Source organism: Archocentrus centrarchus, chromosome 7, assembly GCF_007364275.1.
Source record: "Archocentrus centrarchus isolate MPI-CPG fArcCen1 chromosome 7, fArcCen1, whole genome shotgun sequence".
Taxonomy (NCBI): Eukaryota; Metazoa; Chordata; class Actinopteri; order Cichliformes; family Cichlidae; genus Archocentrus; species Archocentrus centrarchus.
In genome coordinates, this window is record NC_044352.1 from 25,343,969 (window position 1) to 25,488,147 (window position 144,179).

General features: G+C 39.8%; 6 protein-coding genes across 8 annotated transcripts; 3 read left to right on the forward strand and 3 right to left on the reverse strand.

Annotated features, from left to right (window-relative positions):
* Positions 1 to 424: 424 nt before the first annotated feature.
* Positions 425 to 17,029, reverse strand: dcp1a (decapping mRNA 1A). Of its 2 annotated transcripts, none has more exons than XM_030734685.1 (9): positions 16,861 to 17,029; positions 16,470 to 16,510; positions 14,564 to 14,691; positions 11,914 to 11,980; positions 10,378 to 10,516; positions 10,012 to 10,110; positions 8,421 to 9,035; positions 8,078 to 8,302; positions 425 to 2,664 (listed from the first exon to the last, which is right to left on the reverse strand). In XM_030734685.1, the coding sequence occupies exons 1-9, from the start codon at positions 16,990 to 16,992 to the stop codon at positions 2,584 to 2,586; spliced, it is 1,527 nt and encodes a 508-aa protein (XP_030590545.1). In that variant the 5' UTR covers positions 16,993 to 17,029; the 3' UTR covers positions 425 to 2,583. The 2 variants fall into 2 exon arrangements, with proteins under 2 accessions (XP_030590545.1, XP_030590544.1); XM_030734684.1 differs by having other exon boundaries at positions 8,421 to 9,038.
* A 686-nt stretch (positions 17,030 to 17,715) lies between these two features.
* On the forward strand, positions 17,716 to 100,195 carry cacna1db (calcium channel, voltage-dependent, L type, alpha 1D subunit, b). Its single transcript, XM_030733042.1, has 49 exons — positions 17,716 to 17,838; positions 22,438 to 22,909; positions 23,255 to 23,360; positions 55,732 to 55,871; positions 56,511 to 56,653; positions 59,602 to 59,754; positions 63,148 to 63,344; positions 65,332 to 65,435; positions 65,740 to 65,909; positions 69,115 to 69,189; positions 71,078 to 71,165; positions 71,332 to 71,358; positions 71,693 to 71,853; positions 71,947 to 72,172; positions 72,683 to 72,890; positions 73,018 to 73,138; positions 73,341 to 73,455; positions 73,583 to 73,643; positions 73,748 to 73,808; positions 74,463 to 74,607; positions 74,722 to 74,851; positions 76,114 to 76,173; positions 78,087 to 78,193; positions 78,876 to 78,963; positions 79,078 to 79,185; positions 79,347 to 79,399; positions 79,490 to 79,636; positions 79,776 to 79,977; positions 80,155 to 80,313; positions 80,457 to 80,567; positions 81,495 to 81,578; positions 83,788 to 83,916; positions 84,749 to 84,814; positions 84,928 to 85,019; positions 85,118 to 85,277; positions 85,386 to 85,513; positions 85,749 to 85,845; positions 86,021 to 86,123; positions 87,135 to 87,236; positions 89,929 to 90,065; positions 91,132 to 91,248; positions 91,620 to 92,071; positions 93,998 to 94,024; positions 95,326 to 95,466; positions 95,710 to 95,867; positions 97,344 to 97,456; positions 97,585 to 97,719; positions 97,868 to 98,053; positions 98,595 to 100,195. Exons 1-49 carry the CDS (start codon positions 17,805 to 17,807, stop codon positions 98,898 to 98,900), a joined length of 6,705 nt encoding a protein of 2,234 aa, XP_030588902.1. The 5' UTR covers positions 17,716 to 17,804; the 3' UTR covers positions 98,901 to 100,195.
* Positions 100,196 to 102,171: 1,976 nt separating this feature from the next.
* chdh (choline dehydrogenase) lies at positions 102,172 to 112,456 on the reverse strand. Its single transcript, XM_030733043.1, has 11 exons — positions 112,410 to 112,456; positions 112,136 to 112,250; positions 110,828 to 111,230; positions 110,247 to 110,477; positions 109,147 to 109,313; positions 108,428 to 108,579; positions 108,076 to 108,205; positions 107,755 to 107,889; positions 106,937 to 107,079; positions 105,149 to 105,251; positions 102,172 to 104,910 (listed from the first exon to the last, which is right to left on the reverse strand). Exons 3-11 carry the CDS (start codon positions 111,217 to 111,219, stop codon positions 104,492 to 104,494), a joined length of 1,872 nt encoding a protein of 623 aa, XP_030588903.1. The 5' UTR covers positions 111,220 to 111,230; positions 112,136 to 112,250; positions 112,410 to 112,456; the 3' UTR covers positions 102,172 to 104,491.
* Positions 112,457 to 112,502: 46 nt separating this feature from the next.
* Positions 112,503 to 118,181, forward strand: il17rb (interleukin 17 receptor B). Its single transcript, XM_030734309.1, has 10 exons — positions 112,503 to 112,685; positions 112,783 to 112,807; positions 114,218 to 114,334; positions 114,767 to 114,873; positions 115,002 to 115,137; positions 115,287 to 115,322; positions 115,551 to 115,580; positions 115,684 to 115,767; positions 116,159 to 116,433; positions 116,638 to 118,181. Exons 1-10 carry the CDS (start codon positions 112,623 to 112,625, stop codon positions 117,055 to 117,057), a joined length of 1,293 nt encoding a protein of 430 aa, XP_030590169.1. The 5' UTR covers positions 112,503 to 112,622; the 3' UTR covers positions 117,058 to 118,181.
* A 16,433-nt stretch (positions 118,182 to 134,614) lies between these two features.
* actr8 (actin related protein 8) lies at positions 134,615 to 140,930 on the forward strand. Its single transcript, XM_030733574.1, has 13 exons — positions 134,615 to 134,873; positions 135,557 to 135,727; positions 135,844 to 135,954; positions 136,214 to 136,318; positions 136,441 to 136,614; positions 136,740 to 136,833; positions 138,575 to 138,707; positions 138,916 to 139,069; positions 139,256 to 139,351; positions 139,441 to 139,581; positions 139,677 to 139,989; positions 140,149 to 140,312; positions 140,440 to 140,930. Exons 1-13 carry the CDS (start codon positions 134,739 to 134,741, stop codon positions 140,581 to 140,583), a joined length of 1,935 nt encoding a protein of 644 aa, XP_030589434.1. The 5' UTR covers positions 134,615 to 134,738; the 3' UTR covers positions 140,584 to 140,930.
* Positions 140,931 to 141,851: 921 nt separating this feature from the next.
* Positions 141,852 to 144,155, reverse strand: selenok (selenoprotein K). 2 transcript variants are annotated; one of them, XM_030733575.1, is made up of 4 exons: positions 144,055 to 144,155; positions 143,530 to 143,620; positions 143,090 to 143,164; positions 141,852 to 141,951 (listed from the first exon to the last, which is right to left on the reverse strand). In XM_030733575.1, the coding sequence occupies exons 1-4, from the start codon at positions 144,071 to 144,073 to the stop codon at positions 141,852 to 141,854; spliced, it is 285 nt and encodes a 94-aa protein (XP_030589435.1). In that variant the 5' UTR covers positions 144,074 to 144,155. The 2 variants fall into 2 exon arrangements, with proteins under 2 accessions (XP_030589435.1, XP_030589436.1); XM_030733576.1 differs by having other exon boundaries at positions 141,861 to 141,951.
* Positions 144,156 to 144,179: the final 24 nt, after the last annotated feature.

A 144,179-nucleotide genomic window follows, 5' to 3' on the forward strand; every position in this document is an offset into this window, starting at 1 on the left:
GATCTGGAGTGTGTGAGCCAAAGAGAAAAGCACAGCATTGTTTTTCTTTTCTTTTTTTTAAATAACCATTTACTTATCACGAGTCAGGGAGAGAGAGAGAGACAATTTATCATTTAAACCTAGAGGTAAGGTTAAATTGTAAGCAACTACTGACATCTGGTGGTCAAACAGAAAACTGCGCCATCCATCCACATAAATAACCCAGCCCCCAAAAATCCTACATCTGAGTTATGATTGCATTTAGAACTTAGGTTAAATTGTTAATCTGCTGGAAAAAGGATTAATGTTGGGTCAAATTTTAAAATTCTGTTTCCTGTTTAAGTTCTGAGACTTCTCACCGATTCCTCCGAGCAGCAATCAAGAGCAGACAACTCCTTTCAAATCTTTAATATCAAAATATTCAAATTACGCACAATAACAATCTTAGAAAATTTATGTTATTTGCAAAAACGTTCTCAAAACCATATCGAGGGCCAATAAGATAAATTAGACCAATGTGTGAAATAACCTTAAAATCTTAAATATGGGACAGGGATTAAAAACAATAACATTTCAATCATTCTTTATTTAACCAACACATACAAAAAGTGTTGGCAAAACCATCTCTGAAATGAAAAATGAAGTTTTACATGGCAATGAAATGAATTTGCTCCCTGCATCCAGACATTCTTTCACATTCTAAACTTAAGCTTTGCCAAATAAAAATATTTAAAAAAGGTCAACAGTACTGAAAACACGAGAAACAAGATGACATAAACTCCATACACATTCAAATACCAAGCTGTGATGTCACAATCCAGCCAAGAATTAATGCCGCAAAATAATAATTAAAAAAAAAAAAAAATACACAAAGTAGTCATAGCTTCTCATTTTGTTCACAAATAATAAAAAATACACTGTTCGGATATTAATGATTTTTTATAGTGGTTGTTTAGGTAACGGGATTAATGGCTCGACTACTGAACGTTACCGTACCATTGGTCAGAAAACCCTCTAATATTTTCATGCACTTACATCATTTTTAAATAGACAGCTTTAATACTTTTGTATGTGCTGAAGTTTATGGAACAGGGACAAAAGAAAAGTGTCCAAAAAAAAAAAAGTATTTTTTTTTTAAATCTTTGAAAGCTGATTTCATGTTGCACATTTATTATTTTTCTTTGTACACAAAGAGCAGCCACTTGGCATTTTTACACAAGGAAATGAATGTGCTTATTCCTGCTTCCACTGCAGTCTGCAGGGTTTATGGGTACGTGCTGCAGTAGCCTTTTACTGCAAAAAAGACCCAAGTTAATTTCATCTTCAACTTATTGACTACAGTTTGGAAAAACATACTGTGGGATGGGGTCGGGGTGGGAAGGACTGGAGGTAGTTTAAACTTTATCATTAGTTTGGGTAAATGTAGCAACTCAGTTTGTTTGAAGGAGAATAAAGCTATCAAATGCACATCGGTTCCACCTGTTTAAGCATTTTATCCCTAAAATGGCTCAAAAGAAACAGGAATCCAAATTTAATATCAATTTTTGGGGGTTTTTCTCCTTTTGATGTTTAAATTGTAAATCTACTGCAGAGGCTCTCTAATACCATGCTAAAATATCTCAAAATGCTGGTATCCCTAAAGGCTTTGCGACTGTCGTCTATTGCACATTCCCCTCCGAGAACATTTATGACTGAGCTGAACTGGCGGAGGAGAGATGACAACACACATAAGGAGAAAGCGAAAGAGAGACTTGTGGGAAAAAGCAAAGGTAGCAAAGAAGCTGGTTTATGAGTCATTATAAACACACGACCGTCTGTAACGTTATAAAAGCAGCTGAGAGGGACTGGTGATTAGGTTGAGTTCTTGCCTGCAAGTGCTTCTTCTCCAAATAGCGACAGAAGTTATTCATCTTCACTGGACAAAGGCTTAAAACTTCCTCAACAAACTCCTGCCAAATACAAAATGCCTGGAACGGCTGTTCAGCAGGTCTGATTTTACCAGAAACATACAGGCTTCCTTAGGCTCAAAAAGTGGGGGGTGGGGGTTGGGGCTGAATTCCATATAGTAGGACAGCCAGGCTACAAAGTCCCCTAAAACTGCTCTGAGGTCCATGGTACTGAGGTTTTCCTCATTATAAGCAGTTGGAGTCTAAGCGTGCTCACGACGAGAACTTCAAACGTGTGATGAGTAAGAGAAACAGAATCTGCGATTCCCACAGCAGTCTGAAGTCACCAAAGCTCCACTGTGGTCCTGTCCTCCAGAAAAATCAAACCACCAGCAGCTAAACTTGATCCAGCCAGCAGTTTGACCATATTTAGAAAGTTCAAAAGAAAAAAAATAAATCAAGGTTTAACTGGGAAGATTTATCTCATTTGTCTTTCCCACAGTAGTTCTGCTTTTGATATATTTTGACAAAAGGTAGATCAAGGATAAAATGAGTAGCCAGCATCAGGAACAGACTAGTTTTGAAGGATTCTGGTGTGCAGTGTGTCAAAAACCTGTTTGCTCCACTTCTTTTAAATTTCCTGTTATTTTTGTGTGTCTTCAGTAATCATGAAGGGGTTGGAGCACTGAAAGTAAGAGTGGTGCTGGTTGAAGGAGAACTATAGCTTCATGTTGCTGAAGTCCTTGGATAGACTCTGCAGATAAGCATCATGAATGGCACTGAGGAAGTCTGGGTCATTCTAGAAAAACAGGACATAAAGAAGAAGAAGAAAAAAAAAGAGGGTGCAGATTTCACAACAATTAAATGACATCATTGGATTACAAACACTACATTGCCAAAAGTATTTGCTGGTGGTGATTTGGATCAGGTGGCGGGGGAGGATGCTGGACAGACCTAAATGTACACTGCTTAAAAAAATAAAGGGAACACTTAAAAAACACAATATAACTCCAAGTAAATCAAACTTCTGTGAAATCAAACTGTCCACTTAGGAAGCAACACTGATTGACAATCAATTTCACATGCTGTTGTGCAAATGGAACAGACAACAAGTGGAAAATATTGACAATTAGCAAGACATACTCAATAAAAGAGTGGTTCTGCAGGTGGGGACCACAGACCACTTCTCAGTACCTATGCTTTCTGGCTGATGTTCTGGTCACTTTTGAATGTTGGTGGTGCTTTCACACTCGTGGTAGCATGAGACGGACTCTACAACCCACACAAGTGGCTCAGGTAGTGCAGCTCATCCAGGATGGCACATCAATGCGAGCTGTGGCAAGAAGGTTTGCTGTGTCTGTCAGCGTAGTGTCCAGAGGCTGGAGGTGCTACCAGGAGACAGGCCAGTACACCAGGAGACGTGGAGGAGGCCGTAGGAGGGCAACAACCCAGCAGCAGGACCGCTACCTCCGCCTTTGTGCAAGGAGGAACAGGAGGAGCACTGCCAGAGCCCTGCAAAATGACCTCCAGCAGGCCACAAATGTGCATGTGTCTGCACAAATGGTTAGAAACTAACTCCATGAGGATGGTATGAGGGCCCGACGTCTACAGATGGGGGTTGTGCTCACAGCCCAACACCGTGCAGGATGCTTGGCATTTGCCAGAGAACACCAGGATTGGCAAATTCGCCACTGGTGCCCTGTGCTCTTCACAGACGAAAGCAGGTTCACACTGAGCACATGTGACAGATGTGACAGAGTCTAGAGACGCTGTGGAGGGCGATCTGCTGCCTGCAACATCCTTCAGCATGACCGATTTGGCAGTGGGTCAGTAATGGTGTGGGGTGGCATTTCTTTGGAGGGCCGCACAGCCCTCCATGTGCTCGCCAGAGGTAGCATGACTGCCATTAGGTACCGAGAGGAGATCCTCAGACCCCTTGTGAGACCATATGCTGGTGCGGTTGGCCCTGGGTTCCTCCTAATGCAGGACAATGCTAGACCTCATGTGGCTGGAGTGTGTCAGCAGTTCCTGCAAGATGAAGGCATTGAAGCTATGGACTGGCCCGCCCGTTCCCCAGACCTGAATCCAATTGAGCACATCTGGGACATCATGTCCCGCTCCATCCACCAACGTCACGTTGCACCACAGACTGTCCAGGAGTTGGTGGATGCTTTGGTCCAGGTCTGGGAGGAGATCCCTCAGGAGACCATCCGCCATCTCATCAGGAGCATGTCCAGGCGTTGTAGGGAGGTCATACAGGCACGTGGAGGCCACACACAATACTGAGCCTCATTTTGACTTGTTTTAAGGACATTACATCAAAGTTGGATCAGCCTTCCACTTTAATTTTATGTGTGACTCCAAATCCAGGCATCCATTGGTTAATAAATTTGATTTCCATTGATGATTTTGGTGTGATTTTGTTGTCAGCACGTTCAGTATTCAATGAGAATATTTCATTCATTCAGCTCTAGGATGTGTTATTTGAGTGTTCCCTTTATTTTTTTGAGCAGTGTATTTGTTAAAAGTAGAGATCCATGTGGATGGTTTCTAATTTGTTCCAGGGTTTGTGTTTCATCTGAACAAGCCGCCCAGAGAACAACATTTACAACTGCCCCCTCTCTGGGCAGTGGCTGAAGCAAAAACTTTGGTGTAGGAGGAGTTCGATAAGGTCATGGAGAAGACCTTTAGGATTGCCTCATAGCAATTCTGGCAAACCCTCAGGCAACTCAGGAGGGGAAAGCGGTATTCTACTCATATGGTGTATAGTGCAAGGTGGGGTGCTGCTGACTGCAACTGATGATATTAGTCGGGCAGTGGAAGGAAAACTTAATACCTCCTTAATTCCACTGACAGGCCTTCTGTAGAGGAAACTGTTTAGTGACTTTTTCAGGTGACTTCTGCAAATTTTGTAGATAGCCAGGAAAGCCAAAATCCTCCGCCGACGCTGTGTTTTGTGTACACACAGTACTTGTACCGCATCCCTTCGTATGCTTCAGCATTGCCCAAACTTTGCTTTGTGTTAGCAAGCTAATTAGCATTAACACACACATGACTGAAATTTCTGTAACACCTCTAAATCTGAGGCCATGGTCATCAACCAGAAAAGGATAGCGTGCCCACTAAAGATTAGGGATGAGTTGCTGCCCCAAGTGGAGGGGTTTAAGTATCTTGGGGTCTTGTTCATGACTGCGGGGAGAAGGGAGCGGGACACTGACAGACAGATTGGGGCTGTGGCTGCAGTGATGCAGATGTTGCACCGGTCTACTACGGTGAAGAAAGAGCTGAGCGTAGAAGCAAAGCTGTCGATTTACCAGTTGATATATATATATATCCCCACCCTCGCCTATGGTCAAGAGCTTTGGGTAGTGACTGAAAGAACAAGATCACAGATACAAACAGGGGAAATGAGCTTTCTCTGAAGGGTGCCTGGCCTCTCCCTTAGAGATCGGGTGAGGAGTGCAAACACAAGTTATTTCAGAAGAGCCAGTTGAGGTGATTTGGGCACCTTTTTGTGTGAGGCGTTCTGGGCACGTTCTACTAGGAGAGAGGCCCTGGGCAGACCCAGGACACGCTGGGGAGATATCTCTCTGTTGACCTGGGAACACCTTGGTGTTCCCCGGATAAGCTGGAGGGGGTGGCTAGTCAGAGGGAAATGTGGGCTTCTCTGCTTAGGCTGCTAACCCCACCACCCTGACCCGGATAAGCGGAAGAAAATAAATGGACGGATGGATATTCGCTCATCCACCTTCATGCATATGAACTTGAGTTACATACCATTCTTAATCCACTGGGTTTGATATGATCTTGCTGTGTTCATACTGGAACAGGAGGCCATCCCCAAACTGTTCCCACAAAGTTGGGAGCATGAAATTGTCCAAAATGTCTTGGTATGCTCAGCTCCTTTCACTGGAACTGAGGGGCCAAGCCCAACTCCTAAAAAACAACCCCACACCATAACCCCCCCTCCCAAACTTTACACTTTGCATAATGTGGTCAGACAAGTATCGTTCTCCTGACAACCACTAAACCCAAACTCATCCATCAGATTGCCAGATGGAGAAGTGTGATTCATCACTCCAGAGAACACATCTCCACTCCTCTAGAGTCCAGTGCTGCTGTGCTTTACGTCACTACGTCCGACCCTTTGCACTGTGCTTGGTGATGTAAGGCTTGGATGCAGCGGCTCAGCCATGGAAACCCATTCCATGAAGCTCTCTACGCACTGTTCTTGAGCTAATCTGAAGGCCACATGAAATTTGGAGGTCTGTAGCAACTAGAGGTGGGAAGTAACGAACTACAAATACTTCGTTACTGTACTTAAGTAGATTTTTTAGGTATCTGTACTTTACTTGAGTATTTATTTTTCTGAGTACTTTTTACTTTTACTCCCTAAATTTTTACACAAGTATCGGTACTTTCTACTTCTTACATTTTCAAAACAGACTTGTTACTTTTTAACACGTCAGAGAGAAGTTTTTATTTCCGGTCAGTGCGCCGTCAAACATCAAACGATCTGAGCCTAAACGGAGGAATAATAACATATAAGAGACAATCGTACTGCGTATCCTCCATCACCGGGGCTTATCGGGTACAAAGGGATTAAATACGCAAACCCATATAATTAATGTATCATTTATAGCGCTATAATCAGGGGTTACAGCGGGCCGGACCGAGTCCGTAAGTTGTGCTCGCGGGACATAAACAGCTTAGCTAGCGCTACTGAAGAGGAGCGAGCATGAAGGGAGTAACGTGTGGCAGGTAAATGCAACATTTCTAAATGCTCAACAAATATCAGCAAACACACAAAGTGTGTGCAGTTTGTCACACAGTGTGTCTGCTAGCTAAAAGAAGAGCTGCTGTATTTACAGGGAGAGCAAAGAGAGAGAAGTTCACTCAGAGATGGAGAAAGAGGACAGAAGAGAAAGAAGAGAGGTTAGATTTAAAGGTAAGGACTGCAAAACAAACTGAAGTATGCTGACTTTGTGTAATTCAAAGACTGTATGAAAATACTGCAGTTTAGTGTGTGATAAACAGGTTAGCTTGTTGTACTGTATTTACAGTAAAGCTCTGTGTTGGTGCACAGAGGCTGTGCTCATGGTCAGAGTTACAGGTTACATCAGTGCAGCAGAGATGAGTTTGAATCAAAGCTGCTGATGCTGAGATTCATTCATTGAATCCAACATTTCTACAGCCTGTATGCTGTCAGTGTAGGGGATGAGATCAGCTCAGATAGCTGTGAAATACTGGGTTACATCTTTGTGAATTCAGTTCATCCTCTTACTTTGAGTAAATTTAAAAAATTTTTTAACACAAGTACTTGTACTTCTACTTAAGTACAGAATGTCAGTACTTTTGCCACCTCTGGTAGCAACTGACTCTGTAGAAATTTGGAAACATCTGCGCAATATGCACCTCAGCATCCACTGACCCTGCTCTGTGATTTTACATAGCCTACCACTTTGTGGCTGAGTTGCTGTCATTCCGCATCGCTTCCAATTTGTTATAATACCACGAACAGTTGACTGCGGAAAATTTAGTAGCGAGGAAATTTCATGACTGGACTTGTTGCACAGGTGGCGTCCTATCATGGTACCACCCTGGAATTCACTGAGCTCCTGAGAGCGACCTATTCTTTCACAAATGTTTGTAGAAGCAGTCTGCATGCCTAGGTGCTTGATTTATACACCTGTGGCCATGGAAGTCACTGGAACACCTGAATTCACTGATGTGTATGGGTGAGTAAATACTTTTGGCAATACAGTGAAGGTTTTTTGCAACCAGAGGGGTTGATCCCTGCTGTCCCGTTGCACAATGGCTTCACTTTAAAGAAAAAAGCTACATCCATCTTCTACGAACAGTCTCTAGTCCATATTAATATATATAAGCACACAAGACCATTCACACGCACTGGGCATACACATGCAGCTGTAAACAGGAAGCACACAGTTGGTTATTTAGTTCTAGGAGAGACATCTAGGACTAAGATCCTAACTAGGAACTGAATGTGAGTGTCTGTGTCATAATTTTTAAACATCTATACACTAGAAAGAATTTTACAGGTCCAGCTTCAGTTCCTGTGCATGTGTGGATAAGGCCTTTAAATTTATACATTATATTGTAATACAATGGTAATTATCTCTAGCTTTAACTTTCCTCATCCTATAAAATGCCAGCAGTTTGTTTTTATGTGCTTCGTGCTCTTGGTTTACCTTAATGAGGTGTATCAGAGTCTCCTGAAGCTGTGTTTTACTGCAGGGGGCTGCTATAGGTTCTTTAGGTCCTCCAGAAGCTGAGGTGGTGGGCTCAGAGGGTGCAGGAGGGACCACTGATGCTGCTGTCGGTGTCTTACTGATGGTCTGCTGGAAGGCACTGGGAGACAGCAGCACAGAAAGTTCTGATCCTGGAACAGCAAGACTTGGACTCATGGGGACAGCCTGAGAATTGAAAGTGGAAAACAAGACAAAAAAATGAAACAAGATCAAAAAATGTCCTGGATTACAATTTACCAGAACTATTTAAAAAAAAAAAAAAAAAAAAAAAAGCTGAACTCACAGAAATTGGTTTAATCAGATTGGAAGGCTGAGAGAAAACGTCCATGTCTTTTCCATGCTGGAGAAGGGGTTTCCCCATAGTCTCTTGGAAGCTGTGGGGTGGGACCAATGTGCTTGGCAGAAAGTTAGGTGCGAGGATGGGTTTGTGGATGTCTGAATTTACAGAAGGGGCAGCCGGTTTAAGCGTGCTAAGAATGTCATGACCCAAATAGGACGTTGGAGCAGCTGAAGATGCTACGGTACCAGGGGGAGCAGCACGATGCTCTGAGGCAGCAGGAGGCACCATGAGTGGGGACACTGAGGAGTGCGGCTGGGGGTCTGACCTTTGGATCACCGACTGGAATACAGGACTGGGATGTAGTGCGTACGGAGCAGGGAGGAGGCCGGGGGCTTGGTTCCTCTGGTTGGTCCCAGGCTCTTGGGCTACATGTTGGTGAATGAGGAGAGTGCTTTGTGGAGATGGGGCAGGATATGGTTGTTTGTGGATATAGGCAGCGGAGGGGTCACTGGAAACAGTGGTGCTCTGTGTGGGCATTGTGGGTAGAGATGGATCCTTAGGGAGAGATGAGCCAAAGAGCTCCTCAACCGTGATCTGCTTTACCACGGGATGAGAACTCTGCTGGGTAAAGAAACAATTTCATGATCTCAAACACAGCACTGCTGAAAAGATCAAATGAAAGAAAATTAATGAAAAGCTGCTTTGATAATCTATTAATCAATCAAGTTGTTTAATATGTAAGATTTTGATAGTTGGCTAGAAGGCAGCAGGTTATAAATTACTTAAACTCATCACTTTTTGTGGGGTGAGGTTTACCCCACATCTCACCTATACAATCATCATATACTGACAACACGGTTAAACTAAAGTTTTGTTTCTGTCATCAGTAATTTGACTGTAACCAGCTACAGCTTACTCTCAATATGCTGCTTCTGGTGCCATTTTAACTGTTAGGGACAGTCAAACCTGGCTAAAAATAAAAATTCCTGTCATCATCACTAAGCTTTGTGAACAACAAAGTAAGAAGAAGAGGGTTTGGTTTTCTAACTATTGGGATTTCGATCCAAAGATAAGAGGCTAATGGGATGAAAAGAAGACAATTTCAGTGAAAATGAGTACTCATATGTCCTTAACTACAATCCTTAGACTGTAAACATGAAGATGACAGAGCTCCACTCCTGATGATACATTTCCTAGAAATGCATTAAGAAATTGCATTTGGTATATCCCTGATTCAAAACATGGCAAATTTCCCTTGCCACTGAGTTAACATCGATTGCCAGAAATTGTTCAAATCATCTTAGTCCCTCATGCAAAGCCTGCAGAAAACACAACCAGCACTTGTGGCAGTGACATCGACTGAAGGCATGTATTTGAGTGTCTGTTTGCAACATTATTTGCAGCTTTCTCTGCTGCCAAATGCTAACTATATATGGAGCGACAAGGATAAAAACCTGCCCCTTCTTACTGTCCTCCTCCACATTCTCTGTGTGTAGGAGTGACAAGAATGACAAAGCTTTGAACATATAGTGATACAGATAAACGCAAATTAGAGCTCAAACGATTGCTTTGTATATGTGTGTGTTGTATGTACCTTTTCAGGCTGTGGTGTGCTGTGGGGATGCTCTTTAGTGCTGACAGCTGCTTTTACAATCGGTTCTGTGGACGCATCTGTTTCACCTGCCTGGGCCTGCTTTTCTCACACAAACACACAAAAAAAATATTAATTATATTAAACCGTTCTCTTTACCTGCTTAAACTGACACTGCCACACCTGAAATAAACCCAGGTTGTGTACCACTGTAATAACTGATTTGCATGTTCATGCAACTTTGTTTCAGTTGGAAAAACATAATTTATTGCTCAAATTCTGGCAAACAAATACATCTCGTACAGTATGTGATCATATTTATGTAAGGAAGTTGTAAGGAAGTTATGCATGCTGTGTTTGCCTCCTCACTCTTTGGTATTCTTCCTTGGCTTTGCTGAGCAGTTCCAGGATATCGATGCTCCGGGGTTCTGCCACTCCATTGGCTCTCCCTGGCTCTGCCCTCTCTGGTGACTTTCTCTGGGCATGGTCTGCTTCTTGTTTCACAATCCTGGGAGAGATTTAAGCATCACATATAATCTGCACACTTAAGTGTTGTTTGTTTAGTCAGTTAATATTTACTGAAACTGAACTGATCATGAGATCAGGAGATGGAGCTTTTTCTTTTTTTTTTTTTTTAACTGAAATTACACAAATAAGACATCATAAACAGTTCAGTCTTTGGATTTTTAGCTCAACAGTAAGTAAGGCCAAATATCAACTTGATAATTCTAGTCTTTATACATTATATTTTTGCTTCACAAGAGCACCATGTTTGCAGACATCAACTTCCTAAGTGGACCAATCAAAGATGTCATGTTCTGCCTTGCCTCGATGCAACAGCACATTTGCCCCATGATTATGGTTTCTTTTGATAATCATTATAAACCTGTTTGCACTCTGGGTCATCCCTAGGGCTGATGGGCTGAAGGGGGAGAGTAGCTGGCTCTTGTCCATCAGCACCAGCCTTTGTTGTTTTTTATTTATTATTTGAACTGGGAGTTACCAGCAAGCCTGTTTTTATGCTGTACAGTGATCCCTCACCTATCATGGGGTTCTCTGGAACATAACCCCCGCAATAGGTGAAAATCCGTGAAGTAGCTGCATTATATTTATTTTATTATTTATATATATTTTAAGTCTTTATAAACCCTTCCCACACTCCTATAAACCTTTCCCTCTCTCGTACTACAAGTTGAATGTTGAAGATGATGAATTGTGTAGCATTACAGCTCTTCTGAAGGAAAGCTGGACAAGCCCCACTAACCCTGACTTCACAATCCAAGATGATGCAGTGTGCGTAAACAGTAGTAAAACTTTAGAATGTGGTCAACTTGGGGATTGACGTAGTTCCCGTCTCTGACAGCTGGCTTCTGAGGTAAAAGTAATGCAGCATTAGTCTTACTTTTAAGGAGAAGCCTGAATCTGACAGCCCACTGCATGGTTGTTTCATGGCCTGGTTTGCTGTTAATGGGGCTCCTATATTTCTGTTTGATTTCATTTATTTTTATTACTATTACAAACTCTTTGAACTGTTGCAACTTTGTGGCATCTTATTTGCTGGATTCTTGGTAGTTTAACGTAGGAGTGTAAACCAAACCTGACAAGTGGGCAATGTTTTTTTTTTTTTGTATTTTTGGCCACAGCAGCTTTTATCGGTAGTGGAGAGAGACAGGAAATGGGGGGGGGAAGTTATAGGGGAAGACACGCGGGCAAACTGGTGATGGGCCAGGACTTGAACCCGCGCCGCCCACACCGCAACGCGGCATATGTATGTGGTCGCCGGCTTCACCACTAAGCCACCCAGGCGCCAGGGAACGTTTTTAAAAAAAACAAAAAAAACAGATTACAGTAAAGCCATGTGCAATTTCATCAATAAAAAAAAAAAAAAAAAGTCTGGTTACTTACTTGACCATGAGCTGAGCGATACGTTGACAATCCTTCTTGTCATAAAACCAAATACTGTAGATACCCACTGTTAAAAACACAGACACAAATAATGTATTTTATAACACTGGTAATAGAAGCATCATTACTGTAGACCAGTGATTCCCAAGTGTGGGCCTTGTATTGAAGTTTGCGTCCCAGTGGCAAGTGGGTTGGCATTAAAGCTGCCAGTTTGGCATTAAAGCTGCCAGTTTGGCATTAGCACTTTACATATGACTGGGTAACATTAGCAATTTATAGCCAACATCCTGTGCTGTTTATGTTTTTTGAATAAAATCTTCAAAGAACTACATTACTTTCTCTTGTATTTTGGTTAGAGCAAAGATTTAAGATTGGGTGGGCCAACCTCCAAGCACCTTCATAACATAGCCAAGACAACTGTATGGTTTTACAGTTTTTATTAATCATTTAGTCTTCGGTTTTGTGATACAGTAATCAAGCCATCAAAGATAACACTGAAGACAGCAGTGAATGTGCAGGCCTGCTGCACACGACTGCACATGACTGGACCTTTGGATCTATGATAATGTGACAGTTTTACAAAAACAGTCAAACACAAAAAAGGAAAAGTTCACCAGTGGAAAGCACGCTGTCACGGTGAACACTGCACTCACCAACACCAAAAGGAAAACAAGCAAACGACACATTAGTAGTTTTCTGCTTAAAAAAAAAAAAAAGAATATATATGAAACTGCTTGTGTGTTATTTGTCTGTCTGTGTGATGAAAGACTGCCATAGTCAAGGTCCCTCAAAAGGCTGCGGTAACCTAGCAACCCAAGTGCTTGTGTCCCTGGAGCATCTCCTGCTACCGACGGGAACATGAAGTGTTGTAAACAGGTGTATGCACAAGTCCAAGTACACAACTCAGCAACAGACTTCTCAAACTTTGAGTACATGTATCAGCCTCGAGATGTGATTTTAAACACACTGGAGCAAAATTATCATCTCTCTGAAGAATCCATACTCCCTGTGTTGGAGTCTTTGCTCTTCAAAACATCCATCTTTCACCAAATCAGCCTTCATTCTTTTTCAGCGAAGGGAGGAGTCTCATCTTCTACATCCTGGTCTCACTTTTTTTTCTGTCACAAACCTGGACTCTCCACGGAGCACAATCACAAACACCAAAACAGACTTTCAGACGGAGGCAAATGAATGTCTGAGAACAGCCAAAAACTCCTCAGCCAGTAACTTATTTTACTGAAAAGAACAAATGGACCAAAGAAGAATCAACTGAGAAACTGCACCAGCAGTGCAAACCTTTATATGGACCAAAACCCAGGAGAGAGTATTATCTGAGACGGATTACTCTGACCTGTCTTCCAGTGACCGTCAGCTGACAGTCGAGTTGTCTTCAACACATACCGAGGAATACCGTCGACAACTGTTTTACTCAACTATAAATTTTATCTGCCTGCAACTCAACACACTTTGAGGAATTACGATGAAAACAGCAGCACTTGGACTCTTGTGAAGCACCTGGAAAAGTTGTTCTGGCCCAGATACCAACAAGAAATTACATGATGTCTTCCATACCAGGCAGGCTGATAGGCAAACCCAGTCCTAAAGGGGAGCAGTCCACTCTGACACTGAGCCTAGCCATGTTATTTTTTCTCATAAGCAAACAAATGGGAAAACAATCCAACTCCTTGTTCATTGCCTTAATGAAACTTCTGTTCAGACTTCTGATAGATTATCTTGGTGGCAGCACTGTCAGCTACTTTCTGAGGATTTGAGGATTTTTGGTCTCTTCATTTGATCTTACTCCCTGCTGAACTCTCTTCAAAAGACTAAACAACGTCACTGGATTAAACCATCAGGAAAAACTAGTAGAAATCTAGCTCACCAATTAGTCCCCCAAAGTCTTTGTTTGTTAGGCCCAATGCAGAATGAAAACTGTGGCCAGACCAAGCTGAATATTGTGTGGTCTGACAGGCCAGTCTGAGGCCATGAGTGACAAAAGGTTCTTCATTAATTCTCCAAGATGCAAGAAGGACTTCAAACAAAAGGGAGAAGAGTTGTTCCAGAGAACACTGAGGAGGTGTTTTTCCAACATTTTCAGAGGTAATAATATGTTCTGGCATGATTGTGTTTGAGTAGGGAAAGTAAATAAAACCAATACAATACTTTAAAAATGTGCAGAAATTCTGCAAATACAACATTTTTCCTCTTTTCAAAGTTCTGAAATAAAAATTGTGAGTGCAGTAACATTTGCAGAAAGGTAAAAATGTTATCTGTTTGCTGTATGGGTAAATATATATTTTTTGCCCAAACCACTGCCGCTTCTAGGTTACAGCTGGTCCTTTCAAAGATATATTAAATTCGTCTCTTTGACATAATTGTCTGCGATACAGCAGCATTTTATGGGAGAAACATTGTACTAAAATATGCAGCTGAGAAGTGATGCCTGATATTCTGGGCTGGTAGAGGTTTTTTTTAAAAAAAAAAAAAAAAAAAACAAAAAACAAAAAAAAACTTTTTTGCTGCCTTGAACTTCGAGAAGCTGTGAAGTACTGCAGCACATCTGATTTCAGTCCAAGCCTACACAAAAATATAAGTCTCTCCGGTGCATGACATCTACTGTTTCAGTGGATCGGTACTTCAAAATACTCACAGTTGCCATTTCTGTAGAGCAAGAAGGGATCCTGCAGCTGAAACTCAAGGTCTTTATTGATTGGTTCCACAAGGTTCTCTGTACTCAGCCGATTCATGATGGTGAAACCATGGTGAGGGGAAGCAGACCTTTCAGGGACAAAAGCATCAAACACCACCTCACTGATGTAACATTATATTACCATGTGGACTAGATTTAATAAACCATTAATTATTTTTGATGACAAACTACTAACACATTATTTTAATTGAATTACTTTGAGATATAACAAAATGTACCGAAAGGTACACTGTGCAAGTCTTGAGCCACCACTCAATTCTTTACATTTTGCTAAGAAAATAGGAGCACTGATTTATTTTATTTATATATATATATTAGGGGTGGGACTTTAACGCGTTAATTTCGATTAATTAATTACGGGGAAATTAACGCGTTAAAATTTTTAACGCATTTTAATCGCACTTTGCACCGTGGAACGTTTCTCAGTGCGCGAGTTCCCGGCATACAGATTATATCGACGCACAATGTCCAAATTAGGGGCTGCATCCTGCGAAGGACCCGGCCCACGTCTTTCGCAGCCCACAAAGGCCGGAAGTGAGCGTCTAGCCTTCATATCAGCGTCACCTCTGCGTAGCTCATGTCGCCTAGCAACCGTGAGTGCGAAGCACAGCTGTGTAAAAACAGCTGGTTAAACGGAGAACGAACTTTTTCTCCTTTTTGTGGTTTAATATATATATATATATATATATATATATATATATATATATATATATATATATATATATATATATTCTAATGAGCTTGAAAGTCAATATTTGGTATGACCACCTTTATTTTGCAACACAGTCTGAACTCTGTCAGGCAGCGTTCTTGTCATTTCTTTAAGCAGTCTTCAGGAATAGTTCTCCAGGCTTCTTGAGGGACATTCAAAGCTCTTCTTTGGATGTTTCTGCCTTTTGTTCTGTTCTCTGTGCAGATGATCCCACACTGCTTCAATAGTGTTGAGGTCCAGGCTCTGGGGAGGGCAATGCATGACTGATAGTGTTCCACTGTGTGCTTTTCTATCCAGGCATGCTTTAAGTGCACTGGCAGTATGTTTGGGATCATTGTAATGCTAGAAAAGTAAGGTGTTGCCAATCAGATGCTTTCCAGGTGGTACTGCATGATTTTTTTCCCTGTTTCTTAAGACTATGACTTTCAGATTCTGTATATCTGCTGTAGACAATTTTTAAAGCCTGTCACTTCTTTTTTCCTCCACTTGTTCAGTTTCCTCAAGTATTTTAAGGACACCACACCGCTCAAGACCTTTGCACAGCACTGTAACTATAACCCATTAAATGTCCCCTTAAGCTCTAGGCTATTTTTAAAACATATTTATTTTTTACATTTCCACTTTGGAAAACAGACAAAGGCAAAATGAACAACCTTGGGCTCTATGAATAAGAAACAAGGGAGAATTCAGGCTCCTTTATCTTTACCACTAGTTCAGAATGACACTTGATAAATACCAGCAAATACTGACAGACTTACTTCTATCAAATAAAAACAGTAATAGACTAAATAATGATATAACAAAATGATATAACACTAATCTTACTGAACCTGTTTTAATAATTTTCCATTGCCACACTAACAAATCTGATGCAAAGGAATGAAGCACAAACAAACAATTGAGGCATCCACTCTAGACATAGTACTCGGTGGCCTCTTCAGTGATTGTGCCATGGTATCCTTTTAACAGCATGACTGTTTCATAAACTTAGCACAAAAGTTTATGAAACAATCACACGCATGTTTGTTTACAAAGACTGCGGCCCGCACATGTGCGCAGAACACGTCAAATGACAGCTCGGTTTAACGTGACGCCCTCACCGCGTTACATTACTATAAAGTCTCACGTGCTTACCTTGCATAAACAAACAGGGTGCCCTCGATTTCCGTCTTCTCCTGAAAACACAAGTGACGCTCTGAGTCAGAAACAAACACGCTGAACGTAACATGCGAAGGATGCTGTTGGCCTAACTAGCCAACTACAGTTAGCTCTTGAAACACAGCGCTAATTATTATTATATTATAGAAAAAGTCAGAATATAACATTCACAATATTAGTGCCAAAACACAACGTCTGTGAATGTGAGCATTATTTGGATCAAGTTCACTTCAAGAAATATCTCTACATTTCTCTACACTTTGATGTTTATACAGAGCTAGCATGCTAAGTCAAATACTTAGCTAGCTTTGGCGGCTTTCCGCAAAAAAAAAGAAAAAGAAAAAGAGCCGGTTACGTACAAACTTACCCACTCATTCGTCTTGGAGTTAAAGTTATAGAGAGCCACCTGGCCGGTCACATCGAGCAGTTTGTTGATGTACGGGTCTTGCCTCTGTAGAGCAGCTAAGCTCATCATATGACCAGCATTTACCGTTTCCATCTTGGATATGATTGTTGCTCCCGCACGGACGGATTTGTGCAGACGCGTTTAACTTCCGCTGTCCTCGGAAACCAAGGCTCTTAAAAAAAATGTCCGAGCTCCGAGTTTTGTTCCTCAGATTAATCCGAACTGTAATTTTGGTCAATCGCATTTAGCTAGGGTATTGCTTAAATACAAAATGTTAATCGAAGAAATCTCTTCTGAGCTCAATAGTAGCCAGTGTCCTTTTCAAAATCGATCATATAATAAAATACTATTAATATAAAACTAATGCACTGCCACACGCACAATAGTCAATCAAAGGTGGATCTAAAACCATGTACCAGATTTAATTAATTAATTAATTTTCAAGTGTAATATGGGAGCCTTTATGTCCTCTTCAGTTTATGTTGTTTAGTTGAAATCACAAATTTCATCTGGTCATGTTAAGTCCTGATTTTAGCCAAAAACTATAAGCCATAAAACTAAAGCCGAAAACTATAAACGTCTGCGTGTCCTGGGGTGAACTCTTCTGCTTATTGTGATTATTTGGACAGGATACTCTAAAACCATTACATGCATACTGGGACTGTGCAGGATTGTCGTCCGGACTGAGCTGCAGCTCCCTCCCTCACCTGCAGTTTATGGAACAGTGGAGCAGGATTATAATCTGAGGATTACGCGCCACCGTGAAACTTTATCCCGCAGGCACAGGTAATCCAATCACGGGTAACCTTCCAGCACGGCTCCAACAACCCATTTCCTCTTGAATCTTCGAGGAGAGGGGACAGAAAACGGCGCTATGAGGCCCCCGAGAAGAGCCAGGTGATCTAATGCCGTTCATCATAAGGGCAAGACCCCTGAGGGGTAAGTCCGAGTACTTGTAATCTAGTAACCCTTCAGAGGGAAAGGATGTGGTCATGGCGTTTATCCTCTAATCCAGAAATTTTCCTCCTTAAGGGAAATGGGTTTCTTTTGCGTTATAACGTGTCTCATGACCTTCGTTACGGCACTGAACCGAAACGTAAAGTTTTGAGACCCGTAGATGGTTTTAAACCAGTATCAGTGAAAAGGACACGACTGTACTTTTAAAGACCTTTGTATTTGCAGCGTCTCAGTGTGAGTTTTAATGGATGTATCACTAACAGCCCTGGCTTCATCGCTCTCAGATGTCATTACACGACTTTATTCTCCGGTCATCTGATTCTTCTTTAGAGTGTTTTTGAAAGCAGCATGTCTGTCTGAAAACATCTGGCCATAGAGTTAAAAAAAAAAAAAAAAAAACATGTTCATGTTAAGATGATCTCATTCGCACTTTGTAAGTTTCCCAATAGGCGGCAACAGGTGCATTTCCAGTTGGTGGGTGCGTGTGATTTCAGTGCAGTGGAGCCTACGCGATAGCTCCAACTTGTGTCAGTCCATCCCCAGCCACAGAAAGGATAATTGACAGCAGTGGATTGACTGCCCCTGCCAGCGCGTCCTCTCGGATTCGCCGTGAATCTGCAGGCAGGCACCCGGATGTGGCGAAAATGTTTGGCGCTCCTCTCGGGGTCTGCGCTCGGAAAACATTTTATAATTCAGGTTAAAGGCTCTGTTCAGGTTCACGCCTTCGACACCTTTGGATGTTTTTTTCCAACGATGAGTTGGATTTAAAACGGATCTTTTCAATGTGGATTCGAGGATGCAAGAAGCAGATGAACAGTCTGAAGGTAAAAAACCGTGCGTGGAGCGCAGGAGGAGAGTTGGAGCGCAGCAGAGAGAGAGGGAGAGAGAGGGGGCGAGAGCGCTCATTTGGTTTATTCTCTGGATGTCTGATTAATCCATGTGATTATGTGCTCTGAGTCGTAGCTGCTGCTGACATGTCTCTCTCCCCCCCACCCCCAACTTATTCCAGTGCAGAGATTGTGTATTAACACTGTAAGCGCTTGTAGACTACATTATTGTGATAACAGCAGTTATAAAATCCACTGGGAAGCCAGTTCTCCGAAAAATGGTTGACTAGCCTCTGTTTGTTCTAATACTATTGGCAAGCTGTCATTCTGGAACATGTGACAAGATGCTTTGAATGTGTGCGCTCTTCAGATCAAGCTGAGAAACGCGAAATGAACTTTTTCAAAAAGAAAAAAAAAAAAAAAAAGTAAATTCCTGCTCTTATAAGTTTTTACAGTTTAGAAGCGGCCCAAACAAACGCCGCCAAACTCGACGACAACAACAGAGTCAACAGCTGTGTTCCAGCAACGTGTGACAGATGTGCGACATCCAGCAGAACCGCTGGGTTAATTCCTGTCACATGTCAGACAGACTGACTGATATTAACTAGCAGTGTGCACTTGTTCTCCTGCACCTGTGTTGATACTGTATTAGTGGATGAGGAGGGTGGTGCTGAAATATTTTGAATGCATCTGTCACCTGTGATCGGACTGACATCAATGGCAATTAAAGTGAAGTATTTCTAATAGATTTCTCCACCTACATTATGTTTATTTTTCAACTGCACTATCGGCATCGTGTCAACATGGCCATGTTTTTGCAGATAAACCCTGACTTTGATAAAACGCCATAAAAATAAGGCGGTTGCTTGAACTCTCACAAGGGTGCGAACTTCAGTACCTTTAAAAAAACTGTTTACAGAGCTTTCCTGCCAGCTGTTCCAGAGCTTTATTCCTCTCAGAATTTATGAGTCTCTCTCATAAAGCACATTACTCACATAAAAACGGATTACTGCTTTTTGTTTTATTTGGTTAGTTGAGTATGGGAGCTATATTTGCAGGATGACATGGTCTATCGCTGACAACACTCCCCGATGTGACTGTGCTGTAGAGTCGCAGTGTACCAAAGTGACTGTGTCAAGGGCACTGTCTTTTTAGCTCATGGTTTGCATTGATTTTAATGACTCCCTCTGTCTCTCCCATTCATACAGAGTGTTCTGCTATCTCTTTCTATATCTGTCCTTTCCAGATTCCTTTCAAGCCAATCATCACTGTAATCATAATCACCATAATCATCATTTTCTTCTTACTTTTCTTCCCATTTTCTCTGGATGGGTTCTTACAACTACACTGTAAACCCAGATTTTGATTCCACTTAAAAATACTGAGTTCATATTACTTAAAATTACCTAGAATGTGAACATTACTTGTTAATGCTGAGTAGACTGTACTTTTTGATGGTCTATCTTATTGTAATTATGTTTTTGAGTTCAAACAACTTAATATCGTAAAGTTTTGCACCTGCTAAATGGTTAGCAGTGCTACCTCACAGGTATAATGCCATCTAGAAAGTCTAGGTTCAATTCCGGCTTGGCCCAGGCCTCTCGCTGTTTGGAATAGTAGACATTTGGTGTTTTTGTTCGCAACGCTCTCTCGTATAGTTTTTTTTAATTGTTCCATGGACAAATGTTATTTGTAAATGTTAATGTACCAGTGTTCAACAGGGCTGAGTTTTATCATGTTTATTTACCAAATTTAAACAGACACAGTTCAACACTGTAAAAATTATTTGTGTTACTGGGCAGCATAGTGGCATGGTAGTTAGCACGGCTGTCTCCCAGCTGGAATAGCTATCTGATAGTCTGGGTTCGATTCCACCTTAGCCCGGGACTCTTGCTGTGTGGAGTTTGTATGTTCTCCCTGTGTCTGTGTGGGTTTCCTCCCACAATCTGAAGACATGCAGTTACTGGGGTTAAGTTAATTGGTCTCTCTAAATTGCCCACAGGTGTGAATGGTTGTCTGTGTCAGCCCTGCAACAGGCTGGTGACCTGTATGGGGTGTACCCTGCATCTTACTGCCTTGTCAGCTGGGATAGGCTCCAGCCCCCACCACCCCCACACAGCCATGAAAAGGATAGGGGAATTGACTGATCAAAAGACATTTTATTTTTTCATGAACTATAAAAGATAAGTTTGGTCAATTAGAACATACAATTTAGTTCAACTGGAAATGGAGTAGTGCTTACTTAACAGGCTGAGTTAAATGAACTGTTTCATTACTTAAAAAATTTAAGGCAACAAGTTACCTTAGTTTTTTTAAGTAGATTCAACTTATCCGGGTTTACAGTGTACATGTTCAGCAAGTACTTGTACAAGGCAAGTTTAAATGTTAAATAGTGATAATATTATTGACATAATTTATAATGTATATGCATATACATATGTATATGTACAGTGTCATTAGATTCCCATTAGAGTTTTTCAAAAAGCTGAAATTAAATTCTAGCAGTTTTCTTCTGGCACTTTATTTGACCTCATCAGGGAAGCATGTTGACTTCCTTGTTTGAAAAGCCCTTTATAAAAACAACCTTAATTTTAAAGGCCCACTGATATAGGATTTTAAAGACCAATATATATATATCAATTCAATATATTGGCCAATATATTTTTTTTCAGACACATGAAAAATAAACATATTTCCCTGGCATTTGTTATGTGTAGTAGTTATGAGTCCTTACTAAGATAGCGTGACAGTGTAGTTTGAAAATAATCTTGTTTTATTGTCATAAGTTGTGGATTACTCATTTATGCTCTGATGCTAGGCTCTGACCAGCTGGATGGAGTTTTTTAGAGTTCCAAACATATGTTGCTAACAGGGAAGTTGTAGCGTGCCTCTAGTGGACAAGCTATGCAATATCAACACTTATAACATGGCTGATGGGCGTGTCCCTGTTGCTTCTTTATTTTAATTTTCATTTATTTGCTGTTATAAATGCTGATATGCTGATAAATATATTGGCCAGTAGCTAATATAGTGAATATGAAAAGATGGAGATATATGGAGACCATATTGTTGTTTCCTGCACAAGAACGACAGGGCCTCGAAAATGTTCTTCCAAAAACTGTTCAACAGTTGGCAGTGCCAAAACATATGATCTAGTTGGGTCTTGATGGCACATGTTGGGCTATATTTTTGCAAGTTTGTCATTTGAGTAGTGTAAACAATGTACTACTTTAAATTGTATCACTGTTTGATGCAAAAAGTGCGAGTATGGATACATTTTAGGCAGTGGTGCCAGAGTTCAGTGTTTAGATCCCCAAAAATGTTTCCTTTATTGGGATCAGATTTTTAAGGAATGGTTTACAACAGAATCAAGGCTACGAGGTTGTGGGCCTATTCTACTTCTTTTAAGCCAATTTGTCTTAAATGGCATCATTTTGAGTTGCTAATGTTAAAGCTGCTATGTGTAGAAATGGAAAATTCTCAATTCTGCTGGCTCTTAGTGGTTGCATCAAAAGCCCACAGGGGAAATAGGGATGAGAGAAACATGTTGATGACTGTTTGATTAAAACTGTTTAATCATTCTACCAATACAATCTCATGCAGGCAGAAAAATATTATAGAATGCTTGCTAGTTTGCTGAAATGCACTGACACAATACCAGCATTCACATAGGGCACACTGTAAATGCAGCTGTTTTTGTTTATAGCCTCAATCTCAAGATGTTTTATCCTTGTTTCCCACCCACTCTCTCCAGGGGCACAGTATGCCAGCAACAGAAGGACCACTCCCCACACTGCCACCTCAGCGCCCTGGTCAGAAAGAAACACCCATCTGCACCAGCTCCATCCACCACAGTCCCTTCATCCTCCAGCTAGCACTGGCAAGCCTGTTGGCTCTGCTCATGGCCTCCTTGGGGCCAGCAACTCCATTCAGGGCCCTGGTGGTGCTGCTCCTGGAGTCAGCCCAGTCCTCGCTTGGCATGCTGCCATTAGCGCTGCCCGCCAAGCACAGGGCGAACCTGAAAAGCCCAACACGACTTCACAGCCCTCAGTTTGTACTACTACTGGGCCAGCTCCTGTGGGCTCACTGGCACAGAAGAAGAGGCAGCAGTATGCCAAAAGCAAAAAACAAGGAGGATCCACCAGCAGCAGACCTCCCAGAGCTCTTTTCTGCCTCACGCTCAACAACCCGATCCGCAGAGCCTGCATCAGCCTGGTGGAGTGGAAGTATCTTTCAGCCCAGGGACCAGCAGATGTCTGAGTGTCTGAATGCATTTGGTTTCTTTGTCAGGATAGATTGTGTCACAGATTAGTGAGTGAATGGATGGATAATTAGAAAAATGAACCATTACATGCAATTTCCTGTGAAATAAAGAAGCTGTAATGTTTTACTGTTAGCTACATTTTTATAACTTTTAAAAATGCACACATATGCAAAAACATCACTATCCTAATTCATTAGGATATTATCGTTATTAGCCTAAAGTTAAAATAATACTAAATATAATAATACTTTTAGCTTTCTTTTCTCTCTCTTTGGAATTACTGTGTTCCTTAACATCCTCTTTTCAGACCCTTTGATATCTTTATACTGCTGTCTATTTTTGCCAACTGCGTGGCCTTAGCCATCTACATCCCCTTTCCTGGAGACGACTCCAACTCTACCAACCAAGAACTGGTGAGTAGTAACAAGGATATTATTCATGTACTACAGCTCATATATCCCTGGTTCTGTTCAGGTGGATGTACTGCATGATGGTACTGGACTTCTAAGGCTTGGCTAGGTGTCACGTTACACATTTAGCTGGTATTTTTTTTTTTTTTTATGTGCAGCCCTATACAAAGTCTGTGGTGAGGTCACATTTTAATAATGTATGTGATGAGTCATACGTGTACTCTGTAGCGGTTTGTAACCTTTAATGTGGAAAAGAGTACAGCGGACTGGTATTTTGAATTTAAATTAAAGACAGCAAACTCTGGAATCAGGTATCTTGAAAAGATTTCAATTAGAAATCCCTAATTTGCTGAACTTTTTGGTTAATTTGCGGAGCATGCAGTGAGAACACTCAGAACAGGTTTGATCTTGTACATCCTTGATGCTGAAGGACCTACCTGAGTTGTGCTGGAATAAAGCAGCTAAACTTGTATAAATTTGTACTTATTCTCCATAAAAAACACAGGGACATATAATTTAGGCCCTCACACTCTTAAAATACTAACCTGAGTAGTAATTAGAGGGATATAGTTCACTTCAACATCAAATGAATATTTTGTATGTGGCCTGATTGCTTTTGTGTAAGCTGCCCAGATTGGGAGATACTGACCATAGAGATGCCTGCAACCTATTGAATATATTGGGACTAAATGGCACTTGCTTTGTGTTGCTCAAAGTGCCACAAATGAATCTGATGAGTTATTTTTTGAGCGTTAATTTTATTTTATTTTTTTATGTTAAATGTCTGCAACAGGCGATACTGATGTGGTTTCATTTTTCACATCTTTCATATTTCATGTTGCTGCATGTAGTTTTGCAGATGCTGAACACACAGCAAAGGTTATAAGGGCTGGCAGCATGCACACACATGATTATTCCACTATTGTCATCAGCCATATAAAAACACACAATGGATCTACACTTTTGCACAAGATTGATAGGCTGGATGTGTGAGTTTCGTCAGAGGGCTTTCCCAGCAATATTTGGATAGATGTGTGGGGTTTCATTGTTTTGCTGACACACAAACAAACACTGGTGCGTGCATTTATGAAAGCATTAATGAACTGCAGACACACACACACACACACACACAATGACGACACATGCACACACCCACCCAGTGGGTCATCCCTCTGTGTGTCACACAGTAACTCCCGAGAGGAGCACTGAGGTGAAAAGGCAGAGTGGGAGTTAGACATAGAAACCAGTTTGTTTTGCAGTTTGTTTTGTTGTCTTCATAATTACAGTGTTGTCTGACAGCATCAAAGCACAAACAAAATAATAATTATTACTTTGCAATACAATAAAACTATTTTAGATCAGATGTTAGAAATATTAGAATTTTTAAACCTACAGCAGCAGTTTAATATCTTTATACTGAGATCATTTTTGAGTAAATAGAAATTTTGATGTCTTTTTTCTTTTAGTTTTTGTATATGTGTGTATTTTCATACTGAAGAAATCTATCTGGTAAATATATTTGTACATTTTGGTACATTTACACAAACTGTATCTGAATATTGTGTTTTGCTGTTGTCAGGTCACAACCTCCTGTGCCCCAGCAAAAAGTAAAAATGGACTTACTTTAACTGCTAACAATATTTAGCTTTAATATTAAAGATTGCATTTTAATGGCACATATCATTTCTGCTTCTTTATGTTACAACAATGTAATCCAAAGTAAATAAATGTAATGTGATGCACGTTTGCGAGTCAAACATACATGAAATACGTACATATGTTGTAGTACTTATGAACCCATTTTTCTAACCACATTAAAGCAATATGTAATATTTTTATTTATTTAAAGAACACTGTATTTGTTAGTAGAATTACAGATTTGTCATTTAATGACAAATATGCATTGCATTACATGTTTAAGGCTTAATGTAATGATAATGAGATTTTATATGAAATGCACAATCTTAAATACTAGATTGTGTGTTAAATGCAAATTTTATTTTGAGTAATCAGAAAGCTGCCATTATTGGTTTTTACCTGTTATCTGCTTGTACTGTACTCATGATCAGAACACTTCTGAATGCAGAAAACATCCACAACTCAGGTTTTTGACAAAAATTCATTATTGTGCATAGTTGTCCTTAGTTAGGTGAACCGATCCAGTTATTTCTTAATGTAAATGACAACCAGAATGAAGTGATAGAAATCAGAAGCTTGTCCTGTCTTGTTAAAACCAGAGAAGGTCAGTAAGAAGGTGGGAGAGCAAAAACAATGCCAACTGATCCCCAGTGATCACTTGAAGCTGGATATTTAACCTCCTATCCTCCAACTTCTCCCAAAATCTTAATGTCATGTTAAATCTATTTGAAGCAGCAGATGTCCGGGCTCGGCACTGTGGCTATTCTCACTCTGTCTGACTTGTTCTGATGTGATAAACCTCGGGCATTTAGTTGTTCAAGGAAGTCTAAATATATTCAAGTTCAACCTCCCATGAAGATGGCTTACAGAATTTTATATATTTACATTTGACTATTTTTGGTGTTTAGACAGAACAGGACTGCACTGAAAAAACTAACAGACAAAATCAGATACATACTCATTTAATTTGCCTGTTTGTGCAGTTTACTTCACATTCAAATGATTTTATATCACACTTTATTACCAAAAGAGCAAGAATACATTTTCTGTCATAACTTGATCCTGCAGTGTCCTCAGAGGACTTCGCCATGTGGGCCAAACATTTTTTTTTCCTAAGGCTGGCGAGGGACCTTCTTAGTATCATAGGGAATTGTGCGCATGCATGCGTAAGTTTGTGTGAGTGAGTGACCGAGAGACAGACACAGAAAAATGTAGCATTTTCCATCACCAGATGGGGATTATTCACACTGTCCGCATCTATGCCCATTCTCACCGCACAGTGTACAGTATGTGTGAGGAGGGAAGAAAAAGGATTATTTGTTTTTGTGTTCCGTCAAAGAAAATCTAAGAGTCACACGTCACACAACAATTTCTGCTCTGAAAAGCAAAGTGTCTGATCACCTGGTAGCTGTGGCTCAGGAGGTAGGGCAGATCATCTACTAATTGGAAGGTTGGTGGTTTGATTCCTGGCTGCTCCAGTCTGTATGCCAACGTATCCTTGGGCAAGATACTGAACCCCAACTTGCTCTCTAATGTGACCGTCTCAGTACGAATGTGTGTGACTGTTAGAAAGTACTCTGAAATTGAAAGCAGTGCTTGTATGAATATTTGTGTGAATGGGTGAATGCAAATGTGTTGTATTAGCACTTTAAGTGCAGAGCTAGAGTAGAAAAGCTCTCTGTAAGAACTACTCCATTTACCTTAACACTCTTTAAAAACTGAAAAAAAATTAAAAGAATTGTAATTTATTTATTGATTTGTCTCCACGAGGCTGGATGGGTTTTGACAAATTAATTTAAAATATGGTTGAAATATTTTTATTTGTCTCCAATTCATTGTGGTTGTGGTTGACTGAAATGTGTTTTGATGGTTGTTGTCATACTGATTGTGTCATCTAACCAACAGCTTGTTACTTACCAGAATTTGACCAAGAAAATCAAAAAAGGCAGATTTAAGAATCTGGAGGTGGTTATGTTTAAAAACTGATTGAATCAACTTTTTTTTTCCTGAAATTGTGAATAAGTTGAGTTTGATTTTCAGGTCTTGATCTTTTATTCCCTTTAAAATGAATTATGGCAGTAACACTAACCTACTAAGGAAGTTTACATTTAAAATATTTGGTTTTTGGTCTTTATGTTGTTGTTGTAATTATAAGGTTGATATATTTATACATTTGGAAAATATACACCAGAATTACAGTCAGCTGTTGATTTCTGGCCAACAGATAAAATCAGTTTAATATTCACTTTTTATTTCTTATGATTCCCGGCAGTCTTCACGGGACGTATTTGTCTCTGTGGTTTCTGGCTGAGCAGGAAGTTTACACTCTATTTGAGCTTTCTGCCTTCTGTGGCTTAAAACTGGGGTATGAAAGCACTGAGAGTGAACCAAAGCAGTGAACTGAACGATAGTGACATTGTAATCCTGAGTGAAAACGCAGTTGTTTTTGGTTCAACAGGGGATTATAGCTGCTTTAATATGTTATTGTGTTATTTTTTTTTTTTTATTGATCTTGTAGCTGATTGAAGTAGACTACACTGTACACTGCTGGGATGTTTGCAGCTGTAATGATGCATCATTTTTAATAAACTTGTGAAGCATCAGAATGTAGATCATTATCTGCAAGAGAAGCAGATTATATATTCATGCAGCCCCACACATATATTTTCCATGAGTCTGGTTGAATAGACTTTGCTGACACTTTTTTTTAGAGCTAAGAATTAATTGAGGTCACATATTTGCATGTAGAAATAAGAATGATGAAAGGTGTCAAGACCTCAGCACACTTCAAAGCAATCTGGGAACCTATTAGCTATTATTTTACAGCCTGTGGTGACAATGCCAAGTGAATATCTGCGGCCGGACCCCCTCCTGTGTGATCCGCTCATTGTTAATGAATGCATACACATTTTAAAAAAGAAAAAAAAGAGCAAAAGCTTCATTAAATAATATCCTGTGACTCTGAAATTGCATTTCAGCAAATATATTCGCTCTATTCCTCTCCACACATTCTGTTTACCTGTATGGATCAAAGCCTGTAAAAACATAACTAGTCAATACTGCAAACAGAATACAAATGTAAAGCAGAAAGCTTCCACTATCAGTAAACCGGCTGCTCAGATTCTGCAGATTTGTATGCAGGTTTCAGTTTATAGCAATTAATTTCAATCTCAGTCACACAATGTGCCCAAAGTCTTTGTAGTTTTGTACATGAACTGCTTGTAAACGGCAGATCTTAAAGGCGGCTTCTTATTCTATTATATGATGCAAAAACCACTTCATATCATGCATAATGTCTGTTCCAGAGTTAGTGGAGCTCTCATAAAGTGTGAAAGACGGATCAATAAGCAAAGTATCTAAGTGCACAAAAACGATCACTGAAAAGATGTCACCAGGCTCTATAAGTGACAACACTCGAGCAGGTGTTTTGCAGAGACTGTGTAGGTGTTTGATCGGCTCCTTCATAGCAAAGGATGGGGAAGAGGAAAAGAAATGCATAGCTGAAACTCTCATGTAAATTTATCATGAAATAAAAGTAGTTTTAAATTAGCTTTCTATTGTCATCAATATGCTCTTTAAAGACTATATCTATGTTTGAGTAAATATCTAGATTTAGGATTCAGTTGCAGATTCTGGTCTTATCTAATTCTTATCTCATTTAGATTCACGAGCTATAGCTTACTTTACAAATGGTGTTTTGGCAGATTATATGATGCATATTTTTAAAATGCACATTCTTAAAATTACTGAGGTTTAAAGGTTTCAAAGCTTAATTCACCGACTGCATGACTGTTACAAAAACACTCTTAAAATATGTGGAATGCATTTCAAATTGCACCTTCAAGGTCTTCTGAGGAATTTTCATTAAAAAAAAAATAATCAAGTTTAGGGCAGTGATCTCAGCGGTGCTCTCGGTTTAGAAATGTCAGTGTTTGCTGTGTATATGTGGGTCCATGCATTTGAGATTGAGCATGAGTATCTGGGACTGAGTGTGCAAGAGGAGAGGGGAAGTGTGCGTGTGTGCGAGCAGGTTGAGGGATTAAGCTGGCCAGTGGATTAGCCGTCACTAAATGAGCGGAGGTTGCAGTGAGAGAAGGGGGGAAGGTTGGGGGGGGGATGCATGGATGATGGATTGGAGGACTGGATGAGTGGAGAGATGCAGGGTGGGAGTTTACATGTGGGAGTGTCCACTGACAGAGAGGAGATTTGAAAGAACGCTGTCATGTGACTGAATCAAATTCTCCGCTCTTTGCTGTTCTGTTGTTAGATAATGTCTTTTTGTGCCAGACATGCTGCCTGCTACTTTCATTGTGCTCTAAACAGTTAAATGTCACTCGCCACGTCCAAAATCCCGTACTGTGAACTCAATATATCCACTATCATGCAGCACACCTTTGCGTAAATTTCAGTAGTATGTGGCAGTTGGATACATGTTGCCATGGTAACCTGACCTCACTTGAGATGAACAAAGTAATGGCTGACAATTTAAAAAAAAAAAAAAAAAATCGTATTACACCTGACAAAGTTAAACTTCATATTTAAACAGTTGAATTAAGGAGTTACTGACGTTACAGCTCAGCTGCCTTGATCACCATCCAGCACCATCTGTTTGTGTTGTGACAATCACATCTTGATTGTTTGATTTCAAATCCACTGTGGTGGTGTACAGAGGCAAAATTACAAAAAAATAAAGGGGGGGGGGGGGTCATTATTCAGATACTTATGGGCCTAACTGTAGACATCAGAACTCACCTCCACACGTAGAAATTTGAAATTGAGCATGAAAGTATACAGTGTTGGTGTTCGCTCAGCTTCAGTCTTCTCTGCTCATCTCTTATTAAATGTGTCATCCTGTCTCCTTAACTACCTCAGCTTCTTTCTGTGCTTTTAAGATTGGTTTTCTACTCAGATGTTTGTCTATTTTTATTCTTATCTACTTCACCTCCCCTTACTGTGCAGAGTGGAGAATGCGTACCTTTGTAAGTTGGGTAGTGATTTGGCAGACTTGTGACAGCCCCTTTGACCGCTTAGCTGACTAACCTTCACTGCTGATCAGCTCAGAAGACCATTAAGAGTCCCATATGAATCAGCTGCATGAAAATAGTGAGTAAGTAGTGTCTGTCTTTGTGATCTTTAATCTGATAAAATATTCATTACTTTAGTGGCATCTCACATATTAACAGAAAATGCTGTAAGAAAAGTTTTTTTTTTCTTTTTAATGACAAACATGCAGCTTTTACCAAAACATATGCAGGGTTTCCCATAAAACATTTAAAAATAAAGTTGAAAAAATTATTTAATCTAAATTGAACCATTTGCAATCACTGCTTCCATTACAGTGTTAAACACACCTAAAAAAATAAATGCCTTCATGCAGCATCTGAAAATACAACAATCCCCCTGCATAGGTTTTACTTGCCATAAAGAAGGGAATTTAGCAGTAAATGTAGCAAGTGCCATTTTAGTAAATTATATTATATATATATATATATATATATATATATAATGCTTGAGAGGATGAGGCTGTCTCCTTATTCCACACCTGCAATCATCATATGCAGTATATTCTTTATCAGCCTGTTCCAACTCTTTTATTAAAGCGTTATGATATTCATAGTGGCTAAATATTTGAATCAAAACTCGTGGTTTCATGTTTTATTTATGGCCATGCCATTCTATGTTTGACTGGCCTGCAAGGCCTTTGACTGTTAGGGGTGTTTAAAATTTGAATGCAAATTGTACTCAGCCGCTTCATCCACCTTCTCTGACTCACATTTTACAAGTGGAGAAAAAAAAAGCATTCAACACATCTGGATTCACTACGATCTACCACTCTATATTCATCCAGTCACACAATGACTCAGTACAATGGGTATTTTTTTACTGTGCCACTTCAGTAGGCTGCAACATATAGATCAAATCAAATCATCATAGTGGATTAAATAAACTCCAATAAGCTGAAATATATCGGATCATGTCAAAAAGAGTAAATCTGATCAGTGTAGAGTCTGTGTCTGTGTTTAAAGAGTTCATGTTATCACTTAAATATAATTAAAAATCCAAACTATATGATATTATATACCTGCTCATACCAACCCGCCACCCCCCACACCCACCCCTGGGGCCGGGAAGCTAGGATTAGGATTTGTTAATGTGGTAACGTGCAGTACAGGAATGTCTGGATTGGTTGTCCTATGAATTGTACACTACACTACACTATTACTATATGTTTAACTACACATGCTCCAATGTCAGTTAAAGGCTATAAAATCACACCATTTAAAACAAAGTCTGTTTTCATTCTTTTGGGTCAGATAGTTTGTCCAGTGCTTTAGATCATCACAGTGAATAAGATTCATTGTTGAGCCCTTGGTTTGTAAACCTGGCATGAAGTGAAGAGAGCAGGTGTGATCGTCAGTAAGAATGGAAGACATATAGGGATTTAATACTGATGTGGCAACCTGTGCATTATGAACAATAATGGAAAATCAAACAAACGCTATGATAACAAAATGAGCATTTGGAGAACATTTGTTTATTTCTTTTCTGTTTTCTGATAATGACAAAACCCTGTTTCTCAGTGCACCAGCCCAGTTAACCTGATTGGCTGTGCATGCAGTCTGTCCTCATCATTGGAGTCCATTTTCACTGCATGTGGGTGAGGCTTCACATGAACAGCATGAGTCAGAGATCAAAGGGTAAATAATCTTTTAGCTAATGCAGGGTTGGATATTAAAGTTAAAACCATGGTAACGAGCCACATAATTTTCTGATTAAAACCATAGGCAGACACTGCAGGAGGGTTGTTTCACTATTAGTCATAACATGAAGTCAAAGCACATACCACAGAATATCCAGGCTTCACCTTAATTTCATTCACTTTGAGTGTAATAGAAAAATCAGTCTCACAAACCTGCCTGGAAAAAATTGCATTTCTGTGGCTATTTTTCCAGTTTGAGTCCAATTTCTGTTCCTCTTCTGCCATTTCAAATATATTTCTGACTTCTTAGATCTGTATTTTTTTAAAAATTTCTGTTGTTCAGGCAAACTAAACTGCAAACAATTTTAATCTGTTTGCTGATGCCTTAATATGATTGCCTTCTTATAAACCTGGATAGTTGTGAAGCAGAGTATCCTGCTTCCCATTTGATTCAGAAAAAAAAAAGTCCTGTCTTGGTCTATGGGATTCGCTTTACAGGAAAAGGTTAGAGAACCACAATAGTAGAGCTGAATATGCTAATTATCCAATTATATCATTTGAAAAAGGGCCGCTCAAGAAAAGCACAAGTACTTCCAAACTAAAGCCTACTCTGCATGTACAGTACCTACTGTGGACCATACGTGCAGCTGTTATTTTTCAGACATGTAGCTTGTGTTATGATCTTAAAAATAGTTTAAAGATAGAAGACTCGGAGTTCTATTATTTCAAACTGTATAAATATTTTTTTTCCTGTGGGCAGGTTAATCTCAAAGAGAAGTGAAATAGTGAGTGAGTTCACTATATGTGTATCTATTCAGTGATTTTCTCAAGTGCCTGTCCAACTATAGTCACTGGGGTTGGGTGGGGAAGTGGCCCTAGCCTATTCCAACTGACACTGCATGAGAGGTGGGGTACACTCTGGGCAGATCACCAGACCTTCAGAGGGCTAACGCAGAGAGATGGGCAACAACAACACCTACAGACAATTTAGAATCATTATAATTAACCTAAAAAGCATATCTGTGGACTCTGAGAGGAAACTGGAGCAGCTGGAGAAAACCCACGCTGGGTTGCTGTGGGGCAGGTGCACTAAGCACTGGACCACTGTGCTGCCCTGCATGTGTGTATATGTGTGTGGATGTCTATGTGTAATTGCATTCATACATTCACTGTAACAATTTTTTTTAATGGTAATTTAATGTTTGTTTGTTTTTTAGCGTGAGCACAAATAAATTCTGCAAATATTGATGTTCTTAAAGACAAATAGTAACAGCAAGATATTTTACATTTTTATTGTATGATAAAGTGTTGTTTATTTAGCAAGTGCAAAGACTCATGGGAAGTGTCTGAATTACAGCTTCGAGAGCTGTTTAGAGCCTGAGACTTTGGCCCATGGGGGCCCAAACTTTGACCTTGAGCTTATTATTTAAACCTTTGCCGTGTTTAATATGTACATGGGTGAGAACATGCAGTTAAACTTTAAAGGAATAAACTGTTTATGGAGAATAAAGTAGCACCGCTAAAATAACAGTAAATGACAACCGAATTGCCGACTGGATTAGAAACTGCTGCTTTAGATTGCAGCAGTAGACACACTGTAAAATGACAGTTTAGTGCTTGTAAATCTAGCTGCCAGCATCAGTGCTTTACTGCAATATAACAGGGAAATGTTACACAACGTGTGTTTGTGACAACAGAACATGAAAATTGTCCCTGGAGCTTGAGAAATTTGCCCTGTTTACTGTTCATGTACAGTATTACTGTGCATCCATATATACTGTACACACTGTTTGTGTGAATGTCTAGAACTGGACAGTAAGCATACACTTGTGTATATGTGCAATTGTTGCAATCACATATGCTTTTTTTAATATGTTTTTCCATGTTCGACTTAAGTCTGAAAAATGCTTACGTAATTTTTCTCTTAGTCGTGGATTAAAGGTTTAGAGAAGAGGCGAAATGAGGGTCACGCTAAGCAGTGCACTGCTCTTTCAAGCACGTGAGTGTCTGTGTGTGAGGGTTGTGTGTTTTCTGTGCATGTGTGTACACTGTAAAAAAAAAGAAAGAAAGAGGGAGACACAGACAAAACTTAGAGATTTTAGTAGAGTTACTGTACAGTTAATCATTTTGTTCTATAAATACCAGCCAACGTAGAAGTGTGATCATTAAGAGTCAGAGATAGTTCTGTCAGATAGTTTTGTCGAATACATAAAAAAATCCCAACAAATCTTCTTATTTGAAAGACCTAACAAAGGTTGTGATGATTGTTCAATTGACTAGCTGTTCCTCTGCAATTTAAGTTTTCTATTTTATATCTGAGGATCATAATCATTTGAAACAAGAGGGGAGGAGAGCGAAAAAGACAAAGATGCGTTAATAGTATCGGTGATCAGACTAGCAAAACATGAGTTCAGTCTCTACCTCTGCTTTCTTCAGTCCATTTACATGCAGGTTCAGTGTTCTGGTTTTCATGTGCATGCATGTATATAGTGTATGTGTGTAGGTGGGTGTAAGGAAGGATGTAGGTGTTCCCATGTGAGTGTGCAGTATGTGAGGTGAAGCCCTCTCATTAACAGTCAGGCACAGAAAGCATGGATGGTGTTTGTATGTGTTTGAGCAGAGAAGGACTGGCAGCGATAGATAGAGATAGATTTTTTTTTTTTTATAGATTGTTCTAGAAAAAGGTGAAGACAACCATATCACACACATCACACAACCACATGGCTCCCTATTCTTCGCGTATATGAGAGTTTGCATCGCACTGCAGACCTCAGTATTTTTTACTAATCGCAGCTTTTCCTGGTCTTTTAGTTGCAGAACCACGGTCTGCCCTGTCAGATGATCTGTGATAATAATTTTTCAAACATCAGCGCTGGATGCAAATATTTTATAGATGCGAACTGTTTGGCAATAAATTTGAGAGATTTCATGTGAGGATTAGTGAAATAATAAGAAAAAAATAACTAGCCTAAGTGGTAAGACAAAGTGTCCTGTCAGGTTGTTTTCTTCTGTGTCGCTACGAGGTCCATGTATTTTTGTCCATGTCACTTAAACACGAACCTGTAAAATGAAGCGGATGGAACAACAGGATGTGTTTTCTGTGCAGGGATCAGATGATAAAGTGATCACACTGTGCACGTGCTGGCCTTTGACAGAAACAGGACAGGTCAGAAAATTAGATAAATGCTAGTTTATGTGGCTAAAACTGTAAAATACAGTAACAAGTTTCAGAAAAAAAGAATGAATGAATAGGAATGTCCTGTATATGTAGAGACACAAATGTAGAGAGAGAGAGAGAGAGCTCATCACACTGTAGTTTATTATCTCCTTATTTGATTGTGTTTCAATAAACCACCTGAAAGAAACTTTTGAGGATTTGATCTATGTCACTTTAAAAGTTTTCAGACTGTGTTAGACTAGCTGCAGTGAGGAACGGATGGCTGAAGCGAGAAGACCAAAGTTAATGTTGCTAAAGCTTCATTTATCCTGTTGCTTTACGCTCTGTTAAAGGTTACTCACTGTTCATGTGTCAGAACTATGTATATATGTGTGCCCATGTTTGTGTGTGAGTGCCCTATGAAATGCCAACAGTAGTTTTATGCTTCAGTGAGTCTGTGTGTGTGTGTGTGTGTGTGTGTGTGTGTGTGTGTGTGTGTGTGTGTGTTCTGAAATTATTATTTAATCAGCTTTAACAAACTGATCACTATTTTAAAACCAATGGTTTATATTAATCTTAATTATCTTCTTATTACAGTCTCTAAAATGTGAGAATATGCGGAATTTGATAATCCTCAATTGAGTCATAATACTTCAAGTTTAGTAAGTAGGGTCTAAATAAGGAAATAGCTTTGGATTTTCTTACTGCAGCTTCTGTTTACTTTGACCTCAGTCATTTGGATGAATGCTACCATGAGGAGTCATGAATTTGTGACTCTGATAAAGTCAGACTGGTTGGGGAATCTGTTAGAGGACCTCCATGTTTTAGTAAAAAACACTGACATATGGATAATCCGGTAAAAAGAGCAAACAGTATAAAATATTAGGATATTAATATTCTATTTTGTTCTACCCCCTTGTGGAAAAAGAAAATAGTTCCCTAGTGGCCAGAATGGCCCATGTAGCTAACAGATCTGTGTCAGCTATCAGATATTTTACTATATTGCTTAATCTCTTTAACACGAGACCACTGTGGGCCAGTCAGTGTGCAGGATAATATTGGATTTTTATGTAATCACTGCAATACGGGTATCTTAATACTAAAAATTGTATTTAATTGACTGGCCAAAAATCTTTCTCCATTGTTATTTTACTCATTAACAGTGGCTCAGCTAACTTCCAGTCTGTTATGAAATTACATGTGTATAAAGCAGCACAAGCACAGGCGCAATAATTTAATAGTTTAATTTAATAATCCAGCTGTTCTAGTAAGCCACAGTATCCTGTTCAGTATTCCTGAGTGGAATACCGTGGTGATGATGACATACCTAATGCTGGCTGTGAAAAAAGTCATAGATTAGTTATTAATTAAACCTTAAACCCTGTGAAACTGAGCTAAAGTGAACAGTTTTATTGCTGGAGGCTCACATACAAAGTCAAAAACATAAAATTCAAAAATACTAAATTTCAGAGTCACAGCGGAACTGGAGGTAGCAACTCTATGCCAAGGAGATGAGAGGGAAAACAAACCAATGAACACACAGCTACTAGAAACACAGACGACAACACAACAATGAACAGAAGAAAACTTAAGGCTTAAAAACACACAAGGTAATTGGGAGAGTGGCGACATCAGGGAACAACAGGTGAACCAAATGAAACAAATAACACAAAGGAAGCAAAACCAAACACAAACCACAGGGAACATGGGACTGTCAAAATAAAACAGGAAGTGAATAAACAAGACACCACAGCAGACTTGACAAAACAGAAAACAGACACAAGAGACTCCACACAACAAGGGAGGAACACTATGGGAAAAACACAGGGATAACTAAACTCTAAAGCTATGGAAAATGAAACCTAATCATCACACACAAGGAAATAATGGGAAGGGAAACTAAACACTGAAAAGGGCCACGACACGGGGACAAAACAGACATGGGAGCACAAACACGGGGAAGACCATAACAAAGGAAAACCAGAATGAAATGCAAATAACTATAATAACTATAACCAAAAGCAAAATACAAAACTACAACAAACTGAGAATCTAAACTGTCAGAAAAACCAAGAAACACAACCAGAGAGAACAAAAAACTGAACTGCACCAAAAGAACTCAAAACACTGGGCCAGGACATGATATAAATAATGGTTTCATTTATTAAGGGAAAAAAGCTCCATTCCTGTGTGAATTGCCCCCTAAACCTAATAACTGGTTGTGCCACTCATGGCAGCAAGAACTGTGACCAAGCATTCATGATAACTGACAGTGAATCTTTCACGCCACTGTGGAGGAATTTTGGCCCACTCTTCTTTGCAGAATTGTTTTAATTCAGCCGCATGGGAGGGTTTTCCAGCATGAACGGCCTATTAAAGGTCATGCCAAAGCATCTTAATTGGATTAAATTCCAGACTTTGACTAAGCCACTCCAAAACCTTAATTTCATTTTTTTTTTTTTTGAGCCATTCAGGTGGACTTGCTGGTGTGTTTCAGATAATTGTCCTGCTGCATAACCCAAGTGTGCTTGAGGTTCAAGGCACAAACTGATGGTCGGACATTCTCCTTCAGGATTTTCTGGTAGAGAGCAGAATTCATGGTTCTATTAATTAGGGCAAGTCATCCACATCCTGAAGCAGCAAAGCAGCCCCAGACCATCACACTAAAACCACCCTGTTTGACTGTTGGTGTGATGTTCTTTTTATGAAATGCTGTTAGTTTTATGCCAGATGTTATGGCTCTCAAACCCGTCAGAAAGTTAAACCATTGTCTGGTCAACCCACAGAATATTTTCCCAAAAGTCTTGGGGATCATCAAGATGTTTTGTGGCAAATGTGAGACGAGCCTTTGAGCTGTGCCTGTCATGATCCTGGGAAAATTGACCCAGCGTTTTTTGTTGGATGTTGATATGAGTGTTTATTGTTCATTTCCTGCCTTTGTGTAGTGTTCATGTGTCCTTAGTCCTGGTCTTTGTGTTTGGTTACTTCCTGTTTTACTTTGGTATGTTTTAGTCCTTGTGCTTTGGGTTTAGTTTCCCTCCCAGCTGTTTCCCATTCGCCCATTACCTGCTGTGTATATATTGTCTGTGTTTTCACTTTGTCCTTGTTGCGACGTCATCAATGATTTTTCCCAGCTGTGTGCCTTTCTGTCCGAGTTTGGATATCAAGTGTGTTTTTCTGTTTTATGCTGCTGGCCCTGTTCAGTTCTGTCCTGTGTTCCAGCAATAAAGCTGAGTTATTTGTCTTTACACACTGCCTCTCCAGTCCTGCACTGGGGTCCTCAATTCTGCCTGCCACAGCCGTACATGACAGTGCCTTTGTGACCCGAGCCGAGGTCTGCAGTTCTTTAGATTTTGTTCTGGGTTCTTTTGTGACCTCCTGGATGAGATGTTGATGCAGTGTGGGACTAATTTTGGTAGGCTGGTCACTCCTGGGAAGGTTCACCATTGTTCCACGTTTTCTCCATGGCTCTCACCATGGTTCTCTTTGGGGTTAGGCTAGAATTAGGTTTAGGCTAGAAGAAGGATTGGGTATAAGCAGTCAGTAGTGAAGGTTTAGGGTAAGTCAGTGAATATGCTCATAAAGATATCCAGGGATTTAAAAAAAAAATGTGTGTGTGTGTGTGTGTGTGTGTGTGTGTGTGTGTGTGTGTGTGTGTGTGTGTGCGCGTATGTTTATAATACCTTGTGGGGACAATTTTCCTGACATATACTACGTTGTGGGGACCAATTGCTCCTTGTGGGGACTGGAACCTTGTCCCCACAAGGGGAAACCCTGTTTTTGGGTCAGGGGTCAGAGTTAGGGCTAAGGTATGAATTGAGTTTAGGTTAGGGTTAGGGTTAGGTATGTGATGGTTAGGGTTAGGAAAAGGGTAAAGGTAAGGTTTAGGCTGTAGAAATGAATGGAAGTCAATGGAAATTCCCCACAAAGATAGCAAAACACACTTGTGTGTGTGTGTGTGTGTGTGTGTGTGTGGTCACTGTTAAAGTAGCCTTAGGACATCTGTGATCATACAGCTTTATTAGACTGTGGTCCCATCATTGTGAGTCATTTCCTTCCTTCTCTGAGCTGTCACTCCTCTTCATCATTATCATGTGTTAAATATAGACTTTTCTCTATAACTACAGCAAACATGCTCAGGCAGTTTGACTGTCTGTTAAACACAAAATAATATAAACTCTCATTGAGGTTATCAAGCAAATGCTCTGCATAACATATTTTCCTGTAACACCAGCTTGGATGGGGGGGGTGTCATATTTTTATATATTGGCAGTCACTTAACGCTTAAAATGTTTACATTTAGTCCATTATGACTTTTAATCAACAATGTACTGAACATGTTGACTCACACATGCTTGCACATACACGCAATTAGACTTGTGAGCACATGTCTGAGTGTTATGCAAGTGGAGCCAGGGGGGCTTTATAGGTTTTTAGGCCGTGGGGTGACAGTTGCCCAGATGTCAGGAGGCCTGTTTTTACTGACTTAGCACCCAACGGCCCAGGGACCACAGACACTGCAGGGAATATGGGACACACAGACACACACACACACACACACACACACACACACACACACTGCAGTTTTAAACATTTGTATTCTAAAACCTCACTTGGGCACAATGGAGCAGAGCACAGTTATCGAATGCAGCGTAAAGCCTTGTACACCAGACACAACGCAGTGTTCTGCTGGACTTGACCCAAATTGCTGTCTGCTCAGTACAAGCTCTTTATGTCAAATTTCTGGCATTACCATATTCCACATGAACCTGCTTTAAATGACCAGGTGCTGTGTTTTATTTAGTGACAAACAAATAGAAGTTGAAACATCCATAAGTGTTGCTTCAAAGCGACTCTCATTCATTAACTGGATGAGCATTTGGATAAGTTGCTACTTGGGCCAAAAGCTGATTCATTTTTCATCAGTGAACCTGCTGTTCTGCAGGTGTTCTGCGTTTCAAATGAAAATGTATATTATTCAAACAGAATTGTTCCGAATGAATAATGCTAGTGGCAGTAGATTGAATGACCAGGAAATGTGATGAGGAGATTATCTGTTACTGCTAAGCAGGTTTATAGCTCGCGGGATAAATGAGAACTTAAATCTCTAGCATATACCGGTTTTCTCCTTTTTCTGGATGCTTTGCTGTGCACCCGAAGAAGAGCCAAGTTAGACCTAATGCATGTTTGTTTGAGTGGGCGCTGTGACCGTTATGCAACCTTTACTATTCAGTCAAACTGCAATTGCCCTCTTGACAGAGCCATTACAGGTGCCATCAAGAGTGTCGCCACAGTGCCTATAATGAGGAAACAACACAACTTTCCTTTTTTATGCCATGAAATTTATGTTTTCTTTTTAACTTTGTGATAATCTATAAAAGCACAATAAAAGTACACATGTAACCCAGGAACTTAAGTCGCAGTAATGAAGACTGTGGTCTATGTCAGCTTGCCCAGCTACATTAATAAATTTATAGCATTTAAGCTTAAGCCTAAAGAAAGTTATTAGAAAATGCTACTGCTAGCCCTGGAGCCTTGCAAAATCTGTACTTTAATACACATATTTTTTAGAGATTCTGAACACATTATTATTTGAGCCATCATGTTTCCCCCTTAAATTTAAAGACTTTAAATTGATGATATTTGTACAATAATAACTTTCAGCTGCCATAAATTATGTCTTTTGGTTGACTTGCAATTCGGTTTGAGCAGCCACAGTGGCTGCTTCAGGTGAAAAAACCGAGAGACACAGTTATCAACTGTCAAGTAAACACAGTAGAGCCTTTAGCAACTAAAGTGCAGAATATTTCCCTCAGGAATTTGTATAATAGTCTTCCTTTAAACAGGTTTTAAATGATGAGACACTGTAGGAGTGCAAATGCGTGGTTCTGTGCATTATCCCTATGTTCTACGTTTCCATGCATGTGCTCTACCTGCAGTTTATTTTAACTAGCTGGATGTTTATATCCACCGTGTTTGTCATTCGCATTTTTACATACAGCCTGCCCTGCTGCCGTGACAACTGTGGCCATGGAGACTTGTGGAGTATCTGTGTAGATGGCTCTCAACAGGAGAGAGGCAGGCTGAGAGGAGGAAGAGAAGAACAAGAAATTGAGAACAGAGAGGACAGGAGAGCGGTCAAGAGAGGGGAGAAGTTTGCGAGATGGACAGTAATGAGAGCAGGAAGAAAATGGTTAGGACAGAAGGAGCCAAGAGTGGAGAGGTTGTAGGTGTGGGAGGGATGAGAGAGGGGGGGGGAATGAGGAAAGGGTAAGGGAGGGGAAAAAGTTAGAAAATGACAGGTGGATTTAGAGCAGCAGGAAGATAGAGAGAGATGAACAATGAAACGAGAGCGAGGAGAAAGAGGTTCTCCCCTCTGCATTTTTGATCAACTGCTTTTTTTTTTTTTAATCTATTATTAGCATGCCTGAAGTCACTCAACTGCTACATAAGTTAATGCTGTTTTGAGCAGCTTTGATCTGGAGAAATCAAGTGTCTATTTTGTCACTGACATACACAGTGAAACTGAAATAGACACATGAAACATACATACTGTATGAATGTTGACGAGTTCTCGCATTCAGATCTGTAAGGCTGCCGGTCTTTTTAATACCAACTCTGGATTAGTAGGAAGCGTTTTGGTTGTCAGCCTTTACCAGTACTGGCTGGTTTGACCGCATTCTTATCCACACTTTCTCTTTTAATATCTGGATTATCAATATCTAAAATTATACTGTAGATACAAGTAAGGAACAGAGACTGAATTTAGCTGCTGAGCCATTGACAACAAACATCTGGGCTGATGTTGTCATGGACATACAAATGACAACGAATAAAGGTTTCATTTTTCTTTTTTTTCTGGATGAAACACTAAGTCTTTCTGTTGTAAAGGTTCAAAAGCCTTTACCCCCTGAATCTGATGAGAAATATTTAACTAGAACATTGAAAACGTTTGCTGCAAGATGAATATCAAAGGTTTTTGTTCAAACATTGTAGTTTCACAAAATAATTTACTGTAGAAATAACAGCATTACTGTACAAATTTACTGTGAAAATTAGAGCGCCACTAGATATGTACTGTAGAAATTATAGTATTATTATAAAAATATTGTAAGAAAATATGAAATCACTAGGTCTTAACAGCATTGACCTCTAAAAAAATACAGTGTCATACATCACAGTAAAACATTACAGTAAAAAAACTGCATAATAAATAACAGTATGATCACTGTAAATTTTACAGTAGAGTGCTGTCAACCCTGCTGCCAGTATTTTACTGTAAAATATACAGGGTTTTTCTTACTGTGTACAGTTGTGCTTGTTATCTTTCTATTTTGATTTCTGTGTACCTCAAAATTTATATTTATATTAATGTATATTTTTACATCCCTGCATTGGGTTTGAAGGGAAACAATAAAGAGGTCACTGGAGTCCAAAATTTCAGCTTTAATTTGATGGTTTTAAGAAAGTAATACAGTAAAGAATTACATTGTCACCATCTTCACAGGCTCCAAAATGATTCGAAAATTCATAATAATAAACATAAGGATAATATTTTGCATACTTGGATGCCAATCCTTTGCAATGACTGACTGATGTCTGGAACCCAGTGGCATTCACTAGAGTTTTTCCATCCTCGAGGTGCTTTGCAACAAGCACATCAGTGCCATGATTTTTACAGACTACTGTGACACAGTAATGATTCTGACTCTTTTTGACAGATGCATGAAAAATGCCAAGCTTTTTAATCTTATCTCAGATGACTCCTTGGCTGGTTGTTTTATTTTGGGGTGATGACACAGTCATGTAACAGATAAAATTACATCCTTTTCAATAGCCAATTATATCTACAGGTAATGCACAAATATATAAAGTTTGACTTTGGAGATAAATTAGTCTTAACAATATAGATCACCCTAATGAAACACAGCATTATACTGCATGATGTTTGGTCTTCAGAGGGAGTCAGTGACTCTCAGTCACGACTTATCGGTTTAATAATTAGCAAGCATTACAGAGCTCTCTGTACTCATATCTTATATCATCTACATCTAAGATGATATCACAGGACAGACCTTGATTTCTGCAAATGAGGGATCTGTGGGAGATACGGCAAGAAAAAAAGAGATGCTCAGAAGGAAAGAAGAAGAATAAGGACACCAAAAAAGGAACGCCGTGATGGATGTAAACAGGAAGGCAGGAGACTGAAAATAAAAATCACATCTTTGACAGCTTTATCCCGCTCTAACCTGCGGCACATAGACAGCAGAGGTGAAAATATTTAATGGTCCATTTTAACGGTCCATATTACAACCACTTCAGTTTCTCTCATGAATATAACATGTAGAGAAAAAGATGGACCTAATTTTTTTTAACGTGTGGTGTATGCATGCACTTGAATGTGTGGTCACAATCCTGCCTTTGATAAAGATTATCACAGCCTGATGTGATCTTTATAAAAAAAACTTTCCTCTTCTCCTAAGAATAAAAAGATATCAGTGGTTCTTCTGTTGATGTCCTGCTCAAAGCAATGAGCAGGGCATCCTGAGCCTTTCTGGCTGTCATTAATCTTATTAAGATCAAAGGGAAACAGGCTAATAGGAGCTGATTAGCCTGCTTCTGGCTGTCTGGTTGATTCACCTACATGCACGTGACCTGACACACAAACATGCAGTAGCCCACTGACAGAATCACGCTAAAGCACTCTCACTCTTACGCGCTCACAAGAGCATACACAGACACCCCCCAAAATATTCCCATGCATAAACACTCATAAAGTTGGTTAGCAGAGGTGGTACTGTATCTGCCAAAGAATGTTTTTGAAGACAGAGAGGCCCTGCAGAGGCACCATGCTTCTCAGAACCAGAGCCTTTGAAGCCGGTCTGGACAATATGAGACTTCAGACTAACTATACACCGATCAGGCACAACATTAAAACCATGCCTGCGGAGTCCATGTCTCGATGGATCAGCGCTGTTTTTTTCAGCATGAGGGGGAGGTATGCATTATTAAGCAGTTGGTTTTAATGTTGTGGCTGATTGGTGTGTGACTGCCTACAGCTCCTGTGTAGCCCGTTATTATCACACATCATCAGCTGTTGATGTCATTTGACATCAATAAAAAAAAAAAAACCTCTTTATTCACAGCATGTTACTCTAGAGGGCTTTTCCAGCACAGAGCAAAGTAGAAAGACAAAGAGTAAATGATTTTCAGAGGTCAAGGACATGCAGAGGTCAGAGGTCAGTCCTTCAGAGTAGAGGTTTTAGATCTCTGTAGGGCTATTTTTTTTTTTTATGTGATACAGGACTGATTCATGCCTTAGGATTTATTTCATTTGGATTGTGTTCAGTTTTTAACCACAACAATCAGCAGACAAATAAGATAAATTTGATCTGAGTTTATCACACTTGTTTAAATCATGTGAGCCACTGTGACATCATCACAGTTCATTCACAGAACTTTATGGGATACTACAGCACCCCATAATGTGGTTAGTTAAAACACGCGAACCACATACACAAAGCAGCCTGAGCCACATTGCATTGAATGCAGTGTCAGCTTGTGTTACCATCACTGAGGGAAGTGACATCGACTGAACCTGCGTCAGCTCTGTGTGTGTGTGCTGTGATGCTCCCAGCTGATTTGTTAGGCAGGTCAGGCATGATGATGTTGCTGGGCCATCCCCTGTTTGGGATCGATTATAAGCACACAGTCACACAAACACACATACGTATACACCGAGACATATATACTGTGCGTGAATTGGGGGATCAAAACAAAAAAAAAAAAAAAAAGAAAGAAAGAAAAAGAAAGAAAGAAAAAGAAAAAGTAGGGTCCATTAGAAGAACTGGTCAAAAATGTTTTTTTTATTTATCAGGTTCATATGAACACAGTAAAAAGTAACCAAATAAGCTGATTAGAATGGTATTTAAAACGAATGCGTTCTCTAACTGAATGCATTTTTCTTCTTGTAGATTGTCCCAACCATTTTGGACAACTGCAAACTGTTTGTTTGTGTATTTAGTCTATCTTAGTTTCCTGAGTGTTTTCATGCGATGTTGAGATCAGAGCTCTGGATGATCTGCAGCTGGACACCTCGCTCTTTTTGTCACTGGCTGTTTGTCTGGTGCTGTTGTTAAACTTTGCAGACCAAATATGGGACAGATCAGACACATTGCAGTGGTATTGCATTAATCATGATGGGAAGACTGAAAACCTTAATATATGGAGGGGGAATACACCCAGGAGCATAAAGCAAATCTGTTGTATTCAACAAGGGAGGGTGTGAAGAACCAGACAGAAAAAAAAATGTAGGTTTGTCAGTACAGCAGCCATCTGCAGACTGTCACTTCTCAATTTTACAGGTTTTCTATAGTTAACACCTCCACTGCTGTCACCTCCAATCATTTATTTCCACACTTATTCCCTCCTGTCCACTCAGATTATTTACAGCCTTATGCAACTGGGTTTCAAATTGTGTCACTTCTGATTCAAATTAAATTAATTTAAATACTGTGAGCATTCCTGGATTCAGTCATGGATTGTTTCTCTGCATAGTACACACATCTGCGCATGTTTTTTTTAGATGGGATAACATCTTAGAAAAACACCACTGTGAACTGATATGTATTTATAGGTAATCCTAAATCCGAGTGTTTTCTTGCCCTGGAGAATACAGACTTTTAAACAGTGTCGTTATTCCTTTGAGAAAGGAAGCGATCGCCCACAAAGACTGCTCGGTGAGGACGGTCCTCACCGAGCAGTCTTTGTGTCCTGCGTTATTTTGGTACACACAAATCTGCTTCTTGCCTCCTTTCTTTCGGTGTGCTAAACCACAACACTCTTGTCACAGCAGCTCCTCAACTTAAACAAAGACTGATGAGAGGGAAGGATGGAGGACAAGTGAAGGTGGCACAGAGCTTTTCTCTTCCTTCAGGCTAACAGCGCAGATAAAAGTGAAAATAATCTGCACTAATATTTGAACCACTTAATCCACATAATCAAACACTTATTTTCACAGTTTAGTGAGAGTGTTTTTTTTGCTGTTGGTGCTCTTTGCATTTGTATTTTTTTTTTAAATAGTCTGACACATTAATACACAGTTGATCAAGCAGTGCTTTTGCATGTATAGTGTATATACTTTAACCATTGCTATAGATCTGTAGGTGAGATCGGAACAACTAATCCTAACTCGGACAGCTAAAGCACTTTCAAATAATTAATTAGGTGGTCATGTGTACTGGGAGAGTGCAAAAAAATTTACTTGTTAGTATAACTGCAAAGATTCACACAACATAATGTGGCACTTGCAGAGTACAGCCAAATCGCCACTGCTGCTCCCACTTTCTCATATTGGAGAACACAATAATTGATTCTTAGCATTTTACTACAGTATATTGACAGTGTACGTACGCAGTAAGCGTGCAGAAAGAACTGCAGTATATGTAATGCATTCTGATTCACTACTGTTTTACACTCAACTCTCTTTTGCAAAATATCCAACAAGCTTAAGCAAAAGTTATCAGATACTGTAATACTCACTTCACACTAACCTAGTTCTTCTTCTTCTTCTTTTTTTAATATTTGTTGTTTTTTTCCATTTTAATTTATTTATCTATATTCTCTATATATGTGATTTTCTTTTTTCCTGCTAATGGTGCTTTCTTTCATTCTTCACTGCTTTTTCCTCTCTGTCTCGCTGTGATATAGTTGTTTTTATACTCATCATATTTATTGTTGCAGTTTCCCAAACCAACAGAAAAATCATAAGTAGTACTTATACAGACCAGACTGAGTCTGCATGATGAACAGTGCTCTGTGCATTTTACAATGAAACTTGATTATATCAAATTAATATAATTATTCTGTGAGGGAAAATTACTGAAATCACAGAGCATTACATTGAGTCATCATGGTCTCACACACACACACACACCCTTACAGTGAACAGTGAATTATCACTTCTTGCAAACTCACTTCTTTTATTTAAGAGATTTAAGGACCAGCCTGGTCAGTCTGGTCAGGGGTGTGCGTACACTTTCCCAGCATATGTGAGAGCCTGCTTGTGTGCGATATTAACTTCATCAGAGGCTGCATGTGAGGCAGACGTCCACATGCCCTCTCAATATTTCTGAATGTGCGGACAAGGGTACCACCTACACACGTCCTCCGTGTGGAGTAGGAAATACTATAATAAGAACAACTACTCGTCCGCAGATACCTACTGTGTCATATGAAAACTTTTTTTTAATAAAAGAAACTAAAAAGATTCCACATTCATAGCTTGTTGGCACATTGCTCTTTCTAGAAATCGTCCTCTGTCTTCCCACATGTGTGCTGTCCTATCTCCATGTGCTCTGCTTTTCCTTTCCCCTCACCCACAACTGTCATGGCAAATGTCTGCCCCTCCCTGAGCCTGGTTCTGAAATGAAATAGAAAATTACATCGAAACAAGCATGAGGAATATGTGTTGATTCAGCTATGTGCTTATCCCTGTGCACAATACAAACAAACCCAGGACCAACTTATAAAAGTGTTACTTTGTATGGTGACGTGTTCAGAACGCCACAGGTTACCTTCACCTCATTAAACTCCTGAGACTCAATAACAACTTTGATAGTAAAAGTTGGCAGAAACAACTGTAGATACTGTAATTATGTATGATTATGCGGCACAATATTAGTTTCTACAAAGTCAACACTTTTAAAAATAATTAAATAAAGAAAAATGTATTACACACAGCATTTGTATCAGTTTGCTAGTGAAACTGGCAGTGCAGCAAGTTGTGCTTTTGTCCAGTCAAGTGAAGGACTAGTGTGCAGAAAAGACCTGCCAATCATCTGTTGTGCAGCCCAGTTAAAGTACTGAGGAAATTTAGCCGCTGCGTTGCAATCATTAAGCTCACATGGAGCATAACCTTTTAAATCTTTTCATATCAACAGCACAGCTGTACCTGAGTGCTCATAACCCAAACTGTGCTTGATTGAAAACATGGTCTGCCGTCTCTGTAAGTCCAAAAACATCAACTAGGACATTTTGTTCATCCGCTGCACACAGACTGTCAGCTCTTTTGGATTTAGCTCAAGCAACCGAAATTTCTTGTCTAGCTCCCAAAACAGGGGATTTTGGAGCTTACAGGACTCACGGCTCCTCCTTAAATCAATTAAGCTGCTTCACTGTGAGAGGATGGACCTCAGTTTTTGCTGTTCTCTACAGGAAGCAAACACATCTTATGCCATTCAAGGAATTTATCTTATAGTATTTTTCACAAGGGAATTAACTACACACACACACACACACACACACACACACACAGTATAAAGCAATCATCTTTCTTGGGGATGTTTTGTGGCAAAACCTTACACATAAAACAAAGAACAGAGTAATATTGATCATCACATAATATTATTAATACATAAAGTACATTATTTTTATTATATATATTTTAATAAATGTTATTATATATCTTATAATATACTCAGTTTTTTATGTCTTGCATATTTTGAGGTGTTGGCTTGTTGAAAAGATTTCTAAAGCATTCAAAACTTTCCAGTTAAAGGACTGAGGATTGAATGTAGGCCATCTCTTTTTCATCTAAACCAGTAGGGTGTACCAGAGGCAGTAGTCTTAAGTATTTCAAGTTTCCTTCTCAGCCCACACATGCAACAAGCCTGATTTCCATGGCGACAGTATCCCTACTACAAGCATGGGAGGAGCATTTTTTTTTTCACTGAGCTCAGACACAGGAAACAAAAACAGGGGATGCCATCCTTTGAGGAAGAACTTGACAAAAACAAACACAACATTAGCTCTGGATCCCCAGTTTTAACAGAACAAAAGGCCAAAGAGAGAAGAGGGTTGACAGTGTTTAGGTGCCCCCTCTCTCTGTCTCTCACTCTCTCTCAGCACTCAACCCCACTCTAGTTCTCTCATGCAGAAGCAGCTTCAGGCCTGCGCCACGTGTTTCTCTCACACTCCACTTACTACCCAGGAATCCCTCGGGGATGTGAAGAATAAAAGGGATTTAATATTTATTATATAACATCATAGCATGTTTGCTATAGCTATCATGAGGTATGTAACAGGGCAGAGACCAAAGTCTGCTTTTCTGACTATACACTGTAAACTCAGATTTTGATTTGACTTAAAAATATTGAGTTCATATTACTTAAAATTACCTAGAATGTGAACATTACTTGTTAATGTTGAGTAGACTGTACTTTTTGATGGTCTATCTTATTGTAATTATGTGTTTGAGTTCAAACAACTTAATATCATCAAGTGTTGCATCTGCTAAAAATCTAGTTTATACCAGTTTTAACAGACTAGATTAATATGCAGCAGCACGGTGGCGTAGTGGGTAGCACTGCTGCCTCACAGCTAGAATGACATCTAGAAGGTCTGGGTTCATTTCCACCTTGGCCCAGGCCTCTTGCTGTGTGGAGTTTGAAAGAGTAGATATTTGGTACTTTTGTTTGTTTTTTCTTCACCTTCTGGTTCTCTGCTTGTACAGTTTTTTTTTAATTGTTCCATGGACAAATGTTATTTGTAAATGTTAATGCACCAGTGTTCAGCAGGGCTGAGTTTTATCATGTTTGTTTATTTACCAAATTTAAACAGACACAGTTTAAATTTTGTAAGATATTGTAAGAAATATTTGTATATATTTCTTACAATATTACAAAAATATTGTAAGAAATATTTTTGTTACTGAGCAGCATGGTGGTGTGGTGGTGCAAATAATGCAAATAATCTGCTGCAAATAATCTGGGTTCGATTCCGTCTTGGCCCAGGCCTCTTGCTGTGTGGAGTTTGCATGTTCTCCCCGTGTCTGCGCAGCTTTCCTCCCACAATCTGAAGACATGCAGTTACTGGGATTAAGGTTAATTGCTCACAGGTGTGAATGGTTGTCTCCCTCTCTCTTTGTTAGCCCTGCAACAGGCTGGTGACCTGTATGGGGTGTATATACAGGCCCCCCCCCCCCCCCCCTACCCCCACCCCCAATGACCATGAAGAGGTTTAATTTTTCACGAACTATAAAAGATAAGTTTGGTCAATTAGAACATACAATTTAGTTCACTTGGTAATGGAGTAGTGCTTACTTAACAAGCTGAGTTAAATAAATGGGTGGTGATTGCTTGAACTAAGTATCTTCAGTTACTGAAACTCTGTTATTAATACATTCAACTTAGATCTTTCATTCCATTCCAAAAGGGCCTCAAGTACACTGAACATAGTCCACTGCACTTATTCAACTGATGCTCATTACTTAAACAATTTAAGGCAACGAGTTACCTTGGTTTTTTTTAAGTAGATTCAACTTATCCAGGTTTACAGTGTACTTAATAAATCCCCAGCGGTACACTGTAGGTTGCAATAGTTCCTATAATCCTTACTTTATTACTCTAAATTCTAAAGTATGGGGTTAAACATAAAATGAGTGATTATAGTTTGTTATTCAGCGGAGATGTTGTAACAGGCAACTGTCCATGTTCAGAAGATGCTGAAGTGACTCCAGTGGCTCGCCCTGCAGCTGCTTCACACTCATACAGTCTTTTCACTGGAAAGCTTTTAAAGTGAAGCAGATGCAGAAAGTGTTGACTTTTAATCAACAGCGTTGGGTGCCTGCACCTGTCCTGGGAAAACTGCTTGCTGCTGCTCTTTTTTCTTTACTCGAGTTTCGGTGTTTTCTTTAATCATGAGTTTGTCATGGAGATTTGCAGGCATTTGTTTTTACACAGCTCTCTAAAGGTCCCGCCACAGCATTACAATTAGGCTGAGGTCTGGATTTTCACTGGCCCACTGCATCACCTCATTTTTTTTTCATTCTGTTGTAGATTTGCTGCTGTGGTTGGGATCATTGTGCTGTTGCACGACCCAATTTGGGCCAAGCTTTAGCTGTTGGACAGATGGCCTCATATTTGACTCCAGAATACTCTGATATACAGAGGAGTTCATGACTGACTCAATGACTGCAAGGTGGCCAGGTCCTCTGGCTGCAAAACAAGGCCAAGTCATCACCCCTCCACCCCTGTGCTTTAACAGTTGGTTGTGTTGATATTCTGTGTTTGGTTTTCTCCAAACATAGTGCTGTGCATTAGAAGATCAAACGTCTTCAATGTGGTCTCATCTTGTTGTTTCTTGTGTTTTCTGGGACCACAATGGAAATAAGTGTTTAGGGCTGCAACGATTCATCGATTAACTCGATTAAATCGATTCTAAAAATTTATCGACACAAATTTACTGTGTCGATGCTTCGTTTAAACTCTGCAGCCCTCAGCTGTCTCGGTGTAAGCGGCGCTCCTCACTAGCATTAGCAGCATTAGTGCTGACGTTTTTTTGTGGGTTTATTGGGGGCTGGCAAACCAACATAGAACTGCATTACCGCCACCTACTGGACTGGAGTGTGAATCACTCACGTATACACAAGCACACATTCTAAAAAGCTCTCCTTCGCTGCGATGGATTTCATTTAACACAGAGTGAATCATCACTAGAGTTGCCACCTGTCTCGTAAAATACAGAACCCCGTATGTTACGGGACTCCGTGGAATACAGCTCCGTAACATGCCGTGTTCCGTACTTTACGGGACGGGTGGCAACTGTCGCTGACATGCATTTCCACGCCTCCACTGCTCTCTGTGTGTCTGTGTGTGTTGTGCTCGCTGAGAATTTCAGCTGCTATTTTTGTCTTTACTTCAGCTGTAGCTACCAGAACTAGTTTGCTAGTGAGCGCGGGCCATTAGCACTAGCGATGGTTCGGTACCGGAAGGCCCGCCCCCCAGGACCGAGGGGCTCCTTCAAAATATTTTTTATACTTTAATCCCTTATTAGTGACTAAATATAGACCTGCAGTAGAAACGTATTTTCGAGAATGCTTGTGAATACAAAGCATTACACCATTACTCACACATGCGCCATGGCTCCCGCAGCCACTAGTTTTTCAAAACACTCATAGCAGGCAGCGGTTTTCACTGCGCAAGCGCAAAGAGGCGAAGCTGTGACGGTGAGCTCAAGTAGTGAAAAAGGAAACGTTTTTCCAGCGTCCAAAACAGCAGCTTTTTCTTTTAGTAACCACCATTAAATCTGTGAAACAGCTGGAGGTCCTTCATCAAGCACCTGATCAGCAAGTGTTAAGGTGAAGAAAAGAGAACTTTGTAGCTGCTCCATTCACCGCTGTTTGTTCATATGGCGAGAAACTGCAGTACGGAAGTTAAAATATGCAGATAAACTGTTAATAAAAAAAAGTATTTCTTATCCGATTACTCAATTAATCGCTGGAATAATCGATAGAATACTCGATTACTAAAATAATCGTTTTATGCAGCCCTATAAGTGTTCACACTTTTTTGTGCAATCCTGGTTTCTAATGCTGTGTAATGTTATGTTTCTTTTATAAACATTTAGCACAATAACTGAGACCTGGCTGCTGCTTACTGTCCTAATAATATATATGTATTAACATACATTTTTGCTTTTGTATGTGTGTTTACGCGCGCACACACACACACACACACACACACACACACACACACACACACACACACACACACACACACACACACACACACACACACACAGAAAAGGGGACATTTGAGACCTGTGTAAACAACAAGGGGACAGGGCAAGAATGTTAAAGTGGATGGAGGCAGGTGTGTGGTCATGTGTGCTTTGAAGGCTGAATCATGGGGCTTGTTGACCTTAACTGGTCATCCCCCAGATACTGTTGTGGCACTGCTCTCAGATTACATCAGTTAGCAATTAAGAGACAAAGACATGGCTGTTTTTACAATATCAGTATTTACAAAGTAGCTGAGTTGCTGATCCAGAGCATCTGGACAGTTCTGTATTGTGAAAAGACCAATTTGGCATGTTTTTAACTTTTTGTATTCATTTGCATGAAATATTATATTTCCATTTCTGATGATGATTTTGCAGCTCATATAGAAATGTTTCAGTTTACATTTTCCTTCCTTCTGGTACAGTAGAACAGACTTAAACAGCTTTTCCAAACAAATGTAAAAATGTTTTTTAAAACGAAGCCTCTTTGAGACATGCACCCCTTTCCATTAGTCTGACAGCATCTGAATAGTCTGGCTTCATGTTTGACTGAGCCACCTGTTGAGCTTTCTGTTAAAAGTTGCAAAAGACCTGTTTGTTCTCAGTTTGAGTTTGAGTTTAATATGCACAAGGTTGAACTGCATGCAGACAGATACTCAACACACTGTGATTGTCTTTGTTCTGCTCACTAAAATCATCTAAAAGCAATAAAATTTGCACATTGACACAATCTCACCAACTCGTTTTTTATTTGTAGTGACAGTAAAACATTAATCTATGATGCAGTTTTCCTAGTAAAGGTTGTAGTTACTCGTCACTATAAGTTTATGCTAAGAATTCTTACTGTCATAAATGCAACAAGTCTTTTGCAGCTATTGTCAGTAACATGTGTATACCACCACTTCAACAAGTTGATGAAGTTAGCAATGTTTCGTAATGTTTTACATGCTCATTGATGGATTACAGCTGAAATGAAGAGACTGTGTTATGTTTATTATGTTTACTACATTGTCACTGGTGTCCAAGAATTAAAATTACAGTGACGCTGGTGTGACGTGGTTGTTCGACACCTTGCTATATTTTGTTTGTTCCCGTTGTTTGCAGTCTTACTGTACATCTTTCTGCACAGTGACACTCAGAGCTCCAAGTAAAGTAACAACAAGAAAATCAAAAACCAGTGGCTGCCTGCACAGAAAATGTGTCTTAGGTAGATTACAGGGATAAATTCCACGGTTAGAGTCAATATAAAGCTTCAGTGCACTTAAAGCTAAAACGTAAATGCTGATTGTAGCTATGATAGCACTGTAGTAGACTACAATGGCTGCTGTTTAAGTATTCTTTCTAATAGTGGCTTTCTTTAAGCCACCATTGCCAGGGGGGGCCTTTAAAATCTCTGTGGAAGTGTTTGTCTGGTTGGCTTGCTGCCTTTCAGAAGCATGGTTTGAGTTTGTGTATCATTGCAGGTCTCTCTGCCCGCTTGTGTGGGTGTGAAGTCTGAGTGTGCGTGCTGCTGATGTCGTCAGTCTCTTTCAGTAGCTACGTTTCTTTGTGCACGCTGTCCGAGTGTGCTCTGCGTGTCTGCGTCCTTTAAATCAACAACAGAAGAGCTTAACTTAATGGGCCTTAAAACCTGCCGACTCACTAACCTTTTGCTTGGTGAATTAGAGGGAGACAGAGAGAGGATGATAAATGGAGAGAAAGAGAGAGAGAGAGAGAGAGAGAGAGAGAGAGAGAGAGAGAAAGTTGTGTGTGGGAGAGACAGAAAGAGAGAAAGGCAGAGAGAAGTGAGATACGTAGGAGAGAGAAATGTGTTTCTGTGTGAGAGAAAAAGAAAGTGGAGGTGAGAAAGTGAAATAATGTGTAAGCACAATAAATAGATGTGTGTGGAAATATCCAAATTCTGGGACATATTTCCATTACCGGACACATAGTTACCATGGAAACATGCTGATGATGCAGCAGGACATACAATATGACTTGAAGACTTTTCGTCTTTTCTGCTTTTGGCCCCGAAATATATGTATTGGCAACATACTTGCTGCTTAGCGGCCATTGCTTTGGATTTTCAGCACTGCTTTTGCCCGAGATGATCTGTCAATCAAACAGCGCCATTAATTTTGCGATGTCCTGTTTTTTTGGATTTTGTGTTGGTGGCTTTCAGTACATCTCTCCCTGAGCTGTGTTTATGAGGTTCACCTGAATGCAAATGAATGAAAGGGGGTCATTTCCACCCACAGTCACATCCCTCCGTATAAAGCCAGTGTTACATCATATTTCACAATGCTGCTGCCGTATAAAACCTTGAGCTCTCAAAAGACATCTTATGATTGTGTCTTCCTTTATTTTTTCAGTGGAAACATCATACAGTCATAAAAAACTCACAATATTCTTTACTTTCAGAATCAGACATGCAGATCATTCTTAACCTAGAAATGCAATATACTTTGTATGTAATGTAATATTTTAAGTTGCATATATATGAATAATTACACTTCACTTAAAAGATCATTACTGTAAAGTTCATTTCTGCTATGTTGTGTCACGTTGTTTGTCAGTGCATCATGATATCTGTTCCTGCACTTTAACTTTCTTCTGTTACATGATGCAGAAAGAAATGCTCTCGTGAAACTTAAATCTTGAAAATACAAATCCGTTGCCAGAATGAACACAGTTGACGTTTGCAGAAACCTCACATAAAGCATTGTTAGCAAACTTGTAGTTTAAGAAATGAAACGGTTCCTTTTAGATCTAGATTTAGATTGTTACACCTCAGGTGTCATAAACCTGGATCAAATCAGCATATTTAGGCCAACATGCTAGAACATTTACCCCACCCCCTCATCAGATTTATTTCTTTCCTTTCATTTAGATTGAGGATATGATAAAATAATATATCATATCACCTTCCTTTTATCACTTTCTTTAAAACAGATAAAGGAATGAAGACCTGCATTGCTGTTGCTGTGCTATAATTTATCATTTAGCTTTATTAGATGTGTTTTACATATGGACATGCAGAGGAGGAAGAGTGCATATACTGGACAAATGAAGACTGAAAACACGGAGAGGTTAAATTTTGTCATTGTTAATCATTTGCCTTTTATTGATAACGGAGACCTGATCCTGCTGCAAGTCATCAGAATTCATGACAATTAATAAATTCAGATCATAGATTTATTTATCAGCTACCAGCTGCTGTGGTTTCCAGGGGGGAAATGTTGCACACACCATTGCATCTTTGCACACGGCACTGACCTACAGGGTTGTAAAGTTTAAATAAACATCTTTTATTTTCCCCCCTCCGCTTTCCCTCTATGCAGGAGACAGTAGAATATGCCTTCCTCATCATTTTCACAATAGAGACATTTCTGAAGATTATTGCCTATGGCCTGGTGATGCACCAAAACTCCTACGTCAGAAACGGCTGGAACATGCTGGACTTTGTCATCGTCATTGTGGGGTGAGTTTATAGGTGGCGCATAATACAGTATATACATACAAACACACATTTGCGCACACACTCCCACACACTCATAATTTTTCTTATATAAGAAACTAATCATGCACGTATCTTGTACACTCTCATCCATTTACTGTAAAAGATGGCATAACACACATCTGTGCATCTTAGCTCAGTGTTCAGCTATCCATTATCCATGAATTCTGTCCAGTATCGTGACAATAGTGATGTTTTGGACACACACACACACACACACACACACACACACACACACACACACACACACAACACAAACGCATGGCTTTGTATGGCGTCATGGTTTATCAGTAGACCACCTGGCTCCTGTGGGACTTCAATGTAAACCGTGATGAGGTGTGAAAAACTAAAGGTAAATACGCATAGACATATGTAAAGAGGACACACACGAGCCATGCACACTTACACAGACAGGTGCGTGAACAGAGAGAGTGAAGAACAAAGAGGAGCTGTGGCTTTGTTCTTGGCTTTCTGACTCTTTTGCTTTTATCTTGTTTTGCTGTCTTTTCATCACATTGCCATTACTGCTCCTTCTCTTACATGCCTCTGCCTCACTTTCTCTATATTTTCTCACTCTTGCCTCTCCCCCTTGCTCGTCTCCAGGTTGTTCAGTGTGGTTCTGGAGATGATAACCAAAGATGCAGATTCTGGTGGCCAGTCTGGAGGCAAACCTGGAGGGTTTGATGTCAAGGCCCTCCGAGCCTTTCGCGTACTACGACCCCTTCGCCTTGTCTCTGGAGTTCCCAGTGAGTAAACACAAACAAATCTTTGGTACATTTTTTTTATGCCCTTGTGTCCAAACCAATTCCTCTTTTTAAATTTTTTTTTTTTATTAAGGTCCCTACAAACTCACACAGGAGTTTAAGTGACCCTGGATAAGCTCCCATTTAATCAGGTTGAGATGAGTGTAGATAATCTATTCTTGGAAGCATGTAATGCTACTAAACTTTATATAAGACAACACACATTCTGCACATATGGAAAGCGAAGAGTATGGCCCCGTTTTAATAGAGTCTACAGCGTAGGCCAAAAACTGTTGATCAGCTTAAATTGCATACAGATTGTTGGTTACAAACTGTTATGCAATACAAAGGTAAACATGGCCTTGTCCCAACTTCTTTGAAATGTTACTGGCATCAAATTCAAAAGGAGCAGATACTTTTCAACAAACAATACATTTGTTTGTACTAACACATAGTTTACATGAACTCTGTGGATGGAGTAAGGCCTATTATCGGTCTAAATTATCTTCATTTAGTCAAACCTATCAGTTCTGAGTAGCATCTTTCCACCTGCTCCATCCATTCATTTTCTTCTATTTATCCAGTTCAGGGTCACGGTTGGGCTGGAGCCTATCCCAGCTGTCACAGGACGCGAGGCGTGCTACACCCTGGACAGATCGCCAATCTATCGCAGGGCCTTCCACCTGCTGATACCATAAATTAGAGTTTGCAGTAGAGAATTTTTTTTTATTGGTGGCTCTAGATTAAGATACATTTAACACCTTAAAAGTGGCAGCACATGTCACTACAATGGCCAGCAATACTTTTTTTTTTTCTTTAACCATAGCTATCAAACAAAGAGGAGAGCATGTGTAGATGTACAATTCAGTGCATCCATTCAATGAAATGCTGAAGAACTGAACAGAAGAAAAGTTAAATCCTCCACACTAAAATGTAATCGGGACAGAGATGGCAATTCATTGTGAGCCATTAGTTTAATAAATGGGGCGCTCTTCTTTGTGCTTACCTTTGTGATTCAGGCTGATGAGTAGCACAGTTTTTCAGTCATTTCTGAGCAGTGTTTTATTACATTATGGAACATGCGTTTCATGTTACCATTGTGTTGATATTTTCACCCTGTTCACCATGTTGAATTCAACCCAGTGTTATGTGTGAAAAACACTTCTTTCCTGTCCCCAGGTTCTCTCTGTTATGTATTAGATTTTTATTCCAGTTCAGCTGAATTCTCTGTGCAAAGACAGTCACTATGACAACCTTAAAGCACCCAAGTAAAGGGTATTTCAAGCACTTCATAAGCAGCTGGAGTGTTTCTGGTCATTTGTCCTTGAGGCAAAACAGTAGCTCTGATTTAAAGTAATCTTATTTGTATGTTTTAAATGCATATTTAGGTATTTAACTGGCTTTTATTGTTGCTGCATGGGCAAATATCACACAAACTACTGAATATTTTCAACTGCCAATAGAGGTAACAGTTAAACATGTGGATGGGAACTTTGGGCAGGATGCAGCTGGGAAGTAAGATGGGTGACCCTGACCGAGTCTGCTGTTTGTGGTGTCATTATCACATCAGTGCGCTGCGGTTTTTCAACATTTGTAATAACAAGGTGTTAGAACTGCAGTGCAATCAGGTGATCATTTAAAAGGTATTCGGCAGCACTGTTTATGATTGTAATATCCTATCAGTGTCACACCACAGTGTTGGGAGTGCTAGTTTTTTAGTTTTTTAGAATGGGAATAATTAAGCAGAGTAAAACATATCTACGTAATTACACTAGATGCTTATTACAGTTTTTATGCAAACAAAAAGTGTGATTTATAAGGTGTCTGTTTGCTTGTGCTTTTGGGCTATTCCAGTATTGTATTGTGCCCCTAAAGACTTGACTGTTAGCAGTGTTACAAAAAAGGTAATTTACCTAAACAGAAACAAGGTGGTCTGCAATGATTAGCTCGTAGAAATCTGCATAGGTCCTATCGTTTAGCCCAGTTTCTTTATCATTTGGGAGAAGCTGTTTTCCTTCACTGTTTCTGTTTTTGCCACACATTTGACCTTACATCAACACATACCCTAATGTGTCTGCATTCTTTGAGTTGCCATAGCAACATAGCATTTGCCAGGTCTGAGGAAGGACCTCTGCGAGAGATTAAGTTGCATTGAGCTCAAACGACATTTTCACTTCTAGTCAAGTTTAACATTCGTCTTTTTTGGATGGTATGTACGTTCTAAATAAGCTGGGATGTTTCAGCCTGTTTGCTAAAAAAAACAGGGTTGTTTGCTGGCTTTTGCTCCCATTCACTGATATCACAAGGCTCTTGTAATTATGCCATGACAAATTGTAGATTTTTTTTACGTATGTTTGCTTCACTGTACACTCATTGTTTATGTGTGTTTCTACCACGCTGTGTACCGATGCTGCCCGAGTGCCAGTTGCTAGCTAAATAAACTCTGGCTTTATTTCTGTAATTGGTTACCAAAAAAGAACTTTCTTATTATTGAAAATTTGCAGGCTTCATATTTCTTTGGGCTTAGAACAATCACCAGCCCTCACATTTGTGTGAATTTTTTGTTTCCAAAATTCTTTTAAGGCTGTTGAGTGAATAACAGGAAGAACCACAGCGTTTATTTAGGTACAATATTGTGGTATCAGAGTGTTGTATACTTGTACTGTCTTGTCTGTACTTGTACTTGGTTAAATGATTGGATAAATCATTTTTCTAAAAGTGTTTTTGTCTTTGTGCATCTACCCCAAAGGCCACAAAGTGATGCATTTTATATTTTAATAACTTTTCTGTGACTAAATTATGACTAAAATCTGATAATGGATCATAGAAGCAGTTGCTGATTAATTTTCTGTCACTCAGCTTGTTACAACTCTAGTTAACAAATGGCTAATGGTGGCAACCCAGTGTGTCTGTGTGCTCCTGCTGACTTTGGCTTCTGTTTGTATTTGCAGGTTTACAGGTGGTTTTAAATTCCATTATTAAAGCCATGGTTCCCTTGCTTCACATCGCTCTGCTGGTCCTCTTTGTCATTATTATCTATGCTATCATCGGCCTGGAGCTTTTTATTGGCAAAATGCATGCTACCTGCTACGTGACAGAAACAGGTAAGATAGAGTTATTTATTAATTTATTTATCAGCTGATTTTGGATTTGTTCTTTTCAGTTGTCAGTCATGACACTTGCCTGCTTCATTTCTATATACACCTTCTAAAAGAGGGATTTTTATCCCATTAACCCTTTTAAAACTGAGCTTGACACACACAGCTTATTATATAAACAGGCATACAGTGGGGAAAATAAGTATTTGATACACTACTGATTTTTGTTTTCCCTTTAGCCCTAATTTTTATCGTAGGTACACTTCAACTGTGAGACAGAATCTAAAAAAAAAAAAATAAAAATCCAGAAAATCACATTGTATCATTTTTAAATAATCAATTTGCATTTTATTGAATGAAATAAGTATTTGATCACCTACCACCCATCAAGAATTCTGGCACTCACAGACCTGTTAGTTTTTCTTTAAGAAGCCCTCCTATTCTGCACTAATTACCTGTATTAATTGCACCTGTTTGAACTTGTTACCTGTATAAAAGACACCTGTCCACACACTCAATCAGTCACACTCCAAACTCTCCACCATGTCCAAGACCGAAGAGCTGTCTAAGGACACCAGGGACAAAATTGTAGACCTGCACAAGGTTGGGATGGGCTACAGGACAGTAGACGAGCAGCTTGGTGAGAATGCAACAACTGCTGGCGCAGTTATTAGGAAATGGAAGAAACACAAGATGACTGTTAAGCTTCCTCGGTCTGGGGCTCCATGCGAGATCTCACCTTGTGGAGTAAGGATGATTCTGAGAGGTCAGGAATCAGCCCAGAACTACACATGGGGACCTGGTCAATGACCTGAAGAGAGCTGGGACCACAGTCTCAAAGTTGACCGTTAGTAACACACGATGCCATCATTGATTAAAATCCTGCAGAGCACGCAAGGTCCCCCTGCTCACGCCAACAAATGTCCAGGCCCATTTGAAATTTGCCAGTGACCATCTAGATGATCCAGAGGAGGCATGGGAGAAGGTCATGTGGTTAGATGAGACCAAAATAGCATTTTTGGTATCAACTCCACTCGCCATGTTTAGAGGAAGAAGAAGGATGAGTACAACCCCCAAGAACACTGTCCCAGCTGTGAAGCATGGGGGTGGAAATATCATATGTTTCAAAGGGGACAGGAAGACTGCACTGTATTGAAGGGAGGATGGGTGGGGTCATGTATTGCAAGATTTTGGCCAACAACCTCCTCAGTAAAAGCATTGAACATGGGTTGTGTCTGGGTCTTCCAGCATGACAGTGACCTGAAACACACAGCCAGGGCAAATAAGGAGTGGCTCTGTAAGAAGCATTTCTGGCCTAGCCGGTCTCCAGACCTGAACCCAATAAAAAAATCTTTGGAGGTAGCTGAAACTCAGTGTTGCCCAGCAACACCACCCAAACCTGAAAGATCTGGGGAAGATCTATATGGAGGAGTGGGCCAAAATCCCTGCTGCAGTGTGTGCTGACTTAGTCAAGAACTACAGGAAACGTCTGACCTCTGTAATTGCAAACAAAGGTTTCTGTACCAAATATTAAGTTCTGTTTTTCTTTTGTATCAAATACTTCTTTCATGCAATAAAATGCAAATTAATTATTGAGAAATCATGCAATGTGATGAGGAGGAGGCCCTGTGGTAGACCCAGGACATGCTGGGGAGGTTATATCTCTCGGCTGACCTGGGCTCCCTCCAGATGAGCTGGAGGAGAGAAGCCTGGGCTTCTCTGCTTAGGCTCCTGCCCCCGCGACCCGGCCCCGGATAAGCGGGGAGAGAATGGATGCATGGATGGACAATGTGACTTTCTGGATGTTTTTTTTTTTTAGATTCTGTCTCTCACAGTTGAAGTTTACCTACAATAAAAATTACAGACCTCTCCATTCTTTGTATGTGGGAAAACTTGCAAAATTGGCAGTGTATCAAATACTTATTTTCTCCACTGCACATCTCAGCTTAGAGGAGACAGGATTTAATCCCTGACAATGAATGGACACATGTACCTATGTGAATGGTAACAAGTTGCTAAAAACAGCAGATGGTGGATTAAATCCAGTGATTAAATGAGTAATATCTAGCTATTATGTAATCATGCTTGAGCTTTACATTTACTCTTTGCTTTCATCACACCACATTAAAAAGGATAGACTGATGGACCCATATACACACCAAGACACATATACAAAGCATATATATATATATATATATATATATATATATATATATATATATATATATATATATATATATATGCATGTTCTCCCCGTGCTTGCGTGGGTTTCCTCCCACATTCCAAAGACATGCACTTATTGGGGTTAGGTTAATTGGCTACTCTAAATTGCCCATAGGTGTGAATGAGAGCATGAATGTGAGTGTGAAAGGCTGTTTGTCTCTCTGTGTTAGCCCTGTGACAGGCTGGTGACCTGTTCAGGGTGTACCCTGCCTCTCGCCCTATGACAGCTGGGGTAGGCTCCAGCCCCCCCCCGCAACCCTGAACAGGATAAGCGGAAGCAAATGGATGGATGCATATGCATATATATATATATATATATATATATATATATATATATATATATATATATATATATATATATATATATATATATACAAGCACTGTCGTTATTTTATTAAGGAGGTGGAAAGTTTAATGTGCGGGCTAATCTATAATGCATGCACTGTAAGCGTGGGGCGCTTCTGTGATGATGGAGTAGTCAGAACAGTGAAAAGTACAATTGCAAAGTGTGACACAGAGGACTGCGTGAATGGCTCTATGGATTTCTGATATCCATTCTCTCATGGATACAGTTCAAATAACTGTATATCATCTTTGTCCATCCATCCATTCTCTCCCACTTATCCTGTTCTGGGTCGCCGGGGGGCTGGAGCATATCCCAGCTGTCATAGGGCAAGAGGCACGGTACACCCTGTACAGGTCACCAGCCTGTCGCAGGGCTAACACAGAGAGAAAATTTAGAATCACCAACTAACCTAACCCCAGTAACTGCATGTCTTTGGACTGTGGGAGGAAACCAGAGTACCTGGAGGAAACCCACACAAAAAGAAAGCCAAGGTGGAATCGAACTTAGGACCTTCTTGCTGTGAGGCAGCAGTACGCCACCGTGCTGCTTTGTATGAAGTAATAATGATCATAATCTCAGAATCAAAGAAAAATGCAGTAATGGGGATTTCACAAAAATAACACTGGAGAAAAAAATACAAATTCTGGCAGAAGATAAATTATTACACACTAAGAAAGAAAGGTGCGACATAAGATTGACAAAGAATATACGTGAAATAATGTAACAAAAAGTCAAATCGATTGGACAACTATTACCATGATGTTAAAAAGCTGCGAGTCTTTAGTGCCTTGTTTCCATGTTCATTTATCTGTTTGTCTTTGTGTCTCCAGGTGCCCTTGCAGAGGAAGAGCCAGCGCCGTGTGCAATATCAGGGCATGGCCGTCATTGCCTGCTCAATGGTACAGTTTGCCGGGAGGGCTGGCAAGGCCCCAACAATGGCATCACCAACTTTGACAATTTTTTGTTTGCCATGCTCACTGTGTTCCAGTGCATCACCATGGAGGGCTGGACTGACGTTCTCTACTGGGTAATCTGCCAGTTGGCATTAAAATTACTCTCATGATGTCCAACTGGGGCACCATATTTTCTTTTTACTGAGCAAGTCTTATTTAAAGTTCACAATCTAAAAATACAGTACTGTGCAAAAGTCTCGAGCCATTCCTCATTTCTTTTTATTTTGCTTCCAAGGAGCCAGGCTTTCTTGTAATTTTTTAAAAGTGACCTTGAGCAATAGTTCTCCCACCTTCTGAAGGTCTTTGAAAAGGTTTTTTTTTTTGGACACTGGCTGCTTTTTCACAGATTTTTCAGTCCAGTCTTTGTACCTTTCAGAGGAATGTCTTTTTTGTTCCTTAAGCCATTTAACACTGACCTATGAATCATTCAGACGTAAAACCCACCTTTCCTGTTTCTTCAGTTGAATTTACAAAAAATACAGAGGATAACACAGTTTCACAGAGTTTGGGATGCCATGCAGCATAAACAGGCAGGAAACTGTGGGGGAAAAAAAAAAAAAAAAAAAAAAAATATATATATATATATATATATATATATATATATATATATATATATATATATATATATATATATATATATATATATATATATATATATATATATATATATATATATATATATATATATATATATATAATTTTTTATTATGTAATTATGCAGACACTGTCAGTAATAGGTGGGACATTATTTTTCATACAGGGCTTGACCAACACAGTACTTTTCTGAGCATACTTATTTAGGCATGCACTTTCTGTTTTTTCTCTGTCTTGCAAATTCATGCTATATATGTAATTTGTAACCCATTTACCCCCCCCCCCCCAGCTTCCTATTAACAAAACCCACCAGCTGCTTTTAATTAGCCAAAACACTCAGCATCCATGATGAGTTTTCATCACAGTACACCCACCTCCTTTTATTGATGGAGATCCTCATCTATGAAATAATAAACCTCTTCACCTAATTCTTGTTTGTCTTCTCAGACTCTCTCGCTCCCTCTGTCCCACACACACTTTCATGCATGTATGTGTTACCATGGCAATTCCATGCTAATACTCCTGTTAAAGTGGTAGAAGGAAGGAGATCCAGCAGACCTAAAAGAAGGAAAGAATGGATAGATAAGCAGATGCATAAATTAACTCTAACCTTTAGCCTAGTATAAATATTTCTTCATGGTGGGTGGTTACTGTGCTGCGGCTGGAGGCAGGTAGATTAGTGTGATTTTTCTTTAAAGGAAACACGAGTATTAAAATAGAAGTGTAAATTGTAGACATGTACATTGGGTAAATAAAAGTCCTGGGAACTGTGTGAAATGTGATTATGGGAAATAGGAAAACTCCAACTATCAGTTCCTGGTGTCCCAGGTGGCTCCACTAAGAGACACGTTGTATTTAATGCGGTCATTTGGCACAGCCTCATTACTAACACCAATACAAGTACTCACTGTCATTCATAACTGACCCAGTTATCACTCACATGGTTCCCTCTAGTGGTCACCCTTCCTGCTGCAGTTTTAGTTGTAGCTCAGGGTTAAAATCCTTTCATATTGGAGGGATACTGTGGGCTTTGCACCTCCTCAAATCAATTACATTTTTCGGCTAATTCGGTTATTAATTTAAATAATTAAGTACACATAATCTTCCATAATTGCACATTATTCATACAGGTCGCTGTGACTGTGTAACAGAAAGCCAAAAATAGCCGGAGTTCTTTTTTTCTTGCCTAAATTGAACTGATAAGTGTGCAGCGTGACTTTAAAGGACAGGTGGTTTGTCAGAATCTGCACAGGGGGCTTCAGTGAAATTTCACTTGTTTTTTATATGCAGAGAAAACATTAACCTTTAACTGCTTCCCTTCATAATGTCACTGAGTGTGTTTACTGGATTAAAACTAAAGAGTACCATTACCATGTCTGCAGGTTATTTGATATAGTAATGACTTTTCTAATTTGGAGAAGTAGTTAATTCAACTAATTTTCTTATTATCTTTGTTTTTCAATGTAGATGAATGATGCAATGGGCTTTGAGCTGCCGTGGGTCTACTTTGTCAGCCTTGTCATCTTCGGATCCTTCTTTGTTCTTAACTTGGTTTTGGGTGTGCTGAGCGGGTATGTTTTACATTTCTGTTTTGATTTGTGCTTTTAACAAAATGGACATGGTATTTTACTCACTTTGGTATTAAATTAAAAATGTGATGCTGCAAATGAATTCCAAACCATGAAACACTCATGAATACTTAACTTAATAAGTTTGAACCCTGCGCATGCAAAGAAATTATGAGAAATTTGTTATTAAGGTTATTAAGTTATCATTCTTAGTGCAGTGTTAGGACAGTCAGTCAGAAAAAAAGAGAAGAATAGTGTTGTGATTCTGTGCAGTGTGTTGCTTGACATTATGCTTTCCCCTCTCCAGAGAATTTTCCAAAGAGCGAGAGAAGGCCAAGGCTCGAGGTGATTTCCAGAAGCTGCGTGAGAAGCAGCAGTTAGAAGAGGACCTAAAGGGCTACCTGGACTGGATCACCCAGGCAGAGGACATCGACCCTGAGAACGAGGAGGAGGGAGACGAGGAGGGCAAGCGTAACCGTGAGTTACCTGGATTACCTACTCTTGTCCAAAGCAGGCAAACAATGAATGCAGACAGTACTGTGAGTTCCAAAGTTATAGCGTCTTCTGCCCGGAGATAATGCTGCACATTTCTTTGCCACAAAAACAGCAACAAGAGGAAGGAGAGGTAGTCAAACCGTTACGCATCTAACTGACGATCCTCTGATGAGCTCGGCTGCGGCTCATTGCGGGAACATGATGTTTCTTCCTTGTGCTGTTTTGAGACAGCTGCTTCCCCACATACATTTCTGGCCTGCCATTTGATTAGTACAGTAACTAAGGGGTGACTGCATCTGACTGTTTGTTTGTGTTGACAGTTGGCTTAAGGATTGAATTAGAATAAGGAAGCTGTGCATGGCTTGCTTAAAGCATCTAAGAGTTTACTTAAAAATGCATTGAAATGCAGAATGATTTACAGAAAAGGATTTTTGGCACCCCTAAATGCAATCTAATACATAAACATAAACCCCCCGTTCTACAAATCTGCACACATATGATGTAGAACATAATTAGATTTTCACACAAGAAATTGATTAAAACTGCTCAGCATTTTCAGCTGCTCTCAGTCATTCATGGCATGGCTCAGAATGGCTCAGCTGTGATGGCCTCATAATTCATTGGAGAAAATTAGAATTAAAAAACATGGGTTTGAAATGGTAATGTGCTCTGCAACAATACGCTTCTTGGCATCCACCTCCACCCCGACACAATTAAATGCCTACATTTTTGCCTTTGCATGTACAGTATGAATATCTTACTCAGATATATTATGTGGCTTAAAACTCTTTAATATTGCACGCCACAAAATTAGTGTGAACTCACTACAGTAGTGAATCAAGACCTCTGAATTACCACCTACATTGCATATATTTTCAGTTATAAAAGTTTTCACCATTTATGGCTCCACCCAGCTAGCCAGTGACAGTTGAACTGGTCTACTCCATAATAAATATTATTGAATAACTGTTACAGGCACAAAACTTTATCACGCTCATCATTCAGATTTAGACTTGATGCTCATATTTGTGTATAACTGATGTCATAAACACCCATCTTTGTCATGTTGGCGGACTGATTCTGTTTTTGAGATCAGCAGAACAACAGAAGCTCCTGCACCTCTGCGCTGTGCAAGTGCAGAAGACTGCAGCAGTGCAGTCTGTGTGCAGCACTGCACATGGAACGGTAACACTTTCACACTCGTTAGATTGAGTAGTCAGAATTTTCTTTGATGTGCCTTCACACGCAGCATATTCTCCATAGTAGCAATTTCACTGTTTTTGTGGGTCATAAACAGAGATTCTCATTAATGCTAATGTGATCTAGTGCAACATACTATAGATAGACTGCTGCCATAGCATAATTCAGCTTCATATTTAATTAGAGTTCTATAATAAATACAACAAATTTTCACAGTGCTGGTTATATTTGGTTACATTTACTTGCAGCATTACAACAAAACAGACAGGTCCAGGAAGATATTTTGCTTTTCTAAAGCATCAGTTTCAGCTAAAGTAGTAGCATCAGCTAGTGTAGCGGTACATGCATAATGATTAGGTTTTAGTAAAGAAGACATCTATGAGAGCCTGTATGAACAGCCTGAACGGTTTGTTCTGATTTTTGACCTTTGCCATATGTGGAATAAACAGAGCGAGTTGTTAGTCTAACAGTCCAAAGGTGATGAACAGGAGAGATTTGGGGGCATTTTACATTTATGATGAAACTATCTAGAAACAGAAAATCAACATGTAGACACACCATCTTTGCATCAGAGAGCCAGAGTGAGACAAGAGAGAAGAGAGAGAAAATGTGAGCAGCGAGCAAATGAAAATCAGCACTGAACGTCGTTATGAGGCGGGGCAGCCGTTCTTTTCTTTGGTGTTTTTCTTCCTTAAACTTTTCTTTCTGTGTTTTTAATCATAGTCTTTCTGACATTTGGCATGAACACAGGATAGCACGGTGACCCGGGGATTCTGTCACCTCACAGCAAGAAGGCCATCATTTGAAATTATGTGTTGAATTCACTCTAAGTCTTCTGTTACTCTGTAAACAAATGTTGGAGCTCGGCTGTGTGATTAGCAATGATACCGTGCAGGGAAAAAAATGTGGGCGTAAATGACATGAAAACACATCTGACCCAGAACGCCTCGTAACCATTCACAGAGCAATCAGTGCGTATGTACCTGTCCGTTTTTATGTTCTCAGTAGTTGCTTGCTGTCGATGTTATAGATGACACACTAACTTTATTTCCTTGCAGTGTCTGTGTGCCTTCTAAAAACTGCCTCTAGATTGCTATTAATCCCAGTTTTCCGCTTCTCTTCCCTTTGTTTCTTCATCTTTTCCTCTCTTTACTGACAGTTGTTCTCTTCTCTGCTTTCTATCTTCTGTTTCCTTACCCAAGTCATGTTAATAATTTCCAGTCTTACAGTGTATTATATAGTTACTCTGTCCAGAATTCATAGAGCTGATGTTAGGACATGCAGGATAACAGATCATGGATTTTTATTGTTTCTGTTTAATTTTGCATAATTTGCTTTTCTGTCATGTACTAAGCAGGACGTCTTATAGTGATGGACAGTGTTATGATGACACATTTAAAAACGAATGTCTTTGACATACATGCATTGTCTTATTTGCTGACATTAATACTAATGGTAGTATATCATATATAAGCTGAAATATGTCAGTGTGATAGCTGTATGATCACAAAAATTATTAATAACTAATAAAAAGAGTTATCAGTTATCACAGTAGTCTTTGTAAACAAAATGTGCTCTGACTTTTACTCTCATGTCAGCACTTTTTACTTAATAATATTACTTTCTAAATGTTTTAATAGCTTCACATCTACAAATTACTGTGAATTCTTCATTATTTAATCATTTTACTGTAACTTTGACCCAAGTACAAATATAATGAATGAATTTTTCCATGGTTGGACAATCCATAGATAATTCATGCATTAAAAAAAGGTAGTTAGTCTAGTAGTAGTAGTTAGTCTTGCAGATACAGTTCGTGAATGTCCTGTATATTTGTGGTAGCTTTTTCTGGACACGGTAGCTGTGCCAGTAGCTTGTATTGCAGCTGTGTCTTGCCGTACGTTCCTCTCTCTCTTGTTGTGCTGTGTACTGACTCACTGCTTCCTCTGCTGTCTGGCTGTATGATCTGCATGTTGATAACACCAAGGGGTCACGCTGGCTGACCTTACTGAGAAGAAGAAAGGAAAGTTTGGCTGGTTCACTCAGTCCACAGAGACACAGGGTAAATGTGTATGAGCGCGAGTGTCTGAATATTCCTGCACACCTTCACCAGGACGGTTCATCACCTGCATGTGCTTTGCTTATGCTTTGTGTGCACTTTGAACACCCTTTCTTTCATTTGTCAGCGTCTGGTCCTTACCATTTTAATCATTACCACATTTATTCATTTAAGACTTACGACTTATTCTAGTGACGCAAAAGCATAACAGCACGGAAAGTCTAACTTCAAGTGAAATAATTGACTCGTGCACTTTGAACTTTACTGCTCATGAAAGGAAAAAATGTCATCATGAAAGAACACTGTGCCTGTTTCAGAGCAGTTAATGGAAAATTTAGCTTTTTTTTTTTTTTTTTTAAATTGAAGAATTAGTAACACTGATATTCCTAATACCACCCACACACCACCTTGAACATTGTTTTACATACATATGTGTGTGGGTGCATGTGACTGTGAGCCAAATTCACAATGCATACTTTATTAAGTGTAAAAACAACAACGTTAACAAGCCTCACTTAAAATGACAAATATATGACTGTAAAAATACAGAACTGCAAATAAGAAATGCTACCAGTATATGCCGTAGCTTTCAGTTACACACACAATTTAAAGGGTGCTGCCTCAAATTAGTTGAGATTTAAATGCCTCCTGGCTTTTTGTTGCACAAAGATGGATTATGTGCTATAATATGTGACTGGTAAATTAATTTTGGCTCATGTTTATTGTAGTGTCATGTAAGTGTAAGGGATATTTAGCTAACATCAGTGTTTTTAGTTAATCTCATGACTAACTTTTCTGTATTGTTTTATTTATGTTATAACAGTTACTGTTACTTTGATTTATTTGCAAAGAATTATACACATTAGCATTCAATAACCATCCAGATATAACAGTTCTCTAACAACCCAGGTAACTGTTGTACATAATTGCAGACACCAATTATTAGCCAGTTAGTATATATTAATAATTATAATTTCATTGTTTGTTAATAGTAAAAAAAAGTTTAATAAACTATAACATATGATTTATTAATGATGGCTTTAACAAACCCAGAATTGTCACATACTTTTCTCATCATCATTATCAATAATAATTTCATCCTCATTATCATCATTTGTTCCTCATTTGTGAAGACAGTATGTTATGCATGTACAGTATATGTGAATTCCAACACACTATGTGTATACCCATGACAGACCTGGACAAAAATAATTGATGCATTTTCAATTGTAGATCAAATATTTCACCTGGACACTGCAGTCAGTGGTATTTCAAACCTCACCATGGAAAATGGTCTTCCAGTTGATAAATGTTTTAATAAATAATAATGCTAATCTATCAAATTGAATTTGACTCATATATTCACTGTAACATGATCTATGCTGAGACCTTAAGCTTCATCTTTTTGCAGTGATCACAACCATTACAGCTGGTTTCACACTGTGCAACTCCAAGATCCAGGGGTCAAACTTTGTGAAGCAGTCGCTCCAGCATTCTTATCTGACACCTGCAGTTTTTGCTGTCTCATATTTTTTTCTGGTGGTTTGGCTTGGCTTTCCAAATCCAAATAAGAGAATGCAGAATAATAGACCCCCATATTAATAATCACAAGTTAAAATCTGAAATCAAGATTATTGTTTATTGTTACACTGTAATGATGGATTTTTCATTGATTAGAGAATTGATTCTAGTTTTGTTTTTCTGCTAAAAAAAAAAAATCATATTTAATTTTAAGGATAGTTCATCAACCGAGAGCCAAGCCAAACCAAAATGCATGGGTATTAATCAGAGAATCAGTCATAACATAACAGAAAACGTATCTACCAAATGCTTTCATTAACATGTTGTAATATGTGTGTGTGTACTTGTGTGTGTGTGTGTGATATGACAGCGAGCATACCCACAAGCGAGACAGAATCAGTGACCACAGACAATCACAATGGAGAGGACGACAAATCACCATGCTGTGGTCCGCTGTGGTAAGTGCTGCATATTTTACACAGTAAAGTATTTTATTGACAGCTTAGGCTGTCAGGAAATTGGCAGCAGGCTGTAATATTAGAAATCAGACATTTGATTCAGAGTCCACATTTGCACATGCTGTTCCATTTAATTAAAAGTTGCTTCATTTTTTATTCTCCGCAGTCAAAAAATTACTAAATCAAAGTGCAGGTTGGTACCCTGTTGTGTGACTGCATGGTAGCTTTCTTCATCATTTACTGGACCAGGCTCATCTTGCATGGTTGATTATGGCATCGTATTTTAATTGTTCAGACCCCTGACGTTTCCATCTGTGTTTTTTCACTTTCCGATTTCATCATTGTGTGTCTGCACCTAAAAATCTGCTCCTTTTCTCCACCACTGGAATCATAATGAAGCTGTTTTCATTGTTTTTCACCAAACGTGAAGTTGCATTGAATTAAAATCCTGTCATCAGTTCAATGGGAAGGCAAAATCAGAAAAAAATAAAACAAATTCCAAAACATGTGAAACTGATTGTCTCCAGTCGTCAGTGGCGTCGATGGAACCGTTTTTGCCGCAGGAAGTGTCGTGCAGCCGTGAAATCGGTGACCTTTTATTGGCTTGTCATCATCTTGGTGTTCCTCAACACGCTCACCATCGCCTCTGAGCACTACAACCAGCCAGACTGGCTGACTGAAGTACAGGGTATCTATTTTGCTGTTTGTTCCATGTTATTGTAAAATGTATATTCAAACTTGTTCTTATATAAAGCATTTCTTTGTCCACTTTGTTCTCCAGATGTTGCCAACAAAGTTCTTCTGGCCTTGTTCACCTTGGAGATGCTGGTGAAGATGTACAGCTTGGGGCTGCAGGCCTACTTTGTATCCCTGTTTAACCGCTTTGACTGTTTTGTGGTGTGTGGAGGCATCGTAGAGACCATCCTGGTGGAGCTGGCGATCATGTCTCCACTGGGTATCTCCGTTTTGCGCTGCGTACGCCTCCTTAGAATCTTCAAAGTCACACGGTGAGCAATATCGGCGCGAACACTACTAAGAATGACAGTGGGCTGGCGCCTATCCCAGCTGTATTTGGTACAGAAAAAGTTGTCAAATGTGTAGAGCTCAGAAAATGAGGAGGTGGTTATTTGTACCTACTTCCTCACTGTTGTCAGAATGTGATCTATTACTATGCACCACTATGTATCTATTTAATTTACCACCTACTTTCCCTTATTTTAAACCAACTGCGGGATCCAATGGAGGAACATCCGATGCTTCACGGGTTCAGATGGGGATCTTTGTTCCATCACTTTCTTCCTTAGTTCCTAATACGCATGTTAACTGACTACATGTGTGATACCAGGCAGCTTAGTTGAGTGTAGTGACATACTGTACATAATGCCTGATGATAGTTAAAAATACAAAAAATATTTTTTGTGCTTTCTCTAACTGATATTTTCCAAATCAAACCCTTATTACATCACAGAGAGTTTGTGCATCCCTCTGTTAACTTGTTATGTTTGTTTCTTCTCTAGTCATTGGGCATCTCTCAGTAACCTGGTGGCCTCTCTTCTCAACTCCATGAAGTCCATCGCCTCCCTGTTGCTGCTGCTTTTCCTCTTCATCATTATCTTTTCCCTGCTTGGCATGCAGCTTTTTGGGGGGAAGTTCAACTTTGATGAAACTGTGACTAAAAGAAGCACTTTTGATAACTTCCCCCAGGCCCTCCTCACTGTTTTCCAGGTACATGTTTGGTTTGATTTAGAACTGACTAAGTGTCTGGAATAACACAATCAGGAACGTTTTAAATAACTGTCTGGGCTAACAGACCATCATTTTTGTGTCCTCTGCTCTACATTGTGCGCACCAGATCTTGACAGGAGAAGATTGGAACACAGTAATGTATGATGGTATCATGGCATACGGTGGTCCTGCCTCCTCTGGAATGGTGGTCTGCATTTACTTCATCATCCTCTTCATCTGTGGAAACTGTATCCTACTGGCCACAAAAATCACACACACATCCACACACTTACCACGCGTAAAACACACACGCACAAAAACGGCATGTTTGCATGTGTGAAAAAGTTGTATTTAATATTGAGCCAGTTGATGATATCCCACACTCTAAAAGTACAGGTGGGTTTTTAAATGGGTGGATTTCATTGTTTTCTCTTTAAGTCAAACGATCAGACATCCTGCTAAATGTTTTCTTGGCCATTGCTGTTGACAACCTGGCAGATGCAGAGAGCCTGAACACAGCACAGAAAGAGGAGGAAGAGGCGAAGAAGAGGAGGAATAGTGCCAAGTACAGCTTAATGATATTTCATACTTGAATGTCTGGTTGTGTTTTTTATGTTTTATCACAGGCATTTAAAACAGCGAAATGGTCCCCTACCTTGTAAATCACGCCTTGTTTCTTCCGTCCCCGACAGGGACGCAAGCGCTGATAAAAAGAAATGTGACATAGCAGAAGGCAAAGATGGTGAGACCAAGGTAAAAAAGATTCACACTGAACTATTAAATTGCAATTCATACACTGAATAGCACCACTATTTATTTGGTTTTATTAAAATTCTTGTCAAACTTGAAAACTGAAGGTGCCGCTGGAGGGCTTGCAAGAGGAAAACAAAGAGTTGTATCCTTCCAGTGACTCTCCAGGTAAAGTGACTTGTTTTAACTGAACAGTATCCAAATGCTGATCATCGCGTCATCCGGTAGTTTCTTCTACTTTATGCTTCTGTGATTGATTAGAAGTCTGGACAAGGAGAAGAATCAGAAATACAGCATGCTATTGAAAAGAAAAAAAGTCCTAATATTGTATTAAGACAACACACAATACAGACAGTAAAAAAAACCCGAAAACTTTATTGATAAGACCGACTTACATGGAAAGTGAATCATGGGAAAATACAACATTAAAACCAAACACAACACAGCAGTTGGCACAGCTTTGTGATTATTGATCAGGATCAAATAGATAAACACTGTATATCTGTGCAGCAGACATGTTACTATATTGAATGTAGGATTTCTAATCTCCAGTATTTATTTTAGGTGTCTCATATGTATGTTAGGATTTAAACAGTTACACATCAGTTTAGCTTTAGTGATTTTTAAGTGACTTGAGTGATCTCATAACTAAAATTCTTTGTAAGGTACGAGAGTAAATTTAAAAATTTGACAAAATAAGAAGAGATGACAAAGCAATGCTAATTAACACGATGTAAGGTTGACATGAACTCAGTCTAAATTTGCAGGCTAGGATTACACCAGAAGTATTGTTTTAATACTTAAAAAGTTTATATTTTCCAGTGTGCGATGATGGTACCGACAATGAAGACCTTCCAGATGTCCCCTCTGGGCCTCGCCCTCAGCGGCTCTCTGAACTCACCATCAAAGAAAAGGTTCCACCGATCCCTGAAGGCAGCGCCTTCTTCATCTTCAGCAGCACTAATCCGTGAGCCTCGTATATATTAGAAGTATTAACCAGTCTAGCTGCTCTGTGAGACAGAAATATTTGTTACCACTAAATCAGTCCCTCTCTTTACTGCTTTCTACTCTCTTTTTGTAGGTTTCGTGTATTTTGCCATAAGCTGATCAACCATCAGATCTTCACCAACCTCATCCTGGTCTTCATCATGCTTAGCTCCGTCTCGCTGGCTGCCGAAGACCCCATACGCAACTTTTCTGCTCGCAATATCGTATGTAAACAACCAGCAAGTCTGGAAACCTTTCTCTGTTTCACTGCAGCCCTTTTTTTCCACATGTCACAGTAGGAAAATCCAGGTGTAATTCATTCAGTTATGTATTAGTAGATTTGATTTAGCTGTTTCACTTGTACGGTCCTGGAGTTGAAATGTTAAGTGTAGTTAGACCCAAATTATATCTTATATTTGAGGAATTGTTGGGTCTGAAATCACATACAGTCATGTATGTTCTCTGCAATCCTGTGAAAAACTAAGTGCACTCTTGCTGCTTCTATAGGAATTAAATGGGTAAGTAGCAGTCAGGTGCTGCTAATCAAATGTCCTTGATTAACTGGCCACTGGCACCAGTAAGCATCTCCATAAAACAGATCAACAGACAAACAGGGGTCATGCAGCAGGACAATGATCCCAAGCACAGCAGCAAATCTACAACAGAATGACTGAAAAAGAAAACAATCAAGGTGCTGCAATGGCCCAGTCAAACTTCAACCTGATTTAAAAGCTGTTTTGGGACCTTAAGAGAACTCTGCACAAACAAAACCTCAATGAACTGAAGCAGTGATGCAAAGAAAAGTGGAGCAAAATTACTCCACAGCAATTTGAGAGACTGAAGTCATACAAAAAATGAGTACTTAAAGTTACTGCTGTTAAAGATAGTTCTACAAGTTACTGAATGAAAAGGTGCATTTAGTTAGTTTTTCACAGGAGTGCATGGAGACCCATAAAAACTTCCTTTTTCACATGATTGCATCATGACTGCTGATAACCTGCGATTACATACATTTTCAGTACTGCCTTTAGAAGGAGATAGTTATGCTTAGTAAGAGGTTCAGCAGGCTTCACTATGTCTTTGCATCCACAGTATGTCACTGGGAGGAGTTTTAAAGAGTCTGTTTCTGTAGCAGTGCTGATTGCAGGCACAAAATGGCTTCTTCCACTACTAAAGATACAAACAGTCCAGCTTCATTTGGATTCATTTACAGTAATATTTCAACAGATCACATGCTTATATGTGATGAATTTCAGAGGACTGCCATTGTTTCTTAACAAATGAGATTTTCTTTTGCACTAAATCCCTTTAAGAGTGATTAGCTAATTAATTAAAATGTAATATACGGCAGCTTGGCTGTACGAGGCGTGGGTTTCTGTTTCATCTGTGTTTAACCTTGACAATATTTACAGCTAATAGTGTTTGATAGATCTCTCACTGTGCTGTCATCCTGGAATGACTTGAACTTGTGCATTGCCTTTTTCAGATACTTGGTTATTTTGACTATGCTTTCACCGCAATCTTTACTGTTGAGATCCTGTTGAAGGTAAATGTCCTTTGCGTGCTGTGTTGTGCTGTGCTGAGTAGAGCTTTAGTAACCCTGCGTGCTTATGTCACTCTGATTGCCTCCTCAGATCCTAGGCTATGCAGACTATGTCTTCACTAGTATGTTTACATTTGAGATCTTTATTAAGGTAAACAATTAAAAGTGTCGCGTTTGTCCAGCAACAACCCGCCATGTCCAAGCTTGCTGCACACATTCTTCCTCTCATCATTTTTGTCTCTATAGTTTCTGGTCAGAATGGCCACCTGCTTGTCTTGTTCTCACGGCGCCAACATGTCAGCGTGGAGCTCATGCCTTTTGTCAGATTTTTTTTCTTTTTTTGTCTGTCAGTCACTTTTCCATCACGGCCTACTCCCCCTTTCAATCCTCGAGACCTTTGGCTCTCCAGAGTATAACTGCCTGTTTGGATTTTTACCTAAAATTTTTACCTAAATTTTTTTTTTTCATATTTTTTGATTTTCAGAAGATTACAAAAATTTGTACGTGATTCACAGTTTTACAAAATGATTGTTTTTGAAACCATGTCAGCAGATTTAAAAAAAATCTTTGTCAGTACAATAAACATTAGATTCCCATATTTTCAACAACTGATATGTTTTACATGAACTAGCAAAAACCTGCTCTGTGGCAGTTGTTGTCAAGACTTCGGTGCTTTTTCGCTTTGCTCTTGTATGGCACAGACGCGTATGATTCATTAATTTAGCTATTCTGAATATCTTTGTTATGCCGCTGTACTGTATATAGTCAGCTGACAAAAACTTGGTTGCTTATAAATACTTAACCTCAGAATAATATATGGTCATCAAAAACGTCTTCAGCTTTACCGTCTGTGATATTTAAGGATGTTATTTCTAATTCTTCAAACTTTGGTGTCTGTTAATTTTTGTACGCTGAACGTGACACGTGAAATGTACGTAACATCGCATTCGCAGGAGGATGATGAAATTAACATAAATATGGAAATCAAAAGACTTATAAGCGATTTATTATAAATCTTTTTTTTTAAAAATAGATGTTAATAATTGCTGAATGTGTAAAAAGCTTTGTTCTGATTGGCCCACTTGTTAAGGAGGATATAGGATACATATAGACATATATACATACATTTGTTAAGTTTGTTCTGGACTATAGATGAACTCCAACTAACATCAGGACTGCACACTAAGCGTTTTATGGCAGTTTTTTTTCCCCAAATAATATGCTTGAAGTAATCCACAATAATCAGAAACATTTTATCATTTCTACTTGCACAAATCAGTCCTCTGCCTTACCTCACTGCTCGCTGCATGTATGCACCAGGGAAATCTTGTTTCATGGCTTAAGCTTGAAAGTCCAGCAGAAGATAAAGGGTCTTGTTTATGGTTCACTTTGTGCCTTAATCTGTACAGGAAATGAATGTGATTTTATAACGCTCCCCTTGTCCTGTGCTAACATTTTGCAGTGTCTGTACCTAATGTATGTAGCCTATATATACTGTCTATATGTGTGTGTGCAGTACTGCACATGAATGCATCGGACATTTCACATTTTAAAGGTGTTTTAAATATCGACTGATACTTTTTACCTATTAATATCAGTTGCCAATCTTGAGTGCTTTTTTGTTAAACCTTTCAATTAACTTCAATGCCGAGCCCTCAGAAACTGCATATGATTATGTTTTGCGTCGCTGATGTGAACACTAATTCCTGACATACAGATTTATTGAAAGTGTAAAGACGTGTGCACATCAGCAACGCTTTTTTGTTATACTTACAATATCAACCAACAGTAACAGATCATCTATAGCAAATAGTTATTATGGTTTTTCAATCATATTTTTGCCTTGATTGAAACCCTCTCTGAGTGCTGATGTCTAATTGTTCTCTACAGCTCACAGTTTTCTCTCCTTTGTCCAGATGACAGCATTTGGAGCATTCCTACATAAAGGGGCATTCTGTAGAAACTACTTTAACCTATTAGACCTGCTGGTTGTTGGTGTGTCTCTGGTGTCCTTTGGTATTCAGTAAGTATGATCATCATTAAAAACTGAGTAACTATGTTCTGTTTTTGCCCTAAGATATTGACTATGCTTGATGTTCTTCTAGTAGCTTTGTCACTCTTCCACAACTGATGCTCTTTTAAAGCTGTTTTCGTACATGCACTACATCCCTGAACCTTTCTAGACCTTAGCCAGCAGAGTGGTACTGTATGTGAAAATGCAAATGTCTGACTCAGTCAGGTTGGACATTAAATGGTCTTTATCCTGCCAGTACCCTAGTAGAAAGTCAGTGTAATGTCCAGCTGAGAAGAGTGCAGGTTATTGGCCGCTAAATTTGCAGAGAGAGAGTGACCAGGTATATTTCAGTGGTGGCAGCTCATGCAAGGACAACTTCCGGCGATGCCCAACCTTAATTCCAAAATTGTTCATAAGTGAAAACAGCTTATTTAATTTGTTATATCTTGTTTCTTTAAACTCCACAAAACAAAAAAACAACAAAAAAGTTGTGGGTTTAAGGGGGTGCGTGCGTGTTTGATTTGGTAGCACGGTGCCTTTATTAACTGTCACAGTTAAGTTGCTAGGCCACTAGAACATTAACATCCAGTATCACAATATGTTCAGGAGACAAAATCTCTAATATTACTGTTTGAACATGTTCATAAAATCTGTCAGTTTTATTCACTGGTATGTGTTTTGTCTCCTGCAGGTCCTCTGCTATCTCAGTGGTGAAAATTCTCCGTGTTTTGCGAGTTCTTCGTCCGCTCAGGGCCATCAACAGAGCTAAGGGACTCAAGGTTAGAATGACAGTATCTCTATCAGTCTACATGTATGGGTTTAGCTGTCCATCTGAATATTTGTGCAAACAATGCTGCATATTTCTAATAAGAATGTAACTTTATGCTTTGCAGCACGTAGTCCAATGTGTATTTGTGGCCATCAGGACCATTGGCAACATCATGATCGTCACCACTCTGCTGCAGTTTATGTTCGCATGTATTGGAGTGCAGCTTTTCAAGGTACAGCAAAGAGCTGTGATGGGGGAACAGGCCCACACATAATTTGAATCTGGTCTCCTTCTGCCTCACTAAATTAACAGGTTCCCCGACCATAAAGATGGACAGAGGTTGGGGGTCTTATACAACATGCACCTCTGATACTATGTTTGTGTTTTTTAAAGGGTAAATTTTATCGATGCACAGATGATGCAAAGTCCAGCCCAGATGAGTGCAAGTGAGTTCTTTCTGGTTTTTGTAACAGTGTTTTGCTTGTATATACAGTCTGCATACAGGATATATAGTTAACATTTTGTTTAAATCCCAGGGGTACATATATACTCTATAACAATGGGGACACGGCGATGCCCATGGTGAAGGAGAGGATCTGGTATAACAGTGAATTCAACTTTGACAACGTCCTCATGGCCATGATGGCTCTTTTTACTGTCTCCACCTTTGAGGGATGGCCCACGTAAGTACTGCTTTGTGTGTGAGGCGGAATTTAATGTACAGCAATTATTTATTTTCTTCCAAACAAAACGCTTCATTGCCAGTGGATAAGACCTCATAACATCATCTCGACTTTCTCTCTGTTTTGCGTGTCCCGACAGTCTGCTGTACAAGGCCATCGACTCCAACAGGGAGAACATGGGCCCTATCTACAACTACCGCATCGAGATCTCCATCTTCTTCATCATCTACATCATCATCATTGCCTTCTTCATGATGAACATCTTTGTTGGTTTTGTCATTGTTACGTTCCAGGAGCAAGGGGAAAAGGAGTACAAGAACTGTGAGCTGGACAAGAATCAGGTAGGAAAGTCTCAATCAATTTATAATTACTTAACAAGCATGAAGAAAGGGTTTTAGAATATATCCTAATAATATCCTAATAAACAGCACCTGTTTCTTTCATATAAATTGACTTATTGCACTTGTTTATGAGTCTTTGCTTCTTTTTGTCCCAACTAACCATCAACACCACGGCAGCGTCAGTGTGTCGAGTACGCGCTTAAAGCTCGCCCTCTTCGGCGCTACATTCCCAAAAACCCCTACCAGTACAAGTTCTGGTATGTGGTGAACTCCACTGGCTTCGAGTATGTCATGTTTGTCCTAATCATCCTTAACACCTTATGTCTGGCCATTCAGGTAAGAGCTCTTTATTCAGCCCTTTGAAATGGTGTGCATGAGGACTGTCATCCAGATTGTAGCTGCAGTATATAAATACACCTGAAATGCATTTTGGTTTCATAATATTTATGTGTTTAGTCTGTGTATCTGTCTCTTTTTAGCACCATGGTCAGTCTCATCTGTTTAACTATGCCATGGACATCCTGAACATGGTCTTCACTGGGGTTTTCACTGTAGAAATGATCCTCAAACTCATTGCCTTCAAGCCCAGAGTAAGTCTCTCCTCTCCTCACTATTATTTTTGTTTATCAGTAATTGTGCATACTGTAAAAACTTCAGTATTAAATCAAATCATATCCACATATATTCAAAATGACCAAGAGTACCTTAAACCACTTGAGTTTCCTTTGTGAGCTCCTTTTGTATTTTATCCCACTGTTTGAGTTTCTACCTGAAGGCATTTTAAGCCAGCCCTCATTCTTCCTGTTCCCGTTACCTCCCATCACGGGCTCTTAGCTCAGTGGCTTTCTCCTCCTTCCATTTATTTCTTATTGTCATCCTCATTTACTTCTCACTGTAACCGTTTATACTTTCCTGCATCACCCTCCTCTCCTGCCCCCCCCTCCCGCTGGCTGTGCATGCTGCCACATTCAGGGCTATGTCGGGGACGCCTGGAATGTCTTCGATGCTCTGGTGGTGATCGGCAGTGTAGTCGACATCATACTCAGCCAGGTAGAAAGACGTCAGTATATAGAAGTCTGTCCTTCCCTCTTCCTGCTGCTGCCACTCCTTTTTTTTTTTTCCATCCTTCACATCTTTCCTCCTTCCTCACCTTCCTGTCTTAATTTAGTATTGACCAGTTTCTGCTCTTGAAACAATCTTTTAAATCTCTGTTCATTGGTTGATTAAGCACCATAGACCAAATATCTGCTAAATTACTGGAAAATCTGCTATTTGCTACCAGCACCTATAAAGCGCGCAGTGCCAACAGCCAGCATGTAAAGCTGGTACTCTCACAACCTCAGACAGGAAAACTGTCAACCTTTTCAACCTCGCTCTGTTATATCAAAGCACAACTTTTTGACGCTCTTTTCTTTCTGTCTTTCACACTTCTTTTTTCCTACTCTCCTTCCTTTTCTTCCTCGCTTTGTTGTCTCTCTTTCTTCTTTTCTGCGTGTCTTTGTTGCCTGTGCTTGCAGAACTATTTTGCTGATGCATGGAACACGTTTGATGCCTTAATTGTTGTGGGTAGCGTGGTTGACATTGCCATCACTGAGATCAATGTAAGTAATCATTTATTGGCATATCTTCCCCAGCGAGAGTGCCTTGTTGTAGCATCAGCGTTGCAATCAAGATCACAACTGCCTCTTTTTCATTCATAGTTAATTATTCTTCACAACACCAATTTAAGCAAGTTTTGTGCTCTAAGTGACAATTAATATTGAATTAATATTGATGGTGGTTATGAGAATGTTTGATATATTTATGATATAGCAGTGAGGACAGTGTTTCATGGTTTATATAATACATCCCAGTGAAAAGCACTTCCAGATGTTCTTACCATTTTCATTTTGAATAAAATATTTTTAAACCATTAAGGCTGTTATATATTCATATATTTTCTTACATAAACAGGACAGGATATTGTGTGATAACAGATCTGCAGACCAAATTCTGCACAGACACTTATTATGGAGGAACCTTTGGCCTGGGTTCGGCCGAGTCTGTGAAGGCGTGAAATACAAACACCATGTAAGGGGTTAAAGTATGTTTGAGTTTAACAACTTCTTTTAATTATAATGAGAGTTTTGACACACATTAGATAATTATTTACTCCAGCCAGAAGAAGGGAAGGGAGACATTTGCTTTGTGTGGAACAGGGAAAATGGATCTGCATATATTAAATGTGTATTTTTAAAAAAACAGCAAGTTATAAATTATAATTAGATGAGTTGTTTAGTTTGTTAATGAATTTGCTGTACTGCTACTACAAGGCAACTCTTTGTCCTTTTTTGTGGCTCATGTTAACACTGATTTCATGCTTTTTGCCACCTTTTCCATGTCATGATGTTTGTTTGTCCAAACTGTTCTGAATGAGTGTTTAAAGTAAGGCACTGTAAAATGTGATATACAGAATAATGTGACAGAAAATTTGGAGATAAGTTGAGTGAAGCAGCAGGTTTTTTTTTTTTTTTTTGAGAGCAAATCAGCGCTTCATAGCAGGAGCTGAGTTGCATTAAACAACAATACCTGAAGCAATAAAACAATCACTTTATCTAAAAAACTGTCAGGAATTTTCTCCCTCTGCCAGAAAGGGAAAAAAAAGTTGTGGTGCAAACTTTATTGGCAAACTTTATTTATGTAGTTAAACTATATATTATTTTGCATTAGCTAATCTCGCTTCAGGTTTGCGTGCATGCATCTTATTTGTGGTGTTACTGCTAAGAATATGTGGTGAGAAGCTTATACTGCTGTCCTTGCTGGTAAGTTGTGATGCTGTGTTTTATTTTATTTTGTTTGAAATGCAGGTGCTTCTGAGAGTTTTTCATGTGTTTAGGTGTTGAATGAAACAAAAGTAAATGCTGATGTGTGATGTTTGCAGCAGCACTCACCTGTGAATGGTTTGGTGCTGCACAGCTGGTTCGTGTAACTCGGATTAACTTTAGGCTTTTGGTTTCAAGTCGGCAGCCATTCCTGTTGTCAAGGTGATAGTGGAGCCAGGGGTAAGAAGCCCCTCCTCTTTTATTTAAGACCCTCACCCTTCTGTGACCATCCAAAAAAAAAAATCAAAGCATCAACATCTTTCTGTTGTTACACTTTTGCTCAGTTAGTGCTGAAAGCGTCGAGATGCTTTTTTTTTTAAAACCAGAGCTGATTCAATCCAGTGTGAGGGTTTGTGTTTAACTCTCAGTGTTTGTCACAGTCCCGTTCTGACTCCACCCGGTTTGTTGCATTTTGGCACCAGTTTGAATCTGCTGATATTGTTGTCCTGTCTGGGTGCATGGCATGACACACAGGATTAGATGAGACTGTGTGCTCTTTTGTCCTTCATTTTAGTGCAGCTTTTTTTGCACTAGTGTTAGCAGTCAGATTATTTACGTTGAACTGCTCTTGATTTAGGTTTTACGCATTTGCAGATAAAGCTCTGTGTGGTCATCCACAGTTAAATCCACAGTTAAATTTAGTGTGTGTGTAAGTCCTCCAGGTCCGTTAATGGCATGGTGTTTAACACACAGTTGTTCTGCATGCTTGTTTGTTGTCGTCACTGTCAAGAATTTCTAAACTCCAAAATGGGAGGCATTTTTTCACAAGCATTTAAATTTCTTTTGTGTTGCTTGGTGACTAATATATCCCATACATGACTCTCGTAAGAATGCATGTATGACTGACTGCATGAATGAATGAGCCGTGCATATTTTTCTTAGTGTGCTGCAGTGTGTTACACCTTTTGTTTCTCTGTCCCATAATCACTCTCTCCCTCATCCACTTCAGAACACAGAGGACAGCGCTCGCATCTCCATCACCTTCTTTCGCTTGTTCAGGGTGATGCGATTGGTCAAACTGCTGAGCAGGGGGGAGGGGATCAGGACCCTCCTGTGGACCTTCATTAAGTCCTTCCAGGTGAGACTGTAGCAGAGAAGGGACTCACCAAAGACTCCACAATTCAATATTATCACAGTATGTGGCTGCTATCTTGGCCAGGTCTCTTTTGTAAAAGAGATTGCAATTTCAATGGGATTTCCTGATAAAATCAAGGTAATGATAATAATAATGTAGTGTTCCCAAAGTATTTTACTTAGATACAACACTCCTTGCAAATCCCACGTGTCACATCCATCTCCTTTGTCCCATCCTCCTTAAAAACTCCAAAATAAGTCCAAGTTTGATTTAAATGTGAATGGTGCATTTCTGATTTCTCGCTCCAATGCCTCGAGCTTTGTTTTACAAGCTGACTGTCACCACTGCTGACCTCACTTAAAAAAACCATTGATTTTATTATTCTGCTACTAGAAAGTTCAATTTGTAAATGCTGTTCATATAATAAAATGCCACCATGTATTGATACAATATCGCCACTCAAAATATCCCAATACTGTACTGTATCGATTTTTTTCTTCCATCCCTTTTGTGGCAAACTCAGCCATTTTTTGTGTTATTACAAAGCAAAACGATTATCCTCTACACTTATCAGAAACTATAACACTGCACAGTACTTCAGAGTAGTATCACTATTTGGTTGCCAGTACAATATATAATGACAGTTACTCTGGTTTGTGATAAAAAAAAAAATCAAACAATCTGAAGTAGAAGTATCATGAAGTGGCCATACAACAGTCGCACTGAAAAAACTGGTAGGATGTGTTCTGTTGTGTAGAACACAAACATACAACAAAAGCAGTGATGAGTGGAAACAGCTTATGTTAAACACACAATTCTTTTTTTCCTCTCTCAGGCTCTTCCTTATGTTGCACTCCTGATAGCCATGCTGTTCTTCATCTATGCTGTAATTGGAATGCAGGTAATTTGTTATGACATGCTATCATTACATGAGTGGAACCTGTTAGACACCCTCCATAACATGTGTGTGTTCCTCTGACAGAATCTAATTGGATTTATCTTCTCTTCTTTAAGGTGTTTGGGAAAATAGCAATGGTAGATGGAACGCAAATCAACCGCAACAACAACTTTCAAACCTTTCCTCAAGCTGTCCTGATGCTCTTCAGGTCAGTGTGTTTCTGTAGGTCACAATACATAATAAATCTAGCTGTATTTGGTATGTACAGCTGCATCTGTATTGACGTTATATCTTGTTTTATGTTAGGTGTGCTACGGGCGAGGCGTGGCAGGAAATCATGCTGGCCTGCATGCCGGGCAAGCTGTGTGATTCAGAGTCAGACTACAACCCCGGAGAGGAGAGGACCTGTGGCAGCGGCTTTGCTATTATCTACTTCATCAGCTTCTACATGCTCTGTGCTTTCCTGGTACTCTTCAGACATCTGGCTGTGTTCATTTTAGACCACAGACCTGAGTTTGTTCACAGACCTGTGTGCAGTTAGTACTAAAAGAAATATTGCATGTTGTCCTTTCAGATCATAAACCTATTTGTAGCTGTCATCATGGATAATTTTGACTATCTGACCCGTGATTGGTCCATTCTCGGGCCGCACCACTTGGACGAGTTTAAAAGGATCTGGTCAGAATACGACCCTGAAGCTAAGTGAGTACTCAGGACCAGTTTTGAAGGGTTATGGATTTTCTCTTGTTATTTACCTTTTAAATGGCATACTAGTGTTAAAAACAGCTTCAATAAGAAATATATGTGATGGTGATTTTCTTATTATATTCTTTATGGCTCTCTAAAGTGCACTTACTTAGTTCTTATTAGGGCCTGTGGCTATAGTAGAGACCGTGATGGGTGTGATGCGTTTCATCTGAATGTGCTTTGCTGTCAGGGGCAGGATAAAGCATCTTGATGTAGTAACTCTGTTGAGGAGGATCCAGCCCCCACTGGGCTTTGGCAAGCTCTGCCCTCACAGAGTGGCCTGTAAGGTGGGTTTCCACAACTTTCCACACACTTGCAGCTGTGAAGATAATGAGTTTCATGATCTTTGTGTGTATTTCATAAAAATACGTCAGAGCTTTTCATTTAAACTTGCTGTTGTCACAGTGCTTATTTCACAATTGCTGCCCGATCTGTTAATCTGTGGTTTGAATTATTTTGCAGCGTCTGGTGGCAATGAACATGCCCCTGAACAGTGACGGAACTGTAATGTTTAATGCCACCTTGTTTGCTTTGGTCCGCACTGCTCTCAAGATTAAGACTGAGGGTGAGTGTGCACCTTTAGCCGCTGGGGAGCTGCAAAATTATTGGTTGCTTTCTGTTACCTTTCTGTGCATTCTGTCATATCGTGTAGTATGCTTTTGAATGCCTTTTAAGAATTATGACATTTTGAGAGTTTAAGTAAGAAGACTGAGCGGTGAGGGTAATGGATACAGTGACCTGTTGTATGTGCTGCTCCTTAATCGCAGTCCAGAGAAACTGTTACAGCAGCCTGAAGTTACCGAGAGACACATTTAAGTACACTGGGAATGAAGCCTTATACTAACATCAGCAATAAATAAGAAAAAAGAAAGACATTTTAGAAGGATATTTAACAAATAAAGCAAACATGCAGTAGTTTTACACTAGATAAAATTATTGAAGTACTCAAAAAACATCTCACTCTAAGTCAAACCACATTTGTTTTAGTCAGTTACACTCTTCAAATGTTAGTCTTGTTTACTCAGCGATGGCTCAGGCATCATTTATAATTAATAATATTTGATATATTAATAATATAGAGGAAGAGGCCCCGTGGTAGACCCAGGACACGCTGGAGAGATTATGTATCTCGGCTGGCCTGGGAACGCCTTGGGGTCCCTCCGGATGAGCTGGAGGAGGTGGCTGGGGAGAGGGAAGCTTGGGCTTCTCTGCTTAGGCTTCTGCCCCCGCGACCCGGCCCCGGATAAGCGGAAGAAAATGGATGGATGGATGGATATTAATAATATTTTATTCTCAGTATTATAGTCTCTTAATCGCAGCTGTCAGGAAGCCCACATGTTAATTTAACATTTTACCACAAGAGGGAGCTATAGCTATTTAAGTAGTCCCTCCTCAGAGTCCTCTGCATAATCAACATGACCCTTTAAAATAGAAATAACTTAGCAACTGAATACAGATTAGTCACTTATACTGGTAAGAACTGTTTAGACTTGTGTTATGACTGTGTATGAATATGTATGTGAAAAACAGAGTTCATACTCTTACTTATTTTTAACCTTGGTTGCACTTTTCAAAGGTAACCTGGAGCAAGCCAATGAGGAGCTTAGAGCGGTGATCAAGAAGATCTGGAAGAGGACCAGCATGAAGCTGCTGGACCAAGTGGTGCCCCCAGCAGGCGGTCAGTGATCATTATGCACACATGCACAGGGAGAACACCGAGTCTTTCTCACGTCTCTGTACCATTCTCTTGCTCATACGATAACAATAATAATAATAATAGATGGATTCTTATCAGACTAAATATACCTGAAGCCAAAATTAGTAGTAATAATTTTAAAAATCAATAAAATGAAAAAGAAAAATGCCAAAAACCTCTTTGACAGCAGCCAGAGTGGAATAAAAAGAAGACGTGAGTCTTTTGGGTGCTTTTTTTGTGGCTCTGCGTATGTGCACTTGTGATCCAGAGCAGTAGGTGTAAAAGGCAAGATGGAATGCAGACAAAAGTAAGCTTTACAAAACAGGAAGCGGGAGGTAAGGACGTGTCCACAAGAAGCCTTCAACATCCTGTTTTTGCTTTTTTTTTTGATGCTGCATGACCACATTTTTGACCACAACAAAATAACAGGATATTCTCGATCCCCAGAAACGCTCCTTGTTCCTTTCAGGTGAACGTGTGTCACTGTTAACCACAGTGATGTGTTACTCACACCACACCTTTTCATGAATACTCTATTTGTGAGTCAGTTTTTATAAACTGCTAGGTTAGAGGTTTTCACACTGTTGTGAGTCAGAACAAGTGTGACTCCCTTTAGCTGTGCTCACGTAGCTACTCCAGTGTGTGTCTGTGCTTACTGCTTACTACTAATGCTTGTACTGCATGTCTCTGTGTGCATTACTTTGCTAACCCCGCTCTCTCTCTCTCTCTCTTTTTTTGTTCTTTTTCTGAGTCTTTTCTGCCAAGCTCTGTTCTACAGCTCCCTTTGCTTTCAGTCACTGGCCTTCTTTTCTTCTCTTTCTGCCGTCCTGAGCTCTTTGGAGCAGTTCTGTTTTAGGCTGGTGGCATGAAGCTACTGATACCTCACTTAAAAACGTCACTGGGCTCTGTCCAGAAAGGAAATCCACAACATATGTGGGCATAGAGTTGATGCACCTATACCAGATCAGATCTTATTATTAAGAAAAATAAAATAAAATAAAAAATTCAGGGATTTTCAGTTTTGAAATGTTGCTCATTTGTGTAAATTCAGTTATTGTGTTTTCAGCAAACTTGGACTTAAATGAAACTGAAGACTTTCTTCCAAACATGAATCGTAAAAAAATATGATTTTTCTCAGTAAAAACAAAATAATTTTACTGTGCATGAAAACGTAAGTAAGATTTCATCAGTGCGGCCTTATTAGATGTTTTTGAAAGTGAAATGAGTGATATCATGTATTTACTATACTACATACTACATAAACTACATGACATCGCCAATTTCTGATTTTTAAAATAAAGATGAGCATTTTTTAAAAATAAAATTTTTTTTTTGGCACCAAATTTTTTTTATTTCTGAACAGAGCCCTGTGCAGTTTAACTCCGACTGTGCCACATGTGCAGAGAAAAGTGTCTGATTCTGGAAGATGCATCATCTTCTTCTTCATCTTCTCTCTTTGAACCCCTGGAGAGAATGATGGTGACATTTGTCACCTTTACTCATTTCCACTCCAGCTCAAATGGGTCAAGGAAAGGTGGTGACAAACTAACAAACAGAAAAACTCTGAGAAAAACGCTTTTCCTGCACGCCGTGATTCAGCCGGCTTTTTTTTTTTTACTGTTTAGCCTCTCTCCCCATTCTGCTTCAACGGCCACTTATCTGAGAGAATTAGAGCCACGCTCGATTAGCCTCCCTGCATGGCAGATAGTGTGTGCAGTCACAGTTTCCCTTCCAGCTCAATTAAGTTTCTGTTTTCTGTCTTGATAGAGGATCTATAGTGCTCACCCTTGCTTCTTTAAACCTTTCACTCAGCTGTTTTCTTGCATGCGCTTCTTGCTACAGATCATGTTGTTGCTCTAGGATGTAAAACACTGACCATCTGTCTCTGAACTCATAGTCCGCAGTCACCATACGTTGTAGCACTAGACTGTGTGGACGTTACTGTTTCAGTTTATTTGACTTTTAAGTGAATGTGCCTCTGCTTTATCATAAAAAAAAAAAAATCTGTCACAGAAACTTCATTTCTGAAGATTTTGCGTAACTCTTCTGAGCAGTTTTGTGTATGTGCTCGTTTTTTGTGAAAGGAGTCTTTCATAACTTAATGCCTGTTGAGAAAGATGGTGGCTGCAGGCATAGATGTTATCGAGTGTCAAGCTATAACTTGCTTTATTTGCTTTTATGAGAGTAAATGTAATTTGCAGAGGTCGACAGATAATCAGCTGCCATTAGTGCAAAAGCTCACCTGGCATGATTCACGGCATGCATAGAGTTTATATCTTTATATCTTTGTTTACCATGACAAGGATAATACCTGGTAATAGGGCTGAGAAATTACATCTTTGATATGCTAAAAAATGTGCTTATTTGTGCAGAAGTGTTTGACTCAGTTAGCTGTAAATGTCCTGGTTAAGCATTGAGGATTTATCGCATTTTGGGAATATGTGTTGATAAATATCTTTTTTTAAAGTGCTGCAGCACTGGTGCTTCATTCTTGTGATATTTTTTGACCTCAGTTTTGATATTTGAAATGCTCTCTGAGATGGTGACATAGTAGCAGTAACTGACTGAATGAATATTTTGGATTTAAACTGATTTGCGGTGTTGAGCTGTTTTGGTATGCAGGTATTTTGGTGTTGATCTGGGAGGCTTGGATGTGTCTGGTCTGTTCACTCAGATGACGAGGTAACAGTGGGGAAGTTCTATGCCACCTTCCTGATACAGGACTACTTCAGAAAGTTCAAGAGGCGCAAGGAGCAAGGTCTTGTGGGAAGGCGCTCATGGGAGAGGCTGAACACTACCTTGGCTCTACAGGTGAGAAAAGTACAAAGTACACAGAAGTGGCACTCAATCAATTCACTGTACAATGAATAATGTTAGTTTACTCATAAATTTAAATCTAAACTAGATTTAAAGATTGATAAACCACACAAAGTTTGCTTACCATCATCATAAAAAAATAAATATCAGAAAACTCATATCCAACAAGATGAAAAACACAGACACAGGATGGAGTATTGTCTGTGTCCTGTCTGTATCGTCTTTTGGCCTTTTTGCAGTTTGAAAGTACCTCATGCATCATATTGCATCAGCTTTATTAACAGCTTAGTTGCTACCAAAGACACATCGAACCAAACCCACTGATTTCCACTCTGTCATTTATGGCCTTTAAGTGATCATCCAAGTCAATTTCGCAGAGCAAATGCAGTGAGTTTTGAGTCATTTTTGAATGAAACATGAAAACATTGGTGTCTGTTTTTTCTTGCTTGGTGCTTATGGGTGTGCGGATGTCTTTTATGTATTGTGATTTAATTTTCATGTGTTATTTTATTGTTGTGATCTTTTGCATGTAACCTGCGAGGGGGCTGCAGATGCAAATTAGCTTTAAGCAGCTAACACTTACCCATTCATGTGAATGGGTAAATGTGTCCAAACTTTTGACTGGTACTGTCTGTTAATATAATATAAAAAAGTAAGTAAGTAAGAAAGAGCTCATCACATTATGGGCATATTAAGGAACAATAATAGTTCTCTGCAAAAGTTAGCATGCTGAGTATGTTTTGTCTGAAACTCCTTTATAATTAAACCTTCTTCTGTGTATCCACACCGAGAAAAAACCCACAGAGATGGATGATCTCTGGGTGCAGTGGCTCTGTAAAAAAAAGTTCTGCTTATCTTTTTTTTATACTTCACAAATCCGAAACGCTCCAGTACACAGATGACTAACAGCCTTTAAACTAGCATGAACAGCATTTAGAATTGTTGTATTCGTGGACTTGTCCAGGCAGATTCATTTTCATGCACAAGAAATCTGCCAACCACAACCTTGCAAATATATTAAACCTGTAATGGCTTGGTATGACACGTGTCCTTCTTGCAGGCTGGCTTGCGCACGCTGCATGACATTGGACCAGAAATCCGTCGCGCCATTTCATGTGACCTACAGGAGGAAGGACTTGTAGATGAAAACGGAGAGGAAGAGGAGGAAATCTACAGAGTAAAATTTCCTGAGAAATTCCCTTTAGATATGTCTTTTGTGTGCTGTACACAGTGAGGAGTGTGTTAACAGGATGTTTCTCAGTTTTTTTCATCTCCACTTAACTTTCTGCCTGATGTGTTTCTAACACGTGTTCTTAGTCATTCACTCATTTCATAGTTTTCAGTTTTTCAGAATATCTGAAAATGAATATTTTAATATTGCACCACAAGTCTAATTTTCAGTGATGACACTGAAATAATGAAAATACTGAGATTACACTGATATCTCTGATTATCTCTGATAGAAGAAAATATGTTTAGCTTAGCTTAGTTCACTTAACTTTGTTTTGCTGTCTCATCTCAGTCTTTGTTTGTGGTGTCTCTCGGCAGCGTAATGGCAGTCTTTTTGGGAACCACGTCAATCATGTCAGTGGGGATCAGCAGGGCTCTTCCCACCCCACCACAGTCACACAGCGGCCACTACAGATCCTGCCCTTCTCCAGCACTGCCTCAACTGAACCCACACATATTGGCAGGAGAGGCAGCAGCAACGACAGGGAAGGAGAGACAGAATTGAACTCTTCACCCATCCAGCACAATCAACATCATCACACCACTCATCTGTATAATTACCCTCACTGTAATTCCACTTGTCATCAATCGCCAATACCTTCCAATGCCAATCTCAACAATGCCAATGTGCCCTCACTTCTCTCCATAACCATTGCGAGGCAGCAGAAGTGTTTAAGACGGAGTCGGCCGTCATCCACCAGAAATGGATCATCAACAACTACTTACAGCAAAGGACTGCAAGTCAAGCCTTGGAAGTCACACTCCACAAGGTTGGTTGAAGGATACCTAAGAGCGGTGTTAAAATCGACAACAGTTATATACGTATGCTGCACGGAGCTGGAGCTGCTGATAAATCACAGCACCAATGGGAGCATCTCATATGACAGCATATCACTGCATTAAAAAGATCTAAATTTAGTCTTCTGCTTATAGTATTTCAGGCAAACATATGTGCATATAATATATATTTAACTAATTACTGCTTTTATTCATTTGTCATTTCTGTTCTATGCATATTCTCAGCTAAGCACTTGCAGACCTGTGAAAAACTAAGTACACCCTGTGATTCAGTAGCTCGCAAAACCACTTTCAGCAGCAATAACTTGAATAATTGTTTTCTGTATCAGTCTCTTACATGGTTGTGGAGGAATTCTGGCCTGCTCCTCTTTAGAACATTCTTTTAGGTTTACTGGCATTCCATACTTGTTGAGTCCTTTTCTAATTGTTCTGTTATAAACTTTGAGATTTAACATGCAAGCTGAGGTCTGCAGGGTCTGAGATGTAGCTCCTGGGTTTTTTTTGCAGTTTCTCTCATTGGGCAGCACTGGGGGAGGCTGGCTGACACAGCTGGTACACATTATCTAACTATGTCTCCTATTTTATGCAGTAGCTCACTTTGGCTGTGTGTGGAGTAAGTTGCGAAAGGCAGCCAGAAAGGCTGCAGCGTCTGTTAAACTGAGCAGATCGGGTTTTGTCTGAAAAGACGCTGAAAGGAAAGTGAAACATACTAAAAAAAAAAAAAAGAACATACTGTGAGACTTGCTCCAGCATCACCTCCACCAGGTGGAGGTCACTGACATTTTTTTCCCTCCTCATCTTTTCTGGCTGTTTTTTTAAAATAGTTTTGCATTTAGCATGACTGGTCACTACTGGTTGCATGAGGTGATACCTGGACCCTATGGCATTTGCCATAGAATACCAGAGTTTGCAGGTCCAACATTTCTGCACTGTATTTTTTACAGATGAGAGCAGGTTCATGTAACAGATGTGAAAGGATCTGCCTGTAACATCATTCAGCATGATCGGTTTGGTGGTGGGTCAGTGATGGTCTGGGGAGACATATCCATGGAGGGATGCACAGACCTCTACAGCCTAGGCAATGCTGACTGCCATTAGGTATCAGGATGAAATCCTTGGACCCACTGTCAGACCCTACACTGGTGCAGTGGGTTCCTTCTGGTGCACGATAATGCCCGGTATCATATGGCAAGAGTATGCAGGCAGTTCCTGGAGGATGTAGGAACTGATACCACTGACTGGCCCCCACACTCACCTGACCTAAATCCAATAGAACACCTCTGAGACTTTATGTTTCAGTCCATCCAACACAACCAAGTTGCACTTCAGATTGTCCAGGAGCTCAGTGATTCCCTGGTCCAGATCTGGGAGGAGATCCCCAAGGACACCATCCGTCGTCTCATTAGGAACATGCCCTGATGTTGTCAGGCATGCATACCAGCACGTGGGGGCCATACAAACTACTAAGCACCATTTTGAGTTGCTGCAATGAAATTTTGGCAAAATGGACTAGCCTGCCGCATAATTTTTTCACTTTGATTTTCAGGGTGTCTTTGATTTCAGCCCTTTGTAGGTTGATCATTTCTTTTCCATCAAATAATGTGTCCTTTTTTCACTGCCCAGTCTGTATCAGTGTAGATATCCAGCATGATTTTTTTCCCATTGAGATCTGATGTATTTTCAAAGTGTTTTTTTATTTATTTATGTTTTGAGCAGTGTATATTTCTCGTGGGAATGACAAACTGCCTTTTCCAAGACAAGACAATTTAAGCATTTCAGTTTGTATCATCATGTCTTTTGTCACTGCATGCAACTTCTCTCCTTCCCCTCCTGTCCTGGTCCCCGGTTCCAAAAAATCCCGTCTGTCTGACTGAATCATCTCCTCTTCCTTGGAGCAGGACACGCTACTATGAGGCCTATATTAGGTATGTGCATGAAGTTAGTACTCAGAGAGCTTCACAGTATATTGGTTCTGTTTGTGTGCATCACAAAACATGTGACAGCTTTTTACCTTTTACCTAATTATATGGCTCAGAATATATACTATATGTGATGACTGATTGAATGAGCAGTCTATGGGAATACTGCTAGTATTTCCATACTAGTATTAATAAGTATTAATTTTTGTACAATCCAAAATTTTGGGGCACCGTTTGCCCTAAAATTTGTTTGTGTAAAATGTAAATAAAAACAGAATGCAAAAAATAGCAAATTTGATAAACCCATCCTTTATTTACAATAGATCATATTAAACATATCTAATGTTTAAACTTAGACATTCTACTATTTTATGAAAAGCATTGTCTTATTTTGTATTTGATGGCAGCAAGACATCTCAAAAAAGTTGGGGACGGGGGGAACAAAAGAGTGGAAAAGGAAGTGGTACTAAAAAGAGCATCTTAGAGAGTAAGAGTTTCTCAGAAGTAAAGATGGGCAGAGGTTCACCAGTCATAAATCAGACATAAATGTGTGAAGACTTTGAATATCTCATCATCTACAGTACATAATATCATCAAAAGATTCAGAAAATCTGGAGAAATCTGTGTGTGCAATGGACACAACTGTGTCTTGATCTTCGGACCCTCAGCTGTCAATGCATTAAAAACAGACATGATTCCATCGTGGAAATCGCTGTGCAGACTCAGGAACACCTCTGGACATCTCTGTCTGTGAACACGGTTCACCGTACTGTCCACAAATGCAGGTTAAAACTCTGTCGTGCACAGAAGACACTGTATGTGAGCAGCAGATGGCTGCCCCTCCCTGAGCCTGGTTCTGCCGGAGGCTTCTTCCTGCTAAAAGGGAGTTTTTACTTCCCACTGTCGCCAAGTGCTTGCTCATAGGGTGTCATTTTGATTGTTGAGTTTTCTCTGTTAATTGTAGGGTCTTCACCTTACAATATAAAGCACCTTGAGGTGACTATTGTTGTGATTTGGTGCTATACTGTATAAATAAAATTGTTTCTGTCATTAAGACAGATTTTCTTAAAATGGTACATTTTCTCAGTTTAAACATTTGATGTGCTTTCCCTGTTCTATTGTGAATAAAAGTTAAAAGAGTTTATGAGCCTTGCAAATCATTGCATTCTATTTTGACACATTTTACACAGCGTCCCAACTGCTTTAGGATTGGGGATGCACTAAATCTGCATGAAAACCTCCAAAACAACAGAAACAACAAAAACAGGTTAATCTAATCCACTGTGTCTTTACTGTTTGGCTGCCAGGTCAGAGAGCAGTGGAGTGCTTTACCCCACCATTCGTCGAGAGGAGCGGGGTGATGGGGACAGTGATGAAGAGAGAGGCTCAGGAGAGTACTACAGTGGGGAGGAGTTTCATGAAGATGACATCATGCTCACAAAGGAAAGGTAATGCCAGGAAGCAGCAGTCAGTTTAATGTAATCTGGGGAAAGTGTGAGGGAAAAACACTGACACACTATCTGCATAAAAACAGCTGTGGTTCCACTGCTGCCGTGACTTCACAGAATTGTTTTTGTCTCTGAGTTCAGTCACTTGTGGTTACTTTTCACTAATCATGGTCTATTCATTTTCTTTGTAATGTTCCTGTTTGTTCCAATCACATCATTATAGTCATCTTTTTTGTTTCAAAGGTTGTCCAACAATGACTGCCATGATGACACAGAGGGAGATTTTGACCTTGTTTCCAGGGGTGATTGCCAGTCTGATAGTTACTGTGATGATGATCAACAGCCAATCTACCAAGACAGCAGGCCGTCACCCAGGAAATGGTTTTTACCCTCACCTCAAGGTGAACCATTATTTTGTTTTTTTGTATTATTTGTTTTTTGTCACCATTGTGAAATGTAATGGTTGATAATTTTTTTTTGTTGTTTGCGAGAATTTTCTCAAGTTAAGGTGCTTTTGAAAGAAATTTTGTAAATGGCAGTAAAGGAATAACCAATACAGGATTTTTAAGACCAATAATTATATTTGGTAAATTAAAAATCTGATATATCGTCCAGTATTACTTTTTCTTTCAGCAACATGAAGCATAAACATATTTCCCACAAAACATAAACAGATTTTCTTTTATGTGTAGTGATTTGCAACAAGTTGTGGATTATTCCTTTACACTCGGCTCGACTCTGCTTGGATCAGCACATTGTTGTATTTTGCATGCAGAACAGGGAAGTTGCAGAATGCCTGTGTTGGACAAACTAAGCAACATCAACACTGATATAGATGTTTCTCCCATCTCCTATCTCTTTAATTTTCATTTATCTGCATTTATAAATGTTGATACAGATAGATCTGCAAATAGCTAATGTTGGTGGATGGGCACGCTCAGGCTCTGAAAGGAATTATTAATCAGAATTTACTTGCAGTTTGTAGTGCAATATCTACATAGGTGTAAAGAGACTCATTTCCCAAAGCCAAAGAGTTCCTTTGGCTCATTGTGGTAACTTCTCAAAGCTTATCATGTTAAAAGTCTGATTGATGTTACTGCTGAGAAGTGTGTTGATGTTTAAAGGGGTAATAAACTCGGCTAAGTGAGTGCTAATTGAGCATCAGCTTTGAGTGTTTGATCATAGTTAATATATTTTATATATAGATTATAGTTATATATTTGATTATAGTTCAAAATAAAGTAGTAAAATAAAGATTGAAGGATTCCAGGTGTGAAATTGCCTAAAAATATACTAAGATTTATACCACTGCCTTCAAGAACCAACACATTCTGTGTCTGATAGATACCATTTATTTAGCTGCTAATCGACGGCCTCTGTGACACGTTGTTCTCAAACCACAGCTGAACTTGATGTGCTCTGCTCAGTGGTGCACTGGGGCCTCTCATGCTCTAATTAGAGGGAGTTTGTGCTATTCTGTGGAGGAACAGGTGCACACTGCTTTATCAAATCTTGAGGTTTTTCTTTTTATTTCGGCTGTTGGAGAAAAAGTCAAGCTGTTGTCATAGCGTCATGGCATTGTTGTCGACGTTGGCGTTTGTTCCACAAAAACTTTAAATCAAAGTTTCAAATTCACAACATAGGTGTGTCATTGCAACGGGTGTGATAGTTGCTGATAATGTCTATAAATAATTGTACGCGTCATTCCTGTGCACAACATTTGTGGACAATTTGGTGGTATATAATATGCAACCAACTCTTCTTTTCTTTCAAAAGCAAAGACAGATAAAATGCAAGCAAGACCCAAAAACCATTGTGTGATTGTGAATGGTCAAACCCAGAGTCTAGAGATATTTTTGTTTCCTGTGTCCTCTCAGCCTCCAACAGACCAACATTCAGTTTCGAGTGTCTTCGCAGAAGAAGTAGTGAAGATAATGCCCCTCCTTCTCCATCATGCACAGCTCTTCCACTACACCTGATGCAGCAACAGGTATGCACACCTTTTTTCTGGTCATTAATATTGTGATGAAGTGTAAAAAGCTGTTGTTTGACTAGTGGGAATGGTACCTCCAAGAGGACTGTTGGGCTTTATTTGTTTTCACCTACTCTCTCGCTCAGGTGATGGCGGTGGCTGGTCTCGATGCAAGCAAAATTCACCGTCTGTCTCCCACGAGGTCCATGCGCTCCTGGGCCACACCTCCTGCCTCCCCAGTTAGCCGTGACTTCTCGCCCAGCTACACGCCACTCATACAGGTCTCAATACGGGGAAAAAAAAAACAAAGATTTAACAAGAGATTACAAGGAGAAGAGAGGACAGGAAAAAACATGTTAAATGAGCTATATCAGGACACTCATTTCATATTCACTCAGATTTGCACTGTGTTCATTACTGTTGACTCAGGTGGACTGGCGCAGTCCTGGCAGCGTGGCCAGCATCCCTGGAGCAGTGAAGAGGAGTTCATGGTATACAGATAGCCAGGACGGCCCTCCCAGCCAAAGCCACTCTCCATCACGCCTGCATTTACCCACAGAGTGCTGCTCACACTGCCTGCAAAAGAGAGGCAGTGCCAACAGCCTGGTGGAAGCTGTGAGTACAATACAAATGTTCTGTTGTTAATGTGTTGTTTTTTGATAATAAATAACACAACGGCAATAGACAGACTGACAAGGAACAAGCTTGAACAGGATGGCTGCCAGCTTGTAATAAGGGCTGTTTTATAGGCACAGCAGCATCTTGTATGCAAAATGTCAAAAATAATCAGCCACTTAGCAAATTTCAAAGGATGCATTTGTATGTCGTGTCACCTAACCAAGAACTTTAAGGAGACTCATTTTAGGGGCCGTATAACTGTTTGTGGACTGTACTAGAATAGCTTTCCTTGATTCAAAGTTCAAATGAATCCTTATTCATCCTTTAATGGGCCTTAGTGCAGCCCCTCAGTTTATCCACTGACTGAAACAAGGCGCTTTAGCTCTTTTGCCTTTAAACTTCCGTCTGATTGGCTGCCCCTTGCAAAAAGGTGTATATGAGACAGAAAATATAATCAAGATATTTCCACTGATGATTACACTCTTGCAGATTAAAAAATGACCTCTGCTTATTTTTCCTGTACATCTTCCACTTCCAGGTGCTAATTTCTGAAGGTTTGGGGAAATACGCCAGGGACCCTAAGTTTGTATCAGCAACCAAACATGAGATTGCAGACGCCTGCGAGATGACCATCGACGAAATGGAGAGTGCTGCCAGTAACCTGCTGAATGGGAGTATGGGTAATGGCAACACAGGGAGGACAGGGAGCGTCAGCTCTGAGCCACATGCCAATGCGCATATAAGGGACCACAGTATCCGTGACTACAGTGATGAGGAGCCATACGTGGCTGTGAAATGTGAGGAGGACCTAACAGATGAGATGATATGCATCACTTCACTATAGCAGCAGCTCACACTGGGATATATTTAGGTTTTTTTCAATTGAATATTTACTACTGTTCTGCAGTAAAGGGGACACCTCTGCTCAAGTGCATCATGCAATAATGAAAAAAAACATGTAAAAAGCAGATGGATAAGAGAGCAAAGTGCCTTGTTTTCTCTTAAGAAATGATGAAGAAATGGTTGGGTTCATGGAAACTTTTAGATAAATTCAACAAAACAGAGGAAATGGATCTACCTGCTAACCAGTCTGTCATCTAGCAAGAATTCAAACCGCTAAACTGAGGTTTTCTTTACTATTACAGCGGTTTGTTACAGCGGAAAAGCTCAACAAAGGGGACCAGCTTAATCAGCTTCAGTGTGAGGCGATGGTGGGCCTGTCAAGCTGCATTGTTCTAAAATGAATCTACACTGTTTACCTAATATAAAGAGCCAAAAAACAAAAAGTGTTCCACCATTTCAATCATTTTTAGATGCCAGTGTATGATTTTTTTTTCTTACAGAAGCTGATTTTATTGAAATGATTATAGAGAATTTTCCAAAGCATTTAACTTGTTTTCCACCATTGCCAGGCCAGTGAGAGGTCTGGTCTTAAAATGAAGCTGGCTTTGGTTGTCCAGTGATTCCAAACTTCCCTGTATTCAGTCACCAGATTCATGTATATATATAAAATGTGTGATTTTAGCCTTTTATTGGTCATGTTAGCAGACACTGGTTGTTCATGTTACATTTTCACCTTCATGACTCCAATTAGATAAAAAAAAAAAAAAAAAAAAACTTGATCGAAACAGTTTTTTTTTTTCTCGGTAGTCTTTAACTGCTCTGGGTTCACAGTTGAGGATTTCAGGGTTAAACGTTGCTTTGCCTCCGTTTTTGACTTGAAAAGGAAATCACATATCAATAAAAAAAAAAGACTTTGTCCTCAGGCATATCCTTCTTCTTCATGTGCTCGCTGACACAGACTCCAAGTCCTCCCTTTACACCAACAGCAGTGCTATATTTATCTAAATGCCCTAAAGACAAAGGAATATTAGGATGCTACATGCCACTCACTGTCCACAAGGATCCTTAACTTTGAAGGCAATGATTTTTATTTTATTTTTTTTGTTAAGCCCTTCGCTCAGAATATGCAATGATTGTCATTAGTATGAAAATGAATCCACGCTGAGAACGTGTTAGCGACAGTAGATGATGTATGGGGTTATCGTGTGGTGTCTCATCAGTCTGTAATGTAAAACTAATGTGTGATACTTGGACTGCTCATGTTTTAAAAAGAACAGCGAGAAACAAAGAAGTCCGCACACCAGAGAGCTGCTGGAAAAGATTTGAATCCAAACAGACCTTTAAACGTGCCCTTCTTCAGACTTGAAGTAGTCTGAAGAAGGGCACGTTGGCCCGAAACGCCACGTTTTAAAGGTCTGTTCAGATTCAAATCTTTTCCAGGAGCGCTCTGGTGTGTGGACTTCTTTGTTTCTCATTGATTCTTCGTTTTCCTGCACCCTTTTATTTTTTTGGATGTGCGTGTTCTGCTGAGACCCTTAAAAATAACAGCTCACTTGCTGACAGAATGAACTCATCTTTAACAGTTGTCACAGGAAAAGCAAACATTAAAACAAAGAGCACCCGGGATTTCTTGTCTCATAGTTGACGCATGTTTGAGTAAACACCTTTACTCCTCCACAGATGCAAAACTCTGATTCCGGGCCTCTTCAGTTCTTTAGTTCCCACAGTTCTCACGACATCTGCTGAGCTGCAGTGAAGTCAGGTCCTGTCAAACATGTTTGTTTTGTAATGAAATTAATAACACCACACAGGTTTCTGTTCATCACTGTCTACATAAAGGGTGACTATTCACTGAATTCCCTGCCAATATACAGTGTCAGTGCGTTGGTTGTTGGCTGGATATAATTCCTTCTTGTAATGAAATGACTGCTGTTGCCTTTTGTTTGTTTCTCGTCAAAGAGCACAACCTGCAGTTTGGTTAAAAAAAAAAAAATAGTAAAGAGTTTCTCCACCACTAATGGGTGTTTGTGTCCTGCTGCCAACTATAATAATCTTCAGGTTAACTTAAAAAAACACACACACCACTGGATCATGGCAGGGCAATCTTTTATCTTTATTTTTTCCTTAATCTAAATACTGCTGTCAGGGCAATCAAAAGGGCTCCTTCAAGAATAAAACCAAAACAAGGGAACGGTTGGTTACATTGCATCTGAGTGGACCGAGAACACCGAGTGCAGTTACACACTCATCGGCACTCAGACACATCAGACGTTTGTTAGCGAAGATACTGACGTGTACACCATTAATTGTGATGTTGGTGGCTAAAGGTGTGTATGCGACTGGTGCGGGTATTTGCTGCTGGATGCTCTGATGGTGTAGATATACAGATGTGCAGCAGGATATGAGCTGCTATCTGAAATATTGTTCACATGGACTGTAAATGCACTCTTTCCTCTTCTCTCTAGAAGAGCCTCACACAGGCTTAAGTGGCCAACACAGCTGATAAATAAGACATATGCATTTTTTAACTGCATGTAAATTGTTTTTAATTTAGACTTTTAAATAATATTGTTATTACCTCTGTAACTCTGCAGGCCTGTTTGTTAACATGTCAGGGAAACTCTGGCTAAGGCTGCATTTGCAAAAAAGAAAAAAAAAGTAATTATTAGTCCAGAGGAATGAGTGATCAGTGATCTGAGATACAGGCCACCAAATCTTAAAGCTGAAAGTCAGTGTTTGATTAACAGGCGATCTGCTGAACTGAAGCATTTGTACCCAACATTAAAAAGACTAAAGCGATTAAAGAGAACGACCAGTTTCAACACTGGCTGGATTTTGTGTGAATGCAGTCACAGAGTCCAGAGTTTCACTGTTTTTGGATTGCAGTGACTTTTAATAGAAACATATTTTGAAGGACTCTAGGGAACTACAGAAGACATATTCAGTGTGTGGTGTAAACAGAAATTTATATATTTGCTGCATATCCCAGTCCCAGCTTCAGCACGTCCAGCCCACACAGCAGAACCGGGCATGCTTGTTTCTGCACGTCAGACCTCTGTCTTTCCCCACTTTCATACTGACTGCTTTCTTATATAATCAGTCAAACGTGCATGAGTTCACACAGTTCCGATTTACCCCGCAGCTCTTGTGAGGAACTCAGAGAACACAACAATCATCTCCAGTTCATTCAGAGTGCATCTATCCAAATGCTTACGAGTTTTATCAGATGAGATGGAATGACAGAGACTACAGAGCTTTGTTGTGCGATGCAGCTTTATTTTTTTTGTACTGTTCCACTGCTTTACAAATGTCTATAAACTGACAATGATGTATAAAATCTGTACAGTGTTTGTAAAAAGAACGCAATTAACTTGAAGATCTCTGCTTTCTACCCAGTTGTTGTATGAAAATGTAAAAAAAAAAACAAAACAAAAACAAGAATAGCTCTATCTTACTTTGTAGCATAAGTACTAGTACCTTATAAATTTTGTACCAATGAAAACAAAAGCCCTGTTTTGTACATTTGAAGTTTTGCCTGGAATGACGATGAACCTGCTGATTTTTGTAACGATCACTGAATAAAGTCACGAGGACAAAGTCAGGAGGCTCCGTTTAGTGTCGGTACAAGAAAAACAACAGAAAGGCTTCGACAGATTTGAAGTTTCTCTTTATATTCCACCTTCATTAAGATACATTCATTCATGGCATTCATTTGTACAACACTGCATTATAATGTAAACAATTATTGTCACAGTGATTAAGTTTCCTATGGTGTAGTGCAAAGATTAATGAGACATAATTCTAATTTAAACTAGTGTTTTCATTATAGTTAATAACACACACTGACTCTGATTATTCAGTGAAGCAAAGTCTAAAATCTCAGCACCGCTGCGTGTCAGTTCTAGCTGGACCAAACTGAAACACACTGTAGCCACGTGCTACAAATACATGAATAAACACAATTCAGATCATAACAATCTTATAGGCACCAAGTGATATTATAGTTAGATACAAAAAAATCACAATCATGAACAGATTTGTAAAAATTCACAACACTTTCAGGGAAAAAAAAGTGGTGTACAAAAGTTAGTTTTCAAAATTGTTAGTGTATATAAAGATTAAGTGTTAAAAACAATTTTCCATGAATTACTGTTTAGGCAACTTTCAGGCTGATCTGAGCCAAAAGCTGTGAGATGTGAAATGTGAGGACTCAGTGGCAAATAGTGTGGATCACACAGAGCAACTAAACACAGTTTAACAAATGCAATGAGAGAGCATTTACGAGGACTGCTCCTTTAACTGACTGTTAAATCTAGAGGCACATGTAACGGCTTCAAGTCTGATTATAATAGTGTAGCAAACACCTTTCAGGCAGCTGGCTTTATTCTTCAAGTTTGAATCAGAGTTTGAATCAGAGTTTGGTCCAGTTTACATCAGCGCTGCACTTCCTGGGTCTCTTTGTGCTTGTTTTCCTCTGAGCCGCTAAATAAGATTGAAGTCTGTTTAGATGTAGAAGAGGAAAATGCAGCACTCACGTAAGGAAAAAAAAGCCTATTTTCAAAGAAAGTTTATTCTGTTCCTTCATCCGTGCCTGTTCAATACTATGCTGTCATGCCAACAGCGTAATGAAACTAAATATTTTCAGCACATGTTGATGCTAAAGACGTAGCTCTGGAAACTGTTAGAAAAACAGGCTCAATAATGTGAAATCTGACTGAAGTGAATGTAAATCACATTTTGGATTTTTATCACTGTCTCCTTCATGAGAAATGTGTGCAGCAAACCCACTGGGCAAAAAAAAATAAATAAATAAAATAAAAAATTATCAAACTGTTGAACCTGCAAGTTTTCAGGAAGGAAGAGGAATGTTAGAGCCATATTTTGGTGATATCTGATTTGAACAGACAAAAGAGCGTGCTGCTGAGGCTGGGCAAACTGTACAGGTTGCTCCGGCTGCTCACTGCAGCTATAAACCACATTGATGAGATATAATCACTGAAGGCTTTTTTTTTTTTTTTTGAAATGCAGAGAAGTGAAAATATATTTCCAAATCTTGAGAAAGAGAACACAAAAAAACAAACAAACATTGGTTTTACTGTGCTCAGAAACGCAGATCCCCAGAAATATAGGTTCCCTTTTTTTTCCGATCATGTAGCTGTTACACAATTTTCCACCGTCACACTACATACTGGTTTGTAAGTTCTAAGACGTACACATTTCATGCATGAGTGACTCGCTTGTAAGGCCAGACACACAGTTTTCATCACAGCCAATGATTTTGCAATCTGTTCCTCTCCAGTGAGGTTTATGAGTGTGCAGCCAGGTCAGCGTGACACTTAAAACACTGAGATTAAATTTTAGATCTAAAGTGCTAAAACTGTGTGCAAGACTGTTTATGGCCTTGAATATTTGTATGAAATTAGGTGTTAGGCCAGCAACTTTCCCACAATAATCATTCACAATATCAGCTCAGAACTAAAATGATCATTTCCTAATCAAACATACATTTAGTTATTTACTGCTATTCTTGCCTAAAAACTGACTCTGTTGAAGGATGTTTCCAACTCACAGATATGCTGTGCAACACTCTCTTCATCTCTGGCTGTCAAGTGTTGGAGGTTTGTACACAGGAACCCCAGAGTCGAAGAGTGGAGGACGACCTCTGATAACATCAGCAACCTTCTCTGCTATCATGATGGTCGGAGCATTCAGGTTTCCACTGACAACGCTGGGCATGATGGAGGCATCGACCACACGAAGCTTCTCCAGGCCCAGAACGCGTGCGCTTGAGTCAACCACTGCCATTGGGTCAGAGGGTGAGCCCATCTTGCACGTGCAGGATGGATGATAGGCAGTGTCGGCCTTTTGGCGGACAAACGCATCGATATCTGCATCTGATTGGACCTGAGGACCGGGTAGGGCTTCAGGACCCCGAAATGGGTCGAAGGCCTTCTGGGCAAAAATCTCTCTGGAGAGCTTGACACACTGCCTGAACTCCCACACGTCGATATCTGAGAGGAGGAGAGGCGATGAAATCCAGAAAACAATTAAATAATGTGCCAAAGCAATTTTGTTCTTACTCAAGATTGGTGCATGCTGCTAACATAAATACTGCAGCAATCTCAATAACCACAAACATGTCAAAATACCGTCATCATTTCAAATGGGTGCACAGATGTAAAAATGAAAAAGCTGTATTTGAAGGAAACATCAAACACAGCTAGAGCTAAAGAGGGGCACAGATCTTACCAGTGGAGAGATAGTTTGGCTGAATGATGGGGTGGTCCAGGGGGTTGGTGCTCTTCAGCTTTACCCAGCCTATACTGGTGCTCCTCATTGGTCCAACATGAACCTACAACACCAGCATTAGTAGAACTGTCAGTGGCTTACCAAACTAACAACAAAAGCACAGCTTTTGATATGATGGGTTTTTTTTAGCCTGCTAGACAATAAACAACATGTTTACTAAGTTTCAACTGGAGTTCCCACCATAAATACACCATCAGAAGGGATCATGTTTTTCTGTTGTAAAACTGACGCCACCATAATATTTGAGAAATGGGGCTGATTCCAGGAAGCAGATTTAACTAAAAACTGAGTTTGTTAATCTTGAGTTGAGAAAGAGAGTTAACTTCAACTCTGAGTCAGGCTCTGTGAACTAAACCTGCTCGCTGGCAGCAAACAAACTCAGAGTTTCTGAGTGCTGCTGCACCTGAACCAGCTGACTGACACTCTGATTCATTTCCTCATTCCTCGGTGCTGGTGTCAGAGAAGCAAACTGATGTGTCAAAGTTTATGTTTTTAACTAACACTGAAATACCAGTTAGATGTTGACTTGCTATTTTCTGTACTTTGCATGACCAGTTTTACAGCCCTTCAGTCAATATACAAAGATGGAAACCGCAGATTTATGATCACCTCAAAAAAAAAAAAAAAAAAAAAAAATTCGATGTAGTCTACATCTCTGTCACTCTTTTTTCAGTTAAATGTAAAACAGTTACTGAAGTCTGATTGTTAACACTGAGTCAGTACAACTGTGGCTGTAAGAGAGCCATCTATCACTGAAGGCTGAGATTAGATCAGATTAGAAATGCTTACACAGGGAACATTAACGAATAGTGACTTGACCTTTACCTTTGGGTCAAGGTCAAGGATGTGAACTTATCCTAGAATTTCAGCACATGCATCTATGATGTGAATTTGAACATGCTAGGTGAGATTTTTCTTGAATTAAAGGCAAAGTTAAAGTTTTTGAAGAACAGGTTGCTAGATTACATTTTTACTGAATAATCATTCAAACAATAAACAGTCATAAGCTGTAGCAAGAACACTTCTTATTTAATTAAAAAACTGACTTGAGTGTAGATCCACCCTGGGGTCTGTTTCCGATTTGTGCGAAGAAAAGGTCTGCCTTGTGTTGAGCAGGTAAATCAAACACACTGCACACTCCCACTGAACCAAATGAAGGCTTTCATAACTTAATGATTCAATTTAACATGATCATGAAACTCAGACTTGGAAAAACACAAGTCTGCCCATTCTTGTAACACATACTCTCAATGCTAATTTGCATATATGACACTTTTATTATCTCATTATTTTTTTTTAAATTACAACTCAGGCCATAAAAAGGTATAAAGGGGAACGTCTCTTGCAATGTTTTAGTAGATGACAAAGTAGAATTGTTTTTAAGCTCTTGCCAGGTGCACTTCTCTGGAAATCGAGGCCATAAATAAGGGTAAAAGGCTCCCTACATGGAAAACTCCTGGCACTGTCAGTTGAAACTGTTTTGTTTTTTTTTCCACGGAACTGCATGTGACTGTAAATGCGCCTCTGCTTCTTGTACATTACATAGATGCCTTATTTGGGTTGACAGCTGTAATTACCTTCATTGTGTACAAGATCGGGCATATACTCTGGGCTGCATCATGCCTTGGAATCTTTATTTAAACAGGCTGTTGGAAAAAAACCACTACAAAAAGCGTAAACACACAACATAATACCAACACAAAGTAGTCACTGTTTAGCCTCACTTACCTGATAAGCCTCTATTTTGGAGGCAACTCGTCCATGGTCAATGACTTGTGAGGGCAGGAAGTGAAACTGGATGTCAGGGTGTGTGACATTCGGACGACTACGAATAAATCCTCCGCTTTCCAAGTGGGCTGTTGCTCCATAACCTTGATGGAGATTGATAGGGTTGGTGAAATGTAACAGACATGCCTGTCTAATTTAAAAACAGGTGGCAGCGACTGTTTATTGAAACCAGTATCAGGAAACCATTTTTGACTATATATGTTTCTGAAGAAATGCCACTCGGGTTATGCATTTAATTTGTTTTTCAGATGGTGGAGATTTTTTCGACTACAGCAGAAGTCGTCTTGTGGTAAACCACAGTCACGGTCCGCTTCCTGCTATAATCAGGAGACAGAGTGTGAAAAATAATGTACAAAGCTCACCCAGCTTCACATTTCCTGTAATGATCAGAGTCCCCATTATTAAAACTGTAGAGATTCTTATACACGCTGTTTTAGCCCCAGCTGTACTTTAAAAACCGTATAAGGGGCAGAGCTGCAGGGTGCTACATCCCTTATACAACTCTGCCCGCTGAAAACAGTTTAATATTTAACAACTGCACAACAAATGTGTTTAATCATTAATGTGTGGAAAACATGCAGTGAATATCTGATTTAACGCTTTAAAGCTAATAAATGTATATTGACCCACACTTTTCTAAAAATGATATTTCCTGATTAGCAGGCAGGTGAGTGGAACGGCAGGTTGGCGATGTCTTCATCCAGAAAAAAGATGTTTATGCAGGGACATTAACATTAATGTGCAGGCAGCTTGGTTACCAGTAAACATGGTGAGCCACTCGAGGCCGATCTTGACCATGTGGAAAGGTTTCTGAGCTTTATACAGGGTGATAGGCTGAGTACACTGCTGCTGGACATACACCTCCAAGTGATCCTGCAGGTTATTACCAACACCTGAGAAACAAGGAAGGCAGAGTGGTGTCAACATTAAGCTTTCCAAAACTGATCTGACAGCAAGCACTGAAAAGGTGAATAGAAACAAGCCAAGAATCAGTTGGAAAACTTTCTTTTTTTTTTTGTAGTGCTTTAAGTTAAAAGCAGACTCGCAGACAGGAGCAGTACACCGTATGCACAACACACCTGGTAAGTGCTGAATCACAGGGATGCCAAGCTGTTTCAAGTCATCTGCATTTCCAATTCCAGACAGCATGAGAAGCTGAGGAGAATTGATGGCGCCTCCGCTGAGTATCACTTCCTTTTCTGCAAACACCTGAACAGAGAGCTGAAAAACTTAGAGGTCTCTGAATTGATGTAAAAGCCCAAATTCAGCCTGAGGTGAGTAAATATATTTTAAAACTGAATGAATCCTTACATTAAGCAAGAAGTAAAAATTTTAAAAAAATATATAAGTCAATGTTTTTATTTAACTTTCATTGACACGTTAATTCCCTCTATTCCATTTTTTTTATCCTTTAATATCTGTCTGCCTTACCCTTCTCTTTTGTCCATTCTGAATGTATTCCACCCCCACAGCACGGTTGCCATCAAACAGGATCTTTGTGGTCAGGCAACGCACCTCCGCCTTCAGATTGGGTCGACCCAGGGCTGGTCTCAGGTAGGCGCTGGCGGTGTTCCACCTCTTCCCTGGATACATTTATGCACTGACATGTAAACAATATTTAAAGATTGATTCAAGAAATAAACACAGCTCATACCATGTTTGCAAACTTTGTTCTGCGGCCTGAGTACTTATTTGATGTGAACTATGACAGTCTGATAATCCATTAAAATGCCAAAGTTTAAATTTTATTTTGAATAGGTTGAATAGTTTTGAAAAACTGTAGTTCTCTGAACAGTGACTCACGTTCAGAGGTTCAAAAAGTACACATACTTTGTGGTCAGCGATTGATGTCTTTGAGCAGCACATGCCAGCTGACAGCTGTGGGCTCCCTTTTGGTACTTTCCAAGATGCTAAGCTCTTCCCTTTTTTAAAGGTCTCCCTGGAATGAGGTTGGCCACAAGTGGAATACAACTCAAACAGACTGAGATCAGATGTCTGATTCTCCCACTTGAAAATATTAAAACCTTTTCATCATCAAAGGTTTGTGGTGACTTAAACTGTAGGTTTAGTATCTGTGTGTGTGTGTGTGTGTGTGGTGTGTGTGCCCCCATGATGTTATCAATTATTTTACAGCACATAGTTCCTTGAACCTTTATAAATGGTCATGTCCATCCAGCCCACGCCTTCCTGTTGATTTCCATTCATGTCATCAGTGAATGGATACCCTGCCTGCTGCCCTGCCTCAATAAAAGCCTTGTGAAGGGGGTGGTTGGTTTTCCCTCTGGACACATGTAGAGGCCCGCTGCTGCCTCGGTATCTACAATACAAAGAAAGAAACCACAACCATAACATAACATAAGTTTCCATTTTTTCAGAGGAAGTCGTGCAGCTGAGGTATGCAAGGAACATTAATTCTCTTTTAGCTGCAGCGCTGCCTTTCTGTAGACTGTTGCATATATGCATTCATCAGGTAATTGAGAAGGTTTTGTTTTTAATAACAGGTACACTTCAAATTAGGTCCTCTTAGCAGGCTAAAATATTTTCTTATTTCTGTAGCATATTATCAGCTTTACTGTATCATTCATCCTTATCACTGAGTTCATAATGTGAGAAGCAGAGAAAGAGTTACCAGTTAAATCTGACAAGGCCCATCCTCCACAAAGTGTTTCTGAAACTACTTGTGTAATGACTTTGTCTCTCCCTGTCTTTGTTTTTGTTACATTTCTTCAGTCATTGTTCTGGTTATTCCTTGAGGCTGTTCCCTTGGGGCTGCTCTGAAGAATTTCTCATGTATAGTCTCATCAAATTTGAAGTTTATTTTCATTTATTTCATTGTCTTCTATTTATCAAATGACACATGCTATGTGGTCAATTTCACAGAGAGAAGTTTATCAAATGTATCACACATCTCAGTGACTCAAATGTTCCAAAACCACAAAAGTAAACTGAACTGTGGTCTTTGTTTTACCTGAATGCACGTCCTGGTTTCTTCTAGGTTTTTCTCTGAAATTTTATAAGTGGTGATACATGTGATACTCACGTATACAGGTTCTGCAAAATAATCACTGCAGTGCTGCACATTTGCATACAAGGAAAACGGTCCCGCTACCCATTCAACATTTTAAAGGCTGGGCCAGTGGGACAGAGAAACCACACAAAAATCCACACAAAATAAAATGTTGTGAAAAAAGTAAAAAAGAAACTGCAAAAGCATCACTAAAAATACCCAGCACATGTTTGTTGTAGGCACCTGTTTTCTCCCAGCTCATGACACTGAGCTTTCCTGAAGTAAGGCAGACAATGCTCATAATCCCAGCCATCTGCGCCCTCTCTTTGCCAGCGGTTGTAATCTTCAGCGTGCCCACGGATGTACACCATCGCATTGAGTGAAGAGGACCCTCCCCAGACACGACCCCTCGGCCAGTACATCACCCGGTTGTCCATGTTGGCTTGGGGTAAAGTGTGGTAGTACCAGTTATACCTGAGTAAAAATGAAAAGAAACAGTGCACAACAACAAAATGGAACAGACATCATTCAGACTGTAACAGTTTATAAATAGTTATTATACTGGGAGTGATATCAGAATACTGGGTCATTATGTTAGGCCAATAAAGCTTCTGCATTTGTAAAAACTCTGTAATATTGTAAAGCCGTGAGATTTCAAGAACTGAGGTCACGCTGAGTAAAAACTGCTATCTACACACTGAGGCAATTTAGTGTTTAGTGTGGAACGTTAAATAGCATGCACTAAGGCAAACAAAGATGCTTTTATAAATCCACACTAAAATATTTAAAGACAAGTGAATAACAAACGAGATCAATTAATGTACTTGTCATCGCAGAGGTTGTAGGTCAGAGCAGCTGGCATGTGGATCTTCCACGAGAGCCGTAAGCTGCCCAGCCACTTGTCCTTGGGCCCAGCCTCGAGCAGCAGCACAGACTCCTGGGCATCTTCCGTGAGGCGGTTAGCAAGGACGCAACCAGCAGACCCTGCCCCAATAATGACATAGCTGTAGGATGGTGTTTCCTGATTGGCTGTAGGTGATGATTGAGCTTTCCTTTGAGAAGATGAGACAGTGAAGCATCTGTAATGGCTGGAGAAGGATAAGCAGGAAGAGAAAGGGCCAATCTTCCTGGTAAAGAAGCACCTGCTGACCCTCACAAATCTCCCAGCCGCAGCTCTTCGGGCTCCAATTTGGCCGAGTGTGGCCAAAAACAACATCCTTCTGCTCACTGGAAATCACAACACACATTTGAAGACAAATCAGAAGGAGGGAGCTTGGAAATTTCTAAAACTGACACTTCAAACTGTGATGCAGATGAGTGAAATGTGCAGCATGTGTCTGCATTTCTGCAGCTTCTTGCTAAATCTTGAAATTCTACATAAGAGAGAGTCTATAAGCTGATGTTTGAGTGCTTTGAATTTTAAAAATATAACTGCTGCCACTCCTTTTCAAACCTTCGAAGGTCTCACAGTTGTAAAATTGGCAGCAGGTAAATTAATAACTAGGAGCAACTCTGGCACTCAGGTCTTTACTAAGTTTAACTTTAATCTATCAAGTGCAACATGCTAAAGTTGCGATCTACTTTTGTCACATAAGAATCTAGTGTTTCTGAAACAGCAAGGCCCACTGCTGTCTGGCTTCAGCCTGATAAAAGTCATTAAAAGAAAGCACAAAACGATTTTGTGCACAGGAAAAGAAAATCGTGTGTTTGTGGCTGGCACACACAGGATTCTGGTTGAAGAGGCTGCAAATAAACCGTGGGGGGGTTTTGTGAAGATGTTGCTCGAGAGAACAATGTGCGTTTTTCTCAACAGGACCGAGGCAGACAGTGATATCTAGGTCACGGTCGTCATATCAGCAAACCACTCACTCAAGAGTTAGACTGAAAGCTGCCAAGAGACGCAAATGTCAGCAAGTATCGACTAATAAAGTTAATGCTGCCTAGAAGTCTCCAAGCTTTTACTAACGTTCAGACTCGACTTTTATGCCTGTCTGACTAAAACCTTGGGATGAAAAGTCAGTTTTGCAACCGCTGACATGTCAGTGTCCAGGTCCATAGGTCCAGTTACATCAGCTGTTACATTTCTGCTTGGATAGAATTCATTTTAAGATACTTTTAAATTTTCGAAATACCTTTAAACTCTATCTGGTAGCAGCACTGCTTTATAACCACTACTGGGACTGAACCTCTGCGTTTGTTTAGGTTTACTTAGGCGGCTGGTCCAAAGCTCACAGTCGTCGTCTGGACCTAATGGAGCACAGAAAGAAACGGAAAAGACTCAGTACAACTTCATACGCGACACTTCATTTAAGCTGCGCTGATGCTGGAGTGGTTTAATGGTAACACAAACAGAAACAGAATGTGATCTGGTTACTTAAGCGGCAGAATAAAGCGGACCTACTGTACCTCAGCTGTACGGGAGACCGCGGAGGGCTCAGCGTAATGGGCGGGGCTTAGCGTCGTATTTAGGTTAACGGAACTCTGCGGCCGGGAGGGTCCAGCCAGCGCTCCGGCGGGCAGTGTGTGCGCTGCGCTTCAACCTGATTTCAATACGAGCCTCTCGTTTTTCTCTTTGTTCAATTCTGTTTGAACTTTTACTGCACATAACGGTGTTTCATTATGTGGGGAGCCGCGCTGGGTTTTTTCTGCTTTGTCGCAGCCCAGGTGACATCACATGAAATTGTAAGCGATCGACTTTTAATAAGTATTTTATTTTTATTTATTTTTATTAAAAGTTAAAAGTGAGCTCAGACAGGAATTTGTGTCTATTTCTTTTCAGAAGGTGAAATGTGATGAATATGATGGTAAGCCTATTTTATGTTTATTGACGCTAAGATGAGATCGTTAATAAAATATGTTTGAACTATTTAAAGTCTCCACTGAGCTCCGGAGTGGTCCCAGTTGTAGTTGCCAATGCAGAGAACAATATACAGTTATGCGAAAAAGAAAGTGCACCCTCTTTCATCTCTTAGGTTTTACATATCAGTAAATAATAATTAAAAGTAATCTGGTTCCTGTCAGGTTCTAAAGTTATTTAAACACTCCCTCAGATGAACAGGAAAACATAGAATAAAATTAACTTTATTACCATTATTCATACTACAATAACATTTCTCTTAAGATGAAAATGATAAATAAATAGAATGAATAATAGTATGCACGCAAGTAAAGATTCAAATAAACTAAATAGCAGCATCAACAGAGGAGAAAAACAGCAGCATTATACACAATTTAGCCAGTTTAAAGCCAATTAAAATGCCCTCAGTGCCATATCTTATTGAAGTATGTGAGTATTTCAGTGCTAGGTTTCCTGTGAAGGCTGTTGTGTTAGAAACTGGGGAGGTGGAAGGCACTGCTCCTGGGTAGAAACTGGTCCTGAGTCTTTTAGTTGTTCTGAACTGTTTGGCAGTTCAAACAGAACATCCAGGGTGTGCACTGGCCTTGCTGATACAGTCTGGCTTCTCCTTCGTCCTTGTGGCATAGAGTCTGGATGTTGGAACTCCATCCCAAAAATGCGTTGTGCCGCCTTCACCACTGGGTGCAGCTCTTTCCTACCTGCAGCAGTGCAGCTGGCTTACCTCACTGCACTCCTGTAGAAAACTAAACACAGCTGCAGTGTGTGAAAGTACACCCCAGGGTTCAATCGCTTATATAACCACCTTTAGCTGCACTAATTTGAAGCAGTCGTTTTCTGTAGGCTACGACTTCATCAGTCTCTGGTATTGTTGTGGAGGAATTTTGGCCCGCTCTTCTTTATAACTTTGCTTCACTTCATTGAGGTCTGTGAGCATTTGTTTATGCACAGCTCTCTTAAGGGTCCACCACAGCATTTCACTCTGGTTGAGGTCTGGACTTTGACCACTGCAACACCCCTCCACCACGCTGACAGTATTATGGCCAAAGTGTTTGTGTAGGTCATGGTAGTCTTGACAGTTTGAAAAGAAAGCAGATTTAGGTTTTTTAAGATGTTTCCTCTCTTATTCAAGAGGGAGACAACTTTGTCTCATAAGGATTAAAAAAAAAAAAAAAAAAAAAAATCAAACCCAAATGTTTTCAGCAAAAATAAAGGGACTGGCCTCACTGTTCCACAGACAGTTACAGAAGCTACAAAATAGATTTCAACTGCTGGATCAGCACTGAAAGCCTGATTAAATAGCAGAAAACTACAATCCATGTGTGAGGACAGTGAGTACCACTATTGTTTCTTGTTCCAGATTTCCCCCCAGCAAACAACAAGCTGGCCCCATCTTTAGTGGCAGACTTCAAACTGGAGAAGGTTACAGTGGCAGGAGAAGTCATGCTCAACATAAGCTGGGCCATTAACATTGATGGTAGGAGACAAAATTTTTGTGTAATCTTTTATAGACCCCTTTGGTGCTACTGACGTTATGACAGATTGACCAGTGCCCTTTACTAAACAATCCCACATCCACACAATGCACAATAGGCTGTTTTTTCTGTTGTTTTTTTTTTTACAGGTTTATTCTTTAGTTACTACAAAAAATATCCAGTATCTGTAACACATGGACTAAAGTTTTAAATAATGTAAAATTTGTGCCACCAGATTTTTTTGTCTAAATTTTACTCTTGCATTGCGAGCCAAAAGCTTGTACATGTGTGTTGCTGTGTGAGAAGTTTTTTCTTCTTCTGTGCATTTTATACAATCTGTCTTTAGTGTGGCAGGATCCTTGTGATCAACACTGACTGGGTAATATCTAAAGGGAGACTGACTCATATTTCAATCTGTTATTTTTTCTTTGCAGCCAGTAATAAATACTTGGATGGCACTCGGATTGTAATGATGCAGCAAGACTACCACTGTGAATACGACCCACCTTTTGCCAGTGCACACTTGAATAACTTAAGTCAGGTATCAGTCTTAACCATACTAGAACTTATAGATTTTGGTACTGTTGTTTAGACAGCAAAAAGGATCTGTGATGCTAAAAGATTAAATTCAATAATTATGTTTCTTTTTCTTTTTCTTTTCAAATCTAGATATGGTTTCATTATTTAAGAAGCACAGGCTGTGGCAATATTTCAGTACAAGTTGCAAATCTCCCTTTGCCTCCAGTGGTGGAAGGCACATTTGCTTATAAGGTTTCAAATATTGAGATCTCTTGTTCAAAACAAAGTAAGTTTTTAAAAATTTTTGTCTTTTTTTTTTTTTTTTAAATCTATATTAATTAAAATCACACAGAGCAGTGAAATCCTACAAAGACATTACAGCCAAAACAGGAGATATGAATGTGTCAAAATATTAAAATCTTCTTTGTTTTACAGCAACTGTTAAACCAACATCTCCTCGTGTAACTACAGGTGAGCAATGCTGTTCATTATAATTCAGTTATATTCAGTATAATTCAGGCCAGTGAGTCTGCAAAGATAAGTGCACTTAGGAAATTTTAATCAATAGCTAGCTAACAATATTCAGTACCACATAGGAATATATCAAAACATATGTTTGAATTGTATGATGTTAAATACTTACCACACCAATTTACAATATATATGGTGACTACTTTCTTTTGTAATTGTTCACTCCAGTTATGGTCACTACTGAACTAACTACTCCAGGTAAGAGTCACAGTTTCCCAAAGCTCTCTCAGTGCCTACACCGAATTACTAAAATCTCAATATTATAGGAACTAATGTGCGTTTCCTGTGTCTGCTTGTTTAGCCCTGGGAGTTAAACCCATCATCATCACCATCTTTACTGGAGGAGTGGCCGCCTTGATTATCCTGACTTTATGCTACATAATCTGTAAATACAAATATTTTTTGGTTTATTTGTAAGACAGCAAAATTACTGATGGTGAACAGGAAAATATGCTCAACCTAATCCACTTTTCTTTTGTGTGTGTACAACTTGGTTTACTTAATGTTAAATTGAATTCAGAAATAAGGCTCCCTGCTATAAGATGGCCTACCTGCCAGTCTTGTGACCATGTTTGGATATTACCTGATTCACTTGGATATAAATGCTTTAAACTTCTAAACTTAAAATGCTTTCCAAAGCACAGAAACAGGCTGCTTCATTTTTCAAGGTTTGAAGTTGAATAAAAGAAGTACTCAAAGACACAGTCAAAGGTTTGACACTGCTGTCTGATGCTGAAGCTAACTAATCTCATTTCCAATATTTTCTTTCTCCCTAGATAAACGTTGTAGGTCTAACACTGGCACATTATTGTATTACAAAAAAACGCCTCTGGTTCCTGTTCCTGTCCTGGTCATCTACCCTGCTGTGAATTCATCATTCCAGCAAGCTGTTGTGGCATTTGCAGAGTTCCTGCATTGGCACGGTGGCTGCAGGGTTGCAATCGATATTTGGCAGCAAGAAAAGATTGCACAGCAGGGGCCGATGCGCTGGCTGGCAGAGCAAGCTAAATCTGCAGATTGGGTCCTTATTGTCAGCCCACAGGTAGAAACGGTATGAGATCATTATTCCTTGCTCCCTTAGCTGTTTTTTTGTATTTATTGATGTGGATAATGTCACACGATTACCTGGAATCTTTAAATCAAAAAACAAAATAAGGACTTCATAGAACTTATTAAGTGCTGTATGTCTAAAAGTCTAAATCTAGTGTCTAGTGACTGTGTCATATTAAAATCTCTTCTTTCACTCTCTTCACAGCCTGGCCACTGTCTTCCTGACCCTACCTTGCCAGAAGCCTCCATCCCAGCTGCAGCTCATGACCTTTATCCTCTGATTCTCAACATGGTGGCATGCCATGCAAAGAGTGCCAGTGAGCTGGCCAAGTTCTGGGTGGTGCAGCTGGGTGAGCAGCAGGACAAGAGTTCTTGTATGTTGCCGCTGGAACTGAGGGTCTGCCAAAGCTTTTGTCTGATGAAGGATTTGACAAAACTTTGTAAGCATCTTCATGCACTCAAGCAGAATGACAAGAAGATATTAAATCTGTTGTGTAGACGAGGGGTTTCCTACAGCGAGAAGAACACACTGAAGTTAAGGGAAACTGTAGAAAAACTAAGAGGGCATCAGGTAAACGTTTCCAGAGAAGTGCAGCCATTAAATTCTGTGGTCTCAAGAACTTAAAATAAGGTGACTGTACTTCTTTATGGTTTTGAAGATGTTTCACCTCTCATCCAAGAGGTTTCTTCAGTTCATTGCATTCTGTGGTCACCACAATTTGAGTATCTGTAATGAAAATGCTTTGACTGAATAGGTGCTGACTTTAATCCTATTGTTTGTTGAATGCATTTATTTGTTTATTTTTATACCTATGACATAGCCTTATGTTGGGAAATATACCTAAAAGTATTATCGACACAGAAACAGAAAACTCTATATCCAAACAATAAGTAATTTATTACATTTAAATATCCATTAAGGAGAAAGGAGTGGTGCCTACTCCTGGATAACCTGTATGTTTTCTTAATCTAGTTTTTCAAACAAAAATTAAAAGCTGATCACTGGTTTTGATCTGTTTTCTTCCAAGATGATCCTGGGCTCAAACCCAACCTTGTCAGATGGGGCTGTTTTTTGTGTGTTCAGCACACCCTGTACACAGCAGCCCCTAAATTGTTTGCAGATGTGACGGCATTTTTGTCTGTTTACGTATTCTACCCTGTGATAGGCAATTCTCCATATGTATTTTACTAAGCAGTTAGTTTATCACAGTGGTGTGTCTAATGGGCCTCCATACAGTGCAGTGGCAATGACCAAAAATTTTAATGACAGTAGGAGAGACTCTGACCTCTCTAACAGGGCCCCACCTGATACTACTGCAGTTGCCAGTGGACCTAATGAGCAAAAATGAAGAAGAGCTATCCTTCTGGGAGTGGAGAAAGAAAGAAGACAAAAAGAAGTAGCGGTGATGGTGGTACAGACTAGCAATGTAACATATTTCCTTGTAAGCAAAGCAACAACAAACTAGTTATGTCATTATTCAAATGCAAATGATTACAGGCTACTTTAAGACTGTACCTAAGGAGTATTATAGCCCATCCCCACATGCTACTTTATTGATTGTTTGTTTTGGTGCCACTGTGGGTGCCTGACTGGCAACCATTATTTAAACTAAAAATGTAAACTAACTGAAGCAGGTATACTCTTATGTTGTTGTTGTTGGTTGTGGTGGGGTACTCAAGTGATTTTTCTTTTTTATATAATCAAGTTATTCAAGTTACTTTATCATTGCAGCCCTACTGTTAGTTATCTTAGAAGAGACCAACTTAGTGTGTCCAGCTCTGCGGGCTGTCAGTGTCATGTGTGTGGGGTGGGACTAGGAGACTGGACTCTAGCAGTTGACTTCTTAGTGTAGTGGGTTTCAGTGACGTGCGGTGAGGGTCGTGACTGGTGAGGCACTGACGTCATCACATCAGATTTACAAACATATAGCTTATTCACCATTTGATTGGCAACAGTTGTTTTGTTTAACATTAACATAGTCTGAAGCAAACCTTTTAGCTCCGGTGTTGGTCTTCCTTTAATTATTATCTTCTGCTTCGATTGAAAGTCCAGTTTAGAAAATTCTTTCAGTTGAGTTATGTAATCTTCCATGTTGAACATAAGGCCAAGCAACAGGAAAAACTAACTGGCCTTGCTAACTGTTTATGGTAGCTTGCCACAGAGGAGTCGTAGAGTCCCTGGGATCACCAGCGCCCCCTACCATGAGGCACGAGAACTGCGTGCCTCACCTAGTGTCTCTTCGCAGCAGTTTCATGATCGCTCAACACAAGAATGCATTACACACATACAGTTGTTAATGAAAAAACAAACAAAAAAAAAACTGTGAATTATATACACCAGCTAAAATATAGAAATTTAGTTCATATAGTAAAAGTGTTAGAACATTTTAATAGCCACATGCAAAGGGAAAGTAATCCGGTCTCACTGCATAGCATGCCAGCACAGTTAGTAGTCATTGGCAATGACTATACTGAGCCGCACCACGGATTGCGCAATCCGTGGTGCGGCTCGCCGGGCTGGTGCCTCACCGTTCGTCTCTTAGTATTTGACCGGCAAATGCGAAAATTCAACGATTTTGAAAAAAACTAATCTAAAAATGGTGTAGTTAAATGGAAAAGAACTTTAAAATACAAATCACTGAATGAATATAACCATTTAATTTATTTTTTAATTTTATATTTCCACGATGACAGGTGAGGCCGTGCCTCACCTGCCTCCCCTGACTGCACGTCACTGGTGGGTTTGCAGAAATTACGTAAAAAGCATACACACACACACACACAGAAAAACATAATCCAGATGTTTTACTGATCAACTGCTAAAAGCATTTCCTACATTCGAATATCAGCCACCTGTAGTTTTTTCTTGAAGGCCTTTCATAGCTCCACTGGTGCTGAAAATAGTCAATAATATTTGACTATGGCTTTCTGAATACAAATAGGGCTGCAACTATTGATTATTTTAGTAATCGAGTATTCTATCGATTATTCCATCAATTAATCAAGTAATTGGATAAGAAATAATTTTTCGTATTAAAAATTCATCTGCATATTTTAACTTCCAAGTTTGCTTCTCTTCATGTTGCTGATCAGGTGGTTGATGAAGGCATGTGGCGATTAGCATGAACTTGCTAATTAGCATTAGCATCACCCCACCACACACACACACACACACACACACCTTATGAAAAACATTTCTAGCTAGAACCCTTTTTGTTTTCGGTTTGCATCTGTTACTTAATGTTGCCTTGGCATATATGGATTCATCAGTTTGCTTAGAATTCTGTCAGATCAATGGATTGAGCAGAACCTGTAAATAGACCGCAGAATCTGTGCATCTGCATTTAGGATTCAACAAGTCAGTCAGCAGACACCGACAGTGAACCTAAACTGAACTGAGAACACAAATCTTTATTGAGACAAGTGGAAGAAAATTCAAGAAAGTCAGTAACAGAGAAAAAGGACCTGTTACCCTGGACAAGGATCATTCCTAAAAGAAAGACCTGATGATGAAAGGCATGAAAGACATGACCCCTGGACCAGAGATAACCATAAAATCCAAAGACAAGTCAGTCTATCGCTTTGATTTTGGGATACCTGTGAAGTACATTCAGGAGGCTGTGAGTAACAGCTCTCAGCCTGGAGCAACGCCTGAGAAGCGGTTATGATGCCCAAGCTGAAAATGCCTCCCAGACCCCAGCCTGACTCCGCTACATGACTCGACTTAGGGAGAGTAAAAATCACGGGCAAAAAGGGAGGAGAGAGCGCACAGGTAGAAGCAAAAAAGGCTGTCATGCTCAAAGAAAAAGAGAAGTTAAAAGCAGTCTTTGAAACTGTGAACAACCAGGTAGAGAAGGCAAAGGCACTGCTTTATAAAGTGGTTCATGAAAAAGAAAAGATCAACGCAGCTGATTCACTAAAAATTGAACATGTCATGGCGAGCGGTGTGTCGGGCAATGCTGGACTCAGACGGAGGACTCCGGATAACATCATGACTTAAAAGGTGTTTATTGGAAGACAAAGGAAACAAAAATACAAAATCCTTCTGGGGTAAACGAAAAGCGAAATACAAGGCAGGCAGGACCACACTGGGCACAACATCAACAACGTGACAACAGGCAGAGAAAACACAGGACTTAAATACACAGAGGGGCTGATGAGGGAAGAGGAAACAGGTGGGAACACAGCTGACGCTGATTACCTTAACTAGGAGAAGCAAAACTGAAGATAACAGACATGGACCAGACAACTATCAAAGTAAAACAGGAAGACAGAAGAGGGAGACAAAGACGCAGACTTGACACCAGGAAAACATAACAAGATGACAAAACAGACACAAGACCATAGATACAGGGGAGACAGAGACAAAGGGAACAAGACATCAAAACGAACTGGGGACTGAAGCACAGGAAAATAAAAACCAAACACAAAATGCTGGGCAAACGGCCCAGGACGTGACAGAAGAACTGGAAGCAGCTGTCAATGATGAAAAGCAGCAGAGAATTCAAACCGAGAAGCTCTTAGCAGAACAGCTCGCTGAAACTAAGAGACTTACAGAAGAGCTGGCCCAGGCACAAAAAAAATTTGAGGAAGAAAAACTTCAGAGGGAGCAGGACGTGTCACGTCTTCAGGCTGAGCACAGCAAAACAACATCACTGATGAAAGCAGCAGCAACGAAGGCCCAGGAAGACCTGGAAAATGAATGGTCACAATGGCTCCAGGAAAGGTCCTGGAGTCCTAAAATCACTGAAGGAGTCTGTTGATGAGACTGTGGAAGAAAAAAAAAAATTCATCACTGATGTAATGAGCCTAGTCCAGCATTTAGAGCAGACGCAAGAGGAGGCTCAGAAAAAAACAAAAAGATCTTTGAGGAAGAGATTTCTCCAGCTGTTTAAAAGATCCTGAAGGACCACTGTTGCAATCTTGGACCTCAATCCCATAAATTTCTCTACCATCAAAGAACAACAAACTAACAATTAGCCCCAAACGGTTGGGGCAGATGACCGCCCCTGCCTGAGCCTGGTTCTGCCGGAGGTTTCTTCCTGTTAAAGGGAGTTTTTCCTTCCCAACGTCGCCAAGTGCTGCTCATAGGGGGTTGTTTTCACCGTTGGGTTTTCTGTGTATTTGTTGTAGGGTCTCACAATATAAAACACCTTGAGGCTACTCGCCTCAAGGTGCTTGCTTTATTTTGTAAGGTAAGGACCCTAAAACAATTACACAGAAAGCCAACCAACCAACAGTCAAAACAATAATATTCACATCAATAATGCATAATTCTTGATGTGATTTGGGGCTAAATAAATAAAATTGAATTGAACAAAGAAACAGCAATCCAAAAACAAAGACTATCAAATTACGTGTATACGATTTTAAATTCAAAGATTAATAAATCAATTGGGCAAATAAAACAAAATTGTCTTGTCTTGTTTTTTAATGTCCTGTGATTAGTGTTGCATTTCCTGTTTGGGTGCAACTGCTGAATTATTTGCAGCAGCTGCTTCTTCGAGGGGCAGTGCTGTTTACTCACTGTCAGAGGCCACGAGAAGATCATCTGTAACCTTTAATGATGATGTTTCTGTACTGTGATGAATTCTGAAACCTGACAGAAACTCTTCAAACAAACCATTCCTCTGCTGTTGATCGGTTTCAAGGATTTGTGAGAGAAAAGGAAGGCTGAAGATTGGCCTGTAATTAACTAAGACAGCTGGGTCAAGTGATGACTTTTTAAGTAATGCTTTAATTGCTGCCACGTTAAAAGCATTTGGTACATAGCCAATAGACATGTTCATGGTTTGGAGGAAGTAACTGCTGAAGTTAACTCAGAAAGATCAATTGGAGAGAGAGGTTAAATAAATACCAGCAGTGCTGAAAGCAGCCAAACAAGAAGACATGTGGTTGAGATGGTTATGAATATTTTTTCTCTAATGTTTTTGTGAAAAAATTCACAAAGTCACTAGAAAAAACATTTCCTGATTTCCTGCAGAAAATGCAATGTGAATGCTGGAAAAAAAGAAAAGAAAAACAAAGAATGCTAATGTATGTGGTTGCATAATACTGTTGGTTCAAGTGGATAAACTGCAACCACTTTATGCACAGTTAGGTTAGTTTAGTTAAGTGGTTTCCAACAGTCTGAAATATTCAATCATTTTTATTTCTGGACTTTTAATGAAATCGTGTAAAATGTTTAGAGGTGAAATCTCTCTGTGATAGAAGTGCGGGAAAAGGGTCATCTCAGCTTTAAGTGAACCTACACCATATTGCCAAAAGTATTTATTCATCCATCTTAATCACTGAGTTCAGGTGTTCCAGTCATTTCTGTGGCCACGGGTGTATAAACCAAGCACCTAGGCATGCAGATTGCTCCTACAAACATTTGAGAAAGAATGGGTCACAGTCAGGAGCTCAGTGAATACCAGTGTGGTACCGTGCAACAAGTCCAGTCGTTGAATTTCCTCACTACTAAATATTCCACAGCGATTGGGAATGACAGTGTCTCACAGTGGTTGGCCACATGAAATGACAGAGTGGGGTCAGTGGGCACAGAGGGGCAGGGGCGCAGCTATATAATTTCTGAGGTGTATGCAGACACATTTTTAGACCCCCCCCCCCCCCCCCCCAACCTACGCGTGCACGCACACATGCACACACATACAACACACACTCTCAAGTTTTACTGTGTTCATGTGTGCAAATCTCACTTATTCATGAACTTATAAAATACAAGACTTCTATGACATAATTTACTGATGGTCTTTGAACCACTTTGAAAAGCTTTTTTTTCATCCCAACAACTTTTTGATCCGTCTTCCTCTTCCATTGTATGTTTTGTGCCCGGGAGAACTTTGTTTTTTGCTTCCCCATCTTTAGCTATCTGATGATAGCAAGATGCAAATGAAAACAGTTGCGATCGAGTGCGTTCTAGAAAGCACTAGATCGTCTTTTGTGAGTGTGTGTGTGTGTGTGTGTGTGTGTGTGTGTGTGTGTGTGTGTGTGTGTGTTTATTTAAACTGGGCAAAAAATGAAACTATACAAATTCTAAATAGCTCATAGATATTTTATCAGATTTCTCTTTGGGCCTTTTTAGTCATAATGTATGTCATAATTTTGTTTGAACAATAAAAGGAGAAATAAAATAGGTGTATCAAGCCCTTACAAATGACATCATGTTTCAGTTACATTAGAATTATAGTATGTGATTGAATTGAATTAGCAGATCCTGCTTTAGGCACCAATGACAGAAGATGCTCACCATCACTCCATCTGCTTTCACTGACGAGGATTTTTGGTTTTACTGTGAAATCAAGTGTATTTGGTGATCAGGTGCAGTGAGTTATTGAATAAACTGCTGACAAATTTAACCTGATGAGAGAAATTACGATCAATACTTGTAATGACTAACTGTTACGTCCCGCGGGCCTAGGGGACAAGGGAGCAACATACGATCAGGAAATGAACCAAAAATAGAACAGAATCGTTTGTAAAATAAATAATGTTTATTTAAAAGAAATGCCAATAACGAGCCACAAGACAAAACAATCTCCCAAAGGGGAGACACCACCTATCCTGTCAGGGGAAAAAAAGAAACACACCAAACACACAGCCAAACAATCGTCCGGGGCACATCTGTGGTCGGCCCACAGACAAACCACTCTCCACCACAGGAGTAACACTGCAGCCGCTCAAACCACCAAGATGCAGACTGCTTCACCACCACTTTCTTCTCTCTCCAGCACCGCCTCCTTATATCCTGTGGCTCTGATTAGGAGGAGACGCCCCCGCTGTAGAGAGAGACACAGACAAAACGGCACGCAGCCGTAACACTAACCTTTTAGGAAATTCATTAAAATTAATAAATTATTGCGGCAAAACAAATTATTCCGTATTTAGAAATGGGAACAAAAATACATTTAAATTTATGAGGAACAAAGTTGAAATACAAGTGCATGAACATAAACTGAGACCTAACTATACTGAAAGGTTCATATAAACACTGGAAACACAAAAATGTCTAAATGATTGCAGTATTATCTAAAACTAAATGGAGAATCATTTCTACATTAACTGTATTGTTCCATAACCATACACGGTGACTCTGTGGAGGTATGGGGAAATGTACAAAGCACAAAACACTAATACAGTTTATCTGCTGCAGAAGGTTTAAGAATAACAAAAGGATGAGATCATTACAAATCAACCTACAGATTATTCAGGATCATTGATCTCAACAACGAGTGATACTGTACAAAGCACAAAACAATCTCGTTACACACTAGAAACAGTGTAAACTCAGAGGAAAAGGTATGTCAGGACAAATATTAATAAAGAGCTGTGGCAGAGAATCAAGATTCTGCTGTTCACTGTGTAAATAAAAAAATCAAATAATTGATGTGGCATATCCTGACGTAAAACAAGAAAGGAACAAACATGATAAGCAGACTGTAAAAATTAAACTGTCATTGTGCTGTAACAACAGATTTACCTTGAGGCACAGCGAGGATGAGTATGGAGGCGACTCCTCCAATCAGGATTGCTACACTGAGAAAAAAAAAAAAAAATCGTTGACTTAACATATTTTTTTCTTTTCAGCTGGTTCTACATAATTGTATTTAGTTAGTTGAAAAGAAAAACAATATAGTAACCTGACTTTATGACCCTAAATTTAATTAAGATAAAATGAGTGAATTAACCCAACTACCTCAAATCACTTCACATTGACAAAAGAGAAGTTAACTAAACTAACTATACTTTTTGTGTTAGTTTGACAAAGCATGCACACGTTCAGTGAACTTACTTTGCATTTTTTTCCCTCAACATAAACAAATTATGTTACTTTAACAACTAAAATTTGCTTTCCATCAACTGATAGTTTTTTTTTTTTATTAATTCAACTAATTTTTTTTCTAGTTAACTAAATTCAAGTTTGTCAACAGGTTCCACACAAATGAATTAAGTAGGTCTAATGTAATTCTGTTATCTTCTTTATTTAACACCAGAGATCTTAAACAGAACATTCTTTTAACCAAGTTAACAGTCACAAAAGCATCAACTGACAAACAATAACAAACCTTCATGTTCAAATCTCTCATATTTGGTCAACATTAAGCCTTAGCAAGGTCAAAGAAATGCAGTCTTAAAGGACAATTCACAGTACAAACGTCAGTCATAAGAATAGTAATGCAGAACATAGTGTAATAATTCTGAGGATTCACACTCACAACTTGGAAATGTGTCAATTATAAAAACAAACAAAAAAAACAGAAAACAAAAATACATTTCACTCAACTGAAAAATGCAAACCAAATCCATGCAACAATTTATCCAAATTAGTGTACTGAAACTATCACCTGCCATTTTATGACATGTATAATGATGGATCATTCGTGCTTTTAATCATTTATTTAATCATGCCCTCTCATTGAAAGTGTCCCCAGCTGCATTTCTTTTGTATTTACAATGGTAAATATTAGTGCTACACTTAAGCTCAAGATACAGTTTGTTCATATAGTTTGTTGCTGAGCATCAGTCCCTTCGTTGAAAGTTTTCCAGCATCCAGTTGGACGAAGATCTTCTGAAGCACCTCCAAGAAGACTTTTAGTTCTTTCGGGTAGCACAGATTCATTGCATATATGACACCCACTAAGACTGCACATGCAGGTCCTGGAGAAGTTCAGCTCCTTCAACCACCATCCCAACATCTGCTGGAGGAGTAGTGGCTTCACCTCTCCTGAATCAAATGGCTGAATTACCTCCTCAGTATGCAGTCAAGTTCTCCAGAGTCCTGCTAATGACTTCTATATTTGACTCAGGTGTGTTGAAGCAGAGACACATCTAAAACCTGCAGGACACTGGCTCTCGAGGCCTAGATGTGAGGATCCCTGGCATAAGCCATTAGTGGAGGATTCACTGAGTATTGTGGTTTCTTGATATTGATGGCATAATGTTGTGTTTGAAGGAATTCTTGGTCAACACAGGCTTTATAAATAAGGTTTATTACAAAAAGACAATGTCAAAATACAGACGCTCGAGACATCTGGATGAGAGAAAGCCAACGATCTTCTACACCCCGAACAAAGAAAACTACAGCCTTATATAGGCTTTAACATCTGGTACACACGTTGTCTCACACACAGACTGCTTTCTACCAGCTTTCTTGGGGGCTCAGAGAATCCTCAGTTTTACCTTTTGCTTATTTGGTCAAGATAAACAGGGAAGATGAGCTTCCAAACCTGAGAGGCCCCTTGCTGGAATTCTCCTATATGTTTACCAGAGAAACATACATGCAATTTCACACAGGCGTGTCAGACACTACAGTATCTGAGTATTAAAAAGAATTCAATGAAATGCAAGGTTTGCTGTGCCTTTGCTGGAATTTGTTCTATTTCTTAAAAATGTGACTTTCAGATACTGTTTTTATTTATTTTTTAGGCCTGACACTTCTTCATTTGTCCTCCACTTGTCCAGTTTCCTCATTTTTTCAAGAAGGCACTGGACACTGTGCTGAGATATCCCAAGTCTTTGGGAATCACCTTGTTGTTGTTGAAAAATACAATTTTATTCCTGTCAAACTCCATTATCTTCATAGATTAAGCTAAAAGTATGGGGACAGATTGTAGGTTTTTTGCAACAGGCTGCTCGTCCCTTCAGTTTGGATACGGAAAGCATCCGCTCAGATGGCTTTTTGCATGCAACAATGTTATCAAGCAAGCAGGCTAAGGTCAACCAGCTAGCTGTAAGTTATCTACACTTCATGAATCCAGTCATGGTTAGTCTGATTTAGCGGCCAGATCAGCCCCAAAGGTTAGTTAACCTCACTCATAAGACAGCTCATAATAATATGAATTACAGTAATCAGGTTTGTTTTTAGATCACAAAAATCAGTGCTAAAAATGCTTTTCAAAAACGCACAATACACATAATAAAATGCAAACTGAAAAAATGTTGAAATAATGAAAAACAAGACTGTGATGGCCACTGGGCCTGCCTTGTTTTCTTATTGCTGGTGTTTTTCAGGTAACTACTGGGTGGAGCCTACCCAATTTCAGATGCAGCACGCCTGAGCATGTCAAGCTCACGTGCACTTTAAAGCAGCCCTGCCTGAACCTACGGGAGACTCCTTTTTGGTCCTCTTGGAGGCTGCTTGGCTGACAAAGTGTTTTGGTACATTCTCACTCATACATTCTCTATGCATTCAGACATAGGATGCATACTGATATGCTGACAATCATTCTTTATTTTATTAATTTTTTTAATTGTCAAATTATTGTTTCGGTAAGCTGTAATTGGTCAAATATTTTGTTTTGTTTTAACACAGCAGCAAATTGTAACTTTAAAGTCTAAGTAACAATTAATGAGTGAAACTCTGAAGTTATACAACATGAGTCTTTATCTAAATGGGCATTTTTTTCCCCATGCATCCCTTCATGCTGATACTTTTATGTTAGACTGATACAGCTCTGTTCCTAAATGAACCACTTTAAAACACACATGTGGAAATGCTGGAAGATGTGTATGGTTCTTATCAGCTTTGCAGAGTCTAAATGCTGCTTTTACTCATGCTCCTAAGTCCTGATGAATATACTGATGTCCTGCTATGACCAGAATTGAATTCTGGACACTAACAAAGCAAAGAATTTCCAGTGTAGCACATAAGAAGCAATGTTAACATTTATTCAATTCAAAACAATACAATACAATTCAGTTCAATTAATTCGGTTCAGTTCAATTAATTCAATTGAGTTCAATTAATTCAATACAATACAATATAATTCAATTGAGTTCAATTAATTCAATACAATAGAATTCAATTCAGTGTAATTAATTCAATTCAGTTCAATTAATTCAGTTTAATTCCATCCAATTCAATTTCACTTGTATAGCACGATATAAACAACCAATTGCCTCAAGGATAGAGGGGGAAAAAATGTGGGTGAAAGGAATCAGAATCAGTCAGTTGCTGTAGGACTGACGCAGCAACAGAACAGAGTTTTGAGTTTCTGGAAAAAAGTCATTTTTTTCTTCTTTGTCTTCTTAAAAGATGGAGGTTTAGCAGGGGTGTCCTCACTGGGCTGAACCCAAGACAAAGGCAGACTTTCAGCAGGGGGCTCCTCACTCTTCTGAAGCACAGACATGAATGGAGGTTCAGCAGGGGTGTCCTCGCTGGACTGAACCTCAAACAAAGAAGGAGGTTCAGCAGGGGTGTCCTCGCTGGACTGAACCTCAAACAAAGAAGGAGGTTCAGCAGGGGTGTCCTCGCTGGACTGAACCTCAAACAAAGAAGGAGGTTCAGCAGGGGTGTCCTCGCTTGACTTAACCTCAAACAAAGAAGGAGGTTCAGCAGGGGTGTCCTCGCTGGACTGAACCTCAAACAAAGAAGGAGGTTCAGCAGGGGTGTCCTCGCTGGACTGAACCTCAAACACAGAAGGAGGTTCAGCAGGGGTGTCCTCGCTGGACTGAACCTCAAACAAAGAAGGAAGTTCAGCAGGGGTGTCCTCGCTGGACTGAACCTCAAACAAAGAAGGAGGTTCAGCAGGGGGGTCCTCTCTGTTCTGAACCTCAAACAAAGAAGGAGGTTCAGCAGGGGTGTCCTCGCTGGACTGAACCTCACACAAAGAAGGAGGTTCAGCAGGGGTGTCCTCGCTGGACTGAACCTCACACAAAGAAGGAGGTTCAGCAGGGGTGTCCTCGCTGGACTGAACCTCAAACAAAGAAGGAGGTTCAGCAGGGGTGTCCTCGCTGGACTGAACATCAAACAAAGAAGGAAGTTCAGCAGGGGTGTCCTCGCTGGACTGAACCTCACACAAAGAAGGAGGTTCAGCAGGGGTGTCCTCACTGGACTGAACTTCAGACATTGGCAGACTTTGATAATTGGTTTCCTCAAAGAGCTTGCAAATGTGGTTCGTTGCTACAGCAGAAATCGTCTTGAGCAGCTCTGGTGCAAAGTTTGACATGTTGTGGAGCAGAATGTGGAGTGGATATTTCTCTCTTATTTCTCTCCGGATGGTCTGGACCACGTCGTCTCTAATGGAGCGAGAGAAGATGGCCTGGCTATCCATTACTCTGACAGTCTTGGCTACCTTGTCCAAAGTGGCCTTTGTAAGACTGGTGCAGACAATGCTCAGACTTTGGGATTCCATATTTAAGAAGGGTTTGGGAGGAAGCTGCCAGAAGCCGTGCAGGACTCTGGGAACAACCTCTGTCACCACTTCTTCTGCGGTGTGCAGTCTGGAGGTCTGGGTTTCCTGCTGCTGCTTTTTCAGGAGCTCAATGTATGTTTTGGCCAGGCAGAGGAGTTTAGGTGTTCTGTGGATGAAGGTTATATGTGTTGTTTTAAACCCAGAAATGGTGAAACACTGTAGTTGAACTGTTAATGATTGTTTATCAAATACGACTCACTGAAATGTAGGAGGTGTGGCCTTTGGAAATTTGAGTAGCATCCGGGCTTGAAATTCAACGTCTCTCATTTTATTGATGACGTTTACTGCCCACACCTGGAACAAAAACACATAAAGTGCACTTTTGTTTTGAGCTTTTGTGAACTTAGTGAAAAAAATCTACAAATCAATACAAGTGTCATCAGCTTTCTAGACTTACTAGTTTCAGAAGAGGTTTGGCCTCTGTTTCCTCCAAATCGTCCAATTTAAACTCCCAGAGCCTTCAAAAGAAACAAAAGAGGTTTTAAGTCAGCATTTACACTTTGTTACAAACAGACTATCAGGTGTGAGCTGGATGCTCTGTAGGTGTCTCAGTAACTCACTGCTCTCTAAGTGTTTTCCTGCTCTCCTCCACCAACAGGTTGCTCAGATCTTCCACAGTGATGTGAGGTGGGATCTGATTTGTCTGCTGCAGTCTAAGGAACTCCCTCATTATTGCAATCTAAAAATAGAAGATATTCAATCAAGACCACACTGTTTTGCAGACTTCAACATATTTGATGTCAGTTTGGGCTTGGATGGATAGTGGATCTTACCTGAGTCTTGTAGCCTTGAACATGCCAACAGGTGTTAACAGCTGTTTCATATATAGGTGTGTTAAACAACACCTGGCATAGAAATAAGAAGTTACTCATCATTAGTTAATTTGATTCTCAGTTTGTTAGCTTTTAAAAAAACATCAACCTCTTTAAAATGTTTAAATGCAGTACAAACAAAAACTCTGTCATACCCTGATGGGTTTGTAGATTCCTCTACTCGCTTCCATTGAAATACCGCTGTTGTGTATCGCAACAGGGAACAGAAACAGGCAAATATACTCAAAAAAACTTTGTCAACTCAAAGATAGAAACCAAAAATCCTCTGAACTCGATCGTCTCTCCTGCACAAATGAATTGTTTTGGATGTCTGAAGTGGAATTCTAGAACTGCCTGATGAGTTCTCTGTTTATGACACAGCAGCTCACCGTGGAAACACTGATGTTATTACATTAAAAATTCTTTCTTTATTTTACACAACATTACACTACACTTTATTTGAAAAAATATACATTTTTTGTGTAGATAAATAAAATGTAGTCTACAGCTGTACTGTAGCTGTATAAGAGCTTCCGGGAAGCACTTAGAGACTCTGGCAAGAAGCAGTTTGGCTGTTATTTAGATCCGTGGCGGCCCAATAACTAAGACCTCCTTTATTTAATTCTATTGCATTTTCGAGAACAATGACACCTTCTTTTTTGTAATTTTGTACTTGTACACCACCACAGTGGATTCTGAATCAAATGCACATTTTCAGCTTTAATTCAAGGGGTTCAATAAAAGTATTGCACTAATTATTTAAGAATTTAACCATATTTAAAGAGAGTCCCCCGTTTTTCAGAGGCTCAAAAAGAGTAACTTCACAAAAGACCTCTTTCCATGTGAGGGGATGCAGTCATGGTTGCATGACGAGCAGCAGGCTGGGCATACAAGCCTGAAAAGTTCTCATGAACTCTAGTGTGAAGGAGCCCAAGTTTGACAATCAGCTGTGTGTGTGTGTGTGTGTGTGTGTGTGTGTGTGTGTGTGTGTGTGTGTGTGTGTGTGTGTGTGTGTGTGTGTGTGCGCGCACATATGTAGGAAGTGGGGGGACACACAAGGTCTGTGTGTCCCTTCATGGATATGCCTCCCCAGACCATCACTAAACCACCATCAAACCAGTCATGTTGAACGATGTTACAGGCAGCATAACGTTCTCCAGGGCTTCTCCAGACCGTTTCACTTCTGTCACATCTTCTCAGGGTGAATCTGCTCTCATCTGTGAAAAGTACAGGGTGCCAGTGGTGGACCTGCCAATTCTGGTATTCTATGGCAAATGCCAGTCGGGCTCTATGGTGCCAAGCAGAGGACCCTCAGGCCACCCTCATGAATTCTGTTTATGATTATTTGGTCAGACATATTCACAATAGCGGCCTGCTGGAGGTCATTTATTAGGGTGGTGGCAGTGATCATTCTGTTCCTCCTTACACAAAGCAGCACCTTCTACAGCCCGGTCCAGCTCTTCTAGAATAACATTCTGTCTTCTGGGATCTCCTCCAGGCTCTCGAGACTCTGCTGGGAGACACAGCAAACCTTCTGGCAATTGCACGTATTGCTGTGCCATCCTGGAAAACCATTCCTGTTTTGGGGGTTGTCACATTGTTGCCCCTCTAGTGCACCTGTTGTTAATTTCATTAAACACCAAAGCAGCTAAAAGTGATGACAACCCCCTCTGCTACTGAACTGACCAGATCAAAATCCCAAAAGTTTAAGTGACTTGATGCTGTCTCTGATTAAAAAGTGTTCCTTTAATTTTTTTTTTAATCAGTGTATTTCTACACTAACCAAATGTGAAGTTTGGTAACTCGTGCTCACATTTTAGTGTTAAATTTCTATTGATCAGCGTAAGAGAGGAGTTTATGAAAACAAAGTTAAAATAAGGGTTTTTCACTTGTCAGGTTTGGTTGTAATTCATGGTTACTGTGCCAGCTGCTAACTGAAATTCACAGCATCATTTGCCCTGTCTGCTGAAATTGTAATAGTTTGTGTAATTATCCAAAAATCCACTGATGTCTTTTTTTTTTTAAGGTCAAAATGAGCCAGGATTTTAAAGTGATTAACACAATTAAGTGTGGGAGGAACAATATGTGATTAACTTTTCTGTGATTTGGTTGTTGCTTCAGGTTATTAGACCTGCAGAGCAAACTGTCAGAATGTGTTTGGTACAAGTGAAAAATCTGTGAATGTGTTTCAGAATAAATTATGGTAAAATTACCTTAATTTACCACTTACCATGGATCACTTTCAATTTTGTGCTCTAATTTATAGTTATTATTTTGTAGCTTTTATGTGTCTTGTCTTAGGACTAAAGACACAAATGATAGATTAAAGTCTTTCAATTATTGATTTAATTTAATTAGGAGCTTTGGCTACCATCAGCTGCTGCATTACTAATCATATATATGGTTCAGAGGTATCACGTGTCATGGAGTAGGTAAAGAGTTTCAGTAAAGAGTCGTTCTCCCTGTGGTTTATCATTTTGTGAACATTTTCTTCCGTTTTGTTGAAGCACCACATTGAATATGGGGATATTTAAGGAAGAATATAACATAGGGGATGTGCCTTGGACATTTCATTTTTCAGCCACACCCTTTTCCCATTTATTTCATCAGTATTTCTGTCTGCCTTTATACTTTTGCTGCTTTACACTGTGCTCTTATCTATTTATGATGATATTGATGGTGAAGATGGAGGAGATTATAATGAATCACAAACTTTTGTGACAAGAAGTTGGACCCCGTGTTTCATCTTCACGGTATTCTCTACATTTTGTTTCCCTAAAGGACACTGTGGAAGACGTTTGCCTTCTTGAAAGCCGAAAGCTGATTGGCTGCTGATTGTTGATGATGATACTCTCATCAGGTAAGTCAGAAAATCACTGTATGTCATCTTACTGAGGATAATGTAGCCCAGTCAGTAACTACAGTCATGAAAGTTGTTTATAGGAAGGGCTTATGTAGTAGTTTTCATTCATGTATTATGTAGTTTTTCATTCAAACCTGCATATGTTGAGACATTAAATATGAAATGTAAAAAAAAAAAAAAGTTTATTTTGCTACTATCAAGAAAGTATCATAGTGAAGTTTCGCAAAAGACAGTATCCAAGACTAATCTAAGCTCATTTTGCTCTTTTAGTCTGTCTTTCTGTCCTGAACACAAGTTTTAGACCAGGGGTCGGCTCTTTCAGGCTTATGCTGCAGCTCTGTGAAGCTTATGGAAGTAAAATATAAGTATCCAAATGAAATGCATTTTATTTTTGTCAGTTCATTTTTTTTGTTGTAGTTCTAAATTGGAACATTATTGTGATCTTGAAATATTAAAATAAAATCATTTTATTTATTTATTTTTGTTTCTCAATATATGTGTCACTCGCGGTAGCCACTGCCGACTGCGGCTCTCAGTGGGTTCAAATGGCTCTTTGAGTGTTAAAGGTTGCCGACCCCTGGTGTAGTTAGTAGGCTGAAAGAATGTAAGCTAGTAGTTATAGTATTAATACTTCATAACCAGTCAATTTGGTCTTGGGCGTTGTAACCTAAATGACTGTAGTCTCTGTCATTTCTAGAGTAATATTAGTAACTGTCGTTTTATAGGACTGCTGTTGTTGGTGTCAGATTATTTAGAGTATAAGGGTGAAGAATGTCCCCTACAGGGGCCCCTGTGAATTTTTGCCCAGGGTCCCAACAGACTGTAGAACTGCCACTGTTTGCCAATCATATCTATCCCTTTGTGACCACAGTGTACACATCTTCTGATGGATAACACACCATGTCACAAAACTAAAATTTCTTCCAACTGGTTTCTTGAACATTGGTTCACGGTACTGTATTCAAATGAACTCCACAGTCACCAGACATTAACCACAAAGAATCATGCAGTTCTGAGGGCAAAAGTATATAGTAGTCTAAAAACTTCTACATTCATCATATAGCACCTGCAAATGACAGAAAACACACTCACACGGATGTAAATATGTTCCTATAATGTTACTGTTACTATACACACACACACACACACACACACACACACACACACACACACACACACACACACACACACACACACACACACACACACACACACAAACGCGCGCATAGAGACACAAAGGAGGCTCGCGGATGATAAGTCTTGGACAAATAGAAACCACAGTTTTGCGTCACGTGACCAAACACGGAAGTAAACTTTTCATGCAGAAAGGGAAGGCGACGGTGTTAGCTTGTTATATTATTTGAGCCAATTCGCGGGTACCAGAAGGCTGCAGCTTCGTCATTTTTGACTATTTAGTGGATTAAATGAACAAGAAACAATGACCCAAGCGGAGAAAGAGCAGGATAACGGGAAGGAGAAAGAAAAGGAACGAGAGAGAGAGAAAGAGAAGGAGCAGCAGCGTGGGGTGAAAAGACCCATCGCTCCTCCAGCGATCCCAGAGCCTCCTCAAGAGGTGAGACAGAAAGGGAAGTGTTGTATACCCAGACGGTAACCGTGTGTAATGTCAGAAATCTAGTATTTCTATTTTTCATTGACATAGAGTTTGTTCTGAACATCAGGTCGCAATGGGGAAAAGGGCATGCTGGATATCTGTACTGATATGGACTGGGTAATGTGTTAGGAACAAAAATGATTGTTTGATGGAAAGAAAAATTATTCAAGATTCAAGAGCCTTTATTTGCCAGAAATAACAGCATAAATAGGAAATAGCAAGTAGGATATAAGTAGGAACTGCAACAACAAAAAGTAAAGTATTTAAGTACAACGAGGATGACAATTTTTTTTACCTACTTTGAATAAATATATATTACTATGTACCTGTCTAACAGCAGTGCGTGCGTGTGTTTTTGATGATGTGCCTTCACGTCATTCCATGTAAATTGTGTCCATGGATGGAAATTCAGTCCAGATTTTTCAGCTGTTTTTACAACTCTCTGGACAGCCTTCCTCTCTGTCTGAGTGATGCAGTATTTTAGGTGTTGTGCTGGCATTAATGTGTGTAGAACATTTTGACAGTGCCTCCGTGTTGAGGAAGGTGCCCACATATGTTTGTGTAACCTTTGTTCATCCACTGTGTAAGGTACCGTGGTGCTCTTTTATCAGGTGAAACTGTAATTTTGTTTTTATATTTCACAGCAAATACAGAGCAATTTTGTAGTTGTCATCCACCCTGGTTCGAAGACACTCCGCATTGGTCGAGCAACAGACACTCTTCCAGTGACAGTCCCACACGTGATTGCACGCAGGCACAAGCAGAGTGGACAGCCCCGCTGTGAAGATGCATGGCTGCTGAGAGAGGGCCTGAATGTATGTTACTGAAAACCTGATTCACCCACAATGCAGTCTCTTTGTGTCTTACGTCGCAAGTTCATGTTGGTGTCATTATCAGTTTGTTCTTATCAGTTTGTCTTCCTGTCTGACAGAAACCAGAAAGCAATGAGCAGAGGCAGAATGGTCTTAAAATGGTTGATCAGGCTATATGGTCCAAGAAGATGTCAAACGGAGTGCGGAGGACTCCTGTGTCTGCTGATCAGGTATGTTATAAAGGTGAGAAATGGAGGGTGGGGGTGGGGGGTGATGCTTGTATATAGTTCTGCATCAGTCACAGAGAGCAACAGTGTGATTCTATTTTAGATTATAGATTAAAGAAATAAAGACTTAAAGGTGCTCTAATAACTAAGAAAGCTTTGATGGTTGATATATAATATAGAAAATAACTTTTCATTAGTGCATGACTGCAATCCATAAAGGTATTTTCTTATAGCAGTGGTTCTGTTGTGTGTGTGTGTTTAGGCCAGAGCATATAACTGCCAGATCCGGCCTGCAGTGCTAGACAGCAGCTCCAGAGTGAAGTGGACAAACACAACCCACCATCCTCCTTATTTGATCGGAGAGGAGGTCAGTGCCTGAACGAGCCTGTAACTCCTGTGAAATATGACCTGTGTGGCCATGTCGATTCCTTAAGTCTTTATTAGTTTTATTCATTTTTATTCTCCCCTTCCCTCCCTGCTATCATGCAGGCTCTTTATGTGAATCCAACAGACTGTTATAACATCCACTGGCCTATAGTCAGAGGTCAGCTCAATGTGCACGCCGGTCCTGGAGGCTCACTGACTGCTGTCCTGGCTGACCTTGAGATGATCTGGAGTCATGTCATTCAGAAGCATCTGGAGATCCCTCTCAAAGATTTAAAGGTAGAAGAAAACTTCTCAATTCTACATGGCAGTTTTATTTTCTGTAGAAAGGCTTCTTGTAATACAAAACTGAACAAGAGACAAAACATATGATGGATCTACATTAATTATTGTTGTTCATTTAGTATTACAGATGCATCCTGCTGGTCCCTGATATCTACAACAGACAGCACATCAAAGAAGTTGTCAACATGCTGCTGCTTAATATGGGCTTCTCAGGTATTAAACTTACTCTCATAATGCATATCTGCAAACATAACAATAGTCCACATACAAAATATACACTGCTCAAAAAAATAAAAGGGAACACTCAAATAACACATCCTAGATCTGAATGAATGAAATATTCTCATTGAATACTTTGTTCTGTACAAAGTTGAATGTGCTGACAACAAAATCACACAAAAATCATCAATGGAAATCAAATTTATTAACCAATGGAGGCCTGGATTTGGAGTCACACACAAAATTAAAGTGGAAAAACACACTACAGGCTGATCCAACTTTGATGTAATGTCCTTAAAACAAGTCAAAATGAGGCTCAGTATTGTGTGTGGCCTCCTCGTGCCTGTATGACCTCCCTACAATGCCTGGACATGCTCCTGATGAGGTGGTGGATGGTCTCCTGAGAGATCTCCTCCCAGACCTGGACCAAAGCATCCGCCAACTCCTGGACAGTCTGTGGTGCAACGTGACGTTGGTGGATGGAGCGAGACATGATGTCCCAGATGTGCTCAGTCGGATTCAGGTCTGGGGAACGGGCGGGCCAGTCCATAGCTTCAGTGCCTTCATCTTGCAGGAACTGCTGACACACTCCAGCCACATGAGGTCTAGTATTGTCCTGCATTAGGAGGAACCCAGGGCCAGCCGCACCAGCATATGGTCTCACAAGGGGTCTGAGGATCTAATACCTAATGGCAGTCATGTTACCTCTGGCAAGCACATGGAGGGCTGTGCGACCCTACAAAGAAATGCCACTCCACACCATTACTGACCCACTGCCAAATCGGTCATGCTGAAGGATGTTGCAGGCAGCAGATCGCCCTCCACAGCGTCTCCAGACTCTGTCACGTCTGTCACATGTGCTCAGTGTGAACCTGCTTTCATCTGTGAAGAGCACAGGACGCCAGTGGCGAATTTGCCAATCCTGGTGTTCTCTGGCAAATGCCAAGCATCCTGCACGGTGTTGGGCTGTGAGCACAACCCCCATCTGTGGACGTCGGGGCCTCGTACCATCCTCAAGGAGTCGGTTTCTAACCGTTTGTGCAGACACATGCACATTTGTGGCCTGCTGGAGGTCATTTTGCAGGGCTCTGGCAGTGCTCCTCCTGTTCCTCCTTGCACAAAGGTGGAGGTAGCGGTCCGGCTGCTGGGTTGTTGCCCTCCTACGGCCTCCTCCATGTCTCCTGGTGTACTGGCCTGTCTCCTGGTAGCACCTCCAGCCTCTGGACACTACGCTGACAGACACAGCAAACCTTCTTGCCACAGCTCGCATTGATGTCCCATCCTGGATGAGCTACACTACCTGAGCCACTTGTGTGGGTTGTAGAGTCCGTCTCATGCTACTACGAGTGTGAAAGCACCACCAACATTCAAAAGTGACCAAAACATCAGCCAGAAAGCATAGGTACTGAGAAGTGGTCTGTGGTCCCCACCTGCAGAACCACTCCTTTATTGAGTGTGTCTTGCTAATTGCCAATAATTTCCACCTGTTGTCTATTCCATTTGCACAACAGCATGTGAAATTGATTGTCAGTCAGTGTTGCTTCCTAAGTGGACAGTTTGAGTTTACAGAAGTTTGATTTACTTGGAGTTATATTGTGTTGTTTAAGTGTGCCCTTTATTTTTTTTTTGAGCAGTGTATATATATACAGTACCAGTTAAAAGTCTGGACACACTCATTCATTTGAATAGTACTCTTCCTTTCCATCAACTTACTTCCTGTTCTTTTTGTGTGTAGCTATCATTGTGCACCAGGAGTCGGTGTGTGCTACTTTTGGCAGTGGGTTAAGTAGCGCTTGTGTTGTGGATGTAGGCGACCAGAAGACTAGTATCTGCTGCGTGGAGGACGGAGTGTCACATCGGAACTCCAGGTGGGGCTGAGACCCACTTTTATGCTTTTTTAAAAACAAATAACAAAACAAAACTTTATTTGAACAGGTTGTCACACACAATAAACCCAGAGCAATGACATAATTTGAATATTTAATTAAAAAAAACCCTCATTGTTAGTTTCATATCTTGCTTTTATTGCATTATTTTGCAAATGTATTACATGGTATTTTCTGTGGGACTCTGCAGATTGTGTTTGGCATATGGCGGCTCAGACGTGACCCGTACTTTCTTCTGGCTCCTGCAGAGGGCGGGATTTCCCTACAGGGACTGTCAGCTCTCTAACAGACTGGACTGTCAGCTCCTCCAGCATCTGAAGGAGACCTTCTGCCATCTAGATCAAGTGGGTGTTGGTCAGGGTGGGACGGGGGTTGTTAGTGTCTGTGCATTAAGATAATTTGTGACAACTATCTTTTAAAATGATGTTAGCATTTTTGAGCCTAGCCTAATAACTAGTTCTCAATAATCAATGGAGCCACTTGCAGCAACACATTAATTACAAAATATTTTTTCTGCTTTTTCTTAACAGGACATATCAGGGCTACAAGACCATGAATTTCAGACACGTTTTCCAGAAGCCCCAGCTCTTCTGTACCAGGTTCGACTGGGGGATGAGAAATTACAGGTAATTATATCAAACAATAATAAAGGACTGTGCTGTTTCAAACTGGCGCTGAAATACTTTTCTGGCTTTTTTGTGCGTCCTCTTTTTAGGCACCCATGGGTCTCTTTTACCCGACCACATTTGGCATTGTAGGTCAGAAGATGACATCACTTCAGTTCCGTTCCCAAGGTGACTCGGAGGACCCTCACGATGAACACTACCTCCTGGCTACACAGAGCAAACAGGACCAGGTAACACCCACAGGAATGCACACATTTCATACATTGAAATAAATTAAATGGAATGGTTCTCAACTGTTTACTTCTTTCATTATTTCCTCCAATAGTCCTCCAAATCTGCTGCCGACAGGAAAGCTATTTCCAGACCAAGTGGCTTTGTGGATGGGGAGATGAGCAGTCAGGGAGGCACTGGGGAGCTGTCAGACCTACCCAGGGGGTGTGGAAGTGTTGGTGGTGGAGGAGGAGGGACGCAGGGGGAGATGGATCTTGGGCCGGCCCACGGGGAGTCCCTGATGGGAGCGGGAGAGGCGGAAGAGCCCATGTCTGCTCACCTCTCCAGGAAGACAGCCATCATGAGTCAGTTTGAGAGCAAAGCACTGGGACTGGATAAGGCAGTCCTGCACAGCATTGACTGCTGTGGTAAGTCACGAAGTTAGGAAATGACAGAGTAATGATAAAAACAAAGCATTTTAATTTTAAATATGCAAAGGACTCAGAAAGCACTCTATACTTTAGGGATGAGAAGAAAAACTTCCTTGGGATGTCCTGTTTGAGCCTCTGTTCTCTCTTCATTGACAGCATCAGATGAAACTAAACGAAAGATGTACAGCTCCATCCTGGTTGTGGGAGGGGGGCTCATGTTTCACGGTGCTCAGGAGTTTCTTCTTCACCGTATCATCAACAAGATGCCACCCTCCTTCAGAAGGCTGGTAGACAATGTGGAAGTTATCACACGGCCAAAGGTAACCTGAGCTGTGTTTTATAGTCTCAGAAAAAGCCACAGATCTGCATCTTATCTTGAAAAGGCAGGTAACTATATACTGCAGACTGATCATCTAATGTATTGTCTATGACGGGGTTGTGCTCTAGGACATGGATCCTCGGCTGATCTCATGGAAGGGTGGAGCAGTGCTGGCGTGTCTGGACACCATGCAGGAGATGTGGATCCACCAGAGGGAATGGCAGCGCTTTGGTGTCCGAATGCTCCGTGAAAGAGCGGCCTTTGTCTGGTGAAACCAAAGTGTTTTTACTTGAAGCCGCGACTCTCAATGATCCAATGTGAAGCGAACTGCAGAAAGAGGAAATCGCAGGTGAAACTGACAAAACTCTCGACCATGTTTCTACAGTAAATAAAGCAGAGTGAGAACTTCAACTGTTCCAGAAAAAATATTTAATTCCTTTAAATAAACTCTGTACAGTGTGAAAGTTTTTATTTGTGGTACTTTTTGCTGCTCATCTAAAACAATGCAGATACATTTGTTACTTTTGAACAGTATTAAATAGGTTTGACAGTCTGTCATATCATGCTGTAACTGTGCTGCAAAGCTCTGAATGTCTGCAACTATAAATAAACCATCATACTTGGATACAAAAGAGCTGGAGTTGATAGAAACATTAAGTATACTTTTATTATAGCATACTCAAGCACAAGATTCTTTCATAATTAAATCTTAAGCATGCAAATTTAATTTAATAAAACATATTGTACCATTACCCAAATAACTTTTAGACAGTAAATTATCCACTATTCTTGAATATCCAAACATGATCAGTACTGAAATGCAGAGCCAAATGCATGACACTGCTATCAGTATTGCCCAACTCTTTAAGGAACCAAGCTGTGTCATTACCAAGTGTGGGAATAATAGCAGGAGACAAACTCAGTAATATTTTTTATTCAACAGAAGGATACAAAATAAACACATACTAGCTGATGTTTTCCAGGAAGGAGACTGGTGTCACTACAAGTTGGAAGAGCTGAAGCAGAAAAAGGGAAGAAGTGATGTGGATAGCTGCTGTATCAGCCATTCTGGCCCCTATGTGTAGGAATTCCCAGAAGGGCGTCAAGAAACTGCTTGTAGCAGCGGCAGCTGATTAGGAAGGGCTTCATCACTGTGACTTTAGAATCTTTCCTTGGCTTCTAAGACACTGTGCAAAGCCCCACGCCTACACTGCATGTGTAGGCGTTTACCTAGAGAGAAGAGTGGGTGATAGTGGTCAGGCAATGTATTCATAACATGTTGGGCATTTACAACCAGCTTAAAAATATGGGTTTTATTAAGAGCTTCTGTGTTTCTGGTTTTGTGTGTGTGGTTTTTTTTTTTTTTGGCTAGTTCTCAAAAAAGTTGACTGGTTGTAGGTTGATAATTCTGAACATCCCCAAAATCATGCTACTCCATGTATTTCACTGTACATGTGAGGTGATACTGAAATTAAATTATATGAAAACAAAAAACCTACAGGGAGTTTAATCCAGAAAAAAAAAAAGAAGTCAAAAATTCTCACCTTCCTCATCCTCCGCCACCCATTGGTGGAGGACTGGGACCTCCACCATGGTTTATTCTTCCCATCCGCCTTCTGCCACCAGGGGGCCCTGGAGGACTGCGAAACCAATAGAAGAGACAAATGAGAGGAATAAGTGGTTTAAACATAAGATTAATTCAAATGCTGAAGCCGGGAACAGCTTTGTTCAACTCTGCAGTTCTCTTTCTCTGGATTGTGAACAATTTTTAGATTAAAAGAAAATAAAATGACAGCATATTTACATTTTATTTGTTGCTGGTACACATGACACCCAACTCCAAATAAAATATATCTGTGGTCTATACTACAAAGCAGGATTCTGGCTCATCCAGGTAACTTCAGGGTTAACCCTGGGTTTTCTGTAGGTGATTCACCTCTTACTGGGGGTAAACTTACTGACCAATCAATTCTCCAGAAAACTGTTTTTTTCAGTAGCACCTAAAGTCTTTGTGTTTCTCTGATGAGCATCAGTAATAAATAATATATTCTGACCTATATTTATTAAATATATATTCTTAGGTCCAACTTTATTCCTTTTTTCTGTTGGCATCAAACAATTTAATTATTCTGTAAGTGTTACAATATGATCCGTTTTAGGACCCCTACATTGTACTTGCAGACCTCAAAATCTGTACGTAAACTAAGCCTATGTTTGAATCCTGTTTTTATATTTAATCTTCACACTCAAACCCTTAAACAGCACTGTTAACTCCTTAAACTGTTGGAAGCAGGTTATGTTTTGAGTTTCAGTTTCAAATCAACTGGAAATGCCACGTTTACACTGATTCTTTTGTATACAGCATGTGATATAGATTCTCTGCTGGGGGAATATGTTTGACATGTGCAGCTTGTTAAGCTGTACCCTTACTAAAACCACTGAATGAAGCACAAACTGTGCGTGTCTTAATTTGGTGATTTCAAAAAACTTTTCAGAGCTCTAATGTGGATCCATCACCTCAGACACAAACAGCAGCACTGAGAGCGCATTCAGCAATAAAATTATTTACTGAGATTAAAATATTTATTGTACCACTCTTTGTGTTAAATCACCTGATTAACGATTTGCTGCAGCATTCATCATTTGTTCTTTTTACAGCTGTGTTGCATTTTACTGGTATATTTTTTTACTGCTTTTTAAAAAATATATATTTGCAATCACCATGTAGAACACGTGCTCAGTGTGTGAGACACAAATAGTTGTGCTTCAGGGACTTACCCTCTGCCGTCGCTGAAGCGTGACGAGGCTGCACTTTCATTCTTTGACAGGTCAGGGTGAAACATGGTCTTAAAACTGGTAAAGGACAAAGAAGAACAGGGTTTATAATCACAGCTTTCCCTGTGCCCAAAGCATAATAAATCATGTTGGAGGCTCCAAGTAATGCCTCAGAGATCTTGTAAGTTTACTATTCCACCATTTCCAGTTTTGCCAGCAACGGGTTAACAATATTAGAGAAACAGTAACGCACTCTTTAGGAAGGCAGATGAGTTTTTCAAGATAGAAAAACACGTGAAAGCACAAATTAACATAAATACACATTTCTTAATTAACCTTGAATATAGGTGATGTGAATCCTGCATTTTTCAAGAGATCACACATCCATTCTGTTAATTAAGGCGGACATTTCGTTTACTTTATTCAGTGCTCCTTTGACTTACAAGAGGCTGATAAACTCCACTGCTCCCCAGAAAAGATCAACCAGCAAGGACAGGCGCCATGGTGACTGAGTCCTGCTATCCAGGACCTGGCCTGATGGAGAAACACAGAGAAGGGTCAGTCAGCTGGGATCTGTGATGCCGTTGAATTTGCATCAATGGACCAGCTAGCAGTTAACCCGACTTTTCTCTTTTAGCCGGACTTCAGAATACACGGGCTAGAAGCTAATCGGGGCATTTCAAACCCTTCAAAGGTGAAAATAAATATGGTTCCACTTTAAGTCTGAAGCCCAAAGGAAATCACAGTCATATTTAGCATTTTGGAAACGCGGCCAAGTTTTAAATCAGCTCAGCACTTGTTCCTGCTACGCAGATTCAATCAGGCTATCCAGTATGCTACATGGCTAAACGTAGCATAACGCTTTTCTACCGTCACACGTCTGCTGAGGTTATACTCTAAAATGTATATAATATATAGATGATTAAAAAATCCGACGAAATCGTTGAAAAACACGAAAAACCACTCACCGTTGGACACGTACACCATCTTCCAAAAAGCAACAGCAACGCTGTCACAGCTGTGTTTACGGTTGGCGTTGTACTTCCGGGTCTGTTGTTGCGTTATGTGAAGCGCATGCGCAGTTGTCATGAAA

Coding starts and splice junctions, on each gene's coding strand:
- il17rb (XM_030734309.1), top strand. CDS start 112,623: ATGTGGGGAGCCGCGCTGGGTTTTTTCTGCTTTGTCGCAGCCCAGGTG. Junction 112,808..114,217: donor GAAATGTGATGAATATGATG/GTAAGCCTATTT, acceptor TTCTTGTTCCAG/ATTTCCCCCCAGCAAACAAC. Junction 114,335..114,766: donor CTGGGCCATTAACATTGATG/GTAGGAGACAAA, acceptor TTTTCTTTGCAG/CCAGTAATAAATACTTGGAT.
- chdh (XM_030733043.1), bottom strand. CDS start 111,219: ATGTTGTTTTTGGCCACACTCGGCCAAATTGGAGCCCGAAGAGCTGCG. Junction 109,314..110,246: donor CATGAGCTGGGAGAAAACAG/GTGCCTACAACA, acceptor TTTGTATTGTAG/ATACCGAGGCAGCAGCGGGC. Junction 104,911..105,148: donor GCCAAACTATCTCTCCACTG/GTAAGATCTGTG, acceptor TCCTCCTCTCAG/ATATCGACGTGTGGGAGTTC.
- selenok (XM_030733576.1), bottom strand. Junction 143,165..143,529: donor GTGGAGTTTATCAGCCTCTT/GTAAGTCAAAGG, acceptor GTCCTTTACCAG/TTTTAAGACCATGTTTCACC. Junction 141,952..143,089: donor CGCTTCAGCGACGGCAGAGG/GTAAGTCCCTGA, acceptor TTGGTTTCGCAG/TCCTCCAGGGCCCCCTGGTG.
- cacna1db (XM_030733042.1), top strand. CDS start 17,805: ATGCCGTTCATCATAAGGGCAAGACCCCTGAGGG. Junction 63,345..65,331: donor GGACTGACGTTCTCTACTGG/GTAATCTGCCAG, acceptor TTTTCAATGTAG/ATGAATGATGCAATGGGCTT. Junction 72,891..73,017: donor CCCTCCTCACTGTTTTCCAG/GTACATGTTTGG, acceptor TGTGCGCACCAG/ATCTTGACAGGAGAAGATTG.
- actr8 (XM_030733574.1), top strand. CDS start 134,739: ATGACCCAAGCGGAGAAAGAGCAGGATAACGGGAAGGAGAAAGAAAAG. Junction 134,874..135,556: donor TCCCAGAGCCTCCTCAAGAG/GTGAGACAGAAA, acceptor TATATTTCACAG/CAAATACAGAGCAATTTTGT. Junction 136,319..136,440: donor CTTATTTGATCGGAGAGGAG/GTCAGTGCCTGA, acceptor GCTATCATGCAG/GCTCTTTATGTGAATCCAAC.
- dcp1a (XM_030734684.1), bottom strand. CDS start 16,992: ATGGAAACGGTAAATGCTGGTCATATGATGAGCTTAGCTGCTCTACAG. Junction 14,692..16,469: donor ACCCTGTTTGTTTATGCAAG/GTAAGCACGTGA, acceptor TGTCCCTGAAAG/GTCTGCTTCCCCTCACCATG. Junction 8,303..8,420: donor ATCTGATTAAACCAATTTCT/GTGAGTTCAGCT, acceptor TTCAATTCTCAG/GCTGTCCCCATGAGTCCAAG.